Consider the following 144,179-nt stretch of genomic DNA (forward strand, 5'->3'; position numbering starts at 1 on the left):
TTCCAACAATCTCCCCCTTTGGCATTGATGGAAACACTATGAAAAATGAACTGTACATGCAAGACTACAAAATTTCTAATTTACAAGGAATGTACAAGCTCCCTTTAAGAATTTACACCATTTTTCACTCTGCTCTCTCCCCCTTTGACAAAAATGCCAAATATTGATGTACAAGGTTATATACAGTTGCTCACAAAAACATAAAAATGTCTGCAAAAATTGTTCTAAGGGACAACAAATGATTATCCCATGACTTCTTTAAACTCTCCAAAATACTTATCATCCCACTGAAAAGGTAAACATGTATTTCTGCTCCCTTTCCATCTATTGAAATAGGCTTATTCGGTGCATCCGTAGCATCCTACATGCTACTCATCAATGAGTCTATCTAAGGAGTGATAAGACTCCTTAATTCTGCTACTCTACCCAAAACTCTATCCTTTTCTTGACTTAAGCTCTTGATTTTGTTCAGTACACTCAAAACTTGGGGTTCAAATTTTCTAGTTGGAGCATATTATGGTCAGTAAGACTATGATGTGCTATCTAGCTGGCATTCACACTCTCTTATCTTCTTGTCAATGTCTATAGTGAACTTGGGCAAAATTAGACATGACTTGTATATATTACATCCTTCATCAATTACATCTTGAATATTTTTTAGTGTAGTAACCAAACTACCTCTATCATCTTCAATCATTTTCAAACATTTCTTTAGCTTCATTTCATTGAATTGATTCAAGAATTTAATATTTGCGGCCTTCTCCAAAGAATCAAAGTGAGTACCAACAACACCTAACAAACCTTTGAGTTTTCTAGAGGGATTAGATGAGTCCAATTTAAAAGATGGCATGATTTTATCTAACATATCCCCTACCAATGATATTAGCTCCTTGTCTATAGAATGGGACTTAGGCAAGTCCTCACTGGCTTTCTCTTTCAAGATAGGGTTGGCAATTTGAGTTCTTGAATAGGAGATAGAGAACTCAAGTTAATCGTTCCTTGACCAAAATCATCTAGATCAACATGAGCAACTTGTTTCCCTTCAACAACACCAATGTCATTTTCCACTATTGCTAGAGCTTGATCTACCTTCTCCTCCCCTTTCTTCTTATCTATATCTTTTTCACTCTCAACCTTTCCATCATTTGCATACTTCTCTACATCTACTAATTCCTCAACTTCTTTTTCGGACACAACTATAATCGGAGGATCTTGAATAAAATCATCAGAGGTATCATTTGCACCATCATCATTATCAACTAGAGTTTGATCATTAGACTGTCCTTCTGGAGTAATTTTCTTAGGTGACCAATCCTTTTGCTTACTGGGGATAGCTGTATTTACTTTCAGAATGGATGTGTCCTGATTAGGTTCTTTCGGATTCACATCAACTCTCTGATCTATCAAAAATTGTCTCAAAATTGTTTTTGTTTCCTTGACCACTTCATCTTTCTTCCCTACCATAAGCTTGTTCACCCTTTTCTTGCTTTAGAATCTATCGTTAGAAAATTTCAATAACCAAGTGACTTCATCTCTATAAATAATAGAGGATAGATTTACTAGCACAAAATCTTTTATTTTCTTATACTCTTGACTAGTGGTAAGCCTTTTTGCATCCAAAATGTCTTATAGACTTTTAGGGATCATAGATGCAAGTTCTATTAATGTCTTTCTATATACATCCATATACTCTACAATGGCTTCTTCAAATGCCCTCTGATCCTTATCATCATAATTCTCATAATATATAGATACATTATTCAGATTCCCATCCTTAAGAATTTCATCTATTAACTCTTTCAAAGTCAATTGGGGCACTATTTCAAATGTGCCTTATATCCTACTAGATTTAAGAGCCTCATCTAGCTCAAATTTTTGCTCCTTGTTGGCTCTTGCCTTTCCGAATGGTTCACTTATAGCTCTTGGCTTCTTTGATAGTTGAGCTCCACTAGATTATGGCTTCTTCACCACTCTAGCATAGGTGGTTGTCTTTTTCACCTCTTTGACTACCTCATCAGACTCTGTTTCCATGTCCTCAGCAGTGGCAACGAATATACTCTGAGATTTCTCCTTCTTACTCTTCTCCGCCCCACCAGCTGATTATGTAGATTGTGATTTAGGTGGAGGAATGGGCTTCTGCACACCAAAAGTAGGTGCAGACTACGACTGCTTTGGATTGGCCTACTTCAGAGGAATGGCAACAGGTTTAGTCTTCTTTGGCTTCACCATGTCTTCCTCATTTAGGATGTTCCGATCTCTTGCCTTTTGCATTACCTCCTTGGATAAGCTCATCTATTATGACAGCTCCTCAACTTATCTCCTTACTTTTCTCTTTCTAGCAAGTCAAATAAACTTTTTGGTCAAGCTAAGGTCTTTCTCTTGACAAATACCAAATCTCTCCTCCTTTTCATCTATCGGTTGACTCAATAGATGTTGAGCATATGAATCAAGTGTAACAACATGCACCTCATACCCCATGGGCATGATCTAAACAGTCCTTAGTTCAACTTCCTCCATATGACATTGGTCCTTATCAGCCATGAAGCAGATAGTTTTCTCATATTTCTCAAAAATTTATTTCGGTATCCTCTCCCTATTATGCATTGTAGCTTGAAAAGATTTGAAATATCCCCACAAAGTTGATTTTTGAACAATAGTTTTACGTAGTCCCTACAATCCTCCCTTAAACTGAATGGCCACTAGTTTACCATAACCCCACTGAATCTTCCAATACTGGGGATCTCATTCAAGAAATACAGTGCCAAGCAAACAATCAAGGAACCATACTTGAACACATGCTTTTTGTCCTGCTTAATCTTCTTTAGATTGCTTAGTAATTCACTGAGAAGCACCAAGAAAAGGTCATACCTCTTGTATTCCTTCAACATCTCATAAGCCACAAATATAGTAGTACCAAAAATAGAATTATGTCTACTTGACTGATATACCTTGTATCCAATAATCATCGAGAGAAATCTAGCATCGTGTTCTATGATATCATTGATTGTCATTGACTGGCTATCAAATTGAGATTTGGTAACCTTTGTTACCACAGTGTTTTGTACTTTTCTTAGTTTAGGGACCTCACCGGTTGCTTTCAAATAGGTAACTACTTCAATGGCCTTCTTAGTGATCTTATGAGGTCGGTCTAGCCATATGAATTCATTGTAGATTTAGCTCAAAATGTATCAAACCCATTCCAATTCGTCAAACACTTGGAAATGGATGAATTTGATGAAACCCTTATCTTGCAGTGACTTGTATTCCTGCTTCAAATTTCCCAGACTGTCCATAATGTGCTTGGTGTAAAGTGAAAGTATGTCTGCATTCCCAAGCTCCTCATTATTTCAATGAATGTATACCCTAATATCCTCGTTGTGGAGTACACCACATAGAACATAATAAAATACACCTTCCAAATCATACTCAGTGGATTTGAATGGGTGCCTCTTGAACATGCCTTTCCCTCTCAAAAATTTTGACTACCAATGGAGTCACAACACCAAATGTAGACACAAATTCCATTTTGAAATATGGATACGAAAAGATAGCTTCAAACAAAAAATACCTTTTGATTCTCAACTAGGTACAAGAAATCGTTGATTGATTGCTTCACACTTGGATTTAGATTGCCAAATCTTCCCTCTTTGCTGCACTATTCTTTTCTCTTGATTTCATTGTGAAAAATAAACCTTTGAAATGCATTTTTAGCCTCTAAAAACCTAATTTTGTGTTGTAATAAATTCTTTAATTACTTACCTTTATTTTCATGAAATCACTTACCGGAGCCTCAAATCTCCATCAGATCTTACGAATAATACCTGCATACATGATTTAAACCTTCTGCAACCTTCTGGAATCAATTATAGATAACTGAAGAGGGGGTTCTATGAATATCCATGTAAAACTCCCCCTATGGCCAATAAGCCCTAGTTACCGAATGAGGTTCCATCACCGGATTCAAGTGTGGAGCCATTCTGCACATTGGAATCATCCTTTTTAACCCACATCTTCTTTTGCTTTGCCTTTCTCATCTAATTTACCTTTGTTTACGAGTTCGTTATTCTTGCTTCTACAATATTTTGCAATGTGACCAGGCTTGTTGTATGCATGACAAACAACATTTCTCCACATAGGTATGAAATTCATCTGATTTGGTCTCATCCTGAATTGGTTAGAGATATGTCCAAACATCCCACAAGAATAACATCTCTTGTTTTAAAAATTATTCATTACTGCTTTGCACATGTTTGACTTGTGACCAAAATTGTTGCATATGAAACACTGACTGGTAAAGGTAGGACTATTGTTCACATTATTTATTCCATTATTCATCCTACTTTTGCATTGATTTACCATATGACCAAATTTATTTCAAGTAAAACATCTACCATTGAATTTATAGGCATTAGGTTGTCTTACCAGAGGATTCTTTCTCTTCTAATGATTAGGCTTTGCATTGCTCTATACAAAATTGGAGGATTCTCCTTTCTCATATCCAAGTCCTCTCATGTCTTTTCCATGTCTCTGACTATCTAACATCTCATCTAGCATTGCTAATCTAGCATTAAATTTGTCTTTGTATTCATTTTCAATAGCAAGTTCATCTCTTAAGGCAACAATCTATCTTTCAAGTTCTTGTGCATCATTCTTTGATCGTGTCAACTCAAGCTTCAACTGATCATTCTCATAGGTAAGCCTGTATCATTCATATGATATGTCTTTCAATGATTCAATCAAACTTTCTTCATTCTTCTTCTGGTCTTCAATCTCCTTAGTCAACTCCATCACAATGGATTGCATCTCATTCTTCAATATAGCATTCTCTCTAGCAAACTTTTCACATTCCTTAGTTTTGCTTTGGTCTTCAATGCTTTTATCATGTTTCTCCTTCAACTCTTTCCTCTTGTCTCTTGAAGTGTTGACTTGTTTGTTCAAATCATTAATGAAGTCTTCAGTTGCACTCAAGTTTCTCTTTGAGGAAGTTATTTCATTTCTTACTACATCAAGATCCTCAAGTGCCACAAAAAGTTGTCTCTGCAAACCAAAATCCATTGCTTCAATCTCTCAAACCTTCCTCAAGCGATTAGGCTTCCTTGGAGTAACTAGGCTCTGATAGCAATTGTTGGAATTAATGAACACTGAGAGGAGGGGTGAATCAGTGTTCCAGTAATTTTAAATTTATTAATCTGAATCTTTATCCACCAGATGATAATAAAAGAAACTATAATGCAGAAACACAAAGCAAGAATCCACACAGCCATAACACCAAGATTTTTACGTGGATAACCAGAAAGGGAAAAACCATGATGGGATTGAGTACCCACAATATTATTATACTATGGTTGGTAGTAGAACAATATTACAAAAAGTGGAATGCACTTGCATTCAGGCTCACTGCCTAGAGCTCATTGCTCAATTACAAAAGGGCTACAACCTAGAGGAAGGCTCACTACCTTAAAGGCTAATACAAAATGATTACAATGAGTAATTAACTAAAGAAAAACATCTAACTATGCGAAAATACAATTCTAGTTAGGCTCAAAATGTCTACTACACCTGTTATGATATTCTACTCGATAAAACTGCTCTATCACATACCAGAGCAACAAAACCTTTACCAAACTTATAAAATCGCTCACATAGATAGACTTCATTCACTACACACACCGAAATGATCAACCTGACCAATCTTATATATCTACATCTACAAAAGAAATCATTTATAAAGTCGTCTTCGAAAAACTGCATAACATGCAACATGAAACATGTTCCACCAAAGTCAGCTTAATTCGATCACAAATCCAAATGTGGACCAAAATAAGATGATAAAATTATTCCCATAAGGTGGTCCAATCACCACAAATGCAAAACTGATCACCGAAACCATCCCAATAAATCCACAACACACGTTAGTCCAAAATAGCTCTGCCCTAATTGAAATATCAGATACCAGAGCTCTAAACTTGTACACAATTCACCACCGAATATCAGGATCATATAATAATCTATTTCAAGCCTTGAATCAACTTCCTTTATCACCGGAACCAAAAATACATCACCAAAACTAAGATGTTCACCATGATCTCATGTTCTACAGGCAACTGAGCTCCACTATCCAGACTTATGCCTTATGAACATAATGACTTTCAGTAAACCAATTCTATGTATACCGGATAGGATCTTCAAACTAAGGTACCATCAATGAAACCCCTAAGCATCTATCATGCAACAATCTTTACCGAAATCACTAGAATAGTTTCATTTTCCAACACCTCCATGGCCCCAACATGATCAAAGAACTCAAACAAGAGCTCTCAAAAGGAAGATTCAAACCATGATCTCAAAACCTAGAAGATACAAATACACATGCTATTTCAATCAAACCAAATATGTCAAACTCTCATTTCAATGTAAAGGTAGAACCCAATAATTCCACATGACACCCATACCCATTGCAAAATATCATCAATATTCTAATCAAATATTGCCCATGGCTCCCAACATACTGCAACAAATTAGAACCAAAATCTTGAAATAGAGAAGATAGAACACATTATGTGATTGCATAAATCTCCCATTGAAAGTGATACTGAGTTATACATGGCATCGTGACCAACATCAGTACCAAAACTTGAATGAAAGTGAATAGAGATTCTCATGCACCCTAATATACTACTTAGATTCAAATGATCAACTATATCAGGTACTACCAAAAAATCCTTTTCAAACTGCAATCAAAATATCAATGTAATAATGGTGACCAACAACAAGGCCTACCAAGCTAAATCATTAACAAGATCAACACATATACAACATCTCAAATAAGATACAAATAATCGATGCTCCAATCTCAAATAACCAAAGGATTCTACCCCACATTAGTATCATGCATAATAGAGATAATTAGGCATAACATGTGAATTTACCAGAATCAAACACCATAATTAACACTAGATCTCATTTGCCAAACAAACCCACAAAAGAGTAAGCATAGATCCAAAATAACTTTCCAAGCATCCATGTAAACATGTAACTATCTCCATCTAGAACACCCTAAATACAGTCTTACCACAAATATACATACCATATATTTTATTTAACATGTAAAACCTGCAGAACCATATATGTAAATCTAAAATCCATTTAAACATCTAAACATTTACATTATACATGTCATTTGACCAATACCCATCCAACATGAACACCTTCTCCTTGCACATGACCACAAGGTAAAGGAATACAATCATCAAATAAGAGGATACACACATATTATCAAATACATTCTCTAGGTTACCAAACCATAACCAACTCCATGAAGATCCATAATCACATGCTTCCAATACCTAACATAGATCACATTGATAATATCCATGGTTTCTAGTCTCACAAATTTGCAAAAAAAATTTGACTATGAGAAAATTCATTGCATCCCAAAAATCCTTCCAACAAGCTTTCTAGCCTAAGAAATCAAAAATAGAGGAATACCCAGAACTTGTAACCTTTAGTTATGATACCAAAGGTTGGGAAATAAACAAGTTAAAAACCAAAGATGTGAAGATCAATCTCTATCTAATAAACTAATCAAAGGATGAGATTCAAGGATTAGATAGCTGCACCATGAATATCTGAAACTCATATTAAAATATGAAAATTAAGTTTCCTTAATTGTGGAAGGCCAAGATTAGATCCTTCTTCTTAATGATGCAAAAAATGACCCATAAACCATGCTTAATAAACCTACATTATGTGAACATATAACAACAATAATAATGATAAATCAACATAAGATAGCAGCAATAAGTCATAAGGAAACATCATAATGTCCACACATATAGAAAACCAGGTAGTGTATGTTGAACATGGCCCATAGAAGAAAAAATTGAATGGAGAGTTTAGGCAGGAGCTTTGGGCAGGGAGATTGACCAGGGAAGTCTGTGACTTAGGTCATTGGTAGTCTACAGGGTGTACAACATGTTGAATGGGAAGGGGAAAGGATAGTAGTTTGCTAGCAAGCAGATGCAGCTACTACCATGATAGGGGTTCGAAGACTTGTTGGCATTATGATGCATTTTGTATGATTGGTAAAATGGTTGTCATTGTTGGCAACATTAGCTTCTAAGTCTCTACCATCCATCGGTAAAGGAGTAAAGGGTAACTGGTGAAGAATAGTAGTCCTTATTCCTATTGGTAGTGAGTAGACTTGTATAGAAGGGTTAATCAGCTAAGTATAAAGTATTCCTTACTCCTATCCGTAGTGAGTAGACTGCTATACAGCGGTTAACTGACTAAGTAGAAAGTAGACCAGTATGCAGGAGGTAACTGGTTAGGAAGAATTGGACTGGTACATAGGTGACAACTGACATCACAGGAGTCTCAACCGATAGACTTAGAAACATCCAGTTGAACCAGCAATCTTTCCTTTTCAACCGACGATCTTTTCAGCATGAACGGTTGTCTTGACCGATATTCCCAGAATGATTTTTGGAGAGAAAATTGAGGCGCGATAACATATTTTTTAATCTGATTTTTGGAGGGAAAGTTGGTGCCAGAACCAAAGGCTAATATATTTGCATCTTTCAATCTGATTGTCTATGTTGTCAATGTGAAAAAGATTTGTGTGAATGTTAACAAGGCGAACAAAGTAGAGTGCAATATATAGAGGTATGAATCAGTGAAGCCGACACTGATAAGAAGAATAGAGCACACAAAGTGGATCTATGAGACAGAGGTAGTGTCATCAGATAGATCAATCATCTTTGTTTCCTTCTAACAATTTGAGCATTGTAAATCCCTTAATAGGGTGATCCTTAACCAGTTCTTCGTGTAAGAGATAAATCTCTTAACAGAGTCACTTCTAATATGAAGTTGTAAAATCCTCTAGAAAGGTGAACTTTAACAGTTTCTAAGGTATTCTTAACTAGATACTAGTCACTTCTAACAGGGTGATGTTCTCAGAAAAAACTAGTTGTAAGCTCTTAACAGGGCACTCTTTTTCATTGCAGTAAAAGAGATTGTGGGTTATCCCCAGCGTGGTTTTCTCCCTCTAACTGAGGGTTTCCACGTATAATTGTTAGTGTTATGTGATGCTTATTTGTGCATACAAATATCTTTTCTTAGATGTTCTCTACTTTCATGATAAATGAAATGTTTTAAATTAATTAGGATAGTTGTAGATCGACTAGTTTGAAAGTTTGAATTGTGTATAAATTGTTTTGACTAATTCACCCCCCTCTTAGTCACGGGTTAATACTAACAATTGGTATCAGCGCCTAGGTCCTCTGAAGAAAATTTTGACAGCTTGAGGAAAACAATCATGGAGGAATATCGATATCAGAAGCAGATTGATGAAGCTAATGAAATGATTGTTCAGCTGAAAGAAAGACTGAGAAAATCACTTGCTAAAAGGAAGGAACTAGCTCTACAAATAAATGAGAGTCGGGATATCATAGATCAACTCTCTGAAAAAGTGGATCTGAAGAAGAAGAAGAAGCAGTCTCAGAACTGATGGAAAAGAACAAGAAGTTGTCTACAGAATTCACATATCTAAAAATAGAGCATGAAAGTCAGGCCTTGAGAATGACTGAAATACTACAAGCCAACAGGATAGCAGATAAAAGAAAAAGAGATACAAAAGAAGTTTTGTCAAAAACTGAAAAAGCCAAAAGTCTTATTGAAGAAGCCCTAAGAGAAAATGATGGAATCATCATTGAAAAAGATGAAGAAATCTAAATTCTCACTCAGGAAAATGAAGCCATGCATGACCATCTACATGACAAAGAAAAGGAAAAGGAGAAGATGATGAAAGAGATTGAACAACTCAAAAATGAGTTGAAAGCTACAAATGAGAGAAATGAAAAGATGAGAAAATTTAATGAAAGCTCTAAGAAGATAGATGAAAAATTTAAAGCTCAGAGGAGAACAAAGGAGACAACTGATCTTGGTTACTCTAGTACAGGTCCTATGGAAACTAAAGAATCATCTAAATCCAAAAGGATGAAGGATGATAAAAGGAAAAAAAATGGGAATGAAAGGTATGAATTTTTCTAAATCTTCTTGCAATTATTGTGATAAACTGGGTCATAAGTCTGATGTTTGTAGAAATCAACCGGTCGGTCAAAAGAAGTCTTTCACCTTTGATGGTTATTACTATAATTGTCACAAGTATGGACACACTACTTATGAGTGTAGATCTCGATCTAGCAGCATGTCTAGTAGAAGAAGCTTTAATGGATACTGCTTTACATGCAATAAATATGGACACAAAGCTGAAGAATGCATGTCCAAGACAAATGCATCAAGATCACCATCCAAACTGGTTAGCCCTAGTAGAAAGAGTAATTACTTCAATGCCACCTATTCCACTTGTGGCAATTTTGATCATGGTGCAACAAATTGTAGAATGAGAATGGGTTGGAGAAATAATGCAGGACCATGGAAGACAACTGGTATAGCATGTTTTAATTTCCATAATATCGGTCACTTAGCCAGACAATGTAGGAACTGATCCTATAACCGGTCTGAAGATAGGAACCAATTTGGCAAGAAGAAAGGGCCAAATGACTTGAAAGGAAAGAAGACAGTTGAAGAGGTGAGGAATGAAATGAAAAATACATGAACTAAGAAGAAATAAAGCAAAGAAGGAGAGAATCATTCTAAAACTAAGTCATCATCCATCGATGATGACAGTTCCTCTTCAAACTAAGCATATGAATGCTCAGGGGGAGCACATATGGTAAGATCATTATTGAATCCCCGCGACCGATATGAGGTTATGTCTATCTGCATAGTTTAGATGCATAAGAAGTTTTTTTAAAGATCTTATTTGGTAAATGTTTTGAGGGTTAGTGTAAATGTTGTTTGTGTACCGGTAAAAGTTGTAAATGGTCAAAATTTTACAAACTAGCCATTGTATTGAAGCATCGATAAACCTTAACAAATAAATAAAGAAATGACAATACATGTCATTTACCTTTCTTTCTTGTGAAAATTCTTGAGCTCTCATGCGACCTAAGGTGATCAAAAACTTGCTAGTGCTATTTGTGCAAAGTGATCAAGCAGTGTGATAGTCATGATTGGCAATCCTAGAGGAGAAGGTATTCAAACCCTGTTTTTGAAAAAATTGTTTGAAGTTCATCATGGAAGCTTATGTGTTGACTCCTATGTTGGTTGAAGCAATTAAAAAACCACAACCCAAGTTCAAGCTGCATCCTATGAAGGATAGAGAGATTGACATGACCGGTGCCCTATCATCTGTGTCCCCCAATGTGTTACTAGTTGAAGATATTTTCTCCTTCATCCATTGCAAGCTTGAAGAACTTGGAGATAAATTCATTCAAAATTAATTCAAAGGGTTATGAAGGCAGAACATTTGAATTTGAAGACCAAGGGTTTTTCAAATGTTATTGATTTTTTTGATCAATTTCATGGCGATTAGGTTTGGTATGTGCTAAGCAGAGTGCATGATCAATTTCTATGGCTGGAAGCTAAAGAACCAATCAAAATCATAAAGGATGTGATCCAAAGAGTAACAGGGTTTAGCACAACTGGTGAAGCACTAACCCTAAGGACAATAGCAACTAGTGAAGTCACTTGGTTAACTCAATCCCGATGTGAGCAATGAACATCACTCACATTGAGGACACATAAGTGAGGTTTTCTTCTGTAGTGATGAGATGCAGGATTTACTAATCAAGATGCATGAACAGTGTATCAAGCGGTGCTATCCATGTATCTTATCGAATCATCAAGAAGGATGCTACATATGATATCTATGAGATGATCAGAAGTAAATTCCTAGTTAATATGGATTGAATTAAGAAGGACAAGAAGCAATCATTCAAGTATGGTTCATTACTAGTATGTATATTCTTCTATGTGCAAAATTTGTTTTTCAGTAAGGGCAATGTAGTGTGGTCTGAAGATAAACCTATCATGGTTCAGATAGGTGAAATGATTAGAGATTTAGGTGATAAGTTTGGAGAAACAATGTGGGGTTATTTTAAAGAATTCAAAACTATAATGCATAAAAGAGAGAGAATCCCAACTGGTATAGTTAAAAAAAATACAAGGACACCATTTACTTTCTTGTTGATACTGATTGTTGCATTATTCAAGCTGTTCAACCTAGAACGTTTTGGGTATGTGCTATGGGTTATGAGGTCAGGGCAGACACAATACTAAAGTATATGCAAACATGTTATTGTCAAACTAGTAGACAAAATAGCAAAGAGATTTGGAACTTGTGAGGAGGCAAGCTCCAAAATAAAAAGGGAACTCAAGGAGCCTATCATACAAAAGAGAGTAAGGAAAATGATTGACACAATAGACAAGAAGTTTGGAGGTGAAGTATCTGGTGACATTGCTTCCATGAGTACAAGTGAACAAATAGGAGAAAAGAAGAAAAATGTCGAAGGCAAAACCCAAGGGTACTGCATCCAACAAGCCAACAACATACACAAAAGTAAAGGACTCAGATACTCCCACATCTTCCCTAGGTAAAGGTGGACTGGTAGGAGTGACATATGCAAGAAATAAAAAGAGTGAAGGGACAATTGACACAAAGGCAAAAAAGAAGCCCAAGAAGGATGAAAAGGAGGGTGATAACACTGACACCCAATCTGATGTGGAAATAAAAGAAGTCAGAAGAAGTGGTAGAAATGTAGTTCCAATTGTTGATAAATTGGTCCATGGGATCAAAGAGTATGGAGGTCTATCTGGTGTTGGGAGAAAATATCCCCTTTGCAACAAGGAGGACAAAATAAAAATTGAAGAAGCACTTATCTGGAACATGCATAAGTTCTGTAGAACTCCCAGTGAACTATATGGAATAATTCCATCAGACTTGCAAAATCAAATTGAAGGGAGGTGGAAAACAACCCTAGCAATTGAGAAAGAGCACATGATAAAAGCACTCATGGAAGTGAAACATGATTTATATTTCAATCAAGCTTCAATAGTGGTAGAAGCATGTGTTCAATGCTTCAAAATAAGGAATGGGATAGGGAGAGTGGCCATAGGAGATGTCCAAGGTGTGCATGATGAGGGTGTTGCCTTATGGAAAACAATTTTGAGCTAGCAAAAGGAAGTTGAGGATGAAATAGAAAAAGAAGTAAAACAAGGACAAGATATAGTTGATCATGAAAAGAGAAAAGGAAAACAAAAGGATACCACCGATGAATTTGATGTTTTTACAATTGATGATATCATAGGTAATGTTGTGTTAGATATTCCTAATCTAAAAAAGGATGTAGAGAAACTGGTTGAACACAAATCAACTATTGAAACTATTGATATTGATGTTTCACCGGCAAAGGGAACTACTCAAACTAAGCATCCCAGTGAAGATGAAGTCATAATTGAAGATATACCTGTAGACACCTAAAAATGGTCAACGCTTGTGGAGTCATACTTTAACATTTGCGCATTGCCTCATTTTAGGTTTTTGCGTCGCATTAACATTTCTCCTATGATTCGTACTTGGTTTTTATCATTTGCGATCATCGAGTCATTCTTCTACATTCTTCATTTATCTCACTCTCAAATTTGGTCTTGTCGACAACAATCTCTAGTCATGATCGATCTTATCTTATTGCATCAATGTGCGTGCTCATTTGTCATTATTTTGGACATCGTCAATCCTAATTAGGGTTTTGTCCTCCTGTCAATCTTGCAATCGATTTGTCATTGATCATTGTCCTCTTATCAATCTTGTCATCTGGCGATCGATTTATCATCAATCCTTATCATTTTCAATCTTGTCGTTTAACAATCGATTTGTCATCGGTCATTGTCATGTTCGATTTTGTCATTTTGCGATCAATTTGTCATTGATCGTGGTCATTTTCAATATTGTCATTTTGCAATCTATTTTGTCATCGATCCTTGTCCTCTTGTTCGATCTTGTCATTTTGCGATCGATTTGTCATCGATCGTTGTTTGTCTCAATTATGTCAATTTGGATCAATTTGTCATTGTTCCTCGTCAATTGGCGCATTTTCTCAATCAAATCATTTATCACATTGGTCATTTATCAATTTAAAATCATGATTGAGTCAATTATCTTTCATCAAGACCTAATTCATCTTCTAGGGTTTCGTGATTTCATCATTTAACCTGGTTTGTCATTTCTTCCTTTAGGATTAATAAATTGTTTATTTATCCTAAGTCTTTTTGTCACAATTAAATGTTCATTTAATTGGCTAATTATTCCTCTTTGTGAATTAATTAATAAATGACAAATTATTAATTAATTTACCTAATTTCTAATTTCCATCTATTTCTTAATTCCTAAATTCCTAATTCTCTAATTTCCTAATTTTCTAATTTCTAATTCAATTTTCCTTCTATTTCTCTCCTAAATTCATGGAAATGACATAGAAATTTGTCATAATTTGTCATAATTGACAATCAATCAATCCTTGCATAGAAATTTGTCATAAATTGTCATAAATTGTCATAAATCCTTGCATAGCAATTTGTCATACACATGTCATAATTTTGCTATTCTTGATTTGAATTTCCATTCGAATCACTATCATGCTAATTTGATCTTTTTCTCCAATTTCTCTATAAATTGGATGAATTTCTTCACTCAAATCCCTTGATTCTTGACCCCTAATTAGACTATTGAATTTCTAATCACTTTGTCAAATCACGCTTCGAGTATTCTTGTGTCAATGTCAATCTTGCTTTCTCAATTAGGTTTATGCACTTGAAGGTGAGATCTACAACAAAAATATTTGGAGAAGAAAGAAGGAAAATGGAGCCGCATGAAGGAGCATTCAAATCATACCTTTGGTTTGCTTAATTTCTAGTTTTGAATGTTTTTATTTCATGTCTCTATTGAGTGTTGTTTAGGATAGATCATTGCAGTTGTGCTTTCGTGATTGAGCTAATGACTAATATGTTTATAATTCTTGTGATGATTTCCTATTTCCTAATGTACATTAATTGGTGAACCCGACGTGAACACTAACCATCTAACCTCTTTATGGTGTTTTTGAGTGCTTTCAAGCTGACTTGCAGGCCAAAAACCCAAAAACAAGATCGTGCAGGGTTTTTTGGAGACTTCTGCGCCTGTGTGAAGCAACTTGCGCCTATGTGAAGCAAATTGTGCCTATGTTGAAGACATTTTGTGCTTGTGTCCTGCATTCTGCGCTTGTGTCCTAAGTTCTGCACCTGTGTAAAGTCTAGAACAGAGGTAAAAATGCAGTATTTTACTTGAAATTGTCTTGATTTTGCATTTTGTTTTCTGTGTTTTGGTTTTTGGTACTAATTATCTGTGTAGCATCTTGGCATACGCATGACAAAGACAACAAATGAAACTACTAACATGTGTTATGCAGAATCGATAGTCAAAGACAACAAATCAAACTTCTAACTTGGGTTTTGCATGTTGCCTTGGAGAAACAACTAAACTTGGTGTTTGTTATTAAGGTTTTAGGCACCTAGTGATTTCTAATAGGTTGGAATGAACATGTTTTTTCTTTTATTGTTGAGTGTGACATTGGAGTAGGAGAGTATGCTCTCATCCTTTTAGGGTGATCAGAAATCCAGATCTTCGATACCATGCTTTTGTCTTTGATTGTGTGTCTCCTTTAGAGGGCCTGCCTTCCCGACCACTTTGCTTTTGCAAGCAAGTGATAATCATGAGAAGGGAACAACCCAAAGTGAGTACAGCTAGAATACCTTGGCATTCTAACTCACTATAAAAAAATACCCGATGAGCGAAAGCTTTGAAGGAAGTGTTACGTGGGAATTGTAGTTACTTGGGAAGTGATGACCCTTGAACTCTTTCTCATATCAACATCTAAGTAGGGCCTCTTGGTCTAAATCGTGCTTGCACGACTACATTTGTTTGGTATCTTGATGGGCTTAATGTCTCAATCACGCTTGTGTGACATCAAGGAGTAACGCTTAACAGAATTCCTTACTACACACCTTGTTTTTAGAGGCCAAAAACCCTTCTAGTTGCTTGAGAAGGACAAGTTCGGATACTTCGAAGAGATACTAAGTTCGCCATGGGGAGATTTCCATGGGGACTGATGCTTGGCTGCCCTGAGAAGTGAGTGCCGTGGAGGGGAGCTCGTGGGGTCAAGCATCTATGTATTCTCCTTGAATCCCATAACAAGTCTACCTCTCAAGTACCTAATGTCTTTGCCTACCATAAGAAATGTGGAAATGAGCATGATTGTCTTGAGTCTAAGTTGCAATATCTTGTATTCTTTGCTTGTCAAAAGTTGAATTGCATCTCATTTCAAAAGCAAAACAAATTGATCCAACATAAGATTAAACACAAGAGACATTCATCCAACAAAGGTTCAACAAGATTCAAAAACTCATCTTCAAACATGGTTGTCAAATATTGTTCAAGATCTTGCCTCAACAAGCATGTCACTTACATTTAGGTTCATCCTAGGTTGCATTTTGCAAAGTTCATTGTCAAGTACCAAGGTTAGGTTTCACCTAAGTCATACTCTTTGCAATAAAAGTCATCCATTTGCATGTGTCCTCTTGCATTAAAGTCATACCATTGTCATACATTCATATTTGCATACCCTAGGTCTCTTCATTAAGCTTAGATCATTACCATATCATATTATGGTCACTTGCATGGTAATTGTCCCTTTTCCATATAGTCTCAAAACTAGGTTTTGCCATACTTGAGTAATCCAAATCTTTGATAAACCCTAAGTCATTGTTAGGAAGTCTAGACCTTATCAAACCTTTTGTCCTTTTGTCATCCATGTCATTTCGTCAAACCTAGCTTAGTATCCAAGTATATAGGGGAGACATTGTCATCTTGTCCTTTTGTCACTTGGTCCTTTTGTCCTTCGAGGTCTAGACATCATTCCAATTTCCCAAGGGTCCCTCTTTTAGGTTTGCATTTCAAAAAGTTTGTCAAAATCTTGAAAAACAACCAAAAACATAGGCTGCATTCTTATCGTAGATTGCATTTCCGTTTATTTAGTTTGCATTTAGTTGCATATCATACATTATCCTTGGAAAATTCCAAAAAATATTGCATTTGCATAGTGACATGTCTATTGAAACAAGGTTCCAAGCACCAATGATGCAACAAAGTTTGACATATCAACCGACAATGCAATCACAATTCTATTCAACCCAACAACAAAGGAACATTGATCAAACTTTTTATGATGAAACAAATCTCCAAATACAAAAACTAGAGGAGAAGCTAGCTCAAGAAGAAGAGATTTTGGAACAAAGAGTGAAAAACATTGCGAAGAATAGATCACAAATGTCCAAAATGTTTCAAAAACTTCCAGGTCGAAATCCAAATATTAAGCCAATTGATGTAAGATCTCTTATCAAACGATCAGACATACCAACTCTCCTCTCCCAAATAGAGATGATGAAACAATTTCAAGAAAAGAGACAACAACATTATGTGCCTTCACATCAAGAACAAGAAGGTGTTTACTATCAATCAGATTTTCAACCATCACAACCAATTGTTCAACAGCTCCAACATTTCCAACAAACACAACCAATGGTCCAATTTCAACAATGTGTACAACCAACTATACAATGTCAACAAATAGTTCAACCAATGGTGGAATATCAACAAGTTCAATCAACATATCAATGTCAACAACCACAATCACAAATTCAAAAACAAAGCTTGCAACATGCACCAAGCCAAATTTTGAACATGTCAAACCAATTTGATCAACATCTAGTCCAATATCAAAACATGACATCAGATCAGAACCAACTCCTTGCCAAACAAGTTCAAATTCCAGATACAACCATGTCAAAACCTCGAAAGAAAGATGGCTTTATTGCAATGCTCTTAAGGAAATTACCAAGTGAGTTCTTTGAGGAAGATCAAAATAATACAATTATGTCTAGCAATGCCTCATCTCCCCACAAAAAAATTGACTCTCTAGTGGCATCTATCCCTACACCTCTAGAAGTTTCACAAGAACCTTCCATATTGTCCTCCTCAAACAATACACCCAAGGATGCAATTATCCAAGAGCTATCCATAATTGATTGCAACGATAATCCAATTCATGATGCACATCCTTGTCATGTTTCAGAAATACAAGACCCAATGCCACCATGCACTTTATTGCCATTACCTATTTTAGAGGGCCCTATTCGAAGTCCCTCTTCCTCATGTTCAAGCATTGATTCCTTGTCAGAATCCATCACAAATGTTCAAAGTGCATTTCCTTCATCCCAAAACATTGAGCCCTTGTCAGAATCCGCCATGCATATCAAAAGTCCAACCTCATGTCAAGAGGATAATTTAGAGCATGAAGAAATGTGTCTTAAAATAGATCAAGATCAAGACCTTGAAACCTTATCATCCCATCCAATTGTTGACCAGGACCCCATGTTCCCAGAAACTCATGATGATTCCCCTATTCTTTTCCATCCTATCCAAAGTCCTATTAACACTCCATTCCCCAAGCAAAATCAAGATATCCCAGTCCCTCCAATCCCAAACGATCCCCTTCCATTTCATGAAAAAAATGTCCTTTCAAATCCCATTGACATTCCACTTCCTAAGAAAGATCAAGATATCCTTTCCATCCTTTATGATGATCCCATTGAAAGTCAAAAGAAAAGCACCTTTAAAGAGGATTCCAATGATCTTCCTCCTTGTCAAGATCAAATTATTCCTTCAGATCCTCTACAAGATCCACTTGTTCCTCCATCTCCTTGTCCTAATGCTCCATATACACTCCAAGATCGCATTTCTTTTGATGATCCCGTTATTTTTCCCATTCCATCTCTTGAAGAGCCTGTCATTGAACCATGTCCACCACACAATCCTAGTCCCCCTCATGATCATAATCCCACTCATGATTCTAATGTGTCAGTGCAAGATGTTCATGAACCCTCGACATGCACAATGGGTTCTTCCACTTTGGTCCAATCCGATCCATTTCAAGATCTCATTATTTCTCTCATATCATATCCACCTCATAATGGACTTGCATCTTCTTCCCAAATAAAAGAGTATCTTACAAGTCAAGATATTCATAAAGGCAAAGGAGTAGATCTTCATGAGAAAGAACCCCTTCATATCAAATAATATACTAATGGTCATGGCTACATAACTCACTCTCAAGACGTTGGTATCCCTCCATCAAAATCAAAACATACACCTTCCCCATCATACTTTCCATCCATCTTAGGTCCTTATATTCCTTCGTCCTCTATTCAAGGTCAGCAAAGGCACACATCCTTGAGTAAATTTCATCCATCCAAAATAACTCCATTTCATTCATATCCATCCATGCATTCCTTTCCTTCTCCAAGCAATTTGGATGCCAAGTGTAAACGTCATAAGTCTAGCAATCCACATGTATTCAAGGATCAACATGTCCAATATAATCAACATGTGAAAACAAAGAACAATATGATCTATAAAGAAAAAGAAATATCCAAAAGGCCACAAAGGTCCACTGAGCAAAATAAAGCAAAGTCAAAATGTATATGGGTTCCTAAATCCCTTGTGCAAGCAATGCACTCCAAGGAACCACAAAAGCATGAAAAATAAAAAACCATGTGGATCCCTAAGAAGCTCCTTGAAGCACAAAAGCCTAAAGAAACATAAAAATTGGCATCTACAATTGCTATTCCTCCATCCAAACATTCCAAGTCTATTCCTCCATCACCTTCTTTATCCATTTTAGGCCCTTATGTTCACAAATCCCAAGCTATTCCTCCATCCAAATCTCACAATCTGAGATCCATTTTTCCTCCATCAGTCCATCACCCCTCAAGGTGTGTGCCAATGTCAATCTTGCCTTCATTTCCATACACTGAAGCCCAATTCTTCCAATACCCTATCCATTATCCAATGCATATTTTCCATCCTTCGATCCCGTTGATCCCATCCTTTGCATAAATCCTCCCCTTAGTTTCATCTCTTTTCCATGTCCTTATCCTACCAACGTCTTTGAGCATACTTTTAAAGGTTATGGTCCATTTTTTTCAAGGCTACTATCCAATCAAAAAGCCACTTGAGTCCTTCTTCCATCCCCTATCATGTGTCCATCTTCTATTGCAAAAGCTCAAAAATACAAAAAATTTGAAAAAAAAAAAAACAAGAAAAAAAAAAAGGAAAAAAAAAGTAAAGCAAAAATAATTCATCCACTGGTGAAAACCTGGCAAACAGGTGCCTTGGGCAAGTACCGTGATGAAAACCTGGCAAACGGGCGTCATGCGTAATCTATGAACTTCTTGCACACCGTACTTGGGGGCGGGTTTTATCCTATCATATCCTTTTGTCCTTCATTGTTCCATTATCCTATCATACCATGTCATACTCCTTCATATCCTATTATCCCTCATGTCCATTTTCCCTTTCCACCTTTGATCTTGACAAGGCTAAGGATCGTCATGAGCATCATGCATCTTATTTGCAGCTTTCAGTCTATCATAGCTTTTGGTCTTTATCCATTTTCTTATTATAACCTTTCATCCATATTCCCTAGCTTATTGCAACTTTCTGCCACTATCCCTTAGCCAATCTCGACCTTTAGTCCATGTCCCTTATTCATTCTTGGTCTTGCTTATCCTATCCATATCTTATCACTATCCATACACTCTTTTTCATTCCTTGATCTTGATCTGACATAAGGACGCAAAATTTAAACATGGTTTCAAAAACCTCTTGACATGTCCCTCATGCCATGTCGCTGATTTACATTGTCATATCCGGTCTCTTGTCCCATCACGCAATAGCCCTTGAAAATTGCATCCGTATTGTCTCCATAATAAAAGGCCTTTGTCTTCCCTCTATCCACCATCATTTCAGCAAGCCTATTTATTCACCTGTCATATTCCTTTCCTTGCTAGACACTGGGGGCAAAATCATAAAAATTGGAAAATATCCTGAAAAAAAGATCATAAAAATTTAAAAATGGCCTGAAATAATCCAAAAAAATCAAATAATGTCCTTAAAAAAAGATCATAAAAATTTAAAAATGTCCTGAAATAATCCAAAAAAATCAGATAAATGTCCTAAAAAAGATCATAAAAATTGAAAAATGTCCGGAAAAAAGATCATAAAAATTGAAAAATGTCCTGAAAAAAATCTCTTAAAAATTGAAAAATGTCTTTAAAAAAATCTCTTAAAAATTAAAAATGTCTTGAAAAAAATCTCTAAAAAATTGAATAAAGTCCTGAAAAAAAATACACAAAAAAAAAATTGTAAAAAATCGAAAAGCAAAAACAAGTATTTTGTCAATAAATAACCCCTTTTGTGCATAAGACAAATCAATGAGCATCCCTCCAACGACACGCAATCACACACTGTGCTTTAATGAAATCACGCTTAAATAGATGAACTTTTTCGATCAAACCAGACATTCAAACTGATCACAATTGTCATAACAATCGAACATCAGCATCACTATCATTCGTCCTTGGCACACTATCATGGGTCTTATCCAGGGTGTGGTATACTCGAAACCAGACTGTGTCCTATCTTAGACAGGGTACCGCATGTCCTGAAACCAGACAGCATGATTGTCTTATCAAGGCTTTCAACTTTTGACAATGAAGATCAAGATGTTTTGTTTGATTTGTTGGAATTTGTGCATCTTATCTTTTTATTGATTTATCTTTGGCTTCGATCATGTTCTTATGTTGCTCGATGATGTCACTGAGTGATTTAGAGTGACCGGGATGGATCATGGTCCTTTTCTTTTTGATTGTGATTGTTGTTTGTCTGTGATGTGTCTGTCTTTTGCAAAAAGGGTTGCATTTCAGCTCTGGCCTTCAATGCCATGGGGCTACGCATCCATTTTGCTACATAAAAATAAAGGTTCTCACCTACAAAGTGCATTACTAAAAGCAAGTTTTTCTTCATCTCTAACTGTCCTTTGTCTCCTTTTCTTCTTACTAACATTTCTTCTGTTAGTTCGGATAGTTAGTTTGGTCTAGTGCTCCAATTTCCCCACACACATATGCTGCATCCTGCATCCATTTGGTTAGTACATTTGCATTACATCAAGCATTCTATCAAGCATTTTATCCATTTCATATTATCAATGCATCAAAAACACATAAAAAAATATATCGATACATATTCTACAATGGTACATAAATAGTGCATAAGTCATCCATACATGGAAACTAACATCAGTCATAACATATTGCATCCCATCATATCGATGCATATCATATCATATGTCAAAATAATATTGAAGTACAAAATTGGACTGTCTGTCCTAAGTATGGCCCACAGGCTAACTACAAAATGTCAAACTACATAATGTTCATTGTCTGTAATAAGGAGCATGTGCCTCTGTCACTGGGTGCTCCCTTTGTCCCCCTCATCCCTGCCATGTCTCACGGATGATGTCCCTCCTGGTCCTGGCTGTGGTGGTCTCATAGGTCCACTCACCCCCATGCTGCTCAATGACCTCCGAGAGCGTGCCCTACTCTCTGTCCTCGATCATGCCCGATATGAAGGTGCTCTCTACTCTGGTGTAACTGCACTCTCATATAGTGTCCTCCAATGGCATATCTCCTCTCCGGTCTCTACCAGCATCTGTGCCATCTCTCGTGCACTGGCATCCCGAATTGACCCAATATACTCAGTGACTCTTTGTTCCTCTTGCTGTGCCTGAGCAATTACTGCATCTCGAGCTATTGTGAGTCTGACTATCTCCGCTCTGAACTGATCCTGTTGTCTCTCTAAAGTTGCAATGTGATCCTGCTGACTCGCTATGGTAGCCCTGCACATCTCCATCTCCTCTGTCCTAGCTGTCTCTGGCTCTATGGGTATGTCCTGCAATGCCTCATGCTCACCTAAATCTAGCTCATCCTCGTCATCCTCATCCTCATCTCCATCCTCATCCCCGCCCTCATCCTCCTCATCCTCATCATCTCCCTCCTCCTCTCTTGTGAGTGGGAAGTCCTCCTATCGCCTCGGTACTGGAATATCTGGATCTGTCAATGGCACTGGCCGTCGTCGTGCAAACCAACTCTCATACTCCTCTGTCATCCCGGCATCCACCACATCTGATTTCCAATCCCACTATCTCTGTTGTAGCTATGAGAAGTCCGCATATGTTGTGTGTGGCTGAATCATACTCCCCCACTGACTCGTCTCTCTGTGAGATCGGGCAAAGTGTGCTGTCCTCCTAGGTACATCCTGCCTCTCTCCAAACTGTCGTCTGACTCTCTCTGGCAGGTACAACTCAATCACTCTCTGGTGATTCACTGGTCACCCAATCAGGTACCTCTCCTATCTACAATATGGTACCTCCTCACTATCATCTGACCATCCCGAGCAATCACGATATGGCCTCCATATGAACTCTCTCAGTCGGTCTAGCTCATGTCGCCAATATAATATGTATCCAAAAGGACCCTGTCTCAGTGCTCCCCCATAGCAGTACACATATGGTCGATGTGGTACTACCTGTCTATCTGTAATCGGTCGACATATGGCTATGTGCTCAAATGCCCATACCTGCAACAATGTGACTCCACAGCTCAAAGTCTGCACTCCCTGATACGCTATCTGATGCAGCTGAAAATAGAGCATAGCCAGTACACATGGTCCCCATGCATACACTGTCCCCTCTGTTGCCATCCGCTCTAGCACTCTTCCCCATCCAATAGGGAATCCATGTCCTCATCTATCTCCTGCCAGTAGACATGCTATCACCACTGCTATCACTACGTATCGTCGATCATACTCTGATGCCATAGTCTCCCAGCCAATCTCTCTCTCGACGATATCGAGATCATCTGCGTCGCACTCAAACAATCTACACAATGCATCTCTCCCTATCACTGGTTCATACTCTATCATCTCCCCATGAATTAGAATGCGGAGGATACGCCATACATCCTCCAGTGTCACCGTCGCCTCTAGAGTCGCCAGATGGAATGAGGAAGTCTCTGAATGCCATCGCTATGCCAATGTGGTAAGCAGTCCTGTGTTTGCCCTAATCTCGGGCATGAATGTGACATAGTATATCCCAAGTTCTGCTAATGTATCTCTATCTGTGCTCCTGAGTCTATGTCGTAGCATGAAGCAGTCAGGTCGGTTCTCCCGTGTGATCAATGGATACTGTCGACTCTACATCACAAATTGGGGCACATTTTGTCAGTTTTAGGGTTTGCTCCTATGGGTTGCATTTCCTCATTTTCATGTCTAATCAGGGTGTTTTTCATCTCCTTTGACCTATCCTACCCTTGTCCCCTTTTTCCGGCTCCTTTGCATGTCATTTTGACCAAAATTAGGGTTTGCATTGCACAATTGTGCCTGTGTAAGGTAACCTGCACCTGTGTAGAACTCCCAGTGAACTATATGGAATAATTCCATCAGACTTGCAAAATCAAATTGAAGGGAGGTGGAAAACAACCCTAGCAATTGAGAAAGAGCACATGATAAAAGAACTCATGGAAGTGAAACATGATTTATATTTCAATCAAGCTTCAATAGTGGTAGAAGCATGTGTTCAATGCTTCAAAATAAGGAATGGGATAGGGAGAGTGGCCATAGGAGATGTCCAAGGTGTGCATGATGAGGGTGTTGCCTTATGGAAAACAATTTTGAGCCAGCAAAAGGAAGTTGAGGATGAAATAGAAAAAGAAGTAAAACAAGGACAAGATATAGCTGATCATGAAAAGAGAAAAGCAAAACAAAAGGATACCACTGATGAATTTGATGTTTTTACAATTGATGATATCATAGGTAATGTTGTGTTAGATATTCCTAATCTAAAAAAGGATGTAGAGAAACTGGTTGAACACAAATCAACTATTGAAACTATTGATATTGATGTTTCACCGGCAAAGGGAACTACTCAAACTAAGCATCCCAGTGAAGATGAAGTCATAATTGAAGATATACTTGTAGACACCTAAAAATGGTCAACGCTTGCGGAGTCATACTTTAACATTTGCGCATTGCCTCATTTTAGGTTTTTGCGTCGCATTAACATTTCTCTTATGATTCGTACTTGGTTTTTATCATTTGTGATCATCGAGTCATTCTTCTACATTCTTCATTTATCTCGCTCTCGAATTTGGTCTTGTCGACAACAATCTCCAGTCATGATCGATCTTATCTTATTGCATCAATGTGCGTGCTCATTTGTCATTATTTTGGACATCGTCAATCCTAATTAGGGTTTTGTCCTCCTGTCAATCTTGCAATCAATTTGTCATCGATCGTTGTCCTTTTATCAATCTTGTCATCTGGCGATCGATTTATCATCAATCCTTATCATTTTCAATCTTGTCGTTTAACGATCGATTTGTCATCGGTCATTGTAATGTTTGATTTTGTCATTTTGCGATCAATTTGTCATTGATCGTGGTCATTTTCAATATTGTCATTTTGCAATCTATTTTGTCATCGATCCTTGTCCTCTTGTTCGATCTTGTCATTTTGCGATCGATTTGTCATCGATCGTTGTTTGTCTCAATTATGTCAATTTGGATCAATTTGTCATTGTTCCTCGTCAATTGGCGCATTTTCTCAATCAAATCATTTATCACATTGGTCATTTATCAATTTAAAATCATGATTGAGTCAATTATCTTTCATCAAGACCTAATTCATCTTCTAGGGTTTCGTGATTTCATCATTTAACCTGGTTTGTCATTTCTTCCTTTAGGATTAATAAATTGTTTATTTATCCTAAGTCTTTTTGTCACAATTAAATGTTCATTTAATTGGCTAATTATTCCTCTTTGTGAATTAATTAATAAATGACAAATTATTAATTAATTTACCTAATTTCTAATTTCCATCTATTTCTTAATTCCTAAATTCCTAATTCTCTAATTTCCTAATTTTCTAATTTCTAATTCAATTTTCCTTCTATTTCTCTCCTAAATTCATGGAAATGACATAGAAATTTGTCATAATTTGTCATAATTGACAATCAATCAATCCTTGCATAGAAATTTGTCATAAATTGTCATAAATTGTCATAAATCCTTGCATAGCAATTTGTCATACACATGTCATAATTTTGCTATTCTTGATTTGAATTTCCATTCGAATCACTATCATGCTAATTTGATCTTTTTCTCCAATTTCTCTATAAATTGGATGAATTTCTTCACTCAAATCCCTTGATTCTTGACCCCTAATTAGACTATTGAATTTCTAATCACTTTGTCAAATCACGCTTCGAGTATTCTTGTGTCAATGTCAATCTTGTTTTCTCAATTAGGTTTATGCACTTGAAGGTGAGATCTACAACAAAAATATTTGGAGAAGAAAGAAGGACAATGGAGCCGCATGAAGGAGCATTCAAATCATACCTTTGGTTTGCTTAATTTCTAGTTTTGAATGTTTTTATTTCATGTCTCTATTGAGTGTTGTTTAAGATAGATCATTGCAGTTGTGCTTTCGTGATTGAGCTAATGATTAGTATGTTTATCTTGTTTGTGATGATTTCCTATTTCCTAATGTACAATACCTTATGAAGATATACCTCATATAACTTCAGTAACAATAAATCCTACTAGCAATGAACCTCTTTTGTCAGAAAAAGGTGTAGAGGAAGAAAACTCAAAAGTGACAGACTCATCAATGCTATATTTTGATGAAGCGGACAAGAAGGAAAAAGGAGAGAAGTAAGAAGAAAAGAAGGAAGATGACATGAAAGAAAAAGAGGAGGAAGAGGAAAAGAAGCAAGCAGAAAAGAAGGAAGATGTGAAGAAGGAAACAGAAGAAAAGAAAGTAGAAAGTAAGAAAATAGTGGTGGACACTCCTCCGGTAAAGAGGAAGTTAGATTTAGGAAAGGAGAGTGAAAAAAAGAAAGCTAAACTCACCACCATAGCCAGCTTTGAGGTTGAACCTGAAGAAAAGGAAGAAGAAATAGAGGAGGAAGAAGAGGAAGACTCTCTAATTGACATAAAGAAGATGACCCCCAAACAATTAATGAAAGTTTCTAAAAAATTGAGAGTTCAAGATGAAAAGGCAAAACATAGAGCAAAGAAAAAGAAGGCAAGAATTCTCAATTCTGCCAAGACAATTCTATCTGATCTCATTCCTAGCATTGCTATTGATGACAATGCACACATCATTGACCAGTTGTGGCACTCTTGTCAAAGTAATTGGTTCAAAGGCAACCGATCTGGAGAAGGTTGTAGTTAGATAGTATGAAACAAGGAGAGGTGAAAAATTAATGGAACAAATATCAATTGGCAAAGTTGCTCTCTCCACCAGCACTGAAGAGGTCAAATCTATACTACAGGAAGTTGGCCAATTATTGGTCATTTTATCATGCTTCATTAATTTAATCAAAGATATTGAACATAAAAGAGCTCAGACTCAAAGGGAAAGGTCAAATAGTTAACTCATGAAATCAAAAATTTAAAAGAGGAAGAGGATAAATGAGTTCTTAATCTATTAGAGCTATAGTACTACCTTGCATTGATCATTGATTTCATGCAAAGGAATGTCAAAAAAGTAGAAAGCCTCATAAGTGCACCTGACTGTAAGAAAGTAGATGATATGGAGGTTTTTTTACATTTTTTCATGGACAATTCAACACCATGAAACAAGTGAAGCCTTCATGGGAGTCCTCTTTGCAAGCTGCTAAGGAAAATTTCAAAGACATTTTTGCTTTACTTTCATTAATTCTTTTGTATATTTTTTTCCATTGATGTCAAAAGGAGAGTTTCTATATATACATGAGGTAGATGAAATAGGGGTTAGAACTGACACATACATTACTATTTTGCAGAAAAGTCATTGAACCTTTTATGTAGTGTTTTCAACCAATGCCAAAGGGGTAATTTGTTGGAATTATGATGCATTTTGTATGACCAGTGAAATGGTTGTCGTTGTTGGCAACATTAGCTTCTAAGTCTCTATAGTCCATCGCTAAAGGAGTAAAGGGTAACCAGTGAAGAATAATAGTCCTTATTCCTATTGGTAGTGAGTAGACTGGTATACAGGGGTTAATCAGCTAAGTAGAAAGTAGTCCTTACTCTTATCGATAGTGAGTAGACCAGTATATAGGGGTTAACTAGATAAGTAGAAAGTAGACGAGTATATAGGAGGTAACCAGTTAGGCAGAATTGGACTGGTACATAGGTGACAACCTGCATCATAGGAGTCTCAACCGACAGACTTAGAAACATCCAGTTGAATCAGGAGTCCTCCCTTTTCAACCGGCGAACATTTCGACATGAACGATTGTCTTGGCTGATATTCTCGGAATGATTTTTGGAGAGAAATTTGAGGCGCGATAACAATTTTTTTATTCTAATTTTTGGAGGGAAAGTTGGCGCCAGAACCAAAGGCTAATATATTCACATCTTTCATTCTGATTGTGTGTGTTGTCAATGTGAAAAAGATCTATGTGAATGTTAACAAGGCGAACAAAGTATAGTGCAATAGATAGAGGTATGAATCAGTAAAGCCGACACTGGTCAAAAGAACATAGCACACAAAGTGGATCTATGAGACAGAGGTAGTGTCATCAGATAGATCAATCATCTTTGTTTCCTTCTAACAATTACAACATTGTATATCCCTTAATAGGGTGAACCTTAATCGGTTCTTCAAGTAAAACCTCTTAACAGAGTCACTTCTAATATGAAGTTGTAAAATCCTCTAGCAAGGTTAACTTTAACAGGTTCTAAGGTATTCTTAACCGGATACCAGTCACTTCTAATAGGGTGATGTTCTCAGAAAGAACTGGTTATAAGCTCTTAATAGGGAACTCTTTTTCATTGCAATAAAAGAGATTGTTGGTTATCCCCACCATGGTTTTCTCCCTCTAACTGAGGGTTTCCATGTATAATTGCAAGTGTTATGTGATTCTTATTTGTGCATGCAAATCTCTTTCCTTCGATGTTCTCTGCTTTCATGATAAACAAATTATTTTAAATTAATTAGGATAGTTGCAAACTGGCTAGTTTGAAAGTTTGAATTGTGTATAAACTGTTTTGACTGATTCACCCCCCCTCTTAGTCATCGATTAATACTAACAAGACTTTGTCGTCTGTCAATACTAGGGTTTTTCCAAATGCCAACATTGGTTGTGGTGCGGCTGCATCCGTTGGGCAGTGGCCAACTGGTGAAGCTTCAAGATCCCGACAAGGGAGATGACTGTTTGATGGTGGGTTCATTCCTGTTGCAAATTCCATTTCCATTAACCTAAAAGCGGAGATGAAAGAGGAAATATATTATAGTTTCTATTTTTTTCACACAAGGTGTGATATGTCGGTTTAGGGGTTTTTGGCATAGCCTCCCTTAGCTACATACCTAGATCTCAGAATATTGAGAGCCTCTAATTACTGGTAAAGTTCATATTTACCCCATGGATAAAGGGTTTTTTATTGCAAAGTTTGAGAATGCTCGGGATAGAAATAAAATCTTATTTGATCATTATTTTAGCTAGGAGGACAATTTTTTGTTGATGATTAAACCTTGGCACTCTAATTTCAACCCCTCTTTTGAAATGTTTAACAAGATCCCGATTTGGGTTCAACTTCCTAATCTCCCTCTTCATTTATGGGTTGATCCTCTTTTAGAGGAAGTGGGTGAAGCCCTTGGAGATTTTTTTATGGTGGATGATGAATCATCTGATATTTTTCACTCCACCTTTGCTTGCATTCTAGTTGAAATAGATGTTTCAAAAGGGTTGCTTGTTGAGATATTACTCAAATCTTCTAAGGGATGTTGGGTTCAATCTTTGGACTATAAAGGGATGCCCTTCTAGTGTAGAAGATGTTGTAGACGCCTAAACTTAATTAAATTAATATTTAATTAATTTAAGCCTTTCCACGTAGTTAATTTAATTAATTATGTTAGTCCTCTTCCTCTTAGAATTAATTAAATCTTATTTAATTAATTTTATCATTGCAACCTTATAATTAATTTATCAAAAAATTAATTATTCCCTCATTCTTCTAAAAATAAATATCATTTATTTCTTCTAAACCCTACTTATTTAATTAATTTCAATTAACTAAGCTAATCATGTGATTCCTACAAATCACTTCTTCTAATCCTCTTAGCCTAATTAATTCTTCTAAAAGTTTGATTATCATTATTCCTCAATTTTATATTCCTCCACTCATTCTCTCTCACCGTGTCACATCCTCCTAAATTTCCCACTTGCACTCTAATCACTCATTAAGCCACCTAATCAATCTCCTTAATCATTTTCACATCCCTAATCACCTTGGTCCTTTTAAATAAATTCATTATTTTTTTAATCTCTCCATGCCTCCTCTTCCCAAGGATTTTTTATTCCTTTATCCATTTAGTCTTCCCACACATCCTCTTATTTTGGAATTTATAATTCGTCTCCCCTTTCTCCAAGGAATTTTAATTCCTTTTTCTCTTCCCAATGTACTTGGGAGCTCTTCCCCATGTACCTCGAGAGGTGTGGAGACAAGAAATGCCTTTATGGCATATCTCTTGAATCCCACACCTTTTCCTCTCAATCCTCTCCTCCATTTCAAATCAATCTGAACCCTTCATTTTGAAATCAATCTTGGCCCTCCATTTTAGCCTCCTCCAATCTATAAATTGGAGTCTCATCTCCTCACAAATCATCCATCATGTCATCATAATGCCAAAATATTGCCTCATAATCCAATCCATCACACCCATGCTCTTCATTTGAATCCAATCCCACCTTGTTGTGTAGTGGAGAGAATTCCACAATCCTATCAAAGAGTCAATCCAATCAAGTGGAGAAGGGGCACATTCTTCACTTCACCTAAGGCTCAATATGAGGGAGGAGAAAAAGGTATAAGAGTATCATTTGCATTTTCATGATTTATTTGTGCTTTTATGATTAATATATGCATGTGAGTACTCTAACCATTTTCTCATCTCTAGATGTTTTAAAACAAGTCATGCGGCTGCACAATATGAATTTGAGAACAAGGCAATGATGGCTATGTGGTGGAAAGGTGCTTATGAACAACATAGGAGTTTTTCTTAGGTGGTTGTGTTGGATTCACAAGGTCTTGTGGCATCCTCTCTAGATGTCATAAATGGTGGGGTTTCTGAAGTTGTGCAATATTATCATGTTGAAACCCCTAAAGAGAGAGGGAATGAGCATCAGGCTGCAATTTCTTGTGATAGCGTTCCGACTATCAAATCTGGTGGCTCTTTTGACTATGTCTTGCTTGTAGGGAGGAAAATTGATGATATCTCTGAGACAGTGGAGACACTTTCTACAGGCATTCATTCTTTAGGTAATGGTGGTCTTTCGCTAGCTTGGCATGGTAAGGCAACACAAGTGGAAGAGGGTTAGATTTCGATTAAGGTTAAGAAAGCTAAGTTCTCTAAGCCCTCTTTTGACATGACTCTCCGCTCCCACAAGAGTAGCTCTAAATGTAAATCTTGATGGTTTTTGGTTGGGGATTGGTTTTAGGTTGGATGTTGGTTGTTATTCTTATAGATTTTATTTTAGTTTGTGGGAGCCTATTTTTAAAACCCATGTATATGGCTATGGGAGCCAAAATGACCCATGGTTGTCTAGTGCTTTCATGTTCCTTTTGTTATGACAACAATCTGGTTGAGGGTTCCAGATCCATTGAAATTTTGATTGTAAAGGGTTGCGGATCCCTTCAAAACCTATTTCTTCCTTAATAATAAACATCCACACATAACACAAGATTTATGTGGAGAAACCCTTGCAAGAAAAAAACTCCACCAAGTAGAGGGGACAAGCTTGCAATATCAACAATAAAAGTTATTACAACACAATCACTTTCATTCTCATCTTTTCCTTCATCATAGAAACACTTATGCACATGTGAAAAAACTCCTTATTTCTCACATTCATCCTTTGTTCCTATAGAGAAATCTACATTCAACTATTACCCATAAAATCTACAGCCAAAAGCTAAATTTATAGAATGAAAAGAGCTTGAAAATCACCAAGAAAGGTTCCCAAAGGAGCCTCTCCATTACTCATGATGACAACCTTTTAAATTCCTCAATGGAACTTGAAAAGGCATCATTTTAGCTTTCAATACTTTCTCTCTAGCTTAGGAGTCCATACTTGCAAGATAAACATTACATTAAATGTAATAACTGACTGAATACCAAGAGACACATGTTTCCTCTTCCATGCTCCCACTTGGAGAATCCCAAAGGTCACTCTTTTTAAACTCCCTTAATTCATTAAATATCTAATGTTACATGTGCATAAGTGGGGAAAACAATACTAAATAATTGTGTTCACAATCCACTTTTATTGCTAAAAGTGGAACCCATCACCTCTTATGAATGTATTACAAATAATGGCGAATATTAAGTATTACAAATTATTTTCCCAATACATTATAAGTTCCTTAGTACTTTCTAAGGATTTTGGAACCATTTCATAGGATTTACAAGGTAGATGTCACCTTAATCCTAACATATATAAAAGGGTATTTTATGAAAATTCATACTTTTGAGTTTGTCAATAAGAATTCAAATTCCATCAACATTATTTTTTATTGTGGTTTGGATCACCTTAACCACCTTCTCTAAATTATGATGAGTATATTGAACTTTATCTCCCAACCCCTTTATATGAGTCTCATAGTCTTCTTTTAGCAAGTTGAAATCCTTTGCCACACCTTCCAAGATAGCGAGCATCTTCTTATTTTCCTCTCTATTTATAGAAGAATTATCATTGCCATCTTTAGCATCCATATTATTCTAAAGGGTGCACATATTTACATTAATTTGGTTTATTTTAATAAAAAACCATTTTTTTAATTTAAAATAGCTCACAACCCCTTCCTTAGCTATATCCAAAAAAACTTTAATATCCTCCCTATTAGGATTAATGTTGGACATTTTTTCTACTAGGATGTGATGTCGCCATTTATGTCAACATATTCTTGTGTTTTGGTTTTGTAGAAAATTATTTTGGTGATCTGGTGATTGCAGTGAGTTGATCTGGTTGGTTTATCTATTTGGGATACTAGAATATTTCATCTTATTGGTTTCAATGATCTGGAAGTTTACTTGATCATATCATTTGATTTGGTTTAAGGTTTGGTCTTTCTGTTTAGTGGTTGGTAGAGTCTAGCTTTTGATCCGGTGAGCTCTGGTATGATCATATCTTGTGTTATGGATTTGGGAGAATGTTTTGGATATAATTGTGTATCTTCATTTCAAGTGGTTCATGGTTTGGTGCTCTGAAATCTATCTTTCTTATCCAAGTTGTTGTTGTTGAGTGTTCTTGAACGTTAGCATGTTGATCGATGAAGATTTGCAAAAGTGGTGTTGGTGTAGCTATTGCCGATTGTTCTAACATGCTTATTGGTTTTTCCTAATCAAGTCCTATTTTTCTTGGTGGTCCACATTATTTATTGTGCAAGTTCTTGATGATCTTCATGGTTCGGTGATATTCTTTGTGTTATGCAGTATTTTGGTGGTGTAACATGTTGCAGTTGATCTTGGCAAGATTTTCAGTGACGGTGCATGTTTGAGGAGTTGATTTAGGTCCATGATATGTTGTCTATGAAATTGTATTGGTTTGGTGGTTGATCTATGTATTGTGTGATATAATTTTGTAATTAGATTCTATGGGTTTGGCCGACCTTGTAGTCAAGGTTGATGATCTATATAAATGGGTGTAATATTCATGTAATTTGGGTGATAGGTGTTGAGTCTGCATAATCAGAGAGTTGTGTATGTGTGAACAAGTGAATTCATCTTTCGGTGTGGTGTGTTGAGAAAAGATTGGTGAAGGGTAGACATTTGATCTTAATTGGAACTGTCATCAGGCATTAGTAGATGTTATTTTGTATTTCATTCTTTTCAGATTGTAGTTCGAATCTTTTTGTAAGGTAGTGAATCTTCCCTGAGGGTTGGAGCCTTCTAGGTCATTATAATTTGAGCAGTGAGATCTAGGGAGTGTTCTTGAATGCATGTGCATTCCCCACTATAATATTTACACATACTACTATAGAGTATCATCTCATTGTGGGTAGGTTCCCACCATGGTTTTTCCCTTAACCAGGTTTTCCATGTCAAAATATTGGTGTTGTGTGTTACTGTTATTCTTGTTATCTTTCTTTTTGCTGCAATTGATCAAATCTAAGATTGTGCTTAATTGATTTAATCCCATGAAAACCGATTCACCCCCCTCTCAGTTTTTCTTGTTGTTGTTGCCAACAAGTGGTATCAGAGCTAGATCCTTTGGAAGAATCTTAAATGCTTGAGGAGAGTCCTAGATTTGATGGAAATAATTATACTATCTGGAAGGACTAGATGGAAGTTCATTTGAAGTGTCTTGGTGAAGATTATTGGAAGATTAAAAAGAATGTTTATAATATTCATCTGAATGGATCGGTTACTATGGATGAGATCAAGGAAGTTGAACATAACATAAGGGCTAAGGAAGCATTGCTGAGTGCCTTGACTAATTCAGAGATGACTAATGTGATGGGACTTCAGAATGCACATGAGATATGGAAAAATATAGAGGTTTTTTATGAAGGAGATGCACAAGTTAAAGTTGCTAAATTGTAGAGTTTGAAGGGAAAATATGAAACATGAAAGATGGGAGAAGATGAGAACATAAATTCCTTTATGGATAAAGTGAATGAGCTTGTTATGAACATCAAATGTACTAGTGGAACTTTTAAGGAAGATGAGATTGTTGCTAAGGTATTGAGATCCTTGCCTTCTTCTTATAAAGCTAAAGTTGTTGCTATTGATGAGATCCGGAGTGTGACTACTATGACAAGAGATATATTGGTTAGTAAGCTCATTGCATTTGAGTTGAGAGAATTTGGAGAATCACATGGTAAATCTTAGACTTCATATAAAGCCTTTGTATATGTGAAGCAACTGTATGATCCAGGAGAGAGTTCATCTAGGGCTTCAAGATATGAAAGAGAGATGGAAGAACAAGAGAAAGAGTTATATGAGCTTGAAGCACTTATTGCTCAAAGATTGCCTAAGGGAACCGGTAAGTATGATGGAAATTTACCTTTGAAATGTTTCTCTTGTAATAAGATAGGACATTTTTCTTCTCGGTGTCCTGAAAGAATGTCTAGGTATGATAAGCATGAAAGATAAGATAGATTTGACAAGCATGATAGATATGAGAATCATGATAAGCCCTACCAAAAGTATAGAAATCAGAAAAGTTGCTATTATTTTGTTGATAAAGATGTGATAGATGAAGAATCAAACCATGAGAATTTAGGAGATGGGTTTGTATTTATTGCTCTCAAAGAAGATGGTCTGATACCAGTGAATCCTACAAGCTACATTATTAAGGAGAAAGCTTTGGCTACTAAGATTGAAGAGAAAGATGAATGGATAATTGACAGTGGTTGTTCACATCATATGATAGGTGATAAAAGTAAATTTGTGAATATGGAAAGGTGTGATGGTGGTATAGTAAGATTTGGAGATAATAAAGCTTGTGTGATTCATGGTAGAGGTTCTATATCTTTTGATGGTAAGAATAACAAATAATGTCTTATATATTGAAGGATTAAAGTAAAATATTTTGAGTGTTGAAGAGATGGTTGACAAGGGATGTGATTTGCAATTCAAGAATTGTAAATGCAAGATTTTGAATGCCTCTAGTGTAGATATTGCAACAGGGACTAAAACTAAAGGTAATATATTTCATTTGAATGTCGATGAGAAAAGATGTTTGATTTCTTAGATAGATGAATGTTGGTTGTAGCATAGGAGGATGTGTCATGTTAACTTTAAATGTATGGTAAGGATAAGTTCTACTCAAGTTGTTAGAGATTTGCCTAAGATTGTGAAGCCCTCTAATATGATATGTAAAGAATGTCAGTTGGGAAAGAAAACAAGAACATGATTTAAAAGTATATTGTATACATCTAATGGACTATTAGATCTTGTGCATATTGACCTTTGTGGTCCTACTGGAGTGAGAAGCATGTAGGGTGATAGGTATTTCATGTTGTTGATTGATGATTACTCTAGAATGATGTGGGTGACTTTTCTAAGGGAGAAATTAGAAGCATTGGAGAAATTCAAGATATTCAGAGCAAAGGTGGAGACTAAGACAGGGTTGAAGCTGAAGCATCTGAGATCTAATAGAGGAGGGGAATTCAGGTACGGTGAGTTTAATACATTCCGTGAGAGGAATGGAATTAGAAGACAATTGTTTGCTCCTAGAATCCCTCAACAGAATGGAGTTGTTGAAAGAAAGAACAAAACAATCTTGAATGTTTCTAGAATGAAGTTGATTGAAGGAAATGTTTCACAAACCTTTTGGAAGGAATTTGTTTACACATTCAACCAGGTGCATATAAAAGGTGATTCTGATAAGACTCCTTATGAGCTATGATTTGGTCATGTTCCTATAGTTAGATATTTCAAAGATTTTGGAAGCAAATGTTATATCAAAAGAGATGAGGATATAGGAAAGTTTCATGCAAGATGTGATGTAGGAATCTTCTTGGGATATTCTACTAAGAGAAAGGCCCACTGGTGTTACAATAAGAGGTTAAAGAAGATAGTAGAAAATGCAAATGTAAAAGTTGATGAATGTTTTGGTAAGCAAATAAGAGCATGTGGATATGAGATTGATAAACATGGTATTGCCTCTAAGCATGCACAAACTGAGATCCTAAACTAGATTAATCTGGTACAGACAATTAATCCAGATATTGCTGCTACTGGTGAAGGACTTCAAGAGCCTGAGAATCAGAAAAATCTGAAGACTCTAAGTTATGTAAAATTGAATCACTCTGAGAATCATATTATTGGTGATAATAACAAGGGTGTGATGACTATGAGAAGACTAGTTGTTGAAGAGATATGTCTAATTTCTAAGGTTGAGCCTAAAGATGTTGATGAAGCATGTAAGGATGAGAATTGGACAAAAGCTATGGAGGAGGAGTTGAATCAGATTGAAAAGAATAACACTTGGGAGCTTGTTTCGATACCTAAAGACAAAAATGTGATTGACACTAAATGGGTGTTCTGAAATAAACTAAATGAAGTCAGTGAAGTGGTAAGAAACAAAGAAAGATTGGTATGTAAGGGATTCTCTCAGATGGAAGGCATTGATTATGAAGAAACTTTTGCTTCTGTAGCTAGAATTGAAGTTGTTGGATTATTGCTAGCTTATGTTTCTTACAAGAATTTCAAAGTTTATCAGATGGATGTCAAGTCAGCCTTTTTGAATGGTGATCTTGAGGAGGAAGTCTACATTGAGAAACCAGAAGGATTTTCTTTATTAGATAAAGGAGACATGGTATGTATATTGAAGAAATCACTATATGGACTGAAGTAAGCCCCTAGAGCTTGGTATACAAGATTAGATATGCATTTGATGAAGTTGGGATTTTGTAAAGATACTACTATAAGTAACTTACACTTTAAGGTTGAGTATGATAACATTTTGATTGTTGAATTATTTTTGGATGACATTATTTTTGGAGGAGATGATGATTTGAGTATGAAGTTTGTTGATGATATCCAAAAGGAATTTGAGATGTCTATGATAGGCTAGATAAAATTCTTCTTAGGATTGTATATTACTCAAACCGATAAAGGTATTTTCATTTCTCAATCTAAATATGTGAAGGAATTGTTGAAGAAATTTGAGTTAGCTGATTCTAAACCTATTGGAACTTCTATGGCATCTGGATGCAATTTATTTAAGAATGATGAATCTAAGAAAGTAAATCAGACCTTGTATAGATATATGGTGGTGGACTGTTGTACCTGACTCGAACTAGACTGAATATTATGCATGTTGAGTTTCTTTGTGCCAGATTTCAAGTTGATCCTAAAGAGACTAATGTTACTATTGTTAAAAGAATTTTCAGATACTTGAAGGGAATTGCTAACTATGGGATGTGGTATCCGAAGAATGATCATTTTATGCTATGTGCCTATATTGATGCTGATTGGGAAGGTGATGTAGATGACAGGAAGAGAACTACCAGTGGAGCTTTCTTTTTGGGGAATAAGTTGGTGTCATGGGCAAGCAAGAAATAAGATGCTATATCTATATCTACTATTGAAGTTGAATACATTGCTACCGCTACAAATTGTACTAAGGTAGTTTGGATGAAACAAATGTTGAAAGACATTAGAGTTGTGTATGATGAGCCTACTGTTATTTACTATGACAATTCAAGTGCTATTAATATTTCCAAGAATCTAGTACTGCATTCTAAAATGAAGCATATATCAATTAAGTATCATTTCTTGAAGGAGAAAGTTAGTGATGAAGAAGTAAAACTAGATTATGTATCTACAAAAGATCAGATTGTAGATATTTTCACTAAGCTTTTGCTTGCAAATACATTTGTGTATTTGAGAGACAAATTAGGGGTCTCTATCCCTCCTGATGAGAACTAGGTGCATTGAGATGCATCAATCGGGTGGATTTCATAATCTTATCTTTTTATCTGGGTTGATGAGTTGATGTTGCTACTCAACTAGAGTAGCTAGTGAGTTATTCAGAGCTATGATTATGTTGCTTGGGAGTGAGAATCTTGATCAGTTTATATCTTTGGCATTGTTTTTAAAGGGGGAGAGAAGCATGTGAAAAATTATTTAATCTTTGGAGCTTTGTGTGCATGATCTTGGGGGGAGCCTGTTGGATTTTGTTAATGTTGATTTATTCCTTTGCATTGATTATTTTTTATATTTATATGTTTCCATCAATACCAAAGGGGGAGATTGTTGGACATTGATGTTGCTAGGATATGTTGTTGTCATTGATGTCAACATATTCCTATGTTTTGGTTTTGTAGAGAATTGTTTTCGTGATTTGATGATTATATTGAGTTGATCTAGTTGGTTTATATGTTTGGGATACTGAAATACTTCATTTATTATTGGTTTCAGTGATCCAAAAGTTTACTTGATCATATCATTTGATCTAGTTTAAGGTTTGGTCTTTCTATTCAGTGGCTGGAAGAGTCTAGTTTTTGATCTAGTGAGCTCTGGTATGATCATATCTTGTGTTGCAGATTTGGGAGAATGTTTTGGATGTTTGTGTATATCTTCATTTCAAGTGGTTCATGATTTGGTGCTTTGGAAGCTATCTTTCTTATCTAAGTTGTTGTTGAGTGTTCTTGAATGTTAGCATGTTGATTGATGAAGATTTGCATAAGTGGTGTTGATGTAGCTATTGTGGATGGTTCTAATGTTCTTGATGGCATTTCCTAATCATGTCCTATTTGACTTGGTGGTCTGCAATGTTTATTGTATGAATTCTTGATGATCTTCATGGTTTAGTGATATTCTTCGTGTTATGCAATATTTTGGTGGTGTAATGTGTTGCAGTTGATCTTGGCAAGATTTTTGGTGATGGTGCGTGTTTGAGGAGTTGATTTAGGTCTATTCTATGTTGTCTATGATATTGTATTGGTTTGGTGGTTGATTTATGTATCATGTGATGTAATTTTATAATTAGGTGCTATGGATTTGGCCAACCTTGTAGTCAAGGTTGATGATTTGTATAAATGGGTGTAATATTAATGTAATTTGGGTGATAGGTGTTGAGTCTACATTATCAAAGAGTTGTGTATGTGTGAATAATTGAATTTATATTTTGATGTGGTGTGTTGAGGATATATTGGTGAAGTGTAGACATTTCAGCTTAACCAGAACTATCATCAAGCATTACCAGATGCTATTTTTGCAGTTCATTCTTTCTAGATTGTAGTCTTAATCTTTTTGTAAGGTAGTGAACCTTCCCTGAGGGTTGGAGCCTTCTAGGTCATTTTAATTTGATCAGTGAGCTCTAGGTAGTGTGCCTAAATGCATGTGCATTCCCCATTGTAATATTTACACATACTACTACAGAGTATCATCTCATTGTGGGTTGGTTTCCACCATGGTTTTTCCTTAACCGGGTTTTCCACATCAAAATATTGTTGTTATCTTTATTTTTTCTGTAGTTGATCAAATATGAGATTGTTCTTAATTGATTTAATCCAATGAAAATTGATTCACCCCCCTCTCTCACTTTTCCTTCTTATTGTTGCCAATAGTTAATTAAATTAAATTCTTAAAAAAGATCTTGGTTTTAAAATTGTTGATTGGGCATTGAAATATGATTTTTATCTCAAGGCTTCCTCATACTATTACCCATAGAGTAATGATCTAGAAGAGTCCACCAAAAAGAACTTGATTAGAATCATGAAGAGAACTACATCGAAAAATAAAAGATGAGGAAATACAAATATTATATTGTCCCTTTGGGATGATATGACCATGCCTATGATGAAAATTGGTAATCATCATTTCAGTTTGGTCAATGGAAGTGAGATTAAAATTCTATTTTCCTTGGAGTTGAATTCACTATCATTAGATCAAAAATTGGAGTTATAAGATAAAGATGCAAGAACCGCTAGAATGGTTGAGTTGACAAATTTGGAAGAGCTAAGGCAATTAGCTATGGCCTCAGTGGATGAGAATTAGAAAGAAGACCAAACAACATTTTGACAATAAGGATGGAGATTACATCTTTAAGGAAGGATATTGATACTAAAGTGGGATGTTGCTAAAGCCAAACCATGCATTAAATCTTTTCAAGCTAGACGATGAATATATTATAAATATAGTAAATGAGATTCACATCAAACCTTGTATTTGAGATTTATTTTTAAAATTATGTATATATTACCTTTCTTATTTATTTTTTTTATTTTTTTATTTTTTTATTTTTTTATTTATTTTTTCTCTGAGCACTTCTTTGCATTTTGTTCACCATTTTTGTTTTGTTTTAAAGCAAGACAATTTCAATTGTTCTTATCACCCTATGATTATATGCCCAATGGATGCTAAGGCTTCTATGTCCCCATTTTTAGCATGCAAACATCTCATAAAATCTAATGAAATGTTGACACTTTATGCTACCCCTTGTTTTCCTACTGATGATAACTTATTTGAGAGATCTTGGTTTATATTTTTCTTAGTTATAGTCTTGTGTCAGAGTTTTCCCTTCTTCAACCTTAATCACTTAACCAAATTCAAAATATTAAAATTTTGGTTGCGTATGATATTTTTAAGTCTTTCATCTTCTAGAGTGCCCAAATGGGTAATCCTAATTCAAATTTAGGAAAAATTGGATTAAAATTAACTAGAAGTTATGGCCATTTATAACTTTTTATACTTTTAAGAACCACCATTAAAACACTGAAAGTATTTCTAGTATATTAAAAGCATAAACAATTTTCCAATTCCTATCTCTTATGAAAGCACTAACTTAGTTCCTAATGAGGTCAAGACTATCAACAAGGATAGAATATCCAAGGAATGTGTATTTTTCAAGGACTATCTTATTGAAGGGCTTATTGGGTACCTCTATTTTTTATTTGGTGTTTTGGCAAAATTGAACAAGTATGAAAAATTCAGTTTTTAGTAGTTCGAGAACCAATAGAATTGTCAATTAGTTCTTGGTTCCAAATGGACCCCCAATTACTAATAAAGGAAAGATAAAGTGAAGTAAAGAACAAGGTGGAAATAGGAATGTTAGGATTTTCCATGCTTTCTATAATCATTGGAACCCTCCATGAGGTTTTGAGTTCCTAGTGGAGCCTCAAACTTTGACTTGTGACTTAAGGAAAAGAAAAGGTTGAATTTTAAAGCATGATGAACTCAAAGAAGGTTCATGGAATTTTTATAGGAAAATCCAAGGTGAAATAAATATGGATAAGTAAAAGAATTCATAATTAGAAAAGAAAAAAAAGAAGAATTAGGAAAAGTGATTAAGAGAAAAAGGTTAAGGTATTATTGTTAGAAGTTTTGGTGTCTCCCAGAATCATTGGAACCCTTGACAAGGTTTCTAATTCTTATTGAACCGTCAATTTCTAACATAAGGGAACCTAAGGCCCAAACTAACAAAGAAGAAAAGGTAAATAATTAAAGGATTCAAAAGGGGAGAAATATGAGGGTAAGGTAAGGCTTATTTCCCATTGCGAGGTCCAATTCTTAAAAAATTTCTCGTCTTGTAGACTTTCAACGTTTCTCCTACTCATTTTCCCAATTGGTATGAAACATAGTTTTATCTTGATACTGAACTCTTGATGGGAAAATACTATTTGAAATTGAAGTATTTTTAGTGACTTCTCCATTTGTGTTATAAACTACCTAAGTAAAAAAACTTATTGATAATCTATTGGAGGTCTTTTTGGGTGCAATTTTCATCTAACCACCTCCTTGAAATGCCATGTGTTCTATAATAACCCTCAAAATTACGAGATATAGGTACAAGTTACCCTATGATATTATTTAAATTTTGTATGATGTGGATCTAGCGAAAAAAGTGGCACTCATGTTTCATTTGCTAATGTTAAGTTTCTCTTCTAGTGTGCAACTATGATTAGCCATATTTTTGGTGAATTTCATGAGAATTTTTTTCAAATCAAATATTTTTCATTAATTTAGAGATATCAATGATATTGAAACATATTCATTTTGTTTAATATCAAAATTTTCTCTATTTATGTGTTAATATTTGCATGATGGTAACTAGAATTTTTTCTTGCCACTTTTTCTCCCCCTCTCTCCTTCTCTCACTTTTTGAAAATTAAAAAAATCTTTTCCAACTCATTGTAAAGAGTTCTTCCCTTAGTTTCTAGAATACACACTTATAATGTTTACATTTCTATGATTGCAATATAAATATATGCCTTTATATCAAGAATAAATTAAAACATTTTTTACCTCCTCTTTGCTCTTGCATTCAAGATGTAAATTTTGTTACCTTTTTACATGAATGAATTTTATCATTGTTTTTGGGTTTGTATGATATATTAATCTATTATAGGTGTTTATTTAAATGGGGTTATTTATACCCATTTTAGTTTCCTTTAGACCCTAAACTCCATGATACCTCCATGAGATGACAAAATAGAGATTTGTGTGAAGTTTTGTACAAATGTCCCTAATGGTTCTCTACGTAATCCTAAGGAAGAATTAAAAACTCAATATTTGTGCACCACCTCCTTTAATTTTTGTTTTATTTCTATTGGGATTAATGTGTCTCAACCTTTGCAATTCATAGCATTATTTTGGAGTTTAATTATTTATTTTATCCTAATTTTATTTGCCTACAATGTTGTTTCACTTTGTGGGACCCATTGGTGAAGTGGTATCTTCCATGGTAGGTGATGTGTACAAAATGGAAGTTAATTTCATGGATATACGCATCCCACTCAGTGGAACCTATAAGAGGATAATTTGGTGGCAATTTTTCTAATTTTCTATTTCAAATTTCATGATAAACTATAAGAACTTTCTATGTCAAGTTATGCTTGATTATGATATTGTAAGAGTTGTGTATGATGGACTATCAATTAACTGTGATAAGTGTTAGCAAAAACCAAGAAGGAAAACTAAGAGGGGGGGGTGAATCAGTTTTCACCGGATTGATCAAATCAAGTACAATCTCATATCTTAACAACTGCAACAAGAATAAAGATAGACATAATAGGACCAACACACATGACACCAAGATTTTGAGGTGGAAAACTTGGTTAAGGGAAAAACCACGGTGGGAACGTACCCACAATAACATGATACTTTGTAGTAGTATGTGAAAATATTACAATGGGGAATGCACATGCATTCAAGCACATTGTTCAAAATAAGATGACCCAGAGGGCTCCAACCCTCAAGGAAGGTTCACTACCTTACAATAATAATTGGAATACAATTTGGATTACATGAACTACAAATATAACATCTCCTTATGCCTAATGACAGTTTTGGTTAAGCACATTTGTTTGCCTTGTAACAATATCTACTCAATTCACCACACCGAAGGATAAATTCACTTAAGCACCACATACACCACTCTCTGATAATGGACAAATCACACTGATACCCAAATTACATGACTATAACACCTATTTATAAAAATCACCACCCTTGACTACAAGATCGACTAAACCCTCAACTCTTAATTACAAAATTACATCACACGATACATATGTGAACCACCAGACCAATATAATGATATACATGACATAACATGGACCTAAAACAAATATCCAAACATGCATCACCACCAGAAATCTTGCCAAGATCAACCGCAACATGCTACACCACCAAGAATACCGCATAACATGAAGAATATCACCGAATCAACAAAATCACCAAGAATGCACACAAAAATCAATGTAGACCACCAAGACAAATAGGTCATGATCAAGAAACACCAACAAGCACATTAGAACCATCTGCAATAGCTGCACCAACACCACTTATGCAAATCTTCAATGATCAACACGCTAGCTCATGGGAATACTCAACAACAACAATTTGAACTAGAAAGATAACTTGTGAAGCACCAAATGATGAACCATCTAAACTAAAGATACACATGAGCATCCAAAACAGTCTCCCAAATCCACGTCCAAAGATATGATCATACTGGAGCTCACCGGATCAAATACCAAACTTTGCCAACCACTGCACATAAAGATTGAACTATAAACTGAATCAAATAATATGATCAAGCAATCTCCCAGATCACTGAAACCAATAAGGAATAAAGTATTCCAGCATCCTAAATAGATAAACCATCCATATCAACTCAATGCAATCACCAGAACACCAAACAACTCTTCTGCAACATCAAAATATGTTGACATCAATGACAACAACATATCCTAGCAAAAACAATATCCAACAATATCCCCCTTTGGCATTGATGGAAACATATGAATATGAAAAACAATCAATGCAAAGGAATGAGTCATCACTAGAAAATTCTCCCTAAGATCATGCACACAAAGCTCCAAAGATAAAGAAGTTTTTCACATGACTCTCTCCCCCTTTGACAACAATGCCAAAGACAAAAAACAAATTATGCTCTCTCTTTCCCAAAACTCATTTTCTAAGAAAGACAATATCCCCTTGAGGATAAACCCACAACTAAAAATATGAACCACACACTGACTACTCTGGTTGAGTAGCAACACCAGCTCATCAACTCGAACAAAAAGATGAGGCTTTGAAATCCACTGGATTTATGCAACTCCATGCATCTAGTTTTCAATAGGAGGGGCTAAGACCCCTAATTTGTCTCTCAAATAAGCAAATGTATCTGCAGGCAAAGGCTTAGTGAAAATATCTACAATTTGATCCTTTGTAGATACATATTCCAATCTAACTTCTTCATCACTAACTTTCTCCCTCAAGAAATGATACTTTATGGAAACATGCTTGGTTTTAGAATACAACACCAGATTATTTGAAATATTGATAGCACACAAATTGTCACAATATATACCAGTAGGCTCATCATAAATTATTCTAATATCCTTCAACATATGCTTCATCCAGACTACTTGAGTACAGTTAATAGTAACAGTAATGTATTCAACTTCAAATGTAGACAAATATACAACATCTTGTTTCTTACTAGATCATGAAATCAATTTATTTCCCCAAAAGAATGCTCCATTGGTAGTTCTCTTTCGATCGTCATCATCACCAGCCTAATCACCATCACTGTAAGCACACAATAGGAAATCATCATTCTTCGGATACCATAGGCCATAGTCAACAATCCCCTTCAAGTATCTGAAAATCCTCTTCAAAACACTAACATGAGTTTCTTTAGGATCTGATTGAAAGCTAGCACAAAGACAAACAACATGCATAATGTCTAGTCTAGCCTGAGTTAAGTACACCAATCCACTAACCATAGATCTATACAAAGTCTAATTAACTTTATGGGATTCATCATTTTTAGAGAACTTGCATCCAGTCACCATAGGAGTTCCAATAGGCTTAGAATTGACTAATCCAAACTTCTTTAACAGTTCTTTCACATACTTAGATTGAGAAATGAAAATACCTTTACTGATCTAAGTAATCTACAATCCTAAAAAGAATTTCATTTCACCTATCATAGACATCTCAAATTCCTTTTGCATATCATTAGCAAACTTCATACTCAAATCATCATCACCACCAAAAATGATATCATCAACAAAGACTTCAATAATCAAAATGTCATCTTTCTTAACTTTGAAATATAAATTATTGTCAGCAGTACCTTTATAGAATCCCAACTTCAATAAATACTTATCCAATCTAGCATACCAAGCTCTAGGGGCTTGCTTTAGTCCATACAAAGCTTTCTTCAATTTGCATACCATATCTCCTTCATCCGATAGAGAAAATCCGTTTGGTTTCTCAATGTAAATTTCTTCATCCAAATCACAATTCAAAAAGACTGACTTGACATCCATCTGATATACCTTGAAATTCTTATAAGAAGCATATGCAAGCAACAACCTAACAGCTTTAATTCTAGCTACATGAGTAAAAGTTTCTTCATAGTTAATACCTTCCATCTAAGAACATCCTTTACATACCAATCTTTCTTTGTTTCTGCAACTTCAATGGCTTCATTCAGTTTATTTTGGAGCACCCATTTAGTACCAATCACATTCTTGTCTTTAAGCCTCAGAACAAGCTCCCAAGTGTTATTCTTTTTAATCTGATTCAGCTCTTTCTCCATTTCTTTTAACCTATTTTCATCCTTACGTGCTTCTGCAACATCCTTAGGCTCAATCTTTGAAATCAAGCATATCTCTTTAGCAACAATCCTTCTCCTAGTCATGACACCTTTAATCTTGTCACCAATAATTTTATTTTCTGAATGATTCAATCTAAAATACCTCAGTGTCTTCTGACTATTATGATGTCCAGGTTCTTGCATTTTTTCACCGGTAGAAGCAATATCTGAATTACCTGTCTCCACTGGATCAGTCTGCTTCAATATCTTTGTCTGTACAGGCTTAGAAATATCTTCATCAGCAGGATCATAACTGCATGCTTTTATATGCTTTCCAAGACACTCATCCATCTTCACATTTACACTTTCAACCATCTTCTTCAATCTCTTTTTGTATCACCGGTAGGCCTTTCTCTTAGTAGAATATCCCAAGAATATTCCTTCATCACATCTTGCATCAAACTTTCCTATATCCTCATCTCTCTTGATATAACATTTACTTCCAAAAATTTAGAAATATCTAACTGTAGAAACATGATCAAACCATAGCTCATTAAGAGTTTTAGCGGAATCACTTTTAATATACACCCGGTTGAATGTATAAACAGTAGTGCTAACAACTTCTCTCCAAAAGATATGTGCAACATTTCCTACAATTAGCATAATTCTTGCAGCATCTAAGATAGTTTTGTTTTTCCTTTCAACAACCCCATTCTACTGAGGGGTTCTAGGAGTATATAACTGTCTTCTAAGTCCATTCCTCTCACATATTGTATCAAACTCTCCTAATGTAAATTCTCCTCCTCTGTCAAATCTCAGGCATTTCCGCTTCAATCTTGTCTCAATATCCACTCTATCTTTTGTTAGATAGTTCAAATAACTGAAAGACAACTTAGAGAGGGGGGTGAATCAGTTGTCACAGATTACCAAAACCATTAGCAATTTAAACTTTAATACCAAAACCCAAAACATTAATACCAAAATAGCAGATAAACCAATTAAGCATAAACAATAATCATAGAATAAAAGCCATCCACATAATACCAAGATTTGTACGTGGAAAACTCGGTAAAGGGAAAAACCATGGTGGGAAGCCTACCCACAGTCAGATAATACTTTTGCACTAAGTATGTGAATTACAATTAAGGGGCTTGCACTTACAAGAAATCCAATGGCCTAGAGCGTACTGCTCATCACAAAAGGAGCCTCACTGACTACATAGAAATCCAGACTACAATCTGGAGAAGCGTTGAACTATAATAGATAGCATCTCCTATGCTTGAGTACAGTTTTGGTTAAGCTCAATACCAGAGGACTAAATCCTCTTACATAAACCCAATTTGATCTCCAATGATTGACCAACTCTTTTTCCTAAATGATATTACATTATTTTCACATTACATTCCTTGACCATGACCTCTAACAAATAACCATGATGATCTACAATGAGATCTTACATCTATTTATACAAAACCCTCGACTATAAACAATCAGGTCGGCCACTAGATGATAAACAAATTACATAATTACAAACCATGTCAGCCTAAAACCAAACAAATAATATCAACACATAAGACATCCCGAAAATACATCAATAGATCATATCCACACGTTACATTAAAGTCGGTCCATAACCTAGATCAACCGGGACCAAGTATAGGTCCATACGCTATAGTAATGATCTCCATCCGCCAAGTCTCGAACATGATCACCAACAACATCTAGAAACTCCATCAGAAGTTGCACCAACACCACTAATGCAATTGATCAAAGATCTCCACCAAAATATATGTCAGTGAAATCCTCACCAGAACCAAAAACCAATCTTCTAAGCAAGAAAGATAGCATCCGATCTCCAAACCAAATATGAGCATGAGTATCATGAACAAGCCAATTCCATCACCAAACTATATTGGATCCAACTAGATCATGTTGGATCCAAGTTAACCATAAACCACTCAACCTGTCAGGACCATAAGGGTGCCAGTAAAGCATCCAAACAACTAGTGTTGGCATCAATGCAACACATAATCAATTCCATCAAATGGCCAACAACTTTGAATATCTTAAATTTCTCCAATGCTTCTGACTTCTCCCTTAGAAAGGTTACCCACATCATCCTTGAATAATCATCAATAAACAACACAAAATATCTCTCTTTCTACATGCTTCTCACTCTAGTAGGACCACATAAGTCAGTATGAACCAGATCTAGAAATCCATTAGATGAATACAAATTACTCTTAAATGAAGTTTTTGTTTGCTTTCCCATCTGACATTCCTTACATACTGGATTATTAGGCTTCACAATCTTAGGAAAATCTCTAATAGCTTGAGTAGAACTTATCTGTTGGTATTTTGATGATGTTTTGATTGTCATTGATGGACACACACTTTCTTGATGTATGAGTTATGCTCAACCAGTAATTGTTCCAATTGGTATTGTGCATTATTATATGTATAGTCTTTAGACTCGGTATTTTGCATAAGATGTTTACCAATCATAGATTGACTAAAGAGCTCAAGAGGTAGTTAAATTTTGATCGGAACACTATGATCTACCCGTCTTCATTTTTGACAATCAATAATCGATATATTGTATTAATTGGTATATTGTACCAACCGGTATTACTCTGTGATGAGTTACCAATCAGTATTACTATAATGTGTGATGAGTTATCATCTACTGACACTTTGGTGGTGTGTTTGTGTTGTGTTACCAAATGTGTCCAGATGCACTGAACCTAGGAACTTGTAGTCTAATTCTATTGGACCGACATGAAATCAGTCTCCTTTATAAGGACATCATGTCTAGGTTTTACATGTGAGATGTGTGATAGAAACGGTTAAGTGCGATCATTGAAGAGAAGATTAAGTCTGTGTGAAGAGATAGAGTGTGGAGATATTGAAGACTGAAGTAATGCTGAAATGCATTAACAATGAGTTGACAAGGATCTAATTAAGCATACTGTGCTATTGTCTAGATCATTCACTTGTTGATTACTAATATCTTTGACAAGTCTGAAACCCTTAACCGGGTAGGCCCAGCAAAGCCTTTGTAAATCCTCTAACAAGGTGGTTCACAACTATGGATCTGAAATCCTTTAACAAGGTAGTCTTTAATAGGACTTATCTCCTAACAGAGATCTAGATTCCTAACAGGATCTATTCTGGTGAAGACTATTGTATGACCTTAACCGATATGACCTTAACTAGTCTGGTTTCTATTCTACAGATAGTTACTTGTGAGTTTCTGCTCACCGTGGTTTTTCCCATTTGGGTTTCCATGTCAAACACTTGTGTTATGGTGATTGTGCTCTTGTGGGTGAATGCTTTGTTTTCTATTTGATTTGCATTTATCTTAACCATTTTATTGGTGAATCTATTGCACCAGTTATCTGCTAAACTGTTTAAGAGTTTGTTTACAGTAATTTTTGATATACTAATTAACCCCCCCCCCTCTTAGTGTTCATCAATTGGTATCAGAGCCAACCTTTCTATAAGTCTAACCACTTGGAAGGAGATATGGGGGAATACAATGTGAGGAAACTTACTCATCATCTCACTCAGATTGAGAGAGCCTGTGATGAACTTAAAGTCAAGTATAAATCCTCTCTAGACAAGAGAAGAGAGCATGCTAAGAAATTGATGGAACTTACTGAAAATAGCTCTTCTGATGAAGCAAATATGGATGCCCTAGTTGAAGAAGTTGAAAAACTGAATGAATCTAAAGCCAACCTGAGAAGAGAGCTGGAAGGACTGACTATCAGAATGAGTCAGGAGCTTGAGAATAGGAGGAAAGCTAAAGATCTAGTAAAAGACAAAGATCATGAGATCTCCAAGCTAAAGCAAGAAATCAGTACCCTTACCACTCATCTCCAAGAGAGTAAAGTTGATAAAGAAGAATTGCAAGGTGAACTAAACATGGCTATTTCTGAGAATGCAACCTTGATGGAATCCAATGCTGCTATTTCCAAGGAACTTACTGAGTCAAAGGAGATACTTGCCAAATTCAATAAGAGTACTGTTAAGCTAGAGCAAAAGTTGGAATCGGCAAAACTAGTAAAGAATACCACTGGACTTGATTTCTCTGGGTATGAGGAAGGTGAGACCTCTGGATCAAAAGCTGAAGCATCAAAGAAGCAACCGACATCCAAGGATAAAGGTAAGCAAAAATTTAAACCCATTTTCTTCAATTGTCTCAAAGAAGGACATACTGCCAATGTATGTAGCAGCAAGGCCTACAACAATTTTCCTTATTTTCTAAACAATAAGCCTAGATCCAATAGATTCAATGGAAACTATTATGCATGCAACAAGTTTGGGCATAGAGAATTTGAATGCAGGTGGGTTTTGCACAACACTGGGAGACATCCTCCAAGAATTCAAGGAGTTATCCCAAAACCTTTTGTGAACCTGAATCCCAAACGGTACAATACCTATGACCATCAGTCAGGTGGTTATCAAGCGATAACTAGTTGGAGAGAAACTTGTTTGATCTATCATGGTAGCAATCACACTGCTACAACATGTAGAAGGAAGAATGGAAGTATGAATAATGGACCATGGAGAACACCTGGAATGTTATGTTATCATTGCAACAAACTGGGACACACTGCCAGAACTTGCAGACTGAGAAAGAATCAATCGAGTGATATACCGATCACACTAGAAGGGAAGATTGATGTTGAAACCATTCAAGTGGAAATGAATAAAACTTGGAAAAAGAAATCAGAGGAAGGATCACAGGATGAACTTGTTTCTACACCTAGTGTGGAAGTCTTTGAACTGACAAACTGAGCTTAGAAAATCTTAGGGGGACCATATCGATGAAATATTTTGAACCCACAGTTTATATCAGTAAAGACCTTAACCAATATATGTTACCTATCAATCGGCAGAATATTTGGAGTGGTAAAAGGCAAAATTAGGGTTTGAACCCTAGCGGTGATGCATTTATTGCGGTCGGTAAGAGTTGTTTAAAATCTATTTTCATCATCATTATCACTTGTTAGTTTTCGAGAGAAGAATTTTCAAGAGAAGAGTGACAAAGAGCGATTCGTCTAGAGATTCAAAGTGAATTCAAAAATCTTGTAGAGGAATCCAACGATCTTTTTCAATCTATTAGTGAAGAACACTAAGCGGTGATCTAGCAACTGAAGTGGTGTATTGTGAGCAACATTGGCAAACCCTAGATTTTGGATTGTAAAGGTATTTCTCAAATTTCTTTCTTATCATGGCTTCTGCATCACACTCTAGTTCTAGTGCACCTGTAGATTTAGCCGAATTTCTTCAAAAGAAAATGAAATACAATGCCCTATCCCAAATACCCACAAGAGTTATTATTGAGGGAGATATTTTAGGGTATATTGACTATAAATTGGAAGACCTAGGATCCCTAGTGATTCATTCCCACCTAAGCCTGTTCCGTGGGGATGATAAGAAGATCAAACCTGAGTATAGTATCCTTGAAAAGATGAAACTGCACAATGCGGTATATTTTCTGGAAGAGTTCACAGAAGATCATATTCGCATCATCCTTAGTAGAGTGCACGGTGATAAGATGTATCTCGAGCGGATGCATGACATCACACCGGAAGCAATTCATGTTGTCACCAGTTTCTAGAATATTGGAGAGGTGCCAGCTCTATGAAAGGTCACCAAAATTGAAATGACAAAACTCACCGGTTCTATGAGTGACCAATGGGCAATGAACGTCAATACCATTAAAGATGAATTGGTGAAATATGCGTGCATGGTGATTGGTTATCAGATGTTTTATGCCAGCAGAATGAACTCTGTCCTTGCTGTTGCGGTCAATGCCACTTACAGAATGATCAAGGAAGACACTACATTTAACCTTTGTACCTATCTACATAAGCAATTGCTATTAAATCTGAAGTCCATCAAATAGGACAATTCTCTAAGGTTCAGATTTGGCCAACTTTTGGTCAGTTTATTCTTCTACTTTCAAGGTTATTTCCTTGGAGTAGGTGATGTGCAATGGTCTGCTAACCTACCGGTCTCCAGACAAATTAAGGAAAGTCTACAAGTAGTGGGAACTACATATCCTAAGGTTTTGAATAAATATTTTGATGAATTCAAGCGGAAGATGAGTCATAGAATAAAGATATCTAGTGATGTTGTGAAGTATGAAGATGGCATCTGCTTCACAATAAGAATAGATGACTACATAATGGAAGTAGTGGAATTGAGAAAGGAAGTAGTTGAACCAATGGGGTATGAAGTGATGTATGACATGTTGATCAGGTATGCCTCTACCTTACTTGCCTCTCCACTGGATGCTAAGAAAAAGAGAACTGGTACCTACCTAGAAAGGATCACACCGGTTGAAGAACCAAAATAGAAAAAGGACAAAGCAGTGCCATTAGTATCTGCACCAGTTACCTTTGCCAGTCTGAAAGTGACCAAGTGGTCACCAGCTAAGATGAAACCTGAGGTTATTCCAACAAAGGTATTTGAGAGGAAGCAGAAAACCAAAACCCACTCACTGGAGTCATAGGACACTAAACCAGAAATTCAAACAAAGAAGACAAGGTAATCAAGCAAGAAGGCAAAGTCTACCAGTAATGTTCCTACAACTTCAGCATGGATAAATATAGATATTTCCTCTTATAAGCCAATGACACATTGTCAGAGGACTCTAAAGAATATTAAGAGGAAAGTGCTTGATTATTTAAAGGAATACTTTGATGATTTTACTGATAGTGAGAAAGAAGAAGTAGAACAAGAAGTCATCAAATATTTATGTGATAATGATCGGTCGCCATCTGAGATTAAATCTATTACTCCAGATTCTTTATATAATTCTTTAGATAATAAATGGTGCATTGCCATTGAAAAGGAACAAGAGATCAGGGAGAAAATGTTTGCACAATACTTTCTTGATGCTTCTAATTCAGAATTATTTGAGATAATGGATAAGAACAAAGGCATCTTCTTCATGAGAAGGAGAAGACTCAAGCTACTAGAAGGTAAAGCTTCTAAAGTGAAAAAGGATACTCACATACATGTGAAAGCTGCTGTCAATATGCATCGAGTATCTGAAGCCACTAGATAGGGTGAACAAGAACCTAGCCTATCATTAGGCCAACCAAAAGAAGTATTTGACAATGAAGGTGAAAGAGTGACATAACAACCTATTGATGTTGATACATTAGACAATGAGGATGTCACTCCTGAAAAAGAGAAAGAGAAACATGATAAAGAAAAAACAAAGAAAGAGAAACGGGACAAGGAAAAAGCAGAAAATGAAAAATCAAGGCAAGAAGAAATCAAGAGGAAAGAGTCAGAGAAGAAGAAAGAGGAAGAAAAGAGGAAAGAAGAGGAGAAGAGGAAAGAAGAGGAGAAGAGGAAAGAAGAAGACAAGAGGAAGGAAGAAGAAAGTAAGAAGGAGGAAGAAAAGAAAAAACAAGAAGAGGAGCAAAAGAAGAAAGAAGAGGATAAGAAAAGAGTAGAAGAGGAGAAGGAAGCAAAGAAGAACAAAGAAGTAGAGATCAAAACAAAAGAGGAGGGAAAACTCCTAAGGCAATCGGTGATCAAACCAAACAGGTTGATACCACCATACCTATTGATCTTCAATCAGCAGATGAGTCTGAGTTGCTTCAAAGCATCAAACTTGCACAGGAGAGACTGGAAGAATTGTGAAGGAAGAAAGAATAGGATGTCATACAAATTGCAGTTGACACCCTTACCAGTCTAATTCCTAGTACCAACCTCCCCAGTACTAATTCCTCTCTCTCTAAGCTTAAACTTCTTTCTACCGTAGTGGAGGACCAGGTACAATGCTTGGAAGATGTTGCTGAAGCCACTGCAAAGAAGAACCATGAAAAGGCACTCAATACTGCATTAGTCAAGCAAATGAAAGAACCAAGGACGCAACTAATGAAGCAGTAGAATGAAATCAATGTTGCTATGGGTGAAGGTAAATTACTATTGAGTAAAATCTATCAACCCTATCTAGTTTGTGATGATGTGCTTAACCAGAAAGCTAAACTCCAATCGGAGTTACAGGCATATATCATCAATTTCAAGATGCCATATGACTCATTCACTACTTATGGACAAACTATTCATCATTATCAGCATCAGACTGCCAAGATGGACTCAAAGATCAGCAATCAGACTAAAGATTTGCAGGAGCTTCAACTACTCTTATTTCCAAGATTGCAGATTCTTCAAAAATGTTTTCTCAACCTGGAAGCTATCACGATAACTCAAGAGATGAGTACCATTGATGCAATGGAAGATCTGGCATTCCAGATGAGGACTGAAAGTGAGGTTTCTACCTCATTACTTGAGTCATGGACATTGGCCATGAAAACTTTTATGCAGGACTTTAAATTTGTTTTTGATAAATTTCATTCCTTATTGTCATGAACATCTACTCTTTTTTGTTATATATGCAAAAAGGGGTTACTTTGCATTAATTTGTCATTGTTGGCAAGGGGGAGTAGTGTACATTAAAATTTTGGTGAATGTTACCATTTCATGTACTTTCATGTTACCAGTTTGGGGAGTAGTGTATATGCTTAGGGGGAGTAATTTTGATTATGGCAATTTTTGTTGTAAAAACACTTAGATGTCAAAATTTTCCTAAGTGTTGCCATCAATGCCAAAGGGGGAGATTGTTAGCATTTTTATGATGTTTTGATTGTCATTGATGGACAAACACTTTCTTGATGATGGACACACTTTCTTGATGTATGAGTTATGCTCAACCGATAATTGTTCCAACCGGTATTGTGTATTATTATATGTATAGTCTTTAGACTATTAGTATTTTGCAGAAGATGTTTACTGGTCACAGATTGACTGAAGAGCTCAAGTGGTAGTTAACTTTTGATCGGAACACTATGATCTACCCATCTTCATTTTTGACAACCGGTAATCGGTATATTGTATTAATCGGTATATTGTACCAACCGGTATTACTTTGTGATGAGTTACCAACCAATATTACTGTAATGTGTGATGAGTTATCATCCACTGACACTTTGGCAGTGTGTTTGTGTCGTGTTACCAAATGTGTCCAGATGCACTAAACCTAGGAACTTGTAGTCTAATTCTATTGGACTGACATGAAATCAGTTTCCTTTATAAGGACATCATGTCTAGGGTTTACATGTGAGATGTGTGATAGAAACAGTTATGTGCGATCATTGAAGAGAAGATTAGGTTTGTGTGAAGAGATAGAGTGTGGAGATATTGAAGACTGAATTAATACTGAAATGCATTAACAATGAGTTGACAAGGATCTAATTAAACATATTGTGCTATTGCCTAGATCATTCACTTGTTGATTACTAATATATTCGACAAGTCTGAAACCCTTAACCAAGTAGGCCCAGCAAAGCCTTTGTAAATCCTCTAACAAGGTGGTTCACAACTATGGATCTGAAATCCTTTAACAAGGTAGTCTTTAACAGGACCTATCTCCTAACAGAGATCTAGATTCTTAACAGGATCTGCTCTGGTGAAGAACATTGTATGACCTTAACCGGTCTAGTTTCTATTCTATAGATAGTTACTTGTGAGTTTCTGCTCACCATGGTTTTTCCCATTTGGATTTCCACGTCAAATATCTTGTGTTATGGTGATTGTGCTCTTGTGGGTGAATGCTTTGTTTTCTATTTGGTTTGCATTTATCTTAACCAGTTTATTGGTGAATCTGCTACACCAATTATCTGCTAAACTATTTAAGAGTTTGTTTACAGTAATTTTTGGTATACTAATTCACCCCCCCCCACCCCTCTTAGTATTCATCATTATATTTATCATGTAGTCAACATTAACATGACATATTCTTCTATGCCATAACCAACTTTCATCAATCTGAGCAATCAAACAACTTTTCTCACCAGCACTCAAGTGAAAAATATTACCTTTAGTTTTAGTACCTGATGCAATCTTTATACCAGAGACATTTAGGATCTTAAATTTACCATTCTTGAATTGAAAATCATATCCCTTGTTAACCATCTTTCCAACACTCAAAATATTATGCTTCAAACCTTGAACATACAAGACATCATCAATAATATGCTTACTATTGAAAGATATAGACCCTCTACCACAAATCACACAAGCTTTGTCATCTCCAAACCTCACTATTCCACCATCATACCTTTCCATGCTCACAAATTTTCTTTTATCGCCTATCATATGATGTGAATAACTATTTTCAATCACCCATTCATATTTCTCTTCAATCTTAGCAGCTAAATATTTCTCCTCAACAATGCAGCTTGTAGGATTCATTGATACCAGATCATCTACCTTGATAGAAATAAATACAAATTCATCTGCTGAATTCCCATTCTCTGATTCCTCATCTATTACACCTTGATCAATAGCATAATAGCATTTCTTCTGATTTTTGTACTTCTGGTAGGGCTTATTATACTTACCATGCTTCTCATATCTATCATTCTTATCAGATCTATCATGCCTTTCAAATTTATCATGCTTATCATACCTAGACATCCTCTTAGGGTACCTAGAAGAAAAATTTCCTATCTTATTACAACATAAACATTTCAAAGGTAAATTTCCATCATACTTACTAGATCCTTTAGGAAATCTGTGAGAAATAAGGGCTTCAAGCTCATCCAATTCTCTTTCTTTCTCTTCCATCTCTCTCTTCTCTCTTTTAAATCTCGATACCCAACAAGAACTTTCTCCTAGATCATAATTATTCTTCTTGGATACAGAGGCTCTGAATATAGTTTCATATTTACCATGTGATTCTCCAAATTCATTCAACTCAAATATAGTAAGCTTTCCAACCAACATGTCTCTAGTCACTGTAGTGACACTCCAGATCTCATCAATAGCAACTACCTTATGTTTGTAAGTAGGAGGAAAAGATCTCATCACCTTAGAAACAATCTTATCTTCTTCAAGGGTTCCACCAACACATGATATTCATAAAAATATCATTCACCTTAGCCATAAAGGTTGATATGTTTTCATCTTCTCCCATCTTCAATGCTTCATACTTCCCTTTCAAGCTCTGCAAATTAGCAACTTTAACTTGCACATCTCCTTCATACAAGTCTCCATCTTCTTCCAAATCTTATGTGCAGTCTACAACCCCATCATATTATTCATCTCTGAATCATTCAAGGCACTCAACAATGCTTCCTTATCTCTTATGTTATGTTCAACATCCTTGATCTCAGTAGCAATAACCAATCCATTCTAAGGAACATTATAAACATTCTTTGTGATCTTCCAATACTCTTCTCCAAGGCACTTCAAGTGAACTTCCATCTGGTCCTTCCAAATAGTATAATTGCTTTCATCAAATCTAGGACTCTCCATCTTGAAAACATAAGTTTCCATCCCAGATCTCCTCAAGTGATCAAGCTTCTTTCAAAGGATCTAGCTCTGATACCAATTATTAGCAGCAACCAAGAAGGAAAACTGGGGGGGGTGAATCGATTTTCACCGGATTTATCAAATCAAGCACAATCTCATATCTAAATGACTGTAGCAAGAATAAAGATAGACATAATAGCACCAACACACATGACACCAAGATTTTGACATGGAAAACCCAGTTAAGGGAAAACCACGGTGGGAACTTACCCACAATAAGATGATACTCTGTAGTAGTATGTGAAAATATTGCAATGGGGAATGCACATGCATTCAGGCACACTTCCTAGAGCTCACTGCTCAAAATAAGATGACCCAAAAGGCTCCAACCATTAGGGAAGGTTCACTACCTTACAATAATGATCAAACTACAATCTGGATTACATGAACTACAAATATAGCATCTCCTTATGCCTGATGATGGTTCTGGTTAAGCACATTTGTCTCCCCTACAACAATCTATGCTCAATATACCACATCGAATGATAAATTCTCTTAAGAACCACATAAACCACTCTTTGATAATGCAAACATCACACTAATACCCAAATTACATGACTATACCACCTATTTATACAAATCATCAACCCTAACTACAAGGTTGGCTAAACCCTCAACTCTTAATTACAAAATTACATCACATGATACATATGTGAACCACCAAACCAATATAATGATATACATGACATAACATAGACCTAAACCAAATCTCCAAACATGCATCACCACCGGAAATTTCGCCAAGATCAACCGTAACACACTACACCACCAAGAATACTGCATAACATGAAGAATATCTCTAGATCAGCAAAATCACCAAGAATGTGCACAAGAATCAATGTGGACCACCAAGAAAAATAAGATACAATCTAGAAACACCAACAAGCATATTAGAACCATCCACAATATCTACACCAACACCACTTATGCAAATCTTGATTGATCAACACGCCAGCTCACAGGAATACTCAACAACAACAATTCAGACTAGAAAGATAACTTGTGGAGCACCAAATCATGAACCATCTAAAATGAAGATATACATGATCATCCAAAACATTCTCCTAAATCCGCAACCAAAGATATGATCATACCACAGCTCACCAGATCAAATACCAAACTCTACCAACCACTGCATAGAAAGACTGAACTATAAACCAGATCAAATAATATGATCAAGTAATCTCTTGGATCACTGAAATCAATAGGGAATAAAGTATTCTAGCATCCCAAACAGATAAACTATCCATATAAGCTCAATGTGATGCAGTCAAGCTAGGGAGATCCAATGAAGGACATCCCCACCTTGTAGCCTATAATGCAAAACACCATGCAAGATACTGGCAACCGGTAACACAACACAAGATCTAATAGGTAAAAAGATAAAGAGTAACCCTAACTAGTAGAAGTAACACATGATATAATCAGTAACCAGATAAATCAGTCATTACAACCATTTAATGAATTACATATGCCTTCAATGGCTACACATGCTGGACCACAACCCAGGATTACAAAATAATCCTTACAACACAAATCTAAGATCTGTGGATCTTTTGCTCAACAAATAGCCCTCTGATAATAGTCTACACTGTTCTGCACTGATCTGGACCTCAGTCCATCCGAACTTCATTCCCCCTAGACCAAAATCTCTTCAGAAACTACATCTTCACTTGATCACTTCTTCCTCAGACCTCTATCCCCTAAAAAGATTCTCAAAACTTCCCTTTATACCATCTACAAGCAATAACAACTCGATCAAGTCGGCCAAAGACCAACCGGTTCATGATGAAACATGTAAATGATAACATGTCATCCCAAATCACAAAGAACATCTTAAAATGCATAAAAATTCACATGAACCTCCTGAAACATTGGTCAAGGCCCAAAACAACATCGCTCAATGATCCACAAGTTACGGAAACTACCCACAACCCAATTCATCTCTACTCTACACACTGCATGACCAACCGGTAAGAACACACCTATACCAGACCAATACCAGAATCAATATCTCACTAGCATCAAATCCAAATGCCATGAATCTCGAATATGATAAAGACAACGAACTTGTTGGCATTTTTGATGTTTATGTTATGATTGTCATTGATGGACACACACTTGCTTTGAGATCACTTTTTGTATGTATGAGTTATGCTCAACCAATATTTGTTCCAAACCGGTATTGCATTATAGTCTATAGGCTATTGGTGTTTTGCAGAAAGTGTTTTACCGATCTCAAGCGGTATGGAGACCTCAAGTAGTTCAAGGATCTCAAGTGAAGCGAAGAAACTGAAGCAGCAGTTATCATTTTCCCAGTCTTCATTTTTGGACAACCAGTAATCGGTTTAATGTTTGAACGGGTAATACTCTGTGATGAGTTACCAACCGGTATTTATGTGATGAGTTACCATCCATCGACACTTTGACGATGATTTGTGTCATGTTATCAAATGTGTCTAGATGCAATGAACCTAGTAACTTGCAATGTAATCCTATTGGACCGACATGAAATCAGATTCTTTTTTAAGGACATCATGTCTAGGGTTTTCTAGTGTGTAGTTTTAAGGGTTTTTGGTGGTTGATGAGTTTTTGTATGTGCGATCTTAGAAGAGAAGATCAAGTATGTGTGTTGTAACAGAGTGTGGATTTACTGAAGACTGAAGTAATGCTGAAATGCATTAGCAATGAGCTATCATGGATCTAACCAAGAAAACTATGCTATTTGCTAGATCATTCACTTGTTGATTACTAACATCTTTGACAAGTCTGAAACCCTTAACCGGGTAGGCCCAGAAAAGCCTTTGTAAATCCTCTAACAAGGTGGTTCACATCTGTGGATCTGAAATCCTCTCACAAGGTAGTCTTTAATCGAACTTATCTCCTAATAGAGATTGAGATTCCTAACATGATCTATTCTGGTAAAGAACATTGTATGGCCTTAACCGGTCTGACCTTAACTAATCTGGTTACTATTCTCCAGATAGTTACTTGTGAGTTTCATATCATCGTGGTTTTTCCCATTTGGGTTTCCACATCAGAATCTATTGTGTTATGGTGATTGTGTTGCTGTGGGTGAATGCCTTATTTGCTGTTTGGTTTGCATTTGTGTTAACCGATTTGTTAGTTAAACTATTATACCGGTTTATTGCTAAACTGTTAAAGTGTTTAATTTCAGTATTTTTTGGTATACTAATTCACCCCCCCCTCTTTTTATATTCATTAGAACTCAAGGTGATAAATCCAAATCCACAATGCTAAACTCTTAAACATGAAGAAATGCAATGATCTCCAAGCAATTCCACCGCTAACTGCTCCAACTGGTTTGAACTACTCCAGTGCTCCTGCATCACAATACAATCACCAGAACACCAAACATCTCTTTTGCAATACCGGAATATGTTGACATCAATCATAATAGCATATCCTAGTAGTATCAATATCCAACAATAAGTTGGCCCCATGCAATTATGGTACTCATTTATGCATATATAGGCACATTAAATTTTTATCGTTTGCTTGAATTGGGGAGGAAGGTATTAGAAATGGTAATTTGTTGATTTGTAGGTCTTGACTATGATAGTGCACTTCATGCAAGGTTGTCACATGCATGCAAGTGTTATGCACATCAAGGGGACTCAAGAATACCATGAAGGTATTATATATGTGGCAGCCTATGTGCCCATATTCCTGTGTTGGAGTTATATTTATTTGGCACTTAGCTATTTGCTTTGTATTAGAGGTTGAAGATGTACCATTATGTTGTTAAAATTTCTCCAATATTCTTGTCACTATTAGAGACTCCTAAAGAGCATACCTCTAATATTATATTGTAACCTTTTTTGTGTTGCTAAATAATATAATTAGGCTATATTTTTTAGTGTGTGTTTTTTCTCGTCAAGGGTTTTCCCCATTTATAATTTGATGTTGTATTTTATTTTTGTATCTGTGATGTTGTTTTCAATAACCTAATATGTGCATGTTCTTCATAGTAAATATATAAGGGTTTGAACTTTTTTTTAAAAATTGCACATTCTCTCCTTTTCAAATTGTTGTAGGAATCTATTTTTTGTACCTATCTTCTTTTCACTTTCTTCCACTTTTCGTTGGAAAGATGTTAGAATAAGGTTAGTTGTAGGGCTACTTGGTGTTGGATTGGACCATCACTACTACAATTTATATTAGATAAGGAACCAACCCTTTATCTAGAATCTGTAATCTCATAATCTAATCATCCAAGAGAAATCCATTAATATGTTCAATCCTCATACATTATTAGTTCTATACACATGACATGTACATCATCAAAATTTGATTTCTCTCAAGTAATATTTTATCCATCATGAAACATTTTCTCCTTTTCCCATATAATTTTGACAGACCACTTAGGCTCCATTTCACCCAACAGTTCTCTTGAGGGTTCGTCACTTTTATTATCATCCCTTTTCTTGTAAGTTATTGGGAAACCTACCATCAAAGATCCTTTTAATTGTAATTTTTATTCTTCTTTGACATGATGCCACTTAGTCATGACATTTTATTAAAAAGGGACAAAATGTATCTACACCTAATTTTTTCCTAGCACAACCCTGTCCAAATTAACGAATTTATTAATTTGTCTACTTAATTCATCCTACATAATGTAATTCACCAAATTAACGAACTATTATTTAATTACACCTATTTTTCATCTCACACATAATTAAATAATTTCATTATTTAATTACCTTATTTTCCACCCCACATGGCTAAAATAATTAAATAATTTTATTATTTAGTTATGGATGTATTACCTCCACCAAATTCCAAGATTAAATGGGGTCTTAAATGCACTTGTGTCCCACCAAAATTATTATTTTTGGTACATATTTAGACAACCTCGTTCATGCATCATTCATCCTCCATTATAAGAAATACGTACATTATCCTATGCATTTAATACATTATCCCCTAAAATTGGTAACTTTTATGCACAAGAGCATCCACATATTAATCATCACGAAGAATATCAAACTTGTAGTGGAGTTTCATGGAAACTTTATTTTAAATTTTTATTTTTGTTTCTTTATTATGAACTTCACTTGCATGCTCTATTTGATCTTTTATTTAGTTTGTCATATGATCTTTTTCCTTGCATTTGTTTCCTACTTGATTTTTTTGACTATTGCATACATTCACTAGTGGATATGTTCCCTCCAAAGTAGGGGAATGTTATTATTTTTTTGTTTTCAATCATTCAAGATTGGCATTAGAACCACTTCTTTATGGAGTGGATACACCAACTCATGTATTTTATCTCTTCTATGTGAAGTATTCATTATGTATTTGTCATGGATTTGATTATTTGTGATCCATTATTTGTACGTACTTTTATTTTTCTCCATTTTAAAGAGGGATTTTATTCCATTGGTTTTTTCTCCCACAATCATTTTACAAGAGATTTTTTTTGTAAATGGGTACCTAATCAAGCCTTATTGCTAGAACCCATGCTTCCTTTTATATTATGTGTTTAGTCTCCTTAAGTTTCACTTAAGAGAGGTGTTGGTGTGAAATTATATACACATTATAATAAATCTATTAAGAAATTATTTTCTTATTTTTGGTTTTTGAATCTTGTGATATTTATCATGGGATTGCTTTCCCTACTTTACCTATTTTTAACAAATGTGGATGCATATTTTCTTATATTTTTATTTATGAATAATTAATTAATGTACATATTATCATTTTTTATTAATTATCTCTAGTTTTCTTCCTATGTAGAGTAGAGATCCTCGGCTTCAATAGAACTACCTATTAGTTTGAACATACATGCAAGAAAATAAAATAAATCGTGGATACTTGAAAATCTTCCCATGTGATTCTTAAGGTGCAAAAGAGTTTAATAAGTTTGACTAAAAACTTTTTAAAAAAATAGTAAAGTAAAAAAATGAGAATTTAATAATTCTTTCCAGGAAATCTTTGAGATCCTATTTTGTTAGAATTATGATGTTGTTCTTTTTAGCATACATTAAAAAACCAACTTTGTATTGAAAATCATGCTTGCAAAGTATGACTTAATACATCACATGCATGTTATATTAAATAAGAGCACGTGCTACCAATTTTACATGAAGGGAAACATAATTTTTTTTGCTCATCATGAAAATTATTGAGAAGATTAGGCAAATTCATACAACAAATATGATTTTGGTTGACAATTCTAGTAATAGCCTATGTAAGAAACTTGAATATAATAAATAGGAGTTATTTCTTGATTCTTAATTGGTTTTATTTTATTATTAGTTCCTACCAATAGGAAACTATAGTGGGGGCTCTATATTTATCTAGTGAATAAACTTTTTTTATGTAGCCAATCAAAAACTAGTTTTAAATATTGCTAATTTATATCATGAAGATTTGAGAATCAAACACGCTCACAGATTAACTGAGAAAAAACTTGGTGGCCTGTCATGGCCTCTGCAGAATGTCAGAGAGAAAAATGTGAGTTCCCATATGAGAAAATGCACAAGATACAATGTGTTTGCTTTATATATTAAAAGCAGCCAAAAATGAGGGGGCTAACCCATAGGTACAATTATGAGAACAGTGGCAGAACCATTGTTCACATATAATCAGCAAAGTAGTAGCCTTTTACCTCTATCAAAAACAAAAACCATACTATGAGAGTTTATCAGTGATAAAATAATACTAATCAGAGTATAAGTCATTTGCCATGCAGGGCAATAAACAATAAAGTATAAACAAAAGCATAAACTAGGCTTATCCATCCAATGGCTACACAAAATAGACAAAAAACTCCTCCACATGCAAAAAGTTATTTCTTTTTCCCTTGGCTCTTCTTAGGGAGCAGCTTTCTAGCCCATTCCTTAGTGAGGAATTTGAACAGGCCATTTTAGTTATCATCCTTCTTGCCTTTCCCTTTGGTCGTGCTTTCCTGCAACTGGCACAACATAAGAACAATTGATGAAAGTGGTGGTTTCTTCGAGCTTAGGGTATGCCCGTCTTGCTTTAGATGAACAATTGGTGATTGAAGTTTTAATCTTTTTTCATGCAAAGTGAGAGGTGACCACGTTCTGTGGATGGAAAAGTATATTTATCATCTAATCTATTTCAAGGTTGTCTTCATATCCTACGACTAAGTTTAGCAACCATCATAGCTCTTTCTGTTTCTTCAGTTGCAACAGTACCATCAACACATAGGTATATAAATTCTTGAAATTTGACAATTCATTTTTACGAGAGTGCCTATGTCCTTTTGAATTTTGTTTAAAAAATCCTCCAAGCTGACATAGATTTTCCATATTTTTCTAAAATCCTATAAGATTTAGTGAATTTTTGGTGTACACAATCATAGTAGGCTTGAGTTTTGCATAGTTCATAAGGATTTCTAAATAAATATGTACATTTAGTGAGTTTCAAATCAAATACTATACATAATTGTGTCTTATCCTTGAATTTTAATCTGAAAAGATCCTGGACTATTATACCTTAGGGTTTCTACAACCTATTTAAAAAATTTCTAAACTTTTCTACAAGTTGCATAAAGTTTTGTCTAAAGTTGTCTCTAACTCTGTCGCCATGTATAATTCACAAAGATTTTCCTCTGTTTAGATTTTGATTGTCTTGAAAGCATCAATAATATTTTTTGTGTTCTTTTTAACTATGGTTGCTTTGTACAGTCCTATAATATATGTAATATGTCTATCCGTATGTGCAAAGTAGGAGATGAACTCTTGGTGATGCCTATGAGAATAAGTTCTTTGAAGAACAGGGTCTGGGGGTTCGGTAAATAGGATAGTTGCAGGGATATGATTTATAAGGCCAATTTTGTGAAATTGGGATCTCACGAAGGATTTCTATAAGTTCAATATAGCTCCAACATGTCTTCATATAACAAAAAAACATTATTTGTGCTATTTACAGAAAAAGAAGCATAAAATAGAACAAGGAAATTATAGTGATAATGACAAAAATTGAAAATTGTACACAAACAAAAAAATACTTATTATCAAAGATTTTAAAATAAAAAATCACATTCATTTTAAACATAGTAACAAATAAAGAAGACTTATCTCCTAGACTATGCCCTTTGCAGAATATTTTCCAAGCTCTTGATAGTGGCAAAGAATGCTTCTGGATATAACTATGTATGTATGTCACTCAGGCTATTTGAGTTTTGAACCAAAATCTTGGAGGTTCAATCCACTTATCATCAAAATTGAATGTGTGAATGAGGCTATTTGAGTTTTGAGCCAAAATCTTGGAGGTTCAATCCACATACCATCAAAATTGAATGTGTGAATGAGTGAAGGCTTAGTGGAAGAATGCCCATTAAATACCAATGATAGGTTGTAGGGTTATTTTGTAGGGACGAAGAAATTGATAGTGTTGTAGTATCCTATCTAGGAATACCTAAGGGATTTTCTAATGTGGATGCAAGGGATTGTTGAATTGGCTGAATGGTCTGGAATACTAAGAGGGGGGGTGGGGGGGGTGAATTGTTATTCCCACTCTTTCAAAACTTTTATCGATATATCAATTTCATCAATTAAACTTATCAACATAAAATACAAAATGCAGAATAAACAAATAACACAACCACAAATTGAACACCAAATTTTATACGTGGAAAACCCAAATGGGAAAAACCACAAAGAGAGTTATCTCAAGAAAAATATAACTAGTTATCTGGTGATTACAAAATGGGTGGCTCACTGCTAGTTTACAAAGTGTCTCACTATTGGAATGCTCACTGCAATAGAAAATAAATGAACTGAGAAAAATTGCATCTCCAAATGCATGAGTTTAGCTCCAGATTTAGCTCAAATAACAACTCACAAAACTCATAGCAGATCCAGTAAGGGATCACTGCACCACTATCCACAATTGCATGTAGCAAGTCCAATAAGGGATTACTGCACTACTCTACCAAACCAACTACTTGCAACAAATCTAGTAAAGGATTGTACTGCAACACCTTTTGCATTCTAACTCTTCTGCACACATCTTCACTCATATACTTCTCTCATACTAACTCTGTCACTTGCACACTTCTTATTCTACTAAACATCACAACTATACTTTTTTGAATACCATGCACACACACACACACACACACACACACACACACACACACATTTTCTACTCATCTTCAATTGCCACACAATAATCCTTTCTTCTACCTTATACTCTTCTTCTTATATTTTCACATCAACACATCTTCTATATATACTGATAAGCACATATACCAAGATACTATGTTGGCCAAGAACTTAGTGATTTACCCAATAATGCACTGATCAAGTCAACACGTTATCCAAAACATGTCTTGATCAAAAAAAGGATGAACAAGTCAACCTTCATCAATCTTCTACACGATTCTTTCACATACTTCGTTTATCAAAATGTACACCACAAATACCTGAACAAACAAGGGTATACTAGACCCATAAAATTTGACCCACAAGCACAAACTCCAAGCACAACAGCTCCTAACTTCAAGATACAGATACCACATATTCCAAAACATAAAGCATGTTGCAATATAATCATTCAGATAGCAATAGATACAACTCATATGACTGATATAATTGATACCACCAATATCAAAATTGGATTAAAACTATGATAAGAAAAAAATAGATTCTGGAGAAGAAGATTTTCTACAAATGACTCCAGTAGATCACGTGTGCCTTATTGCTTCATATCCCATACATACCTATCTTCCATTCTTGCTCAATCTACAACACTAAAACTGCTTACGCCACATTCAGTCTTAACTGGATCATCGGGTTTGACATCAATGACAACATTCACACAAATCCAACAATCTCCCCCTTTGTCATTGATGGCAAAACATCTCAAAAAGAATAAACTTAGAAACATATCTACATATAACTCTGCATATAACTACTCCTTACTCATATATCTCCTTTTCTCCACCTTTCTCCTCATTTCTCCATTTACCTTTCTCCCCCTTTGAAATCAAGGACAAAGGGTGCCTTTGATGAAAAACAAAAGAAAGAAAAATAAATGCATTCAACAAAAAGAATGCCAAAATTGCATACCAACTCAAAAAGATTCTCAATTTCTTTTCTTTTGAAATATCTACTTATATTTCTCCTTTAGCTCTTAAAAGGAGAACCTTCTAGGACTGAACAACCAACTTAGTGCTAATTGATAAACTTTTGCACTCTTTTTCCTTTTCTCTCCATCCTTCTCACTCAAAAAATCAAATGACTTGGTGATAGAATTCAATTCTTCTTCAATAGTTTCAATCTTTTTTTTGTGCTTCACCATAGTAGTTGGCCATGAATGACAATATCTGTAAACTCTACTAGCACTATTGATACAATCTCTCATCTCATTTATGCATATAGATAAAGTTCTTTTAGCATCTTCACAACCTCCACTACTTCCTTAATCATAGATGATTCAGGATTATCCAATTGAATAACTTCTTCCTATTTCTTATCTTTCTACTTTTTCTCAGGTTTCAAAGAACCAGAGGACACGATTTCCTTATGCTTTCTCTTTCTGGAGGTCGAACCAGTAGCAGGTTATACCAGACTAAAACTCCACATATTCAGAAATGATTTGAAATAAGCATCACATGCATCTTCTCCCTTATCCAACCCATTAATATATTGAAATATTTTCTTAGCAACCAGGACTCCAGATTCCCACAACACACTCTTTTGCCAGTAAAGATCCCAAACAAAATATAGAAAAACATACAAGCAATGATCTAAACCAGAAAGGGTAACCTTGATCTTTTGTTATTTTGATATTCTCTAACAATTGATTCTTTAGAAATTCACACAAATTGAACACAACATCTTCCATAACAATCATGTGTGCAACATATACTTCAATAGCCAATGTAGAACCTTCCCTATTTCTAAAATAAATCTTATTAAATATATCATATACAACATACCTCACAATGAGATTAATGATTTTTTCTATCAACAACACTCTCCGATCACCCGTCACACTGGTCAGGGTTTCAACCTCCTTGTTCTAAATTGTCTTCTTAATTGGTACACTCCCACTATCACACAGACCAGTAACAACCAAAATTATGTCCTTCATGAACATGATACATTCATTTTGCACACGACTCAATATTAACTTGATTACTTCCTCATTATTGAACCATAGGAACTCACTCCACAAATCCATTCCTTTATGACTTAACTCCTTGACCTTTTGCAAATCTACTTCATTTAGGCTCCTTTCCATTTTTATGATCTTATCTAGGTAAAACTCATCTAGTTGTACATTTTCCAAAGTCTAAAAACTTTTGTTACTCGATTCTTTGACAATCATTTTTAATTCCATGCTTGCTCTAGTTATTTGTTCTTCACTCTTTAGTTTCTTCTCCTATTCTTCATAAAATTCTTTTTTGCATAATGATGAAAATGATCTCAAATTCCCAAATTTATCTTACCAATTCCTTCTAGGGTTTTGTCATTGAAAAGTGTATTGTTGATGACATCAACACAAAACATGATTTATCAAATTACATGTCAAACACAATCATGTTGGACCAACAACATGAACTACTTCAAAAGGGGAGATCAATAGATTTTTCTTGAAAACTCCCCCTGAGTTGAAGTAATATGCTCAATTACTAGAGGAAGAGGTGCCTATACCAAATTCTGGTACACAAGGCTTTCTCTCATTGTTCACTTCCTTCTTTCTCTATACCATGGCTTCCTTCTTCTTTGATTCACTAGCCTTCATCATATTCTTCTCTGTAGACTTTTCCATACCACCTTCATTTTTGTACTGATTAGCATAATGTTTGAATTGCTTGCACTTGTAACAATTGATTTTCCTTTGCACTGTATTTGTTGAGTGTGTTCTATATCTACACTAATTAGCTTTGTGACCATAACCATTGCATACATGACAATATCCATGAAAGTTACTATTCGTGTTATTCACTCCAACCAGATTATGATTCTGACTCATAGCATGATTTCTACAATAATTTTATTTATGACCAAACTTCTTGCAATTGTAACATTGAATACTTCTACAATTTGCAACCTTATGACTAAATTTAATGCATTAAAAATAATAACCATTAAATGATGGGTACCTTTGTGCATTTGGTTGTCAGATTGGTAGTTTCCTTACACTAGATCTCTAATTTTGGGTTTTGCTTGCATTTTCTAGTTTCTTCTCTACTTCAACTTTGACTTTATTGCATTTGTCTTTACCATTCCAATTTGAACATTCACTAGTCTGATATCCTAGTCTTGTCTTGTCTAAATGAGCTTTCTGCATGTTAATCAGATCTTCCAGTAATTTATTACTTTCAAGAACTTTACTTTCTACCTTCAAATTCTTCACTTCTTATTCCACTTTCTCGCCTTCCTCAGACTTCATCTTAATCATTTTTTTCAAGGTTTCCTCTATCTTGTTCTTCTCCTCAATCTTTAGCATCAGATCCTTAACAGTTTCATTTGTCTAGTTCAACTAATAATTAACTTCCTTATGTCTTAACTTGAACTTTCAAATTTGTTCTCTTAGCTTCTGCATGCATTCATTCACTATCTTCACATTCTCTTTCAATTCTTCATTCTCAAATTCCACACTTTCTAGATCTTCAAGAGTTGTCTACTGTAAAGTGGAAAAATCAAACCCTAGTTGTTCTCCCCTCCCCCAACTCCAAGGAGAGAGAAGGGAGGTCACTAGGGTTGATGGTTTTCACTTAGGAGAGACTTTACATTCAAAAGAGGGGTTGAAACCCACAAGATCCAATCCCACACAATGCAGGATTGGATTCTAAATGAGTTTCAAGGGTTAAGACATCAAGGATACCCTCTTTTGTAAAGAATGTAGATAGAAAGATTGAACTAGGAGTACATGTAAAGTAAGAAAGATTCGCTTATAAATAGAGATAGGGATACAGGATGAAGCTGCGGACCTGGAATTAGCAGTAAAATGTCGAGACGGTGCTGTTCTGCAAATTTGAGCGAAAGTTGACGGGACGATGGCGCCCAACGTGCACACGGTCCTCCGAAAAATCCATGAAACGAAGGGGGATCTGTTCGTCTCTGCACAAGGATTCCAGATCTTCAATTACAGCCGCGTACCTGCAACCTACACACAGAAAAGAGAGGATGATTGGGGGGTTAGGGATTAGGGGTTTTCCTTTAGGTCAAACCCCGGTTTTGGAATTAACCAAGAAATGAGAATGCTGTAAATGTAAATGTTTGTAATGTAAACAAGTACTGATACCTTGTTGTAAGAATGTTTGTATTCTTACATGCGAAGGTGTAATGTATGTTGTATGTTATGTGTTGTAAGTGATCTCCTCTTCAATGGTTGAATCCTTGTCTTGAATGCAACACCTAGCCTTGAATGGAGACTTAGAATGCTCAATTGCTTGAAGGAATACTTGAATGTTTGAATGTTTGAATGTTTGAATGTTTGACTATCACTTTCGCCTCTTGCTCTTGCTTATTTCCTTCCTCTTTTTCTAGGAGAGGAAAAGTAGTTTATATACTTGTCAATTAGAGTTGAGAGACTGATTTTCCCGACCTTAGGCCGACCTAGAAACAATATTTTCCAATTTGCAAACTTCAAGACCCGATGCCCAAAAGGAGACCGGGCCCAAAATAGGGCCAGGGACCCGGGCGCTGGGCGCCATGGTCCTGGGGGACCAGGGCACTAGGCGCCCTAGTCCTGAAGGACCAGGGCACTGGGCGCCATGGTCCCACCTCTCGGGACAACAGGGTGCAAGGAGGGATCATGCCAAGGTGCAGAAAAATGCAGTTTTTGGTGTTGTAAACAGGTTTCGGGGTCTCCATTTAGGTTCAATGTTGCGCCGCCATCATGAAGACCCAAATGCAGTCGAAATTGCAAGTGTTACAATTTTAGGACGCTACATTTAGCCCCCACTTTAGCGGGAGTATAAGCGTATGCTTATACTTCCAGTAAAGTATAGGGAAACAACATTGAAAAACTTTCACCACGTCAAGGAGGCAAGATACACCAAGCCCCCAGTGGACTAAGGATCTTACGACTTCAATTGACAAAGTAAAAGGGAAGATCATTAGGGAGAACCATGACTATCAGTAGTAAGGTTCCCTCACTATGAGTCATGCAAGAAAAATACCAAAAATTTTCAAGGCAAAGCTAAATTTGTCAAGAAATTTTCAAGTATCTTGAAAAGATATGAACGGGATGTATGCCCCCCTACGTTAAAGTGATCGCACACGCCTCACTGGGGGTGATTGCTTTGAGGTAGTGATACATATAAGAAATAAGAAAGGAGCACGTTATCACAAGGATTTAGCCCCCAAGTGTGAGATAAGCCCAAGGATAATAGACACAAAACACAAAGCACAAGGTGACTTCGCTTTCCTCGAGGTCAGTATGTTGTATGATAATTCATGTATATCATATGTATGTATGCATAATTGTTCTTCATTCCCCAATAAAGGAAGGTCACCTAGAAGAAGGGAACACGTGTCTTTTGAGTCAACATGAGAGAGACCAAAAGAGATCTCAATGCTTTGCATCATCCTCAAGTAGACAACACTAAGGACAACAAATAGAAGAATGAGAATAACACATAGAAGAAGTAACAAAAGAGATCAAGAGAGGAGGAAAGAGTCTGCTATGCTAATGAAACTAGTCTAGCACGTCATCTACCCTGCGATCTTGCTGATCAATATTTCGGGAAGGTAGGAAACATGCTAGAGGAGGAACATCCAACACAGCAGATGGAGCTATCACAAGATCCAAACAAGGGCTATGTTCATGTTCCGAGCCACGTTGTTCTTGTCTAGGAGCTAGGATAAGTGCTTTAGAAAATTCGTTAGATAAATGGTTATCAACATCAACATATTCATATTCACTATTAGAATGAACAGGAGTAACATTTTCATCTATATCATCATCAAGATTTACAAAAATAGGATCTTTAACTCGCACAGGATCAAGACCATCATGCATCTTATGTTTAGGAGATTTCGGCTCAATCTTCGGCTGAGGAGAAAATGGAATAATACTGGCTGAAGGTGTTTTTGGGGATTGCAAAGTTTGAGAAGCAGCTGCCTAAGCTCTAAGATGACGCTTTCGTCAGCATTCACGTGCAGAACGATTTCGTCTAGTCTTAGTAGGAAGTTGAGAAGATTGAGGAGGAGGAATGTTCTCATCCTTTTCACTTGGGTGTTTAGGTTGTGGTCTCTTAGGTTGAATAATAGGAGAAGAGGAAGGTCTCTTCTCTCCATAAGAGGAAGGAGGAGGAACTGCTCCATATAAGGGAGGAATATTTGGTTTAGGAAGGAGACCAAGTCCATCATGACGAGGAGGTATAGGTTTACTTTTAGGAAGTTTATTAGTCATAGGCATAGTCACATTCATAGGGATGGGTTGGGAATCTTCTTGAGGAAAGACATTAGTTTTATCTTTCAAAGGAAGAACTTCCTTCTCAAGAATGATAGGAATATCAAGTTTGGGTGTTCTAGGTTCACTTAGAGATAGGATCATATCTTTTTTCCACCTTTGATAAGATTTGAAAAGATGATCACTTCGCGGAGGAAGAGATTGGAATTGTTTAGGCCAAAAGTAATCAATAGGAACGCTAGAAGTTCTTTCAGCTGGTTTAAAGAGGCTATGATTGACAGTAACAACTTCATCATTATGGGGAAATTTCAAACACTTGTGAATACAAGAAGCAATAGCTCTCATGGAAGATAGCCAAGGATAGCCTAGCTTCACACAAAATTGTTTAGATGATGGAATAATAGCAAAGCTCATATCAAGGGATTTTTATGGACCTCAATAGGTAATGTAATAGAACCAATTGCAGGAGAAGAAAATGCATCAAATAATTTCACAACCACATTTGTTTCATCATAGATCACTTGATTCAATTGCAAAGTAAAAAGAAATTCTTCAGTAATGACATTAACCATACAAGAAGGATCAATAAGCACTCCATGACAAGGTGTATTCTTGACTTTTGCAACTATATATAAAGGACCATCAGGTGCCCTGATAGTTTCACTATAATCAAATGTGATGGAAGGTTCTTTAGGGATTTTTTGCTGCTCTACAAAGTTAATCACATTCGGAGTCATAGACACAAGATCATCAAGTGAGACAGAGGAATCATTAGTATCAATCGCATTAGAGGTATGAGAAGGCAATGGATCAGTAAAAATATTAAGATTTTGGTTAGGAGGAGCTACAGATGTGTTGCCTTTATCATTCACACCAGAAACAGAGATAGTATTATTATCAATCAAATCTTGAATTTTACCCTTTAAAGCAAAACATTTTTCAGTATCATGCCCAGGTTGACGATGAAATTGACAAAAAGATTTGTTATCAAAATAGGGTGAATTAATCTTTGCAGGATCTATTTGCTTTATAGGAGGAAGAGTAAGCACATTTTGTTCCAATAACTTATTTATAATACTATGCAATGATTCATTCAAAGGAGTAAACTTTCTTTCTTTCTTGAAAAACTTAGAAATAGGAGGCACACCTGATGCTGCATTCACATTGTTGTTGATGATGTTTTCATTGAATTTAATGGACTCTCTGTTTAGTTTAAACTTCCCAAATGGTTGTTGACTACTATCACCCTTATCACTCGGAGCCATAGGATTTGCTTGTTCCATTTGACTCACAGTCAGTTGATAATTGTGAAGAGTTGCGCACAACTGTTGGAAAGAAGTAAACTCAGAAAACAGAAGTTTTTCTCTAATATCTTTTTGTAAATTAGAAATAAATATTCTTTGAATGTCATTGTCAGGTACTGGAAAAGAAATTTGAGCATACAAATGCTTATATCTACCAATGAAATCAGTCACTTTTTCTTTAACACCTTGTTTACAATGCATTAAATCAATCAAAGTAACTTTAGGACTTATATTGTTTTGAAATTGTTGAATAAAAGCATTTGCAAGTTGTTCGAAAGAAGAAATGGAATAAGAAGGCAACGAGCAATACCATTGTAGGGCTTTATCTCATAATGTTCTAGTAAACAGTTTTGCAAGCAACCTTTGGTCATAAGCAAAATCAGTACATATTGTTTGAAAGGTCTTAACATGTGTTAGAGGGTCACCCTTACCATTAGAAAGCTCCAAATGCAGAATTTCAACATGTTTAGGGGGAATAGATCGAACAATGACAAGAGAAAGTGGGCTCGCAACATCAAATGTGGGCACACTAAACTTAGATTGATTCATAGAGGCAATTTGTTGCTGCAAAGAAGAGACAGTTTGTGCAAGATTGTTAATGGTCGCTTCGGTTGAAGAGTTCATATTAGATGTGTTAGATTGTGATGGAGGTATTATGTTATTGAAAGAAGGTATTGATTGAGAGTAAGGTGGTGGGACACTATGATAGTTAGTCATAGGAGATGATTGGAAAGGAGGAACACTACAAGGAGGAATGGAATGGTTAAATGAATTGCCCCCTTGCGTCATGTTTATTTGTGGAGATGTAATAGGGACACTCATTGAAGGAATGAATGAAGAAGTTGGATTGAATAAAGGAAGAGGGTTGATTGAAGAAGAAGGATTGCCCCCATGACTGGTGATCATAGGCAGAATATCTTGTATTGAAGTAGTCATTATGTTTGATGTAAAAGTAGGTATACTAGCAATAGGAGTTGTCAAAGGAATAGAATGATTAACTTGAGTAGGAGGTTGTGTATAACCTAAAGTTTCGGCACAACTCTTCATAGGCATCACATTCGAATCCACAATGTGTGCAATACCATGCAAAATATCAATTCCATTCTTATCACTTTGAACCATATGTTTTAGACCCTCAATTAATGAAAGAGCTTGACTATCGGGGTATTCTTGAGACATCCATTGTCGAAAATCATCAAATTGGTTATCCAATTTTGAAAGTTGTTCTACAGAAACCTCATGGAGAGCTTCTTCATCATTAAGAGGATTAGAAGAATTACCCATGTCCTCATTAAATAGGCCATTCAAATTAGGTTCCATCTCCTCAGTAATTAAACCTTGGAAGGACTTAATTCTAAGGCTTCGTCTAATGGGAATAGTGTAAGTAGGGCTTATTGTTGTAAAACTCATGCACTAAAGAGAGAGAGAAGATTTTGAATTTTAGAGGTAGCAAATTTCAATAAAATCAACCAATCTCCTAGATTTAAGCTGTTAAATGCAATCAAGACAATCTCCCGAAATTTCAAAAAAAATGTCCGGGACCGTGGCGAACCGAGTGCACACGGTCCTCGCAACTTTTTTCGAAATTTTCAGGGATGAAAGTTATGATGATTTTAAAGCTAATCTGAAAAAAATGAGTGATTTTACGATCTGTAGATAGGCCAAATTAAAGTTGCAATCTCAAAATTGAACCCTACCAAGATTGTAGAAAAATGTAAAATTTGAATTTTGAAAAGGAGGGGGAAACTGAAATTTTGAATTTTATGATTTTAGAGGGAATACTGAAAGCAATGCAGGCTTTGAAATTTAAAAGAATTGACTCAGTTTCACGCAAAATTCAATTTTGAAAATGGAAATCAAGGTTGTTGCAATTAAACACTTAATTTCAAAAGTCACAAACTGCAAAAATTTGAATAAAGCACTGAAATTTCGAATGAATGCCAACACACTTTTCAGATTTAGGACTGTAAGAAACACAATTTTGATACAAATTTCAATTTCAACAATTTTTGAATGATTAGAAGCCTCAATCCAAGCAATCGCTAGACCAACTTCAACTTTAATTTTGAAAGTGTTAAAATTGATAAAATCAGCCAAAATTCTGGATTTTAGTAGAAAAATATAGTAAGATCTAGCTCCCGAAATTTCGGAAAAAATGTCCGGGACGATGGCGCTCAGGGTGCACACGGTCCTCGCAACTTTTTTCCAAATTTTTAGGGATGAAAGATATTGTGATTTTATTGCGGAATCCAAAGTTACAGCCGATTTGGAAGTGTTTTGATCAGTGAAATTATCAGTCAAAGGTTGAATCAAGAAGGTTTTAAAAATTAGGGTTTTGACACTTAACCACTTAATTTTCAAAATTAAAGCACAAATATGAATTGACAATTTGCAATAGAAAGCTAGATCTAAAACAAGCGTTAACAATTAAACATTCCACAAGTTTAATTACTAAAAAGAAAATTTTAGGGTTTTTATGCAATTAACCTCTAAAATTTGCAAAAGATCAAACATGGAAAATTAAGGAAGCAAATTTTTCAGATCTAACCATGAATAATCAGAATTAGGATGTTCACGTTGGGTTCACCAAAATGTAAACTGGAAAAATCAAACCCTAGTTGTTCTCCCCTCCCCCAACTCCAAGGAGAGAGAAGGGAGGTCACTGGGGTTGATGGTTTTCACTTAGGAGAGACTTTACATTCAAAAGAGGGGTTGAAACCCACAAGATCCAATCCCACACAATGCAGGATTGGATTCTAAATGAGTTTCAAGGGTTAAGACATCAAGGATACCCTCTTTTGTAAAGAATGTAGATAGAAAGATTGAACTAGGAGTACATGTAAAGTAAGAAAGATTCGCTTATAAATAGAGATAGGGATACGGGATGAAGCTGCGGACCTGGAATTAGTAGTAAAATGTCGAAACGGTGCTATTCTGCAAATTTGAGCGAAAGTTGACGAGACAATGGCGCCCGGCGTGCACACGGTCCTCTAAAAAATCCACGAAACGAAGGGGGATCTGTTCGTCTCTGCACAAGGATTCCAGATCTTCAATTACAGCCGCGTACCTACAACCCACACACAGAAAAGAGAGGACAATTGGGGGGTTAGGGATTAGGGGTTTGCCTTTAGGTCAAACCCCGGTTTTGGAATTAACCAAGAAATGAGAATATTGTAAATGTAAATGTTTGTAATGTAAACAAGTACTGATACCTTGTTGTAAGAATGTTTGTATTCTTACATGCGAAGGTGTAATGTATGTTGTATGTTATGTGTTGTAAGTGATCTCCTCTTCAATGGTTGAATCCTTGTCTTGAATGCAACACCTAGCCTTGAATGGAGACTTAGAATGCTCAATTGCTTGAAGGAATACTTGAATGTTTGAATGTTTGACTATCGCTTTCACCTCTTGCTCTTGCTTATTTCCTTCCTCTTTTTCTAGGAGAGGAAAATTAGTTTATATACTTGTCAATTAGGGTTGAGAGACTGATTTTCCCGACCTTAGGCCGACCTAGAAACAATATTTTCCAATTTGCAAACTTCAAGACCCGATGCCCAAAATGAGACCGGGCCCAAAATAGGGCCAGGGACCAGGGCACTGGGCACCATGGTCCTGGGGGACCAAGGCGCTGGGTGCCCTAGTCCTGAAGGACCAGGGCGCTGGGTGCCATGGTCCCACCTCCCGGGACAGCAGGGTGCAAGGAGGGATCATGCCAAGGTGCAGAAAAATGCAGTTTTTGGTGTTGTAAACAGGTTTCGGGGTCTCCATTCAGGTTCAATGTTGCACCGCCATCGTGAAGACCCAAATGCAGTCGAAATTGCAAGTGTCGCAATTTTAGGACAGTACATCTACAATTCTTAATCCAAATGATATTCTTCAGCTATAGACATCGGTGCCATGATTCAACCAACAAGGATCTTCCCCAAGCGGTTAAGCTTTCTACCAAGAGACCAATCTCTAATACCAATTGTTGAATTGGTTGAATGGAATAGAATACTAAGAGGGGGATTGAATCAATATTATTTCTCTTTCAAAACTTTTACTGATATATCAATTTCATTAATTAAACTTATCAACATGAAATAGAAAATACAGAATAAACAAATAACACAACCACAATTGAACACTAGATTTTATATGTGGAAAACCCAAATGGGAAAAAACACGGAGATGGTTAACTCTCAAGATAATATAACTAGTTATGTGGTGATTACAGAATGGGTGGCTCGCTGCTAGATGGCTCACTGGTAGTTTAAAAAGCGACTCACTATCAGAATACTCACTGCAATAGAAAATAAATGAACCGAGGAAAATTGCATCTCCTAATGCATGAGGTCAGTTCTAGATTAAGCTCAAATAACAACTCACAAAACTCATAGTACATCTGATAAGGGATCAATACACCATTGTTCACAATTATCTACAACAAATCCAGTAAGAGATTACTACACTACTTTGTCAAACCAACTACTTGCAGCACATCAAGCAAAGGATTACTACAACACCTTATGCATTTTGATTCTTCTTCACACACCTTCCCTCATATACTTCTCACATACTAACTCTCTCACTTGCACACTTCTTATTATTCTACACATCACAAGCATACTCTACCGAATACCACACACACACACACACACACTCATTATTCACACACACACACACACTGTTCATCTTCAATTGCCACAAAATAGTGCTTTCTTCTACCTTATACTCTTCTTCTTCTTCTTTAATTTTCACATCAACACATCTTCTATATATAATAGTAAGCACATACACCAAGATACTATGTTGCCCAAGCCAATTAGTGATTGACCCAATAATGCATTACTTAGGTTAACACGTTATCCAAAATATTCCTCGACCAAAAAAAAGGATGAACAAGTCAGCCTTCATCAATCTTCTACACACTTCCTTCACATACTTCATTTACCAAAACGTATGCCACAATTACTGAAACAAAACAAGGGTCTACTAGACCCATAGACTCAAACCCACAAGCACAAACTCCAAGCACAACAACTCCTAACTTCAGGATACAAATACCATAGATTTCAGAACATAAAGCATGATGTAATATAATCATTCAGATAGCAATATATACAATTGATATGACTGATATAGTTGATACCATCGATATCAGAACTGGATACAAACCAAGATAAGCAAAACACGAGATTCTGGAAATGATTCCATTAAATCATGTGTGCCTTACTACTTCATATCCCATACATACCTATCTTCCACTGTTTCTCTATCTACAATACTAAAATTGCTTACACCACATCCAATCCTAACCATCCATCACTAGGTTTGACATCAATGACAACATTCACACAAATCCAATAGGGAATTACTCATGTTGATCTAAGGGTGCTTTAATTGACAACTACAAAATCATTTGGCTTGTTGAGTCAGATATGATTGTATGAAGGCATTTTGTGTTAGAAAAAGGTGCCTAAGTTGTTTATTGGAAGGTTTCAAAATCCAATCTTGTAAGTTGAGAAAAAAATGCATTAACATCCATCAATTCTAAGGGGTCACCAGATCGTGATGTTGTAGCATAGAGAATTTATTTTGCAAGGAATGTCTGTGAGACATATATATACATACATATTAAAGCATAAATATTTATCCTGAATACTCTCTCTGAATGTAGACATTTACATATATAATTTTATTTTAATATCAAAATGTCTTAACCTATTTGTCACAATATCCCTTAAAATTCTCCCTGCTTATAGTTGAACTATAATGTCTAGAGATTTTGATAAACAAAGTAATTTTATTTTCCTTCACTTTGATGAATTTGTAATGATATCTCTCACATACAAAATATAGTTTTTTTTTTTAAATCACATCAACTGGTAAAAATAATCCCCTTTTCACTTTATATATATATATATATATATATATATATATATATATATATATATATATATATATATATATATATATATATATATATATATATATATATATATATATATATATATATATATATATATATATATATATATATATATATATATATATATATATATATATAATTCCCTTTTTGTTTTGCCTTTTAACAACTCCAACATACACCTACGTATTAATATATATTTAACAAATTTCATTTTCTTTTATATATTATATATATCTAGATTATTTTTCTGTGCATGTGTTCCCATACCTGTTAATATTACTTGAGCTTTCTATATTTTTGGTCATGATACTTTTTTTCTTGACACATTGTATCTTGGCTAGCTTGAGACATTTAACTTCTTAAAATAAAATGAAAATTTCTGTAAAGTTGAGTTGTCATTTAGAAGATAGAATGGATAACATTATATATCACTTGGGCAACAATATTGCAAGACAATATTTCTAAAAAAAAAAATTTAATTAATTTCCAACTCTCAATCTAAATAACATTCATCAAATAAAATGATTTAACCTTTCCTTGTTAACTAGTTTTTTAAAAGATTTTTCAATGAGAAATCATTGGTAGACATTACTAGAAAAGACAAAGAAACTTATATATGCCCTGGATGATTACTGGCTCAGTCCTTTATTAGTCTTTTTAAAATAAATAAATACATAGGATGGTATTGGTGTTGGCAACAACAAAGAAGGAAAATTGAGAGGGGGGAGTGAATCAGTTTTCACCAGATCAAACAAATTAAGCACAATCTCAGATCTGATCAACTGCAGCAAAAATAAAGATAACAAAAATACACATAACACCAATATTTTTGACGTGGAAACCCTAGTTAAGGGAAAAACCACAGAGGGAACCTACCCACAATAAGATGATACTTTGCAATGGTATGTGTCAATATTACAATGGGGAATGCACATGCATTCAAACACACTGCTCAAATTACAATGACGCAGAAGGCTATAACCCTCAGGGAAGGTTCACTACCTTACAAAGAAATTCGGACTACAATCTAAAAAGAATGAGCTGCAAAAATAGCATCCGCTAATTCCTGATGATAGTTCCGGTTAAGATCATATGTCTTCCCTTCACCAATCTCTACTCAACACACCACACCAAAAGATGAATTCAAGTTGTTGCACATACACCACTCTCTGATAATGCAGACTCAAAAACTATCACCAAATTACATGAATATTACACCCATTTATACAAATCATCAACCCTGACTACAAGGTCGGCCAAACCCTTAACACCTAACTACAGAATTACATTACACGATACATAAATCAACCACCAAACCAATACAATGTCACATACAACATAGCATGAACCTAAATCAACTCCTCAAACACACACCACCACCGGAAATCTCACCAAGATCAACCACAACACGTTACACCACCAAATTACCACATAACATGAAGAATATCACCAGACCCAGAAGATCTTCAATAACTCACACAAGGATCAATGTGGATCACCACAATAAATAAGAAATGATTATGAAACACCAAAAAATATGTTAGAACCATCCACAATAGCTGCACCAACACCACTTATTCAAATCTTCACCGATCAACACACTAACACTCATGAACACTTAACAATAACAACTCGGATAAGAAAGATAGCTTTTGGAGCATCAAATCATGAGTCATCTGAAATGAAGATACACATGAGCATCCCAAACATTCTCCCAAATTTACAACACAAGATATGATCATACTAGAGCACAATAGATCAAATGCCATAACACTACAACAACACTGAACACTAAAAAAATAATCCTCAAACTGAAATCAATAACTCGATCAAATCACCACATAGCATCATGAAATCAACATTGAATCAACTAGAAATACTTCATTATTGAAATCACAAATCCACTCCAGCACATCTGCAACATGCCAACTGAAACAACCAAGCCAACTCACTGCAACACCAGAACATAGGAATATGTTGATATCAATGACAACAACATATCCTAGCAACAATAATGTCCAACAATATACCCCTTTGGCATTGATGGAAACATATGAATGTGAAAAACAATCAATGTAAAGGAATAAATTCACACCAACATATTCCAACAAACTCCCCCCTAAGATCATGCACACAAAGAACCAAAGATAAGGCATCTTTTCACATGCTTCTCTCCCCCTTTGACAACAATGTCAAAGATATAAATAGATCAAACTTCTCTCCCACTAATAAGTTCAATCTCTCCCCCTTAGGATAAACTCATAGCTCTGAACAACACACTAACTACTCTGGCAAAGTAACAACACAAGCTCACCAATCTGGATAAGAAGATAAGACTATAAAGTCCACCAGATTGATGAATCTCCATGCACCTAGTTCTCATCAGGAGGGGCAGAGACCCCTAACTTGTCTCTCAAATACACAAATTTATTTTTAGGAAAAGGCTTAGTGAAAATTATGCAATCTTATTCTTTGTAGATACATACTCCAGTTTTACTTCTTCATCACCGACTTTCTACCTCAAGAAATGATACTTAATTGATATATGCTTTGTTTTAGAGTGCAGTACCCAATTCTTGGAAATATTAATAACACTTGAATTGTCACAGTAAATAACAGTTGGCTCATCATACACAAGTCTAATATCTTTCAACATCTGCTTCATCCAAACTACTTGAGTACAATTGTTGGCACTAGTAATGTATTTTTCTTTAGTAGTAGATAAAGATATAGTATCTTTTTTATTACTTTCCTATGAAACCAACTTATTCCCCAAAAAGAAAGCTCCATCGGTAGTGCTCTTCCACTTATCTACATCACCTTCCCAATCCGCATCAGTATATGCACATAGAATGAAATCATCATTCTTTGGATACCACAATCCATAGTCAATAGTTCCCTTCAAATATCAGAAAAATCCTCTTCACAACAGTAACATGAGTCTCTTTGGGATCAGCTTGAAATTTGGCACAAAGACATACAACATGTATAATATCTAGTCTAGACTGACTCAAGTATAGCAGTCCACCAACCATAGATCTGTACAAGGTCTAATTCACTTTCTGAGATTCATCTTGCTTAGACAACTTACATCCAGTCACCATAGGAATTCCAATGGGTTTATAATCGACTAGCCCAAATTTCTTCAATAGTTCTTTCACATACTTAGACTGAGAAATGAAAATACCTTTATCGGTCTAATTAATCTACAATCCTAAGAATAATTTCATCTCACCTATCATATACATCGGAAATTCCTTTTGCATATCATCAACAAACTTCATACTCAAATCATCATCACTACCAAAAAATAATATCATCCACAAATACTTCAACAATCAAAATGTTATCATTCTCAACCTTAAAGTATAGATTACTATCATTAATACCTTTAAAAAATCCCAACTTCATCAAATACTTATCTAATCTAGTATACCAGGCTTTAGGGGCTTGCTTCAGTCCATACAATGCTTTATTCAATCTACATACAATGTCTCCTTCATCTAATAGATAAAATCCTTCTGGTTTCTCAATGTAGACTTCCTCCTCAAGATCACCATTCAAAAAGGCTGACTTGACATCTATTTGATAAACCTTGAGATTCTTTTAAGAAACATATGTAAGAAACAATCTAACAACTTCAATTCTAGCTATAGGAGCACAAGTTTCCTCATAATCAATACCTTCCATCTGAGAGAATCCCTTACATACCAATCTTGCTTTATTTCTCACCACTTCATCGGCTTCATTCAGTTTATTCCGAAACACCCACTTAGTACCAATCACATTCTTGTCTTTAGGTCTTGGAACAAGCTCCCATTTGTTGTTCTTCTTAATCTTATTCAACTCTTCCTCCATAGATTTTATCTAGTTCTCATCCTTACATGCTTCAACAACATCTTTAGGCTCAATCTTAGAAATCAAACATATCTCTTTAGCAGCAAGTCTTCCTCTAGTCATCACACCCTTGATCTTATCACCAATAATCTGATTCTTAGAATGATTCACTTTCACATACCTCAGAGTCTTTAGATTATTCTAATTTTGAGGGTCTTGAACTTCTTCATTGGCAGCAACAATATCTGGATTAGTTGTCTCTAACAAATTATTCTTCTTTAGGATCTCAGTCTGTGTAGGCTTTGAAACAATACCATGATCATCAATCTCATATCCACATGCTCTGATCTTCTTCCCATGACATTCATCAACCTTCACATTTGCAATTTCCACTATCTTCCTCAACCTCTTATTGTAGCACTAGTAGGCCTTGCTCTTAGTAGAATATCCCAAGAAGACTCCTTCATCACATCTTGCATCAAACTTTCCTATATCCTCATCTCTTTTGATATAGCATTTACTTCTGAACACTCTAAAATATCTAACTTTAGGAACATGACCAAACCACAACTCATAAGGAGTCTTACCAGAATCACCTACTATATGCACCCAGTAGAATGTCTAAACAACAGTACTAATAGCTTCCTTCCAAAAATTTTGCACAACATTTCCTTCAATCAACATCGTTCTAGTAGAATCCAAGATGTTTTTGTTCTTCCTTTCAACTACTCCATTCTACTAAGGGGTTCTAGGAGCAGATAAATTGTCTTCTAATTCCATTCCTCTCACAAAATGTATCAAATTCATTGGATGTGAATTCTCCACCTCGATCAGATCTTAGACACTTCAGCTTCAAACCTATCTCAGTCTCCACTTATGCTTTGAATATCTTAAATTTCTCCAATACTTCTGATTTCTCCCTTCGAAAAGTAACCCAAATTATTCTAGAGTAGTCATCAATCAGCAACATGAAATACATGTCACCCTACATCCTTCTCACTCTTGTAGTACCACACAAGTTAGTATTCACAAGATCCAATATACCATTAGATGTACACTGCTTACTCTTACATGATGTTCTTGTTTTCTTTCCCAATTGACATTCCTTACATTCTGAATTAAAGGGCTTCACACTCTTAGGCAAATCTCTAATAGCTTGAGTAGAACTTATCCTTATCATGCAATCAAAATTAACATGACACATCCTCCTATGCCACAACCAACTTTCATCTATCTGGGAAATCAAACAACTTTTCTCACTGGTATTCAAGTGAAAGATACTACCTTTAGTTTTAATCCTTGTTGCAATCTCTATACTAGAGGCATTCAGAATCTTGCATTTACCATTCTTGAATTTCAGATCATATCCCTTGTCAACCATCTATCCAACACTCAAAATATTATGCTTTAAACCTTCAACATACAAGACATCATTGGTATAATTCTTACCATCAAAAGATATAGAACCTCTACCATGAATCACACAATCTTTATCATCTCCAAATCTTACTATACCACCATCATACCTTTCCATATTCATTAATTTACTTTTATAACCTGTCATATGATGTGAACAACTGCTATCAATTACCCATTCATCTTTCTCTTCAATCTTAGCAACCAGAGCTTTCTCCTCAACAATGCATCTTGTAGGATTCATGAGTACCAGATCATCTTCCTTGATAGAAATAAATACAAATTCATCTCCTGAATTCCCATTAGCTGATTCCTCATTTGTCACACCTTCATCAACAACATAATAGCATCTCTTGTTATTTTTTTACTTTCGATAGGGCTTATAAGGCTTGTCATGCTTATCATGCTTATCATGTCTATCATGTCTTTCAAAAATATCATGCTTATTATACCTAGATATTATTTCAGGACACCTAGAAGAAAAATTCCCTATCTTATTACAAGAGAAACATTTCAAAGGTAACTTTCCATCATACTTACTGGCTCCCTTAGGCAATCTCCAAGCAATAAGTGCTTCAAGCTCATCCAAATCTCTCTCCTACTCTTCCATCTCTCTCATCTCTCTTTCATATCTTGAAACCCTAGATGAACTCTCTCTTGTATCATACAACTACAACCCAAATACATAGGCTTTAAATGTAGTCTCAAATTTACCATGTGATTCTCCAAATTTACTCAACTCAAATGTAGCTAGCTTACCAACCAACATATCTCTTGTCACAGTAGTCATACTCTGGATCTCATCAATAGCAGCAACTTTAGCTTTGTAAGAAAAAGGTAGAGATCTCAACATCTTAGCAACAATCTCAACTTTCTCAAGAGTTCCACCAGCACATCTAATGTTCATAACAAGCTCATTCACCTTAGCCATAAAGGAAGTTATGTTCTCATCTTATCCCATCTTCAATGTCTCATACTTTCCCTTCAAACTCTACAACTTGGAAACTTTAACTTGTGCATCTCATTCATAGAGGACCTCTAGTTTTTTCCATATCTCATGTGTAGTCTTCAAACCCATCACATTAGTCATCTCTAAATCGGTCAAAGCACTCAACAACACTTTCTTAGCCCTTATGTTATGTTTAGATTCCTTGAACTCATTAGCAGTAATCGGTCCATTAGGAGGAACATTGTAGACATTCTTTGTAATCTTCCAATAATGATCTCCAAGACACTTCAAAAGAACTTCCATCTGGTCCTTCCAAACAGTATAATTATTTCCATCAAATCTAGGACTCTCCTTCTTGAACACATAGGTTGTCATCCTGGATCTCCTCAATCAATTAAGCTTCTTCCAGAGGATCTAGCTCTGATACCACTTGTTAGAAAAAACAAAGAAGGAAAACTGAGAGGGGGGGTGAACCAATTTTCACCAAATCAAACAAATTAAGCACAATCTCATATCTAATCAACTGTAGTAAAAATAAAGATAACAACATTACACATAACACCAATATTTTTGATGCGGAAAACCCGGTTAAGGGAAAAACCATGGTGGGAATCTACCCACAATAAGATGATACTCTGCAGTAGTATGTGTAAATATTATAATGGGGAATGCACATGCATTCAAGCACACTGCCTAGAGTTCACTACTCAAATTATAATGACCCAGAAGGCTATGACCCTTAGGGAAGGTTCACTACCTTACAAAGAAATTCATACTACAATCCGAAAAGATTGAACTACAAAAATAGCATCTGCTAATGCTTGATGACAGTTCTGGTTAAGCTCATATGTCTTCCCTTCACCAATCTCTACTTGACACACCACACCAAAAGATGAATTCACTTTATCACACATACACCACTCTCTGATAATGCAAACTTAACAACTATCACCAAATTACATGAATATTACACCCATTTATACAAATCATCAACCTTGACTACAAGGTTGGCCAAACCCTTAACACCTAACTACAAAATTACATCACATGATACATAAATCAACCACAAGACCAATAAAATGTCATATACAACATAGCATGGATCTAAATCAACTCCTCAAACAAACACCACCATCGAAAAATCTCGCCAAGATCAACCGCAACACGTTACACCACCAAATTACCACATAACATGAAGAATATCACCGGACCCAGAAGATCTTCAATAACTCGCACAAGGATCAATGTGGACCACCAAAACAAATAGGACATGTTTAGGAAATACCAAAAAAAATGTTAGAACCATCCACAATAGCTACACCAACACCAGTTATTCAAATCTTCATCAATCAACACGCTAACACTTGGGAACACTTAACAACAACAACTCAAATAAAAAAGATATCTTTCAGAGCATCAAATCACGAGCCATCTGAAATGGAGATACACACGAACATCCCAAACATTCTCCCAAATCCGCAACACAAGATATGATCATACCGAAGCACAACGGATCAAATGTCAGAACATTGCAACATTGAACACTGAAAAACCAATCCTCAAGCTGGAATCTATAACTCGATCAAATCACCACATGGCATCATGAAATAAACACTAAATCAACTAGAAATACTTCATTACTAAAATCACAAATCCACTCCAACACATCTACAACATGCCAACTTAAACAAACAAGCCAACTCATTGCAACAAAGAAACACAGGAATATGTTGACATCAATGACAACAACATATCCTAGCAGCAACAATGTCCAACAATTGGAGTATTTTATAGGTTGAGTCATAAATATTAATTAAAATTATTCATTTATAATAAAAATTGTAGTTTTCTCTTTCATCTCTAAAAGAGAATCTCTACTCTTCAAATTCAAATAATTTGTTCATCTTCAAATGTTCAAGTTGTTGCATCCATCCTAATTACTCTTAGTTTGTGCAAATGATTTCATATGTGCGGCAAGATCATATTTGGCATGCCAGAGGCTACAGATTAACACACTTTGTATTTAACTTCTATACCTCATGATTGTGACTGAAAAAAAATTCTTTTAATGTCAAATCCATTCGGACCTAGATGCGTTTTAACAAACATGGTTCTTTTTAGAAACAATTCCAGATGAAATTGGATACACAATAGATGTTGGCTTATAAGTGATTCTCTACCGATATCATAAAGTTGTCATCTATTTATTCATATTCATATCTAGCCCATATGTTCTACAACTTAGAAAGACAATTTTAAAATCTTTCTTTGCGATGGATTACTACCTACAAACATAATTTAAAATGTAAGGCATACATATACAAATAGTACTCCACTTTAAATAATTATATACGTAAATATAATGATCTGAAATTTTACCATCCTTTGAGACTGACAAGGTTTCTGGAACCTATAAAGTAATTAGATCATTCACGTTTATGGTTCAATGCATCTATTTTGCATTTGAGAACACAAAAAATGAGATTAGCAATCTATTTTTTAGCTAGTAGAGAAGAAAATTTGATAGTTGTCCATCCTCCTACAATGACACTTTTAGTGTTTATGTATGGAGGATCTACTAGATTGAATTCTATTTTATCTAGATTGTAGTTGCCAAATGCTTAACCCACTAAGTAAAAGTTAAAACCATGTAGGTGAATTTGATGGTCCTCTCTTCCAATAGTTCTTATATTCTGTAGAACCAATTGCATGCTTGATCCATACTCCAGAACAACCACCTTAGTTCCAAAAGTAGATTATGTATCCACAACCAGATACTAATTATTTACTAATTGTTGCTAAGAAACACTATATTTTCCCCTTTCCCTACGTATACTTCCTTTGGAAATAACACACCCTATCATGAAACAGATTTTGTTCCTTAGCTTATCACAACCTATAATAAAAGAGAATGTCATGTATCTCCAAACAAATTAGGAAAAACCACAACTGTTGTTTCAGAGTTTGGCAGGAACTTCGCTGCATGCAACTCTAGTTGTATTATGAAGGCATACAACTATATATATTTGATGAGTGCATAAGAAATAGTATTTTGGGTCTAAAATCAATATTGAGTTTCTACTATAACACACTCTATAGGAATAATAAAATTATTTAAATTAATCTATAGTTATTGGTATTGACAAAAGATATAATGATTTTTTCTTGTAATTTATTTATTTTTATGATCTTGTTTTATCTAAATGCCTCAATTTTATTCTATGTAAATGCCTTTTACATATGCATGACTTGAATGTGTATACTAGTCTAGAATAATATGTTGTTGTGAAAAAGGTTTTAAACCTACTAAAAGTTTTGTACCTTGTCTTTTTACTAGTTCCTAGAAGAGGACTTATTCACATGACTTAAGTCTACTTACATCCTAGGTGTCCTTCTAGAAGATTGATTAGGTTTCATGTGATCTTAACTTATCTTTTGATAACTAATTTTAGTTACCTAGGTCACACTTTAGGTGTCTCATTGTATAAGATCATGGCACTTGTCAATAACTTGTATAATCCTATCTCTCACCTTTTCTTCATAAGAAAGGGCTCTCATATCCATTCTTGCATCAATACTCAACAAGCCATTCTTGCTAATTTATCTCTTATGGAAGCTATTTTGGTCTTGTAGGGTTCTCAAGGATGTTGAGGAGTTACTAGTTGATTCCTACATGGTATCAAAGCTCCAAACTTTAAGACTCCATATTTTTAGAGGTGATTTGGGAAAGTGATTTTGTTGGGTATAGTTTGAGGAAAAATAGACCTCACAATTGAGTCCATAAGGCCTAAAAATATTATTTTCATATAAAACACTTCAAATTTGGATGACTTCAAATTTTTGGTCATTTTTGGGGGTTTCAGTCATCTTTTATAGAGTCTATCTAACATCTCTACAAATTTGTATAGTTTGTAAAGTTGTCATGCTAACAAGTTGCAATGTATAGTCAAGTTAGCATAAATTAGAATTTTACCTCTATAGAGAATATCCTCCTACATACACAGGTCATCAACAATAGGTACATACCTACAAAACCATTTTGTCAATTGGTACAATAGCAAAAAAATTTAAATTGCTTATTAATTTTTTTAAATTATTTTCTATTTGAAATTGGTTTGGTTGGTATTCCTAACACTTGGTCTTATGAAAATTACCATCAATGGTCACACAATGTGAGATGGGGGCTTAAAGGAAAACAGATGGGGAGCAATGCAATTTTTCCCACAACCTAGACACCACCTTGCCACAACCCAAAAACCCAACGATGGTCATGAACATGTTGAGTGCTAGTAGTAAGGGAATAAGGCCTATTATTTGACCTCATAAGCCCTATAAGATATTTTTAAAAATTTATGTAACTTTATCTTATAAAGGAAAATGTTTTTCAAATAAAATATTTCTAGAAAGTTGGTTTCCTCATTTTTTCAACGGTACAAGTATTTCCAATATTATTTTTTTTGTGTCATTTTTTAAGGTTGACTCTATATCTTCCTTTTTAACTTCCAAGATCATATTATTTTTCTCCAAACCCCAAATTTCTCAATTCTTGTAGCATTAGGAAGGTATTCAAGACTTCTACAATTCTAAACATACACTTTTTTGGAGACTTTTTATTTAAAATTTTGTAATTTCATTTTGAAGCCAGTTTGGTACTTTGGGATATATTGTTGTGTTGATTGGTGGAATGGGGTTCACTAGTCTAAATATGAAAAATAGGAATCAAGCCCATTCATATCAACTCAGATTGGGGAAACATCCAATAGGCCCAACTACAAACCCTTGGGAGAGCTAGGCCCAATGAATTGGTTTCTTCCTTTTCTTGTAATTTAAGTTTTGATTTGATAATAATGACGAGATGCAAGAAATAGGGATAATGATACAAAATTGATAGTAATTAGAATATATAGTAATATATAGAACATATATGTAGACTTTAAGTACAATCTTGGAAATAAGGATTACAGAGCAAACTATGTTTGCAATTTGAGCCTGAAAGTGTTGGACTATGTGGATAGGTGTCCTAGTCCTAAAGGTGTCTGATGTAGATATAAAGAACAAATTTGGGATCAAGATGTTGCTCAAAATATCTCCTTGGAATGTTGTTGGAAAAGTGTTAGGTTGTGTGGCTAAGCCAGAGTGTTCTACTTCTTCAAAGTCTACATCTCTTTATCTCCATCTACACTCTAAATCTATAATGCTTCTTTGCTAAACTTGAAACTTGCACACACAAGAGAGAAAAAATAGTATTTGGTTTATAGGGGTTTTCCTAAGTTAAATCCTAGGTTTGGAATTAACCCTATAATGAAGAATTGGTAGAAAAGAGAGCTTATCTTTGTAGAGAAGAGGTTAGATCTGAAATGAAATGCTGAATTGAAATATTACACCTTTGCTAATGAATCTCCTCACCTTGAATTTTTCATGAAAGGTTGATGCTTCTAGGTGGAAGATCATGCATGCCTTCACATAAACTTGATAATAAATTCTATCTTGAATGCTTGAAAATCTAAATATTTGAACTCTCCTTCACTACCTTGAAGATGTGTGATTGATTTCTCAATGGGAATTGAATTGGAAACTTGTGAATAGGTGTGGAAAATGAGGTGATAAGACTTTATTTTATACTTAACCTCACAAGATGTGTTCAAAATTACAAAGAAGGCCAACATTGAGTATCCTTTCTTGCTCAAAATTTTTCAACTATTAGAGGATTCAAATTTGGGCCCCTTTGGCTTGAACTATGGCACCCAGTGCCTTGGTCCAAGAGGACTAAGGTGCTAGGTCCCATAGTCCATTCCTTCTAGGCTAGAACAAGGTTAGGAAATAAAAGTAACGAGCAGAGACCTTGGATTTAACCTTATTTTGAGCAAAATCAAGCATAATCAGGGAAAGGAAGGAAAAATCACTAGAGTGAGACCCAAATGAGCATGGAAATGTATGAGGATACAATTTATGACACTACATGTAAATTTGCAAAAAAAAATGCCAGTTTCTCTTTAAAAAAGGGGTTATTAGCTTGTATTGTGAGGGGTAATTTTTTTCTCTATTGTATCATGGATTTTCCAAAATTTGTACTTATAAATCCATATGAATATCATGAGTGGAAATCACAAGTGGAGGTTTTTTTGTTAAAAATTAAAGTTGTAAAGAATCATATTTGGTACAAATCTACAACCCCAAGCCGCTATAGAGAAAACAAAACAGTTTGATAAAAGAAATGAAGCTCTTCGTACTCTCATTATGCCTATTTATCCTAATCGTAGATATCATGTTGTATCTTGTAAACATCCTAATGAAATTTGGACTACATTAGAAAGTATCTTTAGTAAGATACATAAGATGAGGATATTTAAGCTAGAGAATGAGCTAATGTGTATTAATCCTTCAAATTTTGAGATTATCCAGGACTTCTTCACAAATATCAATTATCTTAGGGGTATGCGCAAGATCATGATATACCGAATGCACCAGATGTGATGACAGAGGATTGGAGAGTCCTCACATGATAGAGGCGAGGAGGTACCTTCATCATAAGTTGACGATGTAGTGGTAAGACTTGTAATTTGATAGTGCATTTTATTTTAAATGAATATTTATAACAGATAGTATTAAGTCGTAAAGTTTATATACATGGTCTATTTAATGATTGATGGCTGAGGAGGAGTTAACATAGGTCCATGACAACACCTTGATGACCATTCCATTTGACCTTGACAGCTATATGATACATATATTATTGCGCCTAGTCGTTTACATTTTTTATTGTACATACATGCTTGGCATTTAAATTGTCATTAATTAAATTATATAGTAACTTGCATGTTTATATTTTTTTACTCTTGTAGGACACAAGTAGCGCGAGTGTGGTGTCGTGTGATTCAGGCTCTGGTAGTGCAATCCAAGACAAGGGAAAGGTAATTGAATGCAAACATGATTGAAGTAAGAGTTTATATAACTTATAATGATTATAAATATCTACATAGATTTATAGTTTCACATACTTGTCATCTTTACGTATAGTGAATTCTTGGCTTCACATCATTGTTGAATACAACCACCATACCCGAAGAAATATAAGAGACGCCTTACGTACATGTGTTTATTTTATTTTGTGTGTAGAATATATAATTTGTTCCTATCATCCACAATTATACGCTTTGTATTGAAAGGTTATTTTTTTGAACATATGTAGGTTGTCTACGAAAATCTTGATGACTTACTAGCTCTCCCTATGACATATTCTAGGACTCCTCCAAAGATGAAGAGGAGACGTGGAGATGAGGTAATCAAGAATTCAATTTTAGAGTTCAATTATAGTTCAATGTATATTGATTTTTATGTTAACTTTTCAAATGTAAACTATATAATATAACTACTTTTAATTGTGGTTTGATTTTTCTTGTGCAGGATCCTTCAGAGATGAGCAATGTTGCAAAGAAGATTGATTTTAATGATCCATCGGTTGTTTAGGATGTGATAGAACATTTTGGAATACTTACATGTCTAGTTGGAACGTATATTTTGTATATGGACATACATTTACATATATCGACATATGTTTTGAGTTGGCATTTATGTCATTTTTATATATGGACATGCACTTGTAATTATTCAATTTTTTGATATATAGAAGTTGAGATTTGATATAACTTGTTCCTCATGTGCATGGCATCATTATTTTAAACTTTAATCTTCAATCCAATAATTAACAATGGTTAAATAATGAACAATAGAATGTTTTTTGTATAATCTTGAGATTCTATATAATTCATTCCATCTAAATCTTAAGTGTTAAATTTGGTTGCCTTTGGCAACTTCACCAAATTTAATGACCATATTGGTATTGTTATTAATCATAACATGGATATTTAGTAATAACATATAAAAAGTAGCAAAGAATCTTCTACAACGAAATGCAATTTTTTCATAATCGGTTGGTTGCATTTAGCAACAATCCCCCATCATTAAATCCATCGTAGTAGGGAGATATTTTGAATAGGTCCATTTCCACATGTTGCCCATTAAATTTAAGACCTGAATATATGAACTCTAAACATAAACTTGTTTTGATTGTCATCCAGCTAGTGAAAGACACAAATTTTACCTTCCTTTCTTTTACTATCACGTGCAAAATATCACCACCCCCCACTAAATATAGGCATATTGTGCTTCATAATGCATTGTAACATCAGTCCCAACACCTCAGGTTAGGAATTCTTACCCTAGGCATGCTCCTATTTTACCCCCCCCCCTCAATCGAACGCTCAAGACCATACCCTACTGGTGTCGTCCCTTGAGCGCCCCAAGTGTGAAAAATTGTCAAAATTTGATAGGTTGTATCTCAAAAATCACTAGACTTGTGAATGATCTATTTGAACATATGGGGTCACATGAGGGCTGCCTATCTCGGATTTTTAAGTTTCGGGGTGATTTTCGTAGGGCGGGGTTTTTTCAATTGACAAAAAAACATCAATTTCATTCAATGAAAAGTTTCCACAAAGCCATTCTCATTCTGCTCATCATGGTAATGAATCTTTAGTCCCAACACCTTTGAATAGGCATTTTTACCCTAGGCATCCTCATTTTTTATCCCCCCCCTCGGTCGAATGCTCAGGGCCATACCCTACCAGCGTCATCCTTTGAGTATCCTAAGTGCGAAAAATTGTCAAAACTTGATAGGTCGTATCTCAAAAACCGTGGAGCCTATGAATGATCTGTTTGAACCTATAGGGTCATGTGAGGATTTCCTACAATATCCTATCTCATATTTTCAAGATTGAAAGCAGTTTTCATAGGGCAGTGTTTTTTTAGTTGATGAAAAAATCGTCAGTTGCATTCAATGAAAAGTTGTCACAGAGCCAATTTATTGTTCTTCTCATCATGGGTGTGAACTGTCGGTCCTAGCACCTCCTATTAGGCATTCTGACCCTATGCATGCTCTCATTTTACCTTCAGTGCCCTAAGTGTGAAAAATTGTCAAAATTCTATAGGTTGTACCTAGGAAACCGTGGCACCTACAAATGATTTGTTTGAACCTGCAGGGTCATGTGAGAGCTACCTACAATAGCTTGTCTCAGATTTTCAAGATTTGGAGTAGTTTCGTAGGGCAGCATTTTTTCAGTTGACAAAAAAATCATCAGTTGCATTCAATGAAAAGTTGCCATGGAGCCAATTTGTCATTTTGCTCATTGTGGGCACAAACCATTGGTCCCAAAATGTCCAGTTAGGCATTCCTACCCTAGGCATGCTCCTATTTTACCCTCCCACTTGGTCAAACGCTCAAGGCCATACCCTACCGACATCACTCCTTGAGCCCCCTACGTGTGAAAAATTGTCAAACAAGCCTATATTAAATGATAATGAAGATGAAAAGGATAAATATAGACTGACAAGCCTATATTAAGTTGTAATGAATTTAGGAAAGTAGTAATGATCATGATCATCAATATTTTCATATATTGTAGATACATAATTACCATTAGACTTACTTGTGACATCCATGAACATACATAAGTGGGACATACACATAAGTTTTGTTAGTTTATGCATCTTTTTGTTAGGATAACTGGTGAACAACTAAGAGGGGGGGGGGGGGTGAATCAGTTGTTAACAAATATATCAATTAATCCACTTAATAACCTCAAACCAAAGCATATAAACATTAAGTATTGGAATAGCAGAAATAGATACCAGTAAGCAATGTAACTTAACAATAAAACAGATAATCAACACAATGCAACCATACCACATAACACCATGATTTGTACATGGAAAAACCATGGTGGGATGCCTACCCACAGTTAGATGATACTTCTACAGAAAGTATGTGATATAATGAGGGGCCTGCACATGCAAGAAGGCACAATGCCTAGAGCGTACTGCTCATTACAAAAGAGTCTCACTGACTACAAAGAGGTAAGAACCATCTCAAGATAAATGGACAACAATCTAGAATAATGAGCTGCCAGAGATAGCATCTACCATGCCTAATTATAGTCTCGATTAAGCTCAATACCAGAGGCCTTTAACCTCTTCCTTAATCCCAATTGGATCACCTAAGATTGACCAAATCTCCTTTTCATATTATATTACATTCCACACCATGAAAAACTTTCTATAATGAGATCTTACATCATTTTATACCAACCCTAAGGCCTAAACCAATTAGGTTGGCCACCTAAAAGATATTACAATAAGATCATTACATAAATCCATAATAAAATGATATGCCATGTTGGCTTAAGACCAAAACAACAATAACCAATCCATAGAACGTCTTGAAACATCTTGGTAACATGTAGAGAACACGTTAACATGATACCGGTCCATAACCTAGATAGGTACTGAACCTATTCTAGGTCCTTCATGCCAAAGCAATGTATTCACTCAATTGAGGCATGATCAAAGAACATCTTCAGCATCCTGAAATACATCTAGAAGCCGCACCAACACTACTTATGCATCTTGTCAAAGATTCCTCAATGAAAGCTTTGTCGGTTAAACTTTAAACCCATGCTGGTATGGGTTTACAAGAGTGTATGATAGCATCCGATTGCCAATTCAATACCAACTGACCAAAACATGATCCATGAACATGTAACACATAAAATCAAACATAATCCATTAATCCAAACATGCCGGAAGTGTCCAACAGATAGTCTCTTTTGTCAGTAACACTAGATCTTTTACCGGTAATCAAACCTGTTTGTCAGTAACCAAAACCTGTCTGTTGGTAACCAACCATAACAGCTAGTGTTGACATCAATGATAAAACATTAATGCAACACATAATACATTCATTCATAATGCCAACAATCTCTCCCTTTGGCATTGATGGCAACACTAGATGTGAAAAACATCTAAGTACCAAAAAATGCTAAACAAGTCTCACCCTATGGAAGACGACCAACAATCTCCTGAATATCAATAACTCTCCCCCTGTGAATAATATCTCTATAAAGTTATGAATTTATTTTTCACATCACTATCTCCCCCCCTTTGACATCAATGCTAGAAATCTAACACAAATATCAAAGCAAGATTATAAACATATGAATCTCAAAGCTGACTATTCCCCCTGAGTAGTAGCACCACTCATCAGTGCTAGAATGAATAATATCTCTAATAATGCATGTCAAACTGATGAAAAACTACATCAATCAAGTCTCCGTCGGAGGGGCAAGAACCCCTAACCTGTCTCTCAAATACTCAAATGATTCCTTAGATAGTGGTTTAGTGAATATATCTGCAATTTGTTCTTTAGTGTTCACATAAACCAATTTGACTTCCTTTCATTTTACCTTATCCTTCAAAAAGTTATACTTTATTGATATATGCTTAGTCTTAGAGTGAAATACCAAATTCTTAGACATGTCAATAGCTATAAAGTTATCACAGTAGATAACTACCAGTTCACTACAATTTGCCTTGATATCCTTCAACATTTGCTTCATCCACAAGACTTGAGTGCAATTAGTTGCTACTGCAATATACTCAGCTTTTGCAGTAGATAAAGAGATGCATGACTATTTTTCGCTGATCCATGAAACCAATTTCTTTCCAAGAAAGAAAGCTCCACCAGAAGTGCTCTTCCTGTCATCAGTATCTCCTACCCAATCGGAGTCAATATATGCACATAAAGTGAAATCATCATCTCTAGAATACCATAAGCCATATTTTGTTGCTCCTTGCAAATACCAGAATATACTCTTTACTATACATTCATGATTTTCTTTAGGATTACTTTGATATCTTGAAACAATACTTGTTGCATTCATAATATTCGGTCTAGTCCGAGTTAGATATAGCAAGCCACCAATCATAGATTTATACCTTGTCGGATTTACCAGTGTAGAAGTATCCTTGATAGATAATTTCTCACTTTTCATCATAGCAATACTTACTAGTTTGGATTTATCCATACCAAACTTTTTCAACAATTCCCTTAGATACTTAGTTTGATAGACTAAAATTCCCTTGTCAGTTTGAGTAATATGCAAACCTAAGAAAAATCTCATCTCACCAATCATGGACATTTCAAATTCATTCTTCATATGATTAGAAAATTCCATGCACAATTTATCTTCTCCTCCAAAATTGATATCATCAAAAAATACTTCAATAATTAGAATATCATCATCAGTGATCTTATAATATAAATTACTATCAGCACTACCTTTAGTAAAACCAAGATTTAAAAGATATTTATCCAATCTTGCATACCAATCTCTAGGAGCTTGTTTCAATCCATATAAAGCTTTCTTCAATCTGCAAACCATATCTTTGTCATCTGTTAGTGAAAATCCATCAGGTTGTTCAATTTATACTTCTTCCTCAAGTTCACCATTCAAGAATGCACATTTAACATCCATTTGATAAACCTTATAGTTCTTTTAAGCTGCATAGGAAAGAAATAGTCTAACAGCTTCAATTCTAGCTACAGGTGCAAAAGTCTCACCATAATCAATTCCTTCCATTTGAGAATATCCTTTACAAACCAATCTAGCCTTGTTTCTTACAACTTGACCATCCCCATTCAATTTATTCCTAAAAACGCATTTAGCTCCAATAACATTCTTATTTTTAGGCCAGGGAAGTAAAGTCCAAGTTTTATTTTTCTCTATTTGATCTAATTCATCTTCCATAGCCTTTAACCAATATTTATCTTTGTAGACTTCAATAACAGATGTCGGTTTAATTTGAGAAATAAGATATACCTCTTCATTTGCCAGTCTTCTTCTTGTCATAACTCCCTTGTTCCTATCTCCAAAAATTTGATCTTCAAAATAATTTAGTCTTACATACCTTGGTGTCTTCTGAACTTCAGGTTCACTACTCTAATCATTAGTCACAGTTGAATTTTTTGATTGTACCAGTGTAACTATCTCAGTTTCTTGTACCGATTGAGGCATTGCCAGTTCAGTTATGGTCATTTCCACTACCAGTTCCCTATCATATGATATAGATTGATTTTTGTAATGCTCATCCACTTTCACATTAGTGCTCTGCACAATTTTTTGCAATCTTTTGTTATAACATCTATATGCTTTCCTTTGAATGGAATAACCAATAAATATCCCTTCATCACATCTAGGATCACACTTCCCAATTGAATCATCTCTTTTGATATAGCATTTACTTCCAAAGATTCTAAAATATTTAACAATAGGTGTATGTCCAAACCATAATTCATAAGGGGTCTTATCGGTTTCACCTTTGGTGTGGACTCTATTGAATGTGTAGACTGCTATACTTACTGCTTCTCTCTAGTAGATGTGAGGCAATTTGGCTTCCATCATCATAGATCTTGCTGCATCCAAAATGGTTTTGTTCTTTCTTTCCATAACTCCATTCTGCTGAGAAGTCCGATGTGTAGATAACTATCTCCTAATTCCATTTGTCTCACAATAACTATTAAATTCATGAGAACTGAACTCACTGCCTTGATCTGATCTTAGAAATTTGATTTTCAATCCAGTTTCTGTTTCAACCTTTTCTTTAAAGATCTTGAATTTCTCAAAGGCTTCAAACTTCTCCCTTATAAAAGTCACCCACATCATTCTAGAATAGTCATCAATTATCAACATGAAATACCTATCACCTTGAAAGCTTCTAGTCCTTGCAGGACCACATAAGTCAGTGTGAATCAAATAAAGTACATCATTAGATTTATCATGTATTCTCTTAAAAGAAGTTTTCATTTGCTTTCCCAATTGACATTCCTTACATACCATATTATGAGGCTTCATAATCTTAGGTATATCTCTAACTTCCTTAGTTGATCTAATCTTAACAATAAAATCAAAATTAACATGACACAACCTCTTATGCCATAACCAACTCTCATAAATATGAGCAATCAAACATGTCTTATTACCAGTGTTCAAGTGAAAGATATTACCTCAAGTCTGAATACAGGTTGCAATCTCCAAACCAGTCTTGTTAATGATTTTGCATTTTCAATCTTTAAACTGAAGTTGGAAACCCTTGTCCACCAATTGACCAACACTCAAAATATTATGCTTTAAACCATCTACATAATAGACATTATCAGTATTATGCTTGCCATCCAAAGAAATAATACCTCTACCTTTGATCATACATGCTTTGTCATCTCCAAATCTGAATTGACTGCCATTGTATTCTTGCAGGGACAAAAAAATTATTTTGTCTCCAGTCATATGATGTCAGCATCCACTATAAATTACCCATTCATCCTTATCTTCAACTTTTTCTGCCAGGGTCTTTTCTTCATTCATGATAGCTAGTTTCGGTTCATCTTTCTTTAAAGAATAGAACACCCATTCCTTTCTATTGCTGGATCCACTAGCAAAGTCTTCTACCGGTTCATCCCCAGAGTCATCACTTACTCCTTCCTCATCCACTGTGTAGCATTGTTTACTTTTCTTGAATCTATATCTATTCCGGTTGGGCATAAATGATTTCTTAACTCTTTCCTCAAATCTTGCATTCCATTTAGGACATCTAGATGCAAAATGACCAATCTTATTACATGCAAAACATTTAAAAGGTTCCTTTCCTTCGTACATAGTTCATGTCGGTCCTTTAGGTACTTTTCTAGCAAAAAAGACTTCAAGTTGCTCAAATTCTTCATCTTCTTTCCTCATATCTTCCAATTTTTTTTCATATAAGGCTTTCCAATCACTTTTACCGATAGATGATGATGCATGAAAATCAAGTTTAGACTTTGCAGCTCTAGAAGATCCAAATTCTTCAAGCTCAAAAGCAGATAATTTCCCAATCAGAATGTCTTTGTTAACTAAAGTGTTTTCCATTGTTCTCAACTCATTAATTGCAGTTGCCTTCATCTTGTAAGCCGGTGGAAGGGCTCTCAAGAATTTTGAAACTATTTCATCTCCACTCAGAGATCCTCCACAACATTGAATTCCTATAACAATCTCATTTACTCTTTCCATAAATACAACAATTCTTTCATTATCTTCCATCTTCAAGTTTTTATACCTTACCCGGTAACCATCAAGTTTAGCAATTTTGACAGTAGGATCACCTTCATTCAGAGTTTTCAATTTATCCCACATAACCTTTGCCGATGATTTATTAGTCAATCCCATGATTTTCTGATCAGTAAGTGCACACAAGAGGGCTTCTCTAGCTCTGTAATAATTTTCAATATTGTTGTCCAGGTTTGCAGGAGCAGGATTGTCGGATGTTAGATCATAAGGTGTGTATCCTTTCTCAGTGATCTCCCAAATATCCTTTCCAAGACATCTAAGATGAGTCTCCATTCAAATTTTCCATATCCCATAATTTGTTCCATCAAGCTTAGGGATTTCTCTTCTGAAAATAGTTGCCGGTGGATTTGAAGTGTTAGTTGCCATAGGATCTACCTCAAGTGGTTAAACTTTTGCAAAAGAGGACCAAAGCTCTGATACCAATTGTTAGGATAACCAGTGAACAAGTGAGAAGGGGGGGGGGGGGGGGGGGGTGAATCAATTGTTAACATATTATATCAATTAATCCACTTAATAACCTTAAACCGGAGCATATAAATATTAAGTACCAGAATAGCAGAAATAGATACCAGTAAGCAATGTAACTTAACAATAAAACATATAATCAACACAATGCAACCATACCACATAACACCATGATTTGTACGTGGAAAACTCAGAAAGGGAAAAACCATGGTGGGAAGCCTACCCACGGTTAGATGATACTTTTGCAGAAAGTATGTGATACGATGAGGGGCCTACACATGCAGGAATGCAAACTACCTAGAGTGTACTGCTCATTACAAAAGAGTCTCACTGAATACAGAGAGGTAATAACCATCTCAAGATAAATGAACCATAATCCAGAATAATGAACTACCAGAGATAGCATCTACCATGCCTAATTATAGTCTCGATTAAGCTCAATACCAGAGGCCTTTAACCTCTTCCTTAATCCCAATTCGATCACCTATGATTGACCAAATCTCCTTCACATATGATATTACATTCCACACCATGACAAACTTTCTATAATGAGATCTTACATCATTTTATACCAACCCTAAGGCCTAAACCAATTAGGTCAGCCAACTAAAAGATATTACAATAAGATCATTACATAAATCCATATAACAATGATATTCCATGTCAGCTTAAGACCAAAACAACAATAACCAATCCATAGAAAATCTTGAAACATCTCGATAACGTGTAGAGAACATGTTAACATGATACGGGTCCATAACCTAGATAGGTACCGAACCTATTATGGGTTCACCATGCCAAAGCAATGTCTTTACTCAGTTGAGGCATGATCAAAGAACATCTTTAGCATCTTTAATTCCATCTAGAAGCCGCACCAACACCCTTATGCATCTAGTTAAATATCCCTTAGTGAAAGCTATGTCGGTTAAACCATAAACCAATGCCGGTATGGGTTTACAAGAGTGTATGATAGAATCCGATTGCCAAGTCAATACCAACTAACCAAAACATGCTCAAAGAACATGTAACACATAAAATCAAACATACTCCATTGATCCAAACATATCGGAAGTGTCCAACAAATAGTCTCTTCTGCCAATATCTAGATCTTTTACCGGTAACCAAAACCTATCTGTCGGTAACCAAAACCTGTCTACCAGTAACCAACCATAACAGCTAGTGTTGACATCAATGATAAAACATCTATGCAACACATAATCAATTCATCCATAATATCAACACTTTTTTCATCATTATCAATACAACTACACCAATGTACTCATGTATAAATGCATTGTATATCATAAATACAACTAAACCAGTTTACTCATGTACAAATACATTGAATATCTTCAATACAACTACACCAATGTGCTCATGTGTAAATACATTGTATATATTTGTATTGATGTTGTATAAATATATCATATATCATCGTAACAAAGTTGCATCAATATACTCATATACAAATAGAACATCCCACTTCATGTGCATCAGTCATCCTCATGTCCTAAGAGCAAAGCTTACATAAAGCAATCCTTGCATATAAATGAAGACCAACATAAGCAACGCGAACAACATAAAAAATACCCACATTTTTTAGAATTATTAATCTACACAAAAAAAAACATGATAATAAATGGAGAGGTGGGATTATATCGAGTATAACCACTATGTTGATGCAAAAATCATGATGCAATAATATTGAATATCATCAAAAAGACTTGTTTTTTTTAAGAATTGTTAATCTACACATAAAAAGTATGAACATAAATGTTTTATGATCATTATTTGAAATGAAATGCATGATAATAAATGGAGAGGTGGGGATATATACCGTGAAGATATGTCCCTTTGAATTATATCGAGTGTACCCACTATGTCGATGCATTAGTATTGTATATCATCAAAAAGACCTATAATTTTAAGAATTGTTAATCTACATATAAAAAAGAATGAACATAAAGGTTTTATGATCATTGTTTGAAATTAAAAGCATGATAATAAATGAAGAGGTCAGATTAACGAAGAGGTAGGATTATACAAATTATATCGAGTGTACCCACTACGTTCATGCAATAGTATTGTTCATCAAAAAGGACCTGCATTTTTAACAATCCTTAATATACATGTAAAAAACTTGTACATAAAGGTTTTCTAATCTTTATTTGAGATGAAATGTATGATAAAAAAATAAGAGATAATAAAGACCTACTACTCAAGTGTGCCTGAAGGGTCATCTCTTAGCTTAAGAGTATCTAGTATTGCTTCATGATCAACACTAGTCATTGTCCATAGCTCTTTCATCTTTGGTCTTTCTTTATACTTGAACAACTTGACATTTGTATCTATAATAAAGGGTGAATAAATGAGAATGGTTTTATGAGTCTCATACTCTTCAAATGCAGGTATGCCATTCTTTCTAATCATGTATGTTCACGACCAAGTTCCTGCAACAACAACTGAACTTGTAGGATACATGAACCCATCATCATCTGTCACCAACTATGTTAGCTTTTGATTTCCCTATACACACCATTCCAACCAATAGTCTAATCTCTCTTCATTCCCCTTTGGTGCAACCACTACCAAAACATGTCCTGGTTGTAGAAGATCTGAAAGACGGTCATACTCAACTGAACTTTCCATGTCATAATTTGACATGGATATTGTTTGAGATAAATGAGTTAGATATTATGGAACCCACGTATCAACCCACTCACTTGACTCGCATAGATCCCAATCACACCGAACACAACTTTGACAAAAACAGGCTAATTCTTGTGTCCAAATGGTCCATGTACTTGCATCTAAGATGTGAAATGAATGCATCTTTGAAGAATATTTAATTGTTTGACAATCCAATTTGTCTCCCATTGTTCCCTCCTCAACCAACCAAAAGAATCTATGCACTGTTCAATTCCAAGAGTCCCTCCCTATGACATTGTTGTACTACACCAATCAACAATCAAATGTGCATCAAAGAATTTTGCACCTGAAATCCTCAATTGCTCCTTAACTAGAGCTCTCTTCAAACATGCACCTACTCCATCATGCTCCCCCTTCCCATGTCGTGCTTCAAAAAACTCCAAATATGAGGTACAAGCCTCTCTACATGCATTCTACTCAACCAATAAAACATACAAGAATTCTTGAAATGACCTATGTAGTAATCTGACCATATGAGATGTCAGTCTATTGTAATACCTTTCTCTTGCAAGAACTCAAAAAAAATCTCAAAACAATGTTGCACATACTCAGAAGAGAGAGATCTTTCATCACTCATATAAAAATGATACTTCCTAATTATCTTCTTGTCCTCTTCTGTACTATCAGGGGCATGTCTATATGTTATGTGAACAAAAATAGCAATTTGAATTGAATTGTAATATTGATCTTGTACCTCATTTTGTGGTTGCAATGTATCATTTTCTATAAGTATGCAAGGCACATCCATAGGTCTCAGTGGATGGATCAACAATCCAGAATGTGTAAGAACTCTTTCTCAATTGGCACTATTATATCAGTGGTCATGTTTTCATGAGGGCAGTGAACACAAGTTTGGAAATAATATTTTTGAGAAAAAAGATATGAGACAGTGAAATATACTTTGAAGAGTGGAGGTGAAGGTTCTAGATGCGAGTTGGTTTCTAGAGAAGTTGACAACAATATTACATTGTGAGCACTTCTCTTTCAAACAATCATTTCTATAAAAAAGCATACATCATCTCTAGGACATAAAAAAATATCTAGCAAGTCTCTTGATGATCTCGAAAATTGCATTGTATCACACTCCTGCAACATATCATTAGTATGCATTGTACAACGAATATAGCATAAAATTTAATGGTACATTGAAAACTCCACATGGTATTTGCAACAACATGTATTATGAATCTTAAGAGGTACATAATAAAATGGCTTCAAAGATTCAAAGGCCCTTTACGGTATTTGCAAAGTTGGATGTGTTTCACAAAAAAAAAAACTATAAAACATTGTTTGGCTTGATTCCAAGAAATGTTTGGGATGTAGTGTGCGGTCTCGGTTGCCAATTCTTAAATTCAAAACATCCTTTACATTGGGTGATACTCTAGAATTAGAGTGTCAAAATTGTTTAATTTCCTCCTTCACATTGTCGATCAACTTTTTATCAACACGTGGAAGCCTCCCACCAAAAGCCCATGTATCATGTTGAAGGAGATCATTGAGTCTTTCTCTTCTTGCAAGTTCTCTATCCAAAATTTTATGATTTATGTTCAAATCAACACAATCTTGTCTCATAAAATTAGTCTTCCTAAATTGATGGCTTACTAAGGAGGTTGTAATCACTCTCCAAGTGACTCTCTTATCTTTTTCCTTTCTATTCTTTCCAATAGAATTGAGAGCATTAACAAGATTTTTGACAATAATAGAAATTTTCTCCATCTTCTTGTTCATATGAATCTTCAATTTGGCTAGCAATGGTCTCATCTTATGCATCATTAGCAATTGAAAAAATAATTGGTATTGCTCGGTGTTTTTCTAAAAAATGAGCAAACCAAGTTCACCTGCAATTTATCTATGAAATAGCCAACTTCATACAATGAAGAACTTCAGGATTTGGGCAACATAATAAAGATTTGAATCCTTCTACTCTTCAAGCTCTACAAAACCTAGGTGGGAGTACCTTTGATGCATTGAATCAGACCAATGATAGCATCAACAGAAGAAGATAGATCTCATTAAAGGTTCAAAAACAAGGAGGGTACTGTAAATAGGCTAAATCTACATTGACAACTCAACATGTTTGAACATGAGATAGGTGAAAGAATTCCACAAAACAAAAATAAAGATATTATGATTTTATTTCAAAATGTTGATGCAAGTGACTCCTAGCTGTAACAAATCAGTAGCTCAATCCGGGCATAGAGTAAATACAAATAGCCACAAATGAAATCCAAGCTGCAAATTAGAATACTAAAAGATATGCCTGTATTAATGCCTGACATTAATACATTCTGAACTTCAAATCAAAAGATCATACAAATTCAAACATTAATTCAAAATTCACAATTTTTGCTCATTGAATTTAAATCCTTTCTATAAAGGATGCCTAAGAACGGGAATTACACTCTCCCTTGGAGAGGATAAATTCAAACCTCCTTGAAGACTAAGTTTATTGAAATTGAAAAATGGCCGAAGACAATCCAATGGAACTGCATATATGCCTTACATATATGTGACCTGCAACTAAGAATTTATAGCTAAATGTATCCCTTCAATGACAGAAGAATAGGAACATCAAAATGTTACAACTCAGAAAATTAAATGCATCAGACTGGATCCCCTCTTGGAAATCTTGCTTGGAGAATTTTACAATAAATTGGAACCCTCACAAATAAGAAGAATTGAGAATATAAAGAAAGGGGAAAAGATCAGATCTGCATCACAAATTGCTAAGTGTCCTCTTTCCCCAACTGAAAAATTATTTACATCCTTCCCCCATGGAAACTTCTCTAAAAATATTTGATATTTGTTGAAACTGATAGAAAAACTGGATTCATCATTTTGAGACCTTTCCAATGGTATATAATACTTGTATATTTGGGCAAAAAATACCCCTCTAGTGAATTAATCCTGGATGCAAACCAGTCATTTAAATTTTTGAATTTTCCACTATAGCTAGAACTATACATTTAATTTTGATTTTTACCTCTGCGCCCTGCCATGTGGCACCCTGTGATTCACTCTGAGTCCACCTAGATGCCACCTCACCTGCCACTAGACCACCACTTCACCATCACTGATCCACGATGGATATTCATCAAGCTACTTTCAATCGTGGTATAGTGACAACCATTGGATCTTCCTTGATTTTCTCGACCTTTATCTCAGTCCTTTACTGCATGTGCTTTGTCACTGACCCGCGTTGAGTAACGAGCGAGCATTTTCCAGTTGCGATACAACATTGCTGGACCCACCACTGGATTGGAACTCTTCTTTGTCGTTGATCCACGATGGATATTCATCGAGCTACTTTCCATCGTGGTATAGCAACAACCATTGGATCTTCCTTTATTTGCTCAACCTTTATGTCAGTCCTTTACTACACATGCTTTGTCCTTGACCTGCGTTGAGTAACCAGCAAGCATTTTCCAATTGCGATACAACAACCACCGTCGATCTTCCTCGGACTTGCTCGATCTTTAACACATGAGCTACTCACCTATCAGGCCCACCATCTAGTCACCAAGTCATGATGGTTAACCATCGATCATTTTCGCATTGCAATATAGTGATGGCCATCAAATCATCTGCATTTTGCTCGCTTGTTAATTCATCCTTCTGCTGCAAAATTTGGTTACCTCAAGATGTGTGCGCACACGTGGGGTCCATCGGGTTGCTAAGCAGCTCCTTGTCAAAAGCCTTTAAGATTTGACACTATGGATGTGTGTGACTTTGGATTTAAATACATAAAATATCCTTTGCACAACCAATGTGGGATACAGGCTTTTACACATCCTTGGCATCTGCATTCACCTGGAAGCTTTTGAGCATTTGCTTGAAAGGTTCTTTGTCTTAATACCATGCAGGGAGGATTTAGGCTTAACGCCTACCAATGCATTTGGTTTTAAATGTTTCCATTGCTTTTTCCAGCCATTCCCACGGCTCACAGTAGGGGAGACTTTGGCATTACACTTGCAAATTGCCTTTGTTGAGAGTTTCTTCTTGAGCCATTCCCACGCCACACTCCACCTGCCATTGCATTTTGTTTGAAGGTTCTTATATGACCACTCCATCTTTTATCTAGCACGCAGGGGAGGATATTGGTTTCTGAGGTCTTTTAAAACCATTGCCTTTCATAATCCATGCACAGGGAGGAGCTGACCTATCATAGGCCAGTTGCATTAGTTTAAAAGTTTCATTGTGCTGCTCTCACATGGGAGGGGGTTTCAAGCTTTGCACCTTGCATTTTCTCTAAAGTTGTTATGACCCTCCAAACACCACGCCATCTGTCAAAGAGAACTTTGGCATTTAACGCCATTGCAATTTACTTGAGGTTTCATGGCCATCACGCCATACAAGACTTGTCTTCACCTGCTAGTTTGCATTTACTTGGAATTTTCACATACAGGGAGGAGCTGGGCGCTTTGCTTGGGGGTTTTAATGAAAATTTCTTTACCCATACCACCATGTAGAAGGGTAATTTGACATTTAAACCTGCCAATTTCATTTGCTTGGAGTTTAATATGGCTACCACCCAGGGGGAAAGGATTTTGGCATTTTCTCATGCCACTTACATTCGCTAAAAGCTTCAATCCCCTCTCCATTCCATGCCATCTGCCAGGTGCATTTTATAGAAGTTTCTTCCATTGATTGGATTTGCTGAGAGTTTTAAGGCCCACGTGACCCTTTGCATTTGCTTGAGAGTTTTCAATGATAATCACACACCACGTAGGGAGGAGGCATTGCACCTGCTAATTGCATTAGCTTTAAAAGTTTCATTGCCTTAGTCACATGCCATTTCTCAAGATGAATCTTGGGTGAAGAAATATTAATGGTCAAAGTTGATTAAATGACTATGTCAGCATTTGAGCCTGATAAAATCAATGTGCTGGGACCACAAAGTGAACACATTAAAAATATCAAATGGTCTCCGTGGATCCCCAAATCTAGGGCATAGATACTTTGAAGTACAAGGAAGACCATGGAATGCTTAGTTTGACTGGGAAATTGATAAGGTATAAATGGTGAGCTCATGAAAATAGCAACTCTAACTGATGCAACAATGAAAGTGCAGAACACTGAATAAAATGGCTAAGAAACCATCTCGGAAAACTGATCAAACGGATTGGCTATGACCTAAAACTAGAAACGTAGCTTGTCTTTCATACTAGAAATAGCTTGGAATAAACATTCAAAAATGACATTCACCGGGGCATTTATTACACATATGCAAAGTGGTACTCTGACTAGCTATTGAAACAGGGACTTATGCAAACAGTACAAAATGCAAATGGATTGAGCTTTCCAAACTGAGCAAATGGATTGATAGAGACTTGAAAATTGGCATGTAGACTCACCTATATGCACATAATTCAATGAAATTTTAATTTCAACATGATGATCAACTGGTCATGAAATACAAGGCCTCAAAGTAGGCCACTTGGTAAAATCTGAATTTGTGCATAGAACAAATTTCAGTCCACCCCTTGAAATGGGTACTTGATAAACTGATCTAAATTGAATTCTGGAAGTTCTAGAACACTGCATAGGATAAATGAAAGGTGTAGGAAACATTTCCCAAGCCTTACCCCTTGATAATCAACTGGCTCCATTTTACCCTTCTTCAAAATAGGCCTATCAAGTTGATTCACTAAGTAGTTATTTGAAAGTGTAGAGAAATTTTTTAAATGGGCCTCTCAAATTCACTCAAATTTTCATGAGTCCCAACACTTGATCAATGTCTTATTGCTAAAATATTGGTTGAAAAGTTGTGTAGCCCACAACTGAATGCTTCGTGTTGACCTCTTGCCTTCAAGATTTTTAATAATGTTCTCATCAATTTCAAGTAACCATTTTGGGGTTATTTAAGGTCTTTAATTTGGAATTTGTCTGTCATCCATGAGAGGGTCTTCATTTCTCATGTAATTTGGGGTTACATATTGTTCACTTGGTTGAACAATCCCACCTTCAATATCAAAAATTTTCAAATTTTCACCTCCAATGTCAATTCCCAAATTTTCACCTTTAATGTCAACACCCAAATTTTCACCTTCAGTGTCAATTCTCACAGTTTTACTTTCAGTTCCCACATTTTCATTCCTAAGTTCAATATCATGTTGAACATTTTTAATATATATTTCAACATTCTCATTCCCAATTTGAATATCATGTTCAACATTTCCAATATCAAAATCTACATTTTCATTTTCACTTTCAATAACTTTCTCTACATTTTCAAATTCAATTTCCTCTTCACTTGAAATAAAATGTGCAAAGGCTTCACCAATGTTTGACATACGTTGTCTTCTCCTCCTATGACCTTCTCTATCTCTTTGTCTATATATAGAATAGGAAATCGGAAATCATCACAAGCAATTCAATATTAGTCATAGCTCAATCACAAAAGCTCAAATGCAATGATCAATCCTAATTACATCCAATAGAGATATGAAAACAAGATATTCAAGATTGAAAACTTAAGCAAACCAAATGCAGACTTGAATGTCTTCTTCATGTGGCTCCATTGTCCTTCTTTCTTCTTCAAATAGCTTTGTTGTGGATCTCACCTACTAGTGCATACACATGAGATGAAAGCAAGTAGACAAGATAGTAGCACAAGAATACTCGAAGCGTGATTGATTCGACAAAGTGATTCGAAAAAGTGATTCGTTCAATAATGTGATTAGTTGGGATTGAAGAAATTCATCCAATTTATAGACAAATTGGAGAGATGATCAAATTAGCATGAAGAGATTCAAATGGAAATTGCAAATCAAGAATGTCAATTATGACAAATTTATGACAAATTTGCACTTTCTTTGCAAAATTGATTGATTGATAATTTATGACAAAATTATGACAAATTTCTATGTCAAAAATTGATTGATTGTCAATTATGACAAATTATGACAAATTATGACAAATTGAAATGTCATCCCATGAAATTAGGAGAAAAATAGGAGGAAATTGAATTAGAAATTAGGAAAATTAGAAAAATTGGAAAATAGGAATTAGGAAATTAGAAAATGAGGAAATTAGGAATTAGGAAATTAGAAAATGAGGAAATTAGGAATTTAGTGAATTAATTAATAATTTTTCATTTATTAATTAATTCACAAAAAGGGAATTTAGAAATTGATGAAAAATTAGGAAATTACGCAAATCAATTAATAATTTGTCATTTATTAATTAATTCACAAAAAGAGGAATAATTAGTTAGCCAATTAAATTAAACATTTAATTGTGACACGAAGACCTAGGATAAATAAATTATTTAACCTAGAGGGAGAAATGACAAATAAGGTTAAATGAATAAATCATAAAACCCTAAAAGATGAATTAGAAATGCAAGGATGACAATTAGGTCTTGACAAAGGATAATTGATATCGATTCGATTTGATCATGATTCTGACTTGATAAAAGACTAATGCTGACAAACAATTTGATTAATAAATGCGCCAATTGACGAGGAACAATGACTAATTGATCTAAATTGACACAATTGAGAAAAACGATGATTGATGACAAATTGATCGCAAAAATGACAAAATTGACAAGGACAAAGATCAATGACAAAATAGATCACAAGACGACAAGATTGATGACAAATTGATCAAAAGACAAGGATCGATGACAAATCAATCGCAAGATAATAAGATTGGAAACGACAACGATCGATGACAAATCGATCGCATGATGACAAGATTGATAAGAGAACAAAACCCTAATTAGGATTGACGATGTCCAAAATAATGACAAATGAATACGCACATAGATGCGACAGGATAAGATTGACCAAAATCATGACAAATATTGTTATTGAGAAGACCAAATTCGAAAGCGAGACAAATGGAGAATACAGAAGAAAGACTCAATGCTCGCAAATGATAAAGACCAAGTGCGAATCATAGGAGAAATGTTAATGCGACGCAAAAACCCTAAAATAAGGCAATGCGCAAATGTTAAAGTATGATTCCGCAAGCATTGACCATTTTTAGACGTCTACACTATATACTTTAATTTTCTCATTTGAAAGCTTTCTTTTACGTTTATGCTTTCGATGACTGTTGCTCCCCATTATACCTCCACAAAGATGCTCCTAAATGATTGACAATGACAAATTCATCTCCAAGAATCTCTCAAAAGAAGAATTTTTTCATTGTTTGTCTGAAAACCCATGATTTTTGCATGAAACATGAATGTGTGAGCCGTTGGAATGCACAAAATGGCCCACAAACCTATTTTGTGTGGTACAAAAATTGGATATCTAATTTTTATTCATATTTTTCCTATGGGCTACAAAAAAAATTCTTGTTGGTGCCTTAATGGAAAAAAATCAAATATCAGATTGTATCCAATATCTGATTTGTTTACATATAGGCAAAGTGAGAGAGATACTTGAGGAATATAGAGAGAGGAATAGTGAGAGAGAGAGAGAGAGAGAGAGAGAGTGAGAGAGAGAGATATAGGGGGAGAAGAAGAAAAGGACATAGAGGGGGGGAAGGGGAAAGGGAGAGAGAGTGAGAGACAAGGGGGTGAAGGGGAGAGAGAGAGACAAAGAGAGACATAGAGATATAGAGAGACAAAGAGACAAAAAAGGAGAGAGAGAGAGAGAGAGAGGAGTTGAGGAGAGAAATAAGGAGAGGAGAGAAAGAGGGAGAGTGAGGGAGGGATAGAGGAATAGGGAGAGGGAGAGAGATGGAGAGAGATGGACACCATAAGGCACCACATAACATGACTCCTTAAGGAACCATATGACCCGTATTGACACCATATGGTGTCCTAAGAGGTCATATGGTGTTTTATGATGCCTTAGGACACCACATTACCCCTTAAGACACTATATGGTGTCGTTGGGGGTCATATGGTGTCCTAAGGGGTCAAATAGTGTCTTAAGGGGTCATATGGTGTCCTATGACCCCTTAGGACACTATATGATCCCTTTTAACATCCTAGTACATGACATGACCCCTTAAGGCACCATATGACCCCTTAGAACATCATATGGTGTTATTGGGGGTCATATGGTGTTCTAAGGGGTCATATGGTGTCCTAAGGGGAATATGGTATCCTCTGACCCCTTAGGACACCATACATCGTCATTACGGGTCATATGGTGTCCTAAGGAGTCACATTGTCCTATAACCCCTTAGGACACCATATGACCCCTTTTAACATCCTAATACATGACATGACCCCTTAAGGCACCATATGACCCCTTGGGACACCATATGGTGTTCTTAGGGGTCATATGGTGTTATATGACCCCTTATGACACCATATTACCTCTTAGGACACCATATAGTGTCATTGGGGGTCATATGGTGTCCTAAGGGGTCATATGGTGTTCGATGAGCCTTATGACACAATATGACCCCTTAGGACACCATATGATTCCTTTTAACATCATAGTACATGACATGACCCCTTGTGACACCATATGGTGGCCGAAGGGGTCATATGGTGTCCTATGACCCCTTAGGATCCCATATGACCCTTTTAGCATCCTTGTACATGACATGACTCCTTGTGACACTATATGACCCCTTAGGACACCATATGTTGTTCTTTAGGGGTTATATGGTGTCCTAAGGGGTAATATGGTGTTTTATAGCCCCTTAGGACACCATATGACCCCTTAGGACACCATATGGTGTCATATGGTTTCCTAAGAGGTCATATGGTGTCTTAAAGGGTAATATGGTGTTCAATGACCCCTTAGGACACCATATGAACCCTTAGGACACCATATGGCATCGTTGGCAGTCATATGGTGTCCTAAGGGGTCATTGAAGAACACAAATGAACACTGAGAGGGGGGTGAATCAGTTTATTTCAAAAATTTAAGTTCAGTGTTCATATTTTAAGGATGCAATGCAAACATAAACACACACACACACACACAAGAGCATATCACATAACACCAGATATACGAGGAAAACCCAATATGAGTAAAACCTTGGTGAGAATAACTACTAGAGCTTACTTCTCCAATCGAACCTCACAAGAAATCACTTATTATAATATGTTTTAGGGAACAACCCCAAGGAGCACCAACCCCTAGTTTTATGGGCTACAACCCAAAGGAACACCTACCCCTACTCTGAGCACCCACTCAGAGATTACAATGAATATAGATTCAATTACAAATTAGACACCTTGCTACAAATGAAGTTTTGTAGAACCTTACTAGTTATCCCTTTGTCTTTCTTCTCTATGCTCTCTACACTTTGTTCTACCCTGCTCTCCTTCTGCTGCTCTTTCTGCCTTTGCTCAACTTCTTGTTGCCTCTAGTTGTCTTAGCTTTTTGCACTCTATCTCTAGTTCTACAACTTCTCACAGCTCTCTTTTTATTCTCTCTCTCTCTCTCTCTCTCTCTCTCTCTCTCTCTCTCTCTCTCTCTCTCTCTCTCTCTCTCTCCCTCACTTCCACAACAACACTTCATCATTCTTAATCTCTACCCTTTTCTTAGCTAAAACAACCTTTTTCTAATCAAGAGCAACTTGCTTCAACAATTCATACCTTTTTTTTTGTACTTCACATCATCTCTATCTCAAAAACCAACCAGCTACCTCATTCCAATTGTATCTATTACTATACTCAATCAGCTCTCCATCAAAGAATATTTTTCCCTCCAAATCTCTATTTAAACATAATTCCTCGTGTCTCTCTAAGATCTGCAGATTAGATTTTTACTTGAATCGACTAACTGCATTAAATGACTTTTCTCTATTTTTAGATGTTTTTTGTACTGGGTTTCTATTTTTAGCAAGATAAATATACCTCATAGACTTGAATCTTCCATTTTCGATCACCTCATGCCCTACAAAAATCTCCACCTGGTCCGCCATTAATCCATTCTTCATCCTCTATCTACCTACCCAAAAAAGATAGGCAATTACCTCCATCAGATGCACTAACTCTTCAAAATTTGATTTGTTTTATCCACCAAGGATCCACATGTCTTCACATAATTCATCCAAGTCACTCTATCAATCCTAATCAGCATCCTTGTGGACTATCGGACTACCTAGACTAGTTGAACTCCAAGTTGTGACTAACCTTTGTGTTATACAAACATGTTACATGTATCAAGTTGACAATAAACACTTATCCTGATCTGCTCTATCAACTGGATTTTTCTTTTCTCATGTTCATCACCATGGTAATCTTGATTTCACATTGTTCACTTGTTATCAGAACGACTTTAACTATTGAGCATACATCTCGCATCTATTTTACTTTCACAACCTATATGGATGACCTTGTGAAGCCTTTGTTCCCTTTCATCGGTATGAGTTACTCCAATGAGAACCTCACCTTTGGTTTCCCTTATCACCATAAGCTATCCCGAACGAAGAACCTTTAGGCCAAAATGACCACATATCGGAATAAGCATATCTATCAGCATAGGGAAATCATGTGAGGATGACATAACAAGCTATACTGATGACATACTATCAACCTCCCTTTATCGGCATAGAAATTCCAAAACTCAAACTCCATGATGACAAAATTCATCGACATAGGTATTCTGAAATCGCATGCCCATAGTCCTTCATCATAACGACATATGTTATTCCAATGAACTTACCAAAGGACCTTCTCTACATTTTTCTCTGTCGAAATAGTTTACACTATGGACAGAGTGGAAATTTGTCATTTCATCTTCAATAGCTACTATGATATATATCCTTACTCTCCTGGTCAGCATAGCTATCCTGATATGACATAAACTGCACACAACCTGACATGGGCCTGACTTACCCTGATAGCAATTTCCTCCACACTACTTGGTATCAGCCTAGTTATTCTTATCTGTTATTCATAGTTGCTCATCAACCAAATTATCCCAATACAATCACAAATTAGACTTAAAAGATCAAAATGATCATTGGTATTATTGTGATCTCTTCCACAACGTACAACACTTTTTTATCTGCATCTTCAAGGCATCCCTACAACACTTGTTGACATCAATGATAATAATGCCAACAATCTCCACCTTTGGCATTGATGTCAACACACACAAGATTCTCATTCTCCCCCTTTGAAAAAAATGGCAAAGGGATTGGCTAACATATTCTCATCATTCTCCCCTTTGAACATTTGATTGTGTGCACCACTGCTGCCTTTCACTCATTCCCTTTTGAAGGAAATTCAACCTGGACAATTGATGATCTTTGTAGATTCCACTAGATGAACCATTATTACAATATGAAAAGTAGTGTTAATATTGTTCACAAAATTTTCAGAACTCCCCCTAAGACAAACATGAGGTTCAAGTATGAAAATTAGAAAAAAATATACCACCCACCCCCCCCCCCCCCCCGCAAACCATAGACCCCAACAATACGTTTAAGTGTTGAAGGAAAGTGGAACAACACCCAACTTGAATCTTAGATACTCAAATGTATCCTTTGGAAGAGGCTTTGTAAAAATGTCAGAAACATGCTCACTTGTGGGAACATATTCAACCTTTACCTCCTTCTCTACAACCTTCTCCTTGAGAAAATGATATTTAATTGCTATGTGTTTTGTCCTTGAGTGCATAACAGGGTTCTTGGAGATTTTGATTGCACTTGAATTGTCACATTTCATGGAGATTGGATCTGCATACACTACCTAGATGTCCTTGAGTGTTTTCTTCATCCAAAGAACCTATGAACAACATGTGGATGCACATATATACTTTGTTGCAGTCATAGATAAAGAAATAGAATCTTGTTTCTTGTTGTGCCATGAAACCAATCTGACTCCAAGGAAGAAAGATCCACCACTGGTGCTCTTCCTATCATCAATACAACCTACCCAATTAGCATCAGTAAAGGCTTGTAAAGTGAAATCTCCTTTCTTTGGATACCATAATCCATAAGTAATTATTCTCTACAAATACTTTAAGATTCTTCTAACTGCATTGACATGTGATTGCTTTGGAGCAACTTGAAATCTTGCTACCATGCACACTGCTTGCACAATATTAGGCCTTGAAGCTGTGAGATATAATAGATTTCCAATCATAGATCTATACAAGGTCTGATCTACACTAGACTACTCATCATCCTTGCTTAATTTGTATCCTATCACCATGGGAGTACTAACTGGTTTGTTGTCCACCATTTGAATTTTTTCAACATGTCCTTTGCATATTTGGTTTGTGATATAAATATTCCTTTATCTAAGTGAGAAATCTACAAACTAAGGAATTAAGACAACTCTCAAAGCATTGATATCTCAAACTTGGATGACATTTTATCAGCAAACTCTTTGCATAAGATGTCCTTGTTTCCTCCAAAGATGATGTCATTGGCATACACCACAACTATAATCATGTGGTCTTCATCCACTTTAATGTACAGGTTGTTATCATCATTTTCCTTTCTGAAACCTTGCTGATGGAGGTACTTATCTAACCTAGAATACCATGCTCTAGGTGTTTCCTTCAAACCATACAAAGATTTTCTCAATCTACATACAAAGTTCTCATCTTCATGTAGCTGAAATCCTTCAGGTTGCTCTATGTAGACCTCTTCTTCATGATTTTCATTCAAGATTGTAGACTTGACATCCATCTGATATACTTTGTATCCTTTATGGGCTGAGAATTCCAAGAACATTCTGATTGCTTCAAGTCTTGCAATTGGTGCAAAGGTTTCTTCAAAATCTATGCCCTCTACCTGATCATATTACTTACTCACAAGTCTTGCTTTGTTCCTTATCACTTTTCCTTGTTCATTCATCTTATTCCTGTAGACCCACTTAGTCCCAATGACATTCTTGTCTTCTAGCCTAGGAACCAAATCCTATGTTTTGTTCTTTCAATATGCAGCAGCTCTTCTTCCATAGCCTTCATCCACTTCTCACTTTTGTTGGCCTCATCATATGTTTTGGGTTCCATCTCAGTCATAAGGAAAAAGTTTACATGTTCATCATTTCTTGCAAGTCTTCTTCTAGTTTGCACACCCTCATTTTTGTTACCTATGATCTTCTCTTCAAGGTAATTCTTTTGCACATATCTATTTGGAGTCTTGTTGGGTACTTCTTCTTGTTCACTTTCATACTGATCTTCCTCTTTAGAATAAGATTCATCAATCCAATTTACCGTGTTTTGCTTTCCTTTATGCAAATCCTCATCTACCCTCACATGTACACTCTCAATAACCCTCTTTAGCCTCTTGTTGAAATATTTATAGGCCTTGTTGTGAGTTGAATACCCTCAGAAGATACCTTCATCACTTCTTGAACCAAAGCTTCCCAATCCATCTTCATCTCTTTAGATAAAGCATTTTCTACCAAACACCTTGAAGTACTTGACTGAAGGTTTTCTATCATACCATATTTCATAGGGTGTCATTCTACTATTCACTCTTAGATGAACTCTATTTAATGTATATATAGCTATATGAACTACCTTCTTCCAATATACATCAGGTAAATTGGCTTCATTCAACATTGTCCTTGCCATCTCTTTGATTGTTCTATTTTTCCTTCCACAACACCATTTTGTTGTGGTGTCCTGGGAGCTGAAAAATTGTCTTCGGATTCCATGCCTTTCATGGTAGTCTTCAAATTCATTTGATGTGAATTCACCTCCACAGTCTGATCTTAAATATTTCATCTTGTATCCACTTTCTTTCTCAACCATCTTCCTGAAGATTTTGAATCTTTCAAAAGCTTGTGATTTCTCTTGCAGGAAGGTGACCCATGTCATTCTTGAGAAATCATCTATGAAAAGCATGAAGTATCTTTCTCCATTTAGAGCTCTTTCTATTGTGGGCCCACACAAATCTATGTTGCAAGGTGTGTGCCCTTGGTCTCCTTGTGTTTTGCAGTGTAGTGCTTGGGTTTGTGGCATTGCTTAACCACCTCCTGTGGATTCTATAAGTCTAGTGGTTGTATCAGGCATTAATAGGTTGATCTTTTTTTGCAACAGCAACCACACTTGTAACAAGTGGTATCAGAGCTTGGTCACAGGTTCAAACCCCTCGCTTGCACTAGGGGGGATTGTTGCAAGGTGTGTGCCCTTGGTCTCCTTGTGTTGTGTAGCGTAGCACTTGGGTTTGTGACATGGCTTAACCACCTCCAGTGGATTGTATAATTCTAGTGGTTGTATCGAGCATTAATAGGTTGATCTTTTGGTGCAACAACAATCACACTTGTAACAATCTATATGCACAAGTTCTAAGGGCCTTGTACTAGAATATTCTTTTGTCTTGAAGATCACTTTAGTTTTTTTTCCTCTTTTACATTCATCACAAAATGTGCTTGCTGGCTTGATGATCTATGGTATATTCCTCACATACCCTTTCTTATTGACCTTAACAAGATTGTCAAAATTTATGTGACCCAATCTTCTATGCCATAACCAACTCTCATCAACTTGTCCCATCATGAATTGTGTTACAAAACATTCTTTTAAGTTGTAGACATTTCCATCGGTCCTTTTTCCTTCAGCAACAAGCTATCCATTGCTTTCCTTTCTTATCTCACATCCTTTGGAGTCAAAAGTAAATCTATATCCCTTGTCACACATTTGACTGACACTCAACAAATTATGTTTTAGACCTTCCATGTAGTATACATCATGAGCTTTTAGTTTTCCATCTATGCTAAGAGTACCTTTTCCTTTTATTTTGATTAATGAGTTGTCTCCAAATCTGACTGAGCAATCATTCCGATCTTCTAATTTAATGAATTTCTTCTTATCACCAGTCGTGATTTGAGCAGCCACTGTCTACTACCCAAAAGTTTTTCCTCTCAGAATGTAAGGCAGTTTGAACAATCAAACTTGACTCAGCTTTGTCCTTTTCTTTTTCTACCCATACTTGTTTTGATTCTTGCTTCTTTTTTACTATCACATTCTGATCCGATTTTGTCTTTGGTTCCAAAGGTGACATTTTCTTCTCTTATTTGGCAACTCTAAGATTACAATGTTTTGCAATGTGGCCATGTTTTTACAATGATAGCATTTTACATTTACATTGAATGATGAATTTGGGAAACTATTGTAGGGATGAGATATATTTCTCCTACATTCATAACTCCTATGACCATACCCATTACACTGATAAAAACTGACATTCATATCCCTAAGAATTGCAAATGGATTTTTACTTTCAAAAATAGGAGGAGACCTATACGTTAGTTTGTAATCAACAATTCTATGACCATATTTATTACATTTGTAGTAGTAGCCACAAAATTTAGGTACATACCACTCATTATTGAAGTTGTTTCTCATTTGTCTCCTTGGAGCAACATAGTTTGGTCTTCTTGAGTTCTTTATTCTTGTGTGCTTGATCTTGGTGATTCTTCCATCATCAATATTATCTTTTCCTTTAGGATCAACATAACTGCTCTTTGTAACAGCAGTATATGTTTTCTTCTCAGTAGGCTTGCTGACAGTGAAGGTTTTTTCATTTCCGTTCTTACTTGAAGAGAAAAAATGTATCTCTTTATTTGTTGAGTCCTTATTGGTAGAACATTTATCGACATCAAATCCAACTCCTTTTGTATCCTTTGAGTGATTTTTCTTGTTCAACATTTTGTCCAATGCATCAGTGCTTCCCTCATACTTGATTCTCACCTTGAGTTCATCTTTGCACTTTTCAAGTTCTTTTCTGAGACTCACAATCTCTTCCTCCAACTTTTGATACTCTTTCTCCTTTGCTTCTAAATCTGATTTTGTCACTTTACACATTCGTTTTGATTGTTCCAACTGGATTCTCAAATCAGAAATTATTGTTTTTGACTCCTCAAGAGATTTGTTTGACAACTCTTGTTCTTTGGCGGTAGCATACTTGAACTTCTTGAATTATTTTCTTAATTTTCTCAGTTCTTCCAAAGCACTTATAAGTTCACCTTCTAGTTCAACTATGGCTTCAACTTCTTCCTCTTTATCACTACCAGCTTGAACATAATTTAGTACTCCTTGTATCATAAAGAGATTAATCTCTCTTTCTTCTTCACTACAATCATCATCAGAGACACTCTCTTCATCTGTGGCATCATCTTCAAAAGTGTAAAGACTATTCTTTTTCCTAAAACTTTTTCTTCTTGGTTCGTCGGATATCTTCATTTTTTCTTAACCAAAAGGTCTATTGTTTTTCTTCTCATCTCCATCTTTCTCACAATAGGGACATTTAGAAGAAAAATGTCCTATTTTACCATAGTTAAAGCACTTGAAAGGAATCTTACCTTCGTACTTGCCTGATCCCTTTTTGAGTTTTCTCACAAAGCTAGCTACAATAGTATCTGATTATTCTTTGACTTCTTCATGAGCAACATATTCCTTACCTTTTTTGGTAGTATTAAAAGAAGCCTCTCTCTTTGATGTTCCACAACCTATAGTCCTCATTTCATAAGCTGACAGAGAGCCAAATAGTTCACCCATGGAGAATTTTTTCAGATCTTTAGCTTCTTCTATTGTAGAAACCTTTGTGTCATATTTTGAGGTCAACTATTTTCAGTCCTTCAAACTATCCTATAAGCATTTGCAGTTTGGCCTCCTTTACCTTGACATCCCCTTCATAAATTAGTTGCAACTTATCCCATGTTTCTTTTGCAGATGTGCAGTGCATCACTTTGACAAACTATGTATCAGATAAACCACTAAGAAGGACATTCTTAGCTTTAGCATTATTTTCATATTCTCTTTTAGCATCAGGGTTAGTAGGGGTTACTTGAGGAACAATATAACCATTTATCACTGACATCCAGACATCAAAGCCTAGGGAAGACAAGTAAGTTTCCATTCTTCTACTCTAGAAGGCATAGTTGGTGCCATCAAAGATAGGTACTTTAGAAGATGGAAATTCATTCTTAGCCATTGTGTTCACCAACTAGAATCTACACAAGCTAGACAAAGATTTTACTATAGTGGGAACCTAGGATCTGATACCAATTGAAGAACACAAATGAACACTGAGAGGGGGGTGAATCAGTGTATTTCAAAACTTTAAGTTCAATGTACAGATTTTAAGGATGTAATGCAAACATAAAAAAACACACACAAGATCACATCACATAACACCAGATATACAAGGAAAACCCAATGTGGGAAAAACCTCGATGAGAATAGTTGTTGGAGTCTACTGCTCCAATCCAGACTCACAAGAAATCACTAATTATAATATGTTTTAGGGAACAAAACCAAGGAGCACCAACCCCTAATATTCTGAGCACCAACTCAAGGAGCACCAACCCCTAGTTTTATGGGCTACAACCCAAAGGAGCACCTACCCCTGCTCTAAGCACCCACTCAGAGATTGCAATAAATATAGATTCAATTACAAATTAGACACCTTGCTACAAACAAAGTTTTGTAGCACCTTACTAGTTACCCCTTTGTCTTTAGTTTCTCTACTCTCTGCACTTTATTCTACTCTTCTCTCCTTTTGCTGCTCTTTCTGCATCTGCTCAACTTCTTGTTGCCTCTAGTTGTCTCGACTTTCTGCACTCTATCTCTGGTTTTTCAATTGCTTACAACCCTCTCTTTCTCTCTCTCTCTCTCTCTCTCTCTCACTTCAACAACAACACTTCATTGTTCTCAATCTCTACCCTTTTCTTGGTGGCAACAACCTTTTTCTAATCAGGAGAAACTTTCTTTAGCAATTCACACCTTTTTGTATGCTTCACCTATCTTTGTCTTGAAAACCGACCAGCTACCTCAGTCCAATCATATTTATTACTCTGCTCAATCAACTCTACATCAGAGAATGCTTTTCCCTCCTGTTAGTCTTCCCTTCTTTTCTTTTGAGTTTCAATTCGAAAGTCATCCTTTAATTTTTATTTTCCTTTTCGGTTGTGTGTTTCCCTCCTTTGAACTCAAGTCATTAAACCTTGCCTTAGTTCAAAGTTCAAGTTCAATGCCCACTTTAAAGTTAGTTGTCTTTGTGACTTTGTTTCATGGTAAAGGCGAGTGCTTTGTTGGAAGTTCATGTTGAAATTGAACCTTTGAACATTCTGGTTCAAGGTTCAAAGTTGGTTGTGAGTCAGTTATATCTTTTCTCATTCATTTTCTTTTGTGTTTTATGTCATGAAGACTATTCTATGTTATGTTCTATGTTCTCTCTTGGAGTTCAACTTGAACCCTTGACCCTTTGGGTTCTTGGTTCAAGGTTCAAAGTTCAAAGTTCATAGTCTGAGGTTTCATTTAGAAGTGGTGCGTGTATCATGGAGAGAAAATGACAGCGGGAAAGAGAATATTCTGGGTAGTTTGAGATGTTAGTTTCTAATTATGGCAAATAATCATGGTAATTCATGTGACATGTAATGGAGTGACCCGAAATCAAATGCATGTTGGATATCCATCAAATCAAGTGTCAATTTAGATGAGCTTACTTAATTAGTACAACTAGCTAGGATTTGAGTAAGATTTTATTCATTTTTGTTGCAAAAGCTAGCAATATTTATAGTACTTTCTCAGTAGTCGTGAAAGAAAAGGAGGTTAGAGGTATTGTATCCGCACTTAGAAGGTTTTGAGAATTTGTTGTTAGGATCAGATTAGTTTCAATTGTTTCTTCTTCTGCTATAATTTCCTGCTCAAAAGCTAGTTGTTGTCTATTTCCTTTGCTATAATAGTGGAATTCATTTTATTCCCAAAGTTGTTTGATAAGTATGAGAGGGGCCATCATGAGGCCAACTCTGCCAAAATTGGGTCATACTTCTTGTTTAATTAGCTAACTACCAGAGATGGGTGACACTTCACTAGCACAAGAAGACCTCACAGACTTCCTAGAAAGAGATAAAAATCCAACTCAAAATTCCATGATGGAGAAAATTGTAAGGAGTGGTCTGATTGAAGCTACTACATTTCCTATTATGGCACATGCTCGAAGTTGGTTTTAGAATGCATGATCCGGTATGATGCAGAACAAAGGAGTATTAGGGCTATCAATGGCGAGGTGTTGTTGAAAATTGATAGGGAGACTGTAATGGCAGCCATGGGAATTCCTCATAAGGAGCCGTATGAAGAATGGACCATTGGTACTTCATACTCTTTCTTCTCCGAGAAGAAGAGCACCTACATAAGCGTAATTGCTGGAAACTGGTTGTTGAAAATCCAAAAAGGAGGTTCCAGGTTGCCAAGGCCACTCACCAGAGAACATTTATAATAGAAGTGTGGGATATTATTATTTTGTTGAACAGATTGAAGGGAAATTCTCATGCTTTTTATTGGGAAGATTGGATGTATTTCTACATTCAAGTCATGTTGAATGGAAGTGCTTATCTAGATTGGGGGCAAGTTGTTGCAGAGAGACTACATGAGGGCTTAAACAAATTTGCAAGGATGAGTGGTTTTTATATATCCTCGTACCTATTGTATACACATAAAAATGGCTATGAGCGATTAAATAAATATTTTATATTTATTTAATAATTATTCTTCTATTAAATTGTTAATTTGAAAAGATTGATTTATTTAATTCATTTCATGTCTTTCTATTAATTAATTTAATTGAAATATTTTATTAATTAATTCATCTATCCTATTTCTCTAATTAACTAAATATCTAATATTTAATTATCCTTCTAATTGGTTAATTAAATATCTAATATCTAATATCTAATGGTTATTCTCCTATCCTATAGTCTCAAATATTAAATGATTTTTTAAAATTATTTAATTCCTTTTTCAACTCACCTTCCATCTCCACTTCATCTTCCCTTTGTCAACTCATCCATCATGTGGCTATGGAAATTAATATTTCTTAAATATTAATTCATCATTTATCTCCAACCTCCAAATTTAATGAAATATTGCCTACGTACACATATGTCATAACCTCCTTCTATATTCTCTCCAACATCCCTACATCTTAGGAATGACTTGAGTCCACTTGTCCTCTAATGCCTAAATTTTCTCCAACCATCCCTAGATTCCCTTAGTCAGCAACCTAGTCAAGGTGAGATGAGTGACAGTTGTCTTCTCCTTCCCCCTTTCTCTCAAGCTTCACCTTTTCTCACAACCATCCAAATCTATAGATCTAATCATGACCATTGATCTGAGCCACATCATCTTATCCTCTCAAGGTCTATAAAATCAAGAGTTTTAGTTGAGAGAGAGTTAGACTTCAAGTGAATTTGCAAGCCAATCATTTGTAAAACTAATGCATCTGTGAGTTTTCAATCTTGAAGCAAATATCAATTAGCATTTTAGCATAATCATTTTACTATAATGATTTAGCATTGCATATCATAGCATTTGTGAACTACCAGTTATTAGTCCATTCTTCATATGCCATCTTGAAAGCTATTAGTTTGTCTGAGAGCACACCATCTACAACTAGGAACAATGGAGTTAGGAAATAATGAGACATAAACCATGAAGGTAAAAATAGCATTTTTATTTCATATATATTTCATGTAGTTTCATTGGTTGAGTTTGGATTTCCTATAGCATTTCCATTGGTATTTTGTGAAACTAACTTGTTACAGGTAGCATTCTGAGTATGAAATTCAAGTTGACATGCCTATTTTATATGTTTGCTTTCACTCGAGACTTGAATGGCTTATACAATGAATCCTGGGTTGATGGGATAAGGGTTTACGAATACTATCCTCACCTACAGTAGCAAAAATATGTTGAAAACTTCATGAGGTGGAATGATATTTTTGCAAGTAGATTGGTTAATGAGTTGTAGGGTAACATAAACAAGAGATTATCAATAAAAGTGATGGAATTTGTAGGTATCTATGGTAGTTTCTTCATCCAGTTTGTTCAATTCACTTATGTTAGAGTTGGTGGCTTTTAGGGTGAACCTTTCAGGTTACCCAGGAATGCTCTGGATAGTAATATTTTGATTGAGGTCAGTTGACAGCTCGCCTACATTGATAAGAGAAATGGAGGGAAGTCTAGAGTTGTCTTTCTAGTAGAGCTAGGATATTATAGTTGTAGATCTATTTCAGATGCCCTAAATCTTGAACTTGAATTCAAGAAGTTCAATTTGTAGTTATATGTCGCTAGACGCAAATTTGATAGTCGAAGGTTTGCCATAGAAAACTTAAATGTTGATATTAATTTTTTTCATGAACCTCGGCTGGAAGACTTCTGGGAGAACTGTGATGATGAGTTTGAAGCCAGAAAGAGATTATTGGCTAAGTTCACAGTTCAACAGATTGTGATGATGGGATTATTCATGAATGTCTTTGATGTACAAGAGGATGAGGGAAAATAAGTTGTTGATCCCAAGTTTAATGAGAAGATACAGGGGCAACCTATTCCAAAAGTTGATTGGGATAGAAAAGGGGATGACAACATTTAATCTAGAACCTTCAATGTTATTAGATAGACAAAAAGATGGCTAAAAGACCATCATTTTGGACAGCAACCCATTTCTGCACCTAAGAGTAGAAAAGTTGGTCGAACTCGTGCAACTTCACAAGTATATTTTCCCTCTTCTAACATTGCTATTGATATTACAGGTAATAAAAAATAGAGGACAGAGAAAATCAAAACTACAAACTTAGGAGAATCTTCTCTAAGTTCCTCCCCTGCTCGTGTCACAAGATCCTGTAGCAAGAAGAACAGTCAGAAACTCCCTACAAATCCACTTGTAGTAAATTTGGAGTCTGAAGAAGAAATTAAAGGGATAATGGATGCCCAAATGTAGGACAAGATCATGACTAGTGCTACTGACAAGGGAAAGGAAACTCAAGAAGTTGAGGATTTTGTAAACTCCATGGATGTTGTTATTACTAACTAGTAATCATCTCCACCCAAGGAAACATCTACTATTCCCAAATGGTTAAGTAATTCACTTAGAAAGAAAAGAAATATAATTCCAATCTCAATTCCAATGGAAGACATGGCTAGTAAATGTTTGGGGAGAATGTCAATATCCAAGAGACTTAAAACTGAAGCAATGGTAGACATGGATGATCAAATAGGGCATTGGATTGCAAAGATAGCTTGAACCCCAATGGATAAAGATGCTGAAACCATCACTGAAAAAGACTTTGTTATTGAGAAGATTGATTTAGGGGTGACCTCTCAAGCTATGGATGCTAAACACCTAGTGACCTCCACCAAGAGAATTCTAACTAGGACTTGGAAGGACAAAAAGGATAAAAATGAAATGAAATAGATCATAATGCAGATGGCCCAATATATCAATGTCATGCAGGATCCCAATCCACAACCACTTTCCCAAGTACCTTTGTCATTTGATCCAAAGTCACCAATGAACCAAAAATTGCTTGATCTAGTTCAGAGAAGTCAAATGGTAGCAGACGTCTTTAGTGAGTGGTTGCAATATTTTATCAGCAAGGTACAAGCTACATCTTTGATCTCATTAAGGTATTTGGAAGTGCAAAATCTGTGGGCAAGCAATTAGAAACAAAAATAATCATCTGGGAAAAAGAGAAAAGAAAATGGGTAGTTGTGTTGAAACAAATGAGAGATACTCAAAGGTATGGAGTCATGAAAAACCAGTGCATGGTCTAGACGAGAATGTCCTTTTTGTATGTAAAGAAAATATTGAATGGAGAAACTCAATTATTGAACAAGGGCATGAATAATCAATCAAAATTTTGAAGGAGTTAAAAGAAATAATTAATATTATGTAGAAATATATGAAGTGCATAGATATTCAACTCTTGAAAGATAATAGGAAGACACTTGAAGACTCAGCTAATATGATTCAAGCCTTCAAGGATTGAGTTCAACAAATCCAGGAAGAAAAATCCTTAACAATAGAGGATTTCTGGAAAATTGCATGAATTGAATCCATGCTAGTTGTTTGCTTTGATCATTTCAAGACACATAAGGGAAAGGTTGTGTAGGTGAGCAAGAAGAAGGAGATCTGGAAGTAGCGAATACTTCATATTGGTCTTTCGCATTATCAACTCATCCTCAACTTCTCTACAACCCATTTGGAATGGCACAATGTCTGTAGCACTCCTTCACCTCAGGAGAAATAGGTGGAGGCCACGTCGTCTGCAGGAGCTTGATCACATAGCCATTGCTCGTGGCTTATGCCACTTTTCTTTTTTACTAGTTGTTTTTCAGTTATAGGGATAAACTTCTTTGACTCTCAGGGAGAGTTAATCTTTTGACTTTGGTTTTAATTGTAAAAAACTATCATATCCTAGTGGCTATATATACTTGGTTATAAGCCTTGTAAAGGGTCTAAGAATTTGTTGGGTAAAGATAAGACATAAGATTTATATTTTTGCAGTGCTATGTATTCTGGAGGAAAGAAAATTTGATATGTGAAAGAAATTACAACATTTTTTTTTATAAATCTATGTATTTATGAATTGAAGTGTGAATCTCTATGAAGATTTGATTCAATTGCAAAAAATTTCATCTTTCTGATACAGTGTATGTGAATGTGCAAAAAGAAAACCTTTTGAAATGTCTATCTTGCCGATTAGACGAATGAAAGTCTGTGAGATTTTAAAAGAAATATGTGCTTAAAAACATTTAAGGTGTTCATTTTGTGTTGACATATGAATGCCTAAGTACCTTTAATGCTTTCTGGTAAAAAGTGTGCATAAAAGTTGTTGTAACCTAAGCTTATTGAAAATCATTCTTGGGGACTTGTACCCATATATAGAGGTTAACTATTTAAGAAGTTATCCAACTATTGGTGTGTTTTGTCTTTTGTTTATGGGTATGAAAAAGTTAAAGAATTAAAAATGTGTAAAAGACAAATCTATTAACCAATAGATTTTTGGCGACTCTGCTGGGGAGTCAAATAGTAGATTAGATACAATCATAAGGTGCATAGGGTTGACTTGTGATTAGCTTAAGTATTCATAATGTGTTTATATTGATGGGACATTTTGTAAACAGGCTAGAGTCAAGAAGATATACAAGGTCCTAGAGGCGTGAAGGAGTGTTTGATTATGTATTTCAAGAATTGTAAAATTTGAATTTTTTCGCTTCCTTTACACCCAGAAGAAGAGAAAGAAATAGACCTACAAGTTCCTCTCCTATTTTACCTATATCTTCCATTTGTCAATCCCTAACTTTGTATGGTGTTGTCTTTCCAACTGTAATCGATCCCACACCTTTAAATATTGTTTTACCCATTGTTGCTAATAACCCTTGGGGGGCAGCTCCTATTTTATCAAGAAATCATTTACCTAAGTTTAGTGGTGATGGGAAGGTCATGACTAATGACCATTTGAATGCCTTCAATGTAGCTTGTGGTGTGTTAGCAATCCAACATGAAGATGTGGTTGTAAGATTATTTGTTCAAACATTGACTGAAGTTGCCACGGATTGGTTTTACCATTTACCTAATGGTGATATTGCAAATTGGCAAGATCTCAAGACAAAATTTGAAGCTAGATTTAAATTAGTTGAGGATGAACACTCACTTTTGGCTCAATTAGCATAATTGATAAAGGAGATCCCTGAAACATTGAGGGATTTTGTGGCTAAGTTTGATAAGATAGTCCATAAGATTTCGGCTACTCAAAGGCCCTCTGATGATAACTTGAAGTGTTTGTTTATTAACTCAATGCCTTCAGAAATAAGTTTTTTAATCCATAGGTAGAGAGTGAAAAATTTAGCATCTACTAAGACTTTAGCTATATAATTGGAGGATGATTTAATCATTCTAAGAAAGTGGAAGAGGGAAATTCAAACTGCTAGCCCGCAGGCATCAACCTCAACAACTTCATCAGACCATGTGATTCAGAGGTTGATGAATGATGTGATAACACTCAAGAGACAATTGCCTAAATCCAATACAACTTATCCATAGACCTACCAGGATATCCCAAGGAGATTTCCAAATTAGTCATCAAGAACCGAAGGTAAAGCACTACAATTACCTCCCATGCAGCAAAGGCTAGCTATTGAAGTGCCTCCACCAAAAGCTAACATGTGCATATTTCATCTCTCTGATGACCATGATGGAAGTTATTTCCCAAATATGGTGTTTTATGCCCAATTGATTGGTTCTAAGGAGGTGCTGAGTGAACCGAGTGAAGAAGAATCTTTCAGGTAGCCTAGCGACTCTGAAATCCGCTTCCTAGAGTATGAGTCAAATTCAAAAAGAGGAGGTGATATTTTGGTTAGCTTGGAAGATCCAACCTGTGCTATGTTGACCAGAAATCAATAGAATGTCAAACCTCAAGGTGTTCCTTCATCTTCTATTGTGAATCCCAAATATAAGGAGATCATTTCCCGATTACATAATAATGATTTCAGACCTCAAGAATCTCAGTTATTGAAATCTATAGAAACTAAAGGTTCATTTGATATTGTTGAATTTTGTAAATCCTCTCGGATTCAAATTACACCTAAAAAATACCTTAAATCAAATCCCAAAGAACTTGATAGGTTGGTTAAGTTTGTGAAAGGAAATAGTGCATATGTACAAGCCGACATGGTACAACAATCAGTTAATGTTGCATTTTCCTCCCAAGGAGAAGTGTCAACTCATCCTACTGCCCATGAAGCTTTCCCTGAAATAGTCACCCATCAAGCTGACAATATGTTGTCTATCCTTAAATAAAAACCTGAGCCATTTTATATATCCTTGTTCATAAATGATCACAAACTTAATAACTGTATTATAGACTTAGGTGCCTTAGATAACATCATGCCATTTTTAGTAGCTAAGGCCTTGGGATTATATTTAACAAAAACCTTTGGTAGGTATTACTCAATGGACTCCAAACTTATACCCTTGTTAGGACAGATCAAAGATGCTCAAGTGGTCCTTATTTCTCATCCAGATAAAAGAATTAAGTTAACCATTTTGATAGCTGATATTCCTGCGAGTTACGACATGTTGTTAAGTCATATATTTTGTAGAGACCTAGGGAGTGAGATTAAGATGGACTAGTCTTAGGCCACCATTCTCATAGGGAAACAATGAGTCATTTTGCAACTTGAGCCCAAATCCAAGTTCACTATTTTTCCTTCTGATGATCCAAAAGCACAAATATTGTATCATGAATGTCAATTTAGGAATTATATGATCTTATCTAATAATGAAGCTGTAGGAAATTTGTCACAACCTGAGGCACTGGAGGATTTATGGTTGATGGAATTCAATGGAAGTTGTGCAGCATCAGGTTTTGGAGTTGGGGTAGTTCTTATTCCTCCCTCTAGCAAAATATTCCTTTCTCTTTCAAGTTAGAGTTCAAGAACACAAATAATACTACTGGGTATGATATCCTATTGTTGGGATTAGCTGAAGAAAATAAATTGGGAGTGAAGTTGTTACAAGTTAAGAGAGATGTAGATTTGATTGTGAAACAAGTCAAAGGGTTGTTCAGTGTAAATAATGAGAGGTTGAGGCACTACCAGAATAGAGTTTGGGATGAAATTGAGGGTTTTGATGCATTTTCTATCAAGGCTATTCCCGGGGAACAAAATTCTAAAGTGGATTCTTTGGTAGTATCAGCTTCCCTTTTGATTCCTCATCCTGAGTTTATAGATGATACATACTAAGTGGAATTGATATACCCACCTAGTGTACTTGATAATTTAGAATTTTGGTAGGTCTTTGAAAATGACAAGCAAATCAAATTTTTTTGCATTATACATAAATGCTCACTGCTACTTTCTATGAAGGATCAGACACCGAGTGCAAGGAGTTTTCACCAGAACCAGGTCAAGAAATAAATGATGGAGTTATACAACTAAAAGGAAATAATATTCCTAAAGGGTTAGTCTCTTTAGAATGTCTCTTTGATCATCATGATGCCTTTAATAAGAAAAAAGATGAGTGAATTCCTACAATCCAGGATACTGGTGGTTATGAAAGAGTTAATATTGGAACTAAAGAGGATCCTAAGTATGTTAACATAGGAAAATGTTGCACACCAACAAAGAAGGGAAGGTTCATAAGTCTCTTGTTGGAATACAAAGACATATCTGTCTAGTGCTATGATGACTTGAAGAACTTCAAGGAAGGAAAATTTCAACACCATATTCCTTTGAAGCCTGGAAAAAGCCCTTTTTGACAAAAACTTAGAAATTTTAACCCCAAAGTTGTTGAAGCCATATTTCATGAGGTAGACAAAATGTTGAAGGCTAGAATCATATATCCTATTCATCATTCCACTTGGATAGCCAACATTATCCTAGTTCGTAAGAAAAATAGAGAGATAATAATTTGTGTGGACTTTAGGAATTTGAATCAGGCCAGCCTGAAAGATAGTTACCTATTGCCTGCTATGGATCATATTTTGCAGATAGTCTCAGGTTTAGAAATGATGTCTATGCTTGATGGTTTTTTTGGCTATAACTAGATTAGTGTTTCAGAAAGAGACCAACATAAAATGACTTTCATCACTCCCTGGGGCACCTTCGTAGATAACAAAATGCCATTTGGTCTGATAAATATTGGAGCAACCTTATAGAAAGCTATGGAGTTGTCTTTTGGATATCTAAAAGATAAAATAATTGTTATGCACCTCAATGATTTAACTGTCTTTTCGAAGAGGAGAAAACATCACCTAAGAGACTTAAGGCAAGTACTCCAGAGATGTCAGGAGCATGAAGTATCGTTGAATCCAAAGAAATCAGTGTTTGGGGTCACTGAAGGAAAATTACTTGGTCACATCATTTCCAAAGAGGGAGATAAAGTGGATCCTAAAAGGGTAAAGGAAATTCAATAGCTAAGTCTACCATCTAATAGGAATGCAGTCAGGTCCTTCTTTGGATAGGTGAATTTTCTGAGAAGATTTTTTCCAGATTTTGCAAAGACCACAAGATACATTGTGAACCTGATGAGTGAAAAGTGGTTATTCAAGTGGAATGAAGAGGGGAAGAAGGCATTTGAAGCGATAAAAGAAGCTATAGCTCAAGAACCTACCCTTGTTAATCTAGATTTTAAGAAAGATTTTATTATCTATTGTTATGCCTTAGAACATACCATGTCAAGAATTTTGTTATAGAAGAATGAAGAAAATGAAGAAGTTCCAATATCCTTCATGAGTGTTCCTCTCAAGAAACATGAATTGAAATATTTACTAATGGAGAAACAATCATTTGTTGTTGTGAAAGTTGTAACACAATTCATGTACTATATTCTTCATTCCCATGCGATAGTGTATGTACCACACTCTGTTGTTAAGAGCATTTTAACACAACATGATATCAGGATGAACAATAGAGCCTCATGGGTGTCTAAGATACAGGAGTTCAATCTAGACATCAAGCCAACTAAATTGGTGAGAGGACAAGGCTTGTGCAAATTAATTGCAGAAAGAAAGAGTGAAGTGAATGAGGAATTGCCTTTAGTCTTATTTGTTGGACTTCAAGACACTTGGTTTGTATACATTGCATATTACCTGACTTATGGAGACTGGCCAACACACCTCTCTCCGAGAGAAAAATGGAATCAAAGATTAAAGGCTGCTAAATAAATCATTTTTGATGATGTGTTGTACAAGAAAGGGCTAGATGGGACTTTCCTACGCTGCGTAGATAAGTTACTTCAAGAGCCACTATTGAAAATTTTTCATGATGAAGCCTGTGGTGGTCATTTTTAATCAACAATAACTGCCTATAAAATCTTGAGAAATTGTTATTATTGGTTGGGTATGTTCAAGGATGCTTATGCTTGGGTAGCTAAGTATGAAAAGTGTAAGTTATTTACTAGGAAGCAACAACTTGCAACATTGCCTCTCAGACCCGTAGTTATTGATGAACCGTTTAAATAGTGGGGTTTAGATTTTATAGGACCATTTTCACCTAACTAAAGTGTTGGACATATGCACATAGTGATGGCCACTGATTACTTCACCAAATGGGTTGAATCTATTTCGGTGCAGAAGACAACTTCTGAGGTAGTTTGCAATTTTCTTAAAGAAAATATTCTGGTTCGTTTTGGGGTCCCCTAGAAGATTCTGGCTGATAACACAACCAATTTATCTTCTACCAAGTTCTCATTGTTTTGTTATGATCATGGGATATTTCTTGCTCACTCTTTAGATTATTACCCATAGGGTAATGGCCAAGTGGAGTCAAGCAACAAAAATCCGATAAACATTATGAAGAAGCTGGTGAGTGAGAACTTCAAAGATTGGCACAAAAGGTTGTATGAAGCTCTCTAGGTGGATTGCATGTCTCCAAAAAGAGCCATAGGGATGTTTCCTTTTGAACTAGTGTATGGCATGGGAGCTCAAGTATCACTTCCCTTAGAACTTGCAGCTTCAAAGTTACAAACAGTTGTTGAAGACACATATTTTCAAGATTCTCTAGAGAAGAGAATTATGCATTTAATGAGGATTGAAGAAGAAAGTGATAAATTGGTTGATCGGATTGTAGAACATCAGATGTGGGTCATGAAAATATTTGACAGGAGAGCCAGGCCATGAAAATTTATGCAAGGTGATCAAGTTTTACTTTGGGATAGAAGAAGAGAACCAAAATGAGCACATGGGAAGTTTGAGTCACTATGGAAAGGATCATTTTTAATCCACGAGGTAAAAGGGCCTAATTATTTCAAACTAGCATACCAAGATGGTATTGTTCTTCCCCTGTCCTATAATGGGCTAGATTTAAAATTATATCAATTGTAAGCAGGAGTCCCCTACAAGTCTTGTACATAAGTTTTGTTGTGTTCAGTTAGTTGTTTCTGTTTTGTTTTATTTTTGCTTCGGTCCTTTTGATTTAAAAGCTTGTTTGTGAAACTAGAGATCCTAGGGTTCATGTCTTGGTCCCTTATCATCCCAATCCCCAATTAGAGCCAATGTTAGTCTTCCCTTCTTTTCTTTTGAGTTTCAATTCGAAAGTCGTCCCTTAATTTTTATTTCCTTTTCGGTTGTGTGATTCCTTCCTTTGAACTCAAGTCATTGAACCTTGCCTTAGTTCAAAGTTCAAGTTCAATGCCCACTTTAAAGTTAGTTATCTTTGTGGCTTTGTTTCATGATAAAGGTGAGCACTTTGTTGGAAGTTAATGTTGAACGTGAACCTTTGAACCTTATGGTTTAAGGTTCAAGGTTTAAAGTTGGTTGTGCGTCAGTTATATCTTTTCTTGTTCGTTGTCTTTTGTTTTTTATGTTGTGAAGACTGTTTTATGTTATGTTCTATGTTCTTCCTTGGAGTTGAATTGGAACCATTGAACCTTTGGGTTCTTGGTTCAAGGTTCAAAGTTAGAAGTTCATAGTCTGAGGCTTCATTTAGAAGTGGTGTGTGTATCATGGAGGGAAAATGACGACGGGAAAGGGAATATTCTTAGTAGTTTGAGATGTTAGTGTCTAATTATGGCAAATAATTATGGTAATTTGTGTAACATGTAATGGAGTGACCCAAAATTAAATGCATGTTGAATGTCCATCAAATCAAGTGTCAATTCACATGAGCTTACTTAATTAGTACAACTAGCTAGGATTTGAGTAAGATTTTATCCATTTTTGTTGCAAAACTAGCAATCTTTCTAGTACTTTCTCAATAGCTGTGAAAGCAAAGGACGTCAGAGGTATCATATCTGCACTCAGAAGGTTTTGGGAATTTATTGTCAGGATCAGGTTAGTTTCAACTATTTCTTCTTCTACTGTATTTTCTTGCTCAGAAGATAGTTGTTGTTCATTTCTTTTGTTGTAATAGTGGAATTCATTTTATTCTTGAAGTTGTTTGATAATTATGAGAGGGGCCATCATGAGGCCAACTCTACCGAAATTGGGTCATACTTCCTATTTAATTAGCTCACTACCAGAGATGGGTGACACTTCACTGGCACAAGTAGACCTCACAGACTTCCTAGAAAGAGCTAAGAAACCAACTTAAAATTCCATGATGGAGAAAATTGTAAGGAGTGGTCTGATTGAAGCTACTGTATTTCCTGTTGTGGCATCATACCCAGAGCTGGTTTTAGAATGCATGAACCGGTATGATGCAGAACAAAGGTGTATTAGGGATATCAATGGAGAGGTGTTGTTGAAAATTGATAAGGAGACTATAATGGCAGTCATGGGAATTCCTCATAAGGATCCATACAAGACTGGACAATTGGTACTTCATACTCTTTCTTCTCCAAGAAGAAGAGGACCTACAAAAGTGTAATTGCTAGAAACTGGTTGTTGAAAATCCAAAAAGGAGGCTCCAGGTTGCCAAGGCCACTCACAAGAGAACATTTTATAATAGAAGTGCAGGATATTATTATTTTGTTGAACATATTGAAGGGAAATGCTCATGCCTTTTATTGGGAAGACTGGATGTATTTCTATATTCAATTCATGTTGAATGGAAGTGCTTATCTAGATTGGGGGCAAGTTCTTACAGAGAGACTACATGAGGACTTAAAAAAATTTGCAGGGATGAGTGGTTTTTATATGTCCTCATACCTATTTTATATGCTCACTTGCAATCGAGACTGGAATGGCTTATACCATGTGTATACACATAAAAATAGTCTGAAGATAATTAATTAAATAGGCAATTATTTAATTAATCCCCTTTCCCAATTTAATTTAATTCACTAAGCAATTTGATTAAATTTCCCCCTTTCAGCTACTTATTAATAAATCTAAGGATTTATTTAATAGGTTCATTTCATAATCCCCTTTAACTAATTAATTCAAATTAATTAATTCCCCCCATCAAATTCATCATCAAATTCATTTCTTCTAAATTCCATAATTAACTAAAACAATTCAATTTATGAGTTGTTGAGATTAATTAGCCTTTTCCTATTATTTGAATTTTAAATTCAAATTCTCCTAACCGAACCCCTTCTAAACCTAACCCGTTTCATCTAACCCCAAGTTTAATTAACCCCATCTTAGCTTGCACATCCTAACCACCATGTCCCCTTTCCTTGAACACTTTGCCCTCTCATGAGAAAAGCTTTGTGACACTTGTCACTAAGTGTTCCCTTTCATCCAACCTCTTCTAGAAGCCTCTTGACACTTGTCACCATGGAGATGACAATGTTCCCTTTCATCCAACCCCTTCTCCTACCAACCTCCAAATGTTCCCTTTAATCCAACCTCTTTGTCAACTTCCTCCAATTTCACCATTGATTCCTGCCACCTCACCCCTAGCCTTGGAAATCCTATAAATAGACCCCATTTTGGAGTTCAAAGGATCCCGAATCCATCTCATTTGCATTCACAAATTGTTACTATAGTCATATAGCTCTTAGCAATATCATTTTAGCATTGTCATCATGTTCAATTTTAGCTTAAATCTAGCTTATTTTCTAGCATAATCAAAGAATCGTGTAGCTTAATCTGATCATTTATAGCTTAAATGCATCATCATCATTATCATTTAAATCCTCCATTTAAGTGTAGTCAAGTCACTGGAATTTGCATAACCAAATCTGAGAGAAAAATTCATACTCGCATTTACTAGGAGGCGATAGATCGCTTAGCTATGGTTTTATCTTTCTTTGCTTTAAATTCATTAACCATGCTTGTAATGATCTATTGAGTGTTTTGTGTTGCAGGCTCAGGTATACACTTCACATGCATGACATTTTGGTGCCCACCGTGGGGCCGGAATTATCATTTTTCTGGCCTCTCAAGATTCATCAACATTCATCTCTACCGGGTCTAAATCAGAATGTCGTACGAACTCATTTCTGGCCTAGTACAACATGCTTTATGAGCTGAAATGACAAGAGATTCTATGTTGTACGAGTCTTTAGGAAAATTACAGTGTCGTATGAGCTCTCATCCTGACTCGTACAGCATCAGAAAGTGGCTCGTACGATCAGGAAAAAAATTTCATATGAAATTCTACTTTTGTGTTCTGAGAGCAGATTGCATTTCAGGTTTCATACTTCAGTTTGATTATGACTAATGCTAACTTTGTTCTGTCTATGAGATTTTTGGTAGTGTAACTCTTTTCTGCAGAATAATTGATGAAGATACGCTTGTCAAAGACCAAATTCAAAACGCATCAATGACTACTAATGGATCTATTTTGCAGATTGCCTAAAGGAATTCAACAAAACTTTGTGTATTTCTTAAAATTTTAGGCAAACTTGATTTTTCTAAAGGAATGAACAATCATGTATTTTGTGTCTTTGATGATAGGCGAGTATGCTCTCACCTTTCTTAGGTGATCAAAAAACCAAACTCATCTTTTGCTTTCATTAGTGCATTTCTTTAGCAGGCCTGCCCTCCTAAGGAGTTAATAACTCTTAAAGCCATTACGACTGGTGTGAGGGGAATGACCTAAGTGGGAACGACTAATGCTAAGTAATCCAACCCACTATAAAATAAATATGATTTGATGAAAATCAAGTCAACGGAAATGATCAGGAATAGCTCTCCTCTATACCTTTAGGTATAGCAAACCTTGGTTTTCAAGGCTGGGAGACCTCTTAATTGAGTATTATACCCCAACACACCAAACAGATCCCTTACTAGTGCCGGTTAAATTAGAAGCTACCCGATTCACCTCTGAAAGGGTGATAATCTTTGTGCAAGAGAGATAGTAACTCTCCCAAGATACTTTCCATATCGTTCCCCCATTATCGTTTGGAGTTGGATAATACAACATTGAGAATCCATTGTGTGAGACTCAGCGGTCGTATTCTGATTAGCTATTGGGTGTGTACCTAAGCTTGCAAGCAAAGGTTTTCTCTCTTCAGCCAACTTCCTTAGGGTTTAGCATGCTTGGAGTCACTTATCACATCATGTGTTTGTTGTGTATTCATCCCTAAATTGAAAAATTAGACATCTAAAATTGGAAAACATAAGCAAAACACCAAAATTCACTACTCCAAATTCGGCAAAACAAACATTTTGTATCTCTACTCTGTTATCTGTCGTACGAGTTAGCTTCTTTGTCGTACTATTGGGTGATTTGTCATCTGGTTCAGAAATAAAGGTCATACGAAACTGAGATTTTTGCATGAAATTTCTTATTTGTCATTTGGTCTTATATCTCTTATCGTTTTGGGCTCTATAATCTGTTGTACGAGTCTCTGTTTTTATCAGTCCAAAGGTACCACTTTGCATGACTTTTTTAGGTCTGTCATTTCTACTTGGTCAATTTGCAATATTCATAAACATCTATTATCTATTGCTTTGTTCTTGGATTGTCTCCTTTGTTTTCTTGGTCGAGTTATCATCCGTCAAAATCAGACTTTAGAACATAAACACCTCGAGATTTTCAAGTGCTCACCCCCAACAAGTTCAAGATCTAAACATCTCAAAGTGCACTATCCCCTCTTTGATAAACTGATCACTCAAACATAGTTTCTCATTAGGATCTATCATCCTCTACCATGAAACTGAAACATTTGGTCAGGATAATCTCATCCCACATCTCAGGATATATTGTTCCTACTAGACTTGGTTTTTATCAAATCATCATCATTGCACTCCAAAACTGAAGATCAAAAAACTTGCAAAACTTAAAACACTTGAACCATATTTTCGTGTCATATCGCGCTATCACATTTACCTTGACAATTGATCACTTATCAAAACAACCTTTTAGACAATCAAATCCTAGCAAAATAACACACGTGTATGCCCATTTTAACTAGAGCTCAAAGATGGAGAATCACAAAGACGAAAATTGAAACATTGGAAACAACTGAAGAGCATATAACCATGGAACATGAAGAGGAAATACAAGTTGAAGGAGAAATAATAGAACAAAATATCAGAGACATCAAAAAGGATCCTTAATTCAACAAATTTATGCAGAAATTATTGGAGGGAGAAAAAGAAAAGTATTTTCTAATGTTAGCCAAATCTAGTGCTACACTCCCCCAAGATTTTGATGTGAACAAATTGACACAAAAGAAAAGTGACCCTTCCCCTAATAATGAACAATATGAAGATATTTTTGGTCTCCATATGAATGACACATCAATTCCTAATAATACCAGGACCAATGAAGAAACCTACATACCCAAAAGAGATGAAGTAGAAATTCTCAATAACATCCAATCTAATGAAGATACAAGAAGGACTAGAGATGACACCAGAAGAGATCCAAATCCTCCTAGAATGCAAAATCATGGTCATATAAGAACAAATCATGTTGATAATCCTATCACAACTCTCACACAACAACTACAAACACTGCAAACACAAATTCAAGATATGCAAAGAGGAAATGTTAGAAGATACTCACTACAAGAAATATGTCCTTATCCATTCGACATAAACCTAAACATGAGACCATTTCCTATAGGTTTTGAAATTACTAGATATGAAAAATATGATGGAAGCACTGACCCTCAATATCATATACGAGAATTTTGCACAATGAGTATGGAGTTTGCACATGAGGATACCTACTTGATGAGATTATTTCTGAAAAGCTTAATTGGACTAGCTATGGACTGGTTCTCCAAACTTCCACCTGGAATTAGATCATTCTCAGAATTGGTAGATAAGTTTGTTTCACAATACTCTTACAACATACAACATGAAGTAACAATGCTAGACCTATGTAATTCCAAACAAAAGAGTGGAGAACCTTTCCTAACATTTTTACAATGATGGAGATGGTTAGCTTCGTGGTATCCTCGTATAGTGCCAGAATACGAAAAAATGGATATATTCATTGATCACTTAAATGATCAAATGAGTTATTACTTAAAAATGCAAGGAAATCAAAGTTTCAGAAAAATGATTGATAACGGAATCAGAATGGAGGAAGCCATGATAAAGAAAGGTGAATTGAAAATATACAAAGACGGAGTCCATCCTCCTAACAACACCAATAACAACAATCACAATGATAAACCAAAGTTTTGGAATAGAAATTGAAATGTCGTCAATGATGGAATAGTGGATAACAACAATGTGAAACCAAAACAACCAGTTTTTAACTTATCCACTCACTTAGCAGCGGCTCAACAAAACAACAATCACCAAAGAGCAACTATCAAAACTTTCTTTCAAAGACAATTTACAAACATTGGTGAACCCCTTGGATCAACACTAAATAAACTTCTCGCAAACAAATTGATCACTTTACCAAAAGAAAGGAACTACAAACCTCAAATCAAACCACCTTGGTGGAATGATAACCATTATTGCGATTTCCATTGAAACAAGTAACATCACACCAAAAGTTGTCAGAAGTTGAAACATATCATACAGAATATGATTGATAATGGAGTAATAACAGTGGATGGACATACAACAAATGAATCTCATACAAATTTTAAAACTCCACTTCCAAACTATGAGAAAGGTGAATCATCAACAACAAACAATGGTAAGCATAAAGCAAAGGTAAACTACACTCATACATATGATAATGTGGTAAACATGATTGTAGTTAAAGAAAAGAAAAATCAAGAACATGCTCATGCTATCACAAGAAGCAAAGCCAAAGTTGTTTTGTTGGGTCCTACAACAAACACGTCATCCACTGCAAATCAATACAGTCTAGTAGAGAAATTACATAAAACACCCGCACAAATATCCATCTTAGAATTATTAAATCTTTCACCTGCACACAAAGAAATTCTTGAACGAGCATTAATCAATACAACAGTATCCAAAGATCTTGATATCGATCAATTCCAAACCATGGTGGAACACCTCACAACCCCTCATTGCTTATCATTCACTGAAGAAGATGACATGTCCTTACAACATCCCCACAACTCTCCTTTGCATATTGTAGTCCTCATTCACAAAACGCGCACCAAACGTGTTCTAATAGACGGTGGAGCTGGCCTAAACATTTGTTCATTGAGTCTTGTTCATGCCTTAGGATATTCAGAAGATGCAGTTGATGTCCAGAAAAGGATCACCATAAAAGCCTATGATGAAGAAGAACGTTCCTCCAAGGGAATTGTGATACTACCCATCAGAGTGGGACCTTTGCAGAAGGGCACAACATGCCAAGTTCTAGACTTGGACTTATCATATAATGTACTATTGGGAAGACCTTGGATACATGACTTGCAAGTTGTCCCATCAACATATCACCAGTGTGTAAAATTTCCCTACAATGGGCAGGAAATCACAATATCTGCATATTCAAATCCATTTCAATAATGCAGCAATCTAAAAATGACCCAAGAAGTCATTGTTCCACATAATAGGGAGGCATCATCTTCGAGCACACAATCCAAAGAACAATCATTTGCTTCAATTCTATCAAGTATGGAAAAACAAATGCAACTAAGAGATTGAGGGAATGAAGAATATTCAATATCATAATTACCACTTTCTCCTAAATCCTTTGGAAAACCATCAAACTCTAAACAACAACCAATTGTGAAACATCTTCTGATATTTGATGGAGAATTTGTTAGTGCTGGAACCTTATCAGAGGAAATAGAAGACAAAGATGTGCTATAGTGGCTATACAAGGATGAAGAATGTCAACAAAAGATTAACAATGTCTGCATACCTATAGAAAAGTATGGAAAAGGATTTAACATTCTTCAAAGGATGGGATACACTGGAATAGGCCCTATAGGAAAAAGAAAAGAAGGTATCTCAGAACCTATTCAACCGTACACTTAGCAGACTACAGATAAAATAGGCTTAGGGTATGGACAAGTTACTTTATCGAAAGACACATCTTTTAGTCAACAACAAGAGGAATATGACAACAAAAAAGAACAACTGGCAATTGAAAGAGAAGAAACATCAGCTAAGCAACAAACACAAGCAAACATGAAATGAGAAAAGAAGCAAGCTTCAAATCAACAAGAGAAACAAACTAAAAGCATCTCTCAAGCAGCATTAAATCTAAATCAAAATAAGAAAGAAGCTAATATAAATCCAGGAGAACTCATAGAAAAGTTGACAGAACTCAATCTCAGTCCTGAAGAAGTTGAAGATGAAAGAAGAAAAGACAGCCAAAAAAGCAAAAGAAATGCTATATGAACAAATCTTTAGATTGCAGGCTGCAAGTGATACAGATTCTAATGAATGGGAATGGGATTCCTATCACTCTAAAGAGTCAACTAAATAAAATTGCTTTGAAGGAGATGTAGGAGTCGATGTAGTTCACACGTATGCCTGACAAACGTCAAGAACTAGTTCACTTGAATTAGAATCACATTCGACTAACTTGGACTTAACCGAGGACGATCAAGAATTTCTTATGTGAGGTCATTCTGATGAGAGTACCGTTCTAGACATCGACACACATAGTGAAAATTTTGATACATCCATCATGACCCTTGAAACCCTTGAAACATCCCAACCTAAAGATCCCCTACCTCTAATCCACCCTGAGCTTATTGATTGGGAAAATGAAGGACATACTGCCATTGATACCTTTCCAAATGACCATGCCATATCTATATATCTTAATACAATTGAACCCGTAACAACTCTCACCAGGAATTTCAACAACGCATCTTCCAGTCAAGTGGGTGCCAAATCTCCTATTCGCAAAAGTAAAAATAAAGAAAACAATATTAGGTCTAATGCTGAAAACCATTTATTGGCAACATCAAATCAGGAAAAAGTAAAAAAAAAGGGTGAATCTAATGGTGAAAACCTCCATGAGCCACTAG

The sequence above is a fragment of the Cryptomeria japonica genome, chromosome 4, assembly GCF_030272615.1.
Source record: "Cryptomeria japonica chromosome 4, Sugi_1.0, whole genome shotgun sequence".
NCBI classification, from domain to species: Eukaryota; Viridiplantae; Streptophyta; class Pinopsida; order Cupressales; family Cupressaceae; genus Cryptomeria; species Cryptomeria japonica.